Genomic DNA, 127883 nt, shown 5'->3' on the forward strand with positions numbered 1-127883 from the left:
CTAATTAATGTATTTCCATTGACTGATTTCCTTATATGTACTGGAACTCAGAAAAATTGTTGAAATTGTTGCATGTTGAATTTAGAATTTTGTTCAGTATATTTCCTATAAGTAAATTGTATTGAGTTTAGAATTTTGTTCAGTATATTTCCTATAAGTAAATTGTATTTTGACATTGATGTACATTTTATTCCTAACATGATGACTAAATGAAAATGTCTTCCCCATTCCCTATTGTCACACATATGTATGCAGGAAATTGTGCAACTATTGTATATTACGAGGTCGCTACAAGGTCAATAGAGTGAATGTGGATGTTTCTGTGTGAGTGCGTGCGTGCTTGCTCATGCATGTGAGCACGCGCACGTGGGCGTTCGACGGAAGAAAACCAACACGCCTCGGGTTGACTTCCCAGCGCACGTTATGCATTATATCGTCAGCTTGCGCAAAATTGTGAAAGGAGTCGACTTCCAATGGATTTTGGTGACGCGCATGACCACTACAAATATGACTTTCGTTCACAGTCAGAGTAGCTGCGCAGAGTAGAGAATACTTTCAACAGCCTAATACAGACTATTACCCAGCAGTACGTCAACGCGATAATGGCTCACGGTAAGAATTTAATAACTGTTTGAAATTGTTTTTTTTCAATGTTTTATTGAATGTGTTGTATCTCTGTAAATCTTCTCTCTAGTACGTGCATAGCATTATTGAACATTTGAACATAACTGTGAATTACATTTTTGAGTTTCATCAGCAGTATAACAACTATTGCATTTTTTTTTCAATATCAACGATAAACTTGCATCATGGTCTACAAAGTAGACAGTGGCAGATCATTTAAAATAGCTTATCATGTTATGTTATTGTTTCCTAAAATAAATATTTCCTTGCAGGACTGAGCCATATGCCAGAATATGTATCTAAATATTTGAAGCATTTAGAGGATTTCAATATTACCTTAAAAGGCTGGTGAACAATTGATTTGTTTAGAAAAAAATCTCAAAACTGAAGACCTAAGTAAAACCTGATCCATCCCTTCACTATGGACCAGGGTTTTCCAAAATGGTCCGCGGGACACCCTGGGTGAACCTTTTGGTTTTTGACTCTGTTTGGGACACCCTGCTATGGACAAATGATGGCAAATAACTTAGCGGTAGCTGGTTTCTTTTACGCCTGCTACATTAGGTTAGGTTGCCATTGAAGACCTTATCCAGCGGAGTCAATCACAATTTGCCTGAGGGCCACATGTGCACAATTTTTAAAACATATTTCCTCGCCATCAAAATTTACCCAAAATTGTAATTTTCCATTATTTTTGAAAAATTGTTTTCTCCCTGGCTGTCTAGCTTTCATTGAGGTGATTATCAGTGAGCTGGACACAGGCAAGAAACTGTATGAATGTAGACCCATGATTCTTTCTACACAGTTTCAATTTGGTTTTAGTTATTTTAAGGTATATTGAGTTTTATTTTATCCCTCAAAGAAATAATACAAAAATAAATATACTACATAGCCAAAAGTATGTGGACACCTGCTCGTCGAACATTTCATTCCAAAGTCGTGGGCATTCATATGGAGTTTTTGCTGCTATAATAATCTCCAATCTTCTGTGAAGGCTTTCCACTAGACGTATGAACAGATCATTTGGCCCAAGCCAAACCTTTTTAACCTTTTGAGAGGGCAGAGGTGCTGTCGCACTTTCTTCACAACTGTGTGTATGTGTGAACCATTTTAAGTCCTTAGTGATTTGGACACAGAGGAACTTGAAGCTCCACTGCATCCCTGTCGATGTGGATGGGGGCAATCAGTTCCTTGGTCTTACTGACGTTGAAAGAGAGGTTGTTGTTCCGGCACCACACTGCCAGGTCACGGACCTCTTCCCTATAGGCTGTCTCATCGTCGCCGGTGATCAAGCCTACCACCGTCTTGTCGTCAGCAAACTTGATGATAGTGTTTGAGTCATGCGTGGCTACGTAGTCGTGGGTGAACAGGGAGCACAAGACGAGACTAAGCACACACCCCTGTAGGGCCCCCATGTTGAGGGTCAGTGTGGCGGAGGTGATGTTGCCTACCCTCACCACCTGGGGTCGACCTTAAGGAAGTCCATGATCCAGGTACAGAGGGAGGTGTTCAGTCCCAGGGTTCTCAGCTTGGTGAAAAGCTTAGAGGGGACAATGGTGTTGAACGCTGAGCTGTAGTCAATGAACAGCATTCTGACAACTGCACCAACCAAAACTGTCATCCAACATCTAAAAGCTGGATGGGGTGAGAACTTCTTTTCACATTGCCAATGCTGAAACCATAACCACTAAATGACAGCTTAACTTAACATGCTGTCTATAGGCCACATGTCTTAACAGAACCAAATGTAATTTCTATATATATAAAGGCAGCCTTTTATTTTTCTGGCTCATTTTTCTGGCTCACTGATGACACAAGTGTTGTCTCCCAGCTTGTCAGCTAACCATAAGCTTTAGCCTAGTCGTATGCATCTTTAATGCATCTGAGGAATGTGTTTCAGAGGGAGTTAAGTGTTGCTAAGGGAACTTTGGGCTTTTAATAGCAGACAGCAGCTGTAACTGCAACCAGAAACTGTGGCTAACTTAATTTGTCCTTGGAATGATTTTGCGAAGCCCCTATGAACCCTTTCAAACCTTTTACACCTTACACCTTACACACACACACACACACACACACACACACACACACACACACAAACCTTGCACACACACACACACACACACACACACACACACACACTCACACACACACACACACACACACACACACACACACACACACACACACACACACACACACACACACACACACACACAAGCACGCAGACACATACAGACAACGCTGAGAAGCACGCACACACATACAGACAGAGAAAGAGATGTTTATTTTTGTTTTGTTTATTATCTATTTCACTTGCTTTGGCAATGTAAACATGTGTTTCCCATGCCAATAAAGCCCCTTAAATTGAATTGAATTGAGAGAGAGAGTGAGCTCTTGCCGCTTCATTCGTGACTAGGCTGGATAGGTTGCTGTTAATAGCTGAGAGAACATATCTATTTTTCCTGGGATTTACTGTACCTGCTTCTGTGCATTTTTCCCTGACTAGGATCTTTCATTGCCCCCACCTTATTGGGTTTATTCTGGCCCAGTAATTCTGCTTGGCCTATAACAGGACACTTGATGTGGTGTTGTTCAAGTTTAGTAGACTGGAAGCAAAACAAGGGAGTGTAAGTCAAGAGTGATGGCATGGTGGAGATGGTGACCTCATGGTAGTAGCCTGCTCTACACACATAGCTCACTTTGCTCTCTGTCCGTAAATTTATTTTTGCACTATTCATGTTTGTGACAGACTGTAATACATTGCTGTCTTCCCAGTGCAATAGAACAAAGAAAAACAACAATAACTACACCTTAATTACAGAAACCGTTCCGTTTAAATTCAGACTGCACATTATCTTACATCAGCTTTCATTCCGCAATGCGAGAGTGTCTAATAAAAATGCATTTTATTTGATACCAACTGTGTAGTTCAAGAATGAAACGCAGCAATAACTACACTTTACCATTACATTGATTGAGCCTGCATTGTTTGGACTGTGTTGTCGAAAACAACATTTTAGTTGTTTATCTGCTATCAATCTGCCTAATGGTCTCCAGATTCTAGGTTTGTAGTCCTGTTGCCTCTAGCTGTGGAAAAGCACAAGTTCCCAGATGCTTTATGACTGAGTAAAATAGGCTTATTGACAACTTAATTTCTCTTTAGGATGAAAGAGCTGGACTGGAGACTTAAGTTTGTCTCCTTTGAAATACCACTTTTCTTCAACTACAAGGTGTAAAACACATGGTTGGTCAAATGTAGAAGATACACTATCCAGATGTTCCTACAGAAATGGATTTGTGATACATGTAGTCAGGGTTGGGTAGGTTACTTTTTAAATGTAATATGTTACAGTTACTAGTTACCTGTTAAATTATAATCAGTAATGTAACTTTTGGATTACCCAAGCTCAGTAACATAATCTGATTACTTTCATGTACTTTCCATTTACTTTTCCCTTAAGAGGCATTAGAAGAAGACAATAAAGAATCTTTTGGTGTGTCATCATAGAGGTCTCTGACTTGTGGTCAGACTCACTCAGATGGAACAAATTTAAACACCTTTTTTTCAATTCTGATTGGAATGTCATTGAGAAAACAGAACTGTGGCATAATGTATGTTTTTCTCTCGCAAACATTTTTCTCTCGCAAACACATTATGAAATTAAAGTAATCCATTAAATAAAAATCTAGTTTTTAAAAAGTATATGTAATCAGATTTTTGTTGTTATAGTAACTGATTTGTTTGCATGTAAGTGATTACATGTAATCAGGTACTCCGCAACCCTGCATGCAGTTCAAAGTAGCACTCTAACATTATTCAAGAAGTAGTACACTGGAAATAGGGTATATAAGCACCCTAGGGCAAGCAACCTTTTAAAGCTTGAGCAATATTCCTTTGATTGCGTAATATGGCAATCAGAGGTAACATAATTACATATAAGCCGTTTGATGTTAAATTCTTTCTGAAATATATGTCATTTTGTCCTATAAGAAATTGGGATAAGTGAGTGTTGACAATGCAGCTCTAAAGTGATTGGTGAAACAAGATGGTGTACTACTTCTTGAATAATGTTAGAGTGCTACTTTTAACAACAACCAGTCGTGTCCTAAAGAAGCCAGATGACTGTAAATAGGAAATCAGAGGGTGGGATCTTATTCACACACCGAGCCCTGGGGACAAGGAGGTGTACAGTATTTGCTTGCACATTCACTGCTCATTCATTTTTTCTTGTTTTCTCTCTTGTGAAATACTTCCCTTTTTTTTTAATGAATCAATGAAAGAGTTCAAGTCTGTGTCTCAATGGGTTGGTGTAGTATTTACCCACTAGTGGTACTTGAGTAAATATAGTTCCCAAGATAGTTATTTGCTAAGCAGCATTTCCTGTCTGAAGGATTCCTATGATTTTTACGGCAATACAAGTCTTTCTGTTACACAACAGGTGAGATTTTTTCTCTTTCCACTCAACAACAGGAAGTGAACTCTTATGGTAAGTTTAAATAACAATGAATGTCCTTGGATTCATGCCTGCTGCCAGAGATAAGATGGCAGAAGGTCTGGAAACAATTTGCAGCAGTCCTTTAACCATTTGTCTAAGGCCTATGTACCACAAGTTAATTCGACACCCTTAATGATTTAGCCATGCATACGTTTTATTCTATAGGCTATACACTTATTAATATGATTAAGTATACCATAGCTTATGTACATTTTCTTTCAAACTAAAACCGCTCAAGCAGTCAATTTGACAGCTCATGTATAAGAAAAAGGTAAAGTCATGTCCCCTCCGTCCTTGACACTTGGCACTTATAATGATGTTTAGGCTTTACTGATGTTTTCATAATTTGACCGCACGTCTTGCTGACCATGCGTCTTTGTGGTTGGGGTATTTTATTTATTTTGTTGTTATAAAAATAAACTGTTGCCGTGTTCCAACATATATGCTTATTTTCTCCAGTGATAGGGAGATAGCAATACAAAAAGCTAATGTTGAGGAAACAGGTGGGCCGGCTGACTAATAAAGCCCAACTAATTACAACAAACTAAAACAGGTGATACCAATAAACACATAAGAAGGGGGAGGAAAGAAATCAGTGGCAGCTAGTAGGCCGGCGACGACGACCGCCGAGCGCCACCCGAACGGGAACGGGAGCCACCTTCGGTCGGACTCGTGACAAATGTTGTGTTTTTACATACAGTATATCCTATAGTAAAATAAACTAATGGAAATGCTATGGTGTTCTAATTTAAAAAAATTATATTCCAATGTTACCTACGACCTTCATAAACACAACCAAATTATTGTTTTTGCAATAGCATATATGAAATGTTCTCAATTACACTGTTAGAATGTTGGAGTCAGAATGACTGCTCGTTAGCTTGAGGCCCAGTGGTTCTAGTGTTAACAGACATTTAGAAGACGCTCTTTCTGTAAAAACACGTAGTCAAAGAGCTGGACAGCTAGCATAAAAACAAGCAACTCTCCAGAGGTCAGTAGAACACTTCATTGTAGTGCTAAAAATAGAATTAAGCGCAACAATACAATGTAAAGCAACTTTTATAGACATTTCCAGAGTAGTAGTGCCATTGGCGGTGAGACGAAGGGGTGATCTACTTGGAAGGAACCAGCGTTGAGAGTTGGGGAGACAGTTTGAAGAGGAAGGTCATCAGTCTATCTAAAAACAGGTATAGACACAATTGTCTTAAAAGCAATAGGGGAGTTTGGTCCACCACTGAGGCACCATGAAAGAGAAGACAATCAATCGCTAAAATAATATTTGTATAGCACTTTTGACGAACACATTTGTCAGAAAGTGTTAAGCCTTATTATACTGAAGACTGGACTGACACCCCCAAAGAGCAAACAGAGGAACTGTGGAGCAGGATTGTATTCCCTTGTAACTGGCTGGGTAGATAGTCAATCCTGAGGTAATTCTACTCACTGTTTCCTTTCTCTCTCTCTCATCCATCTCCCAGCACTGGACATTGCCCGATGGGACCTGGAGTGTGAGTTTAACAACACAGACCACCGCACGGAGCTCAACGGGGTGGAGCGCCTCATCGTGAGAAGGGGCCAGTCGTTCACCATCAACCTGCACCTCCGCTCGGGCGTCTACCAGCCTGGAGGCAGCGCCCTCGACCTCACCGTAGAGACAGGTACTGTGTTATCCCTGGGTTGTCGACTAATCAATTCCATGTGAAAAGCACTAGATAAATGTTGTTGAATTTTTATTAAATCCTAAAGGTTAATCTTTATTAAAACATAAGATCATTTCAGTGTTTCCCCTAGATATTTCCAAAAGCATGACACAAAGGGTCCCAAAACAAACATCTATGGTTCCTGACAACATAAACTGAAGCCTGGGCAGGGTGAGTAATGGTAAACGAGGCAGGGTAGAGTGTCAGCTAGCTAACTGTTCTGTAAGAGTCAATAGTCTTCTCACTGATAATTGGAGCAGGATCAAACAGTTTCCCTATCCTGTAAACAACATTAGACCTCAACATTAGCTTTTTTAGCTATCTCCCTATCACTGGAGAAAATAAACAAGTTCCCTGTGCCAATAGAAACACACAATTAGGCGTTGCCGTGGTACTTTTAACATTTCCTAACAGACACGACCCAGTAAAATAGTGCTTTCCACTCTCTACTCAAAATCTAAACAGAAACCCAGTTCCAAAATCTTTGCCATGAGCTCCAGTGAATGCTTACTTCAATTCTTCCTTGATTGAATGAAGACAGTCTATTGGGCTGTAACCGATAAATCTCAAGTCTAAATCTTAACTTCCCTGCAAGTTTGAAAATACCTCATGCATGTGCTGCTGCATAGTGTGTAACACTATAACAACATACTCTATGCTATATTTTGCTATTGTTTTAACCGCTTAAAGTCTAAGGCCTTTTTTCACGACCTGTACATTTTTGGCTTCTACAAGCATTTCTGTAATAGGAAACATCCACATGTATTCACTAGAGCTATCCAATAAGTCGATTTTGGAACTGGCTTGCTGTTTAGATTTTGACCAGAGACCCAGTCTGTAATACCTTCATGTTTCAAGCAGACCACCATAGTCCCTGTGCCCAAGGACGGCAATGTAACCTGTCTAAATGACTATCGCACCGTAGCACTCACATCTGTAACCAGGAAATGCTTTGAAAGGCTGATCATGGCTCACATCAACACCATCATCCCAGACAACCTGGACCCACTCCAATTCGCATACCGTCCCAACAGATCCATAGATGACGCAATCTCTATTGCACCCCACACTGTCCTCTCCCACCCGTACAAGAGGAACACCTATGTGAGAATGCTGTTCCTCGACTTCAGCTCAGTGCTCAACACCATAATGCCCTCCAAGCGCATCACTAAGCTGAACACCTCCCACTGCAACTGGATTCTGGACTTACTGACGGGCTGCCTCGAGGTGGTGAGGATAGGCAACAACACATCCACCACGCTAACTCTGAACACGGGGGCCCCTCAGGGGTGTAGTGGAGCAGGTCAAGACCTTCAAGTTCCTCTGTGTCCACATCACTAAGTAATTAACGTGGACCAAACACACCAACACAGGCATAAAGAAGGCACGACAATGCCTCTTCCTCCTCAGAAGGCTGAAAAGATTTGGCATGGGCCCTCAGATCCTCAAAGTTCTACAACTGCACCATTGAGAGCATCTTGACTGGCTGCATCAATGCTCGGTATGGCAACTGCTTGGCATCCAACCACAAGGCGATACACAGGGTAGTGTGTACGGCCCATTACATCACTGGGGCTGAGCTCCCTGCCATCCAGGACCTCTATACCAGACGGTGTCAGAGGAAGGCCATGAAAATTGTCAAAGACTCCAGACACCCAAGTTATAGACTGTTGTCTCTGCTACCGCACAGCAAGCAGTACCGATGCACCAAGCCTGGAACTAACAAGACCCCGAACAGCTTTTACCCCCAAGCAATAAGACTGCAAAATAGTTACATGGAATATCTGTATTGGCACTTTTTGCACTGACTATTTTGACTCATCACATACGCCAGTGTTTCCTACCTCCGGTTCTCCAACAGCCCAAACACACCTCATTCAACTCATCGAGGGCTTGATGATTAGTTGGCAAGTTTAATCAAGTGTGCTTGTCCAGGGTTACAACAAAAATGTGTACTGTTGGGGTATACTGGAGGACCAGGGTTGGGAACCACTGACATACGCTGCTGCTGCGGTTTATTAAAAATCCTGATGTCTAGGCACTTTACCCCTACCTATATGTACATGCAGTGCATTCGGAAAGGACCCCTTCCCCTTTTCCACATTTTGTTATATTACATCCTTTTTCTAAAAGGTATTACATTGTCATTCTAAACACAATACCCCATAATGACAAAGCAAAAACAGTTTTTATTTTTTATTTCAATTGGGCCAATTTATACTGTATATATATATAAATGAAATATCACATTTACATAAGTATTCAGACCATTCACTCAGTACATTGTTGAAGCACCTTTAGCAGCGATTACAGACTCAAATCTTCTTGGGTATGACGCTACAAGGTTGGCACACTTGTATTTGGGGTAGGTATTATGGCAACGCCTACTTGAGTGTTTCTATTGGCATTGGGAACTTGTTTATTTTCCCCAATGGTCATTGTGAGTAAGAAAAGGAGTAAGAAGTAAGAAAAGGAAAAGCTAATGGTGAGGTCGAATGTTGTTTCAAGGAAAGGGAAACCGTTTAAGCATGTTCAAATTTTCAGTGATAACGCTATTGACTCTTAGGGGTATACTGGAGGACCAATAGTTAGCTGACACTCTACCCTGTCTCCTTTACCATTACTCACCCTGCCCAGGCTTTGGGCTTTGGTTCTGTTGTCAGGAACCATAGATGTTGTGTTGGGGACACTCTCTGTCCCGCCTTTGGAAATATCTAGGGGAAAACACTGAAATGATCAGATGTTTTAATCAAGATGAATGTGTCAGATGTAAGTAACAGTCATAAGAGGGGTGTAGTGGCCATTGTACAGACCACAGCCGTTTCTACAGTATCCACCAGTTTGAGAACAGGAAGAGGATCACTCCACAGGAAAGCATGTGTCCTATCAAAGATAAGGCTATCACAGTGAAAGTTAAACTATTTTTTCATGGGCTGTAATATAAACTTTAATACACAGAACAGCCAAGGAAGGAATCTAAGTTGTTTCAGCATGCTGCAGAAAGCAAAGGGGTTAAAAGGGGTGATTATTTGGCCTCATGCCCAGTCTGAACACAATGGAATTTCAGTTCAGGCAGTTTATTTTAACGGAGGTCACTTGAAGGAGGCTGAGTTTCCATCGTCTTTGATCCCTGTGGAATTGTCCACCATTTTCCAATGTTCTCGCTGAAGGGTTTGGGAATAGTATGTCAATTGTACAGTCTGGATTATGAAAATGTTTCATGTGTGACCTGAAAGCATCTGTGTGCTTCATATTTTTCATAAAACAGTGAAGAACGTAATTCTTATAAAGGACAGCAACTTCTGTCGAGGTCGTGACTTTTGTCAAGGCCTATTTAAAACCCCACTTTAGACTATTGAGATCCATTGACACATCTCATGACAAAGAATGACAGAATAGCTATGGCCAATATTACTTTCCCTCCAATGGTAAAATAAGTAGGTAAGCTCTAGTGTTTTGGCATTGAAGTGCTTTACATCATCCCTAGTCAAGTGTTCCATTTTTAACCCTTTCTCTTCTTCATGTCCTCTACTAGGTCCCCAGCCCTCTGAGCAGTATGGTACACAGGCCTCCTTTGGGCTGACAGACCAAATCAATACCTCCTGCTGGAGCGCCGCCATCACCAGTCCCCCCGGGAACATGGTGTCCCTGTCCATCTGTTCCCCCCCGGACGCGCCCATCGGACGCTGGCGCCTGACTCTGGGTCAGGGGGGCAGTGTGGACTTTGTGCTGCTCTATAACCCCTGGTGCACCGGTAGGTAAACATTCCATACATCATTCTGTCTGCGAGTATAGTAGGGGCTATGCATAGTTGAGTGGAATGCCTTAAGAGTAATTCACAGACGCAGAGACAAGACATAGCTCTGCGGAATGTGTTGACAGTTGGAAAAATAGCTTGAGCCGTGCTGAGAATTCGAAAAGTAGGAGAGCCAAAAGTCCAATATTTTAGAACATGTATGCGTACATGTTTTGGACTCTGATAGGCGCTTTAGATGTCTCTGTTACAAAGACAGCATAACCAATGGAGGGATGCAGGCTTACAGGAAGGATCCCATAGTGGGGAGAACAGGATGGCATGGATGGATGGTAGTTTTGGAAAGAATATGATGATCATGCAATGGAGAATGGGATAGATAAGTATTTTTCAGTATCTCTAAATGTTTAGCCCTATCATGTGCTGTATCTACAATACATCTTACCTTAGACATTTTGTTACCTTAGACATTTTGTTACCTTAGACATTTTGTTACCTTAGACATCAAAGTAAATAGACAGCAGATAGTCTCATTAAAGAGTACTCTCAAACTTTTGTATCATTTCAGCCAGTAGATTTGAAAGTGGTGCTCACGAGCCAAAAGTGGTCCCCATTTTATGTGTACTAATTCATCCAATTGCTTACTACATCCACTCCGTATGATATGTAACATCCTGAAAAAACAATATGTTTTATTTTTTGGCAATTCGTATTATATGTTACAAATCCAATTCGTATTAGAATGTTATGAATTTGTTGTACTGTGGTAGAAAAACAACAAAGAAAAAACGAAACAACTAACCGTAACTAACTCAAAACAATATCCCATAAAACCTGAAACAAATGGGAGCTCTGGACTGGGGACCGTCGCCTGAAGCTCTGGACTGGGGACCGTCGCCTGAAGCTCTGGACTGGGGACTGTCGCCTGAAGCTCTGAACTGGGGAATCACACTGGAGGCCTGATTGCGTGTGGCCGGCACAGGTGGCACCGGACTGGTGACACGCACCTCAGGGCGAGTGCGAGGAGCAGGCACAGGACGTACCTGACTGGGAAGGCGCACTTGAGGGAGAGTGCGAGGAGCAGGCACAGGACGTACCGGACTGGGGACACGCACTTCAGGGAGAGTGCGAGGAGCAGGCACAGGACGTACCGGAGTGGGGACACGCACTTCAGGAAGAGTGCGAGGAGGAGACACATGACGTACCGGACTGGAGAGGCGCACTTGAGACCAGAAGCGTGGAACCGGCACAGGTTGCACCAGGCTGCTAACCGGATCCTCTGGTCTGATGTTGAGCAGAACACACTTGCACAACATCTCTCTCATCTCACTCTCTCCCAACTTCGCCATTGCCTCCCCGCCAGCTCCTTGGGCTTTCTGTAGCCGCGAACCCTGTCATCATCGCTGTCCTCCATCATCTCCTTCTGTCTGTCGCCAAGGAAGGGTTTCGCATCTCCCCATCACTTCTTCCCATGTCCAGAAATCCTTTCCTCTTTGGGCACGCTGCTTGGTCCTGGTTTGATGGGATATTCTGTCACGATCGTCGTAATAGTTATCGGACCAAGCTGCAGCGCGATATGGTTTCCACATCTAATTTATTAGAAACGCACAAAACAACAAAGAAAGAATGAAACAAACAACGAACTGTAACTAAGAGGTGCAACATACACTAACTCAAAACAATATCCCATAAAACACAAGTGGAAAAAATGCTACTTAAATATGATCCCCAATTTTTATTTATTTTTATTTTATTTGACTAGGCAAGTCAGTTGCGCACTTGAGGCCAGAAAAGTCTTATTTTCAATGACGGCCTAGGAACAGTGGGTTAACTGCCTGTTCAGGGGCAGAACAACAGATTTTTACCTTGTCAGCTCAGGGGTTTGAACTTGTCCACCGCTCTAACCACTAGGCTACCCTGCCGCCCCAATTAGAGACAACGATAACCAGTTATATTGAAAAGAAGTTGTAATTTAATAAGCCCAATGCATTTTGAAATACTGTTGCCTACTGCAAGCAGATAATGAGGCACCCTTTATTCCATTCAGCCTTTTGAGACCTTGTCTTTTTCTATGGAGGACGATACTTTATCCCTGTATTATTTACGTCTCTCGTCAACAGGTGATGCGGTGTACATGGACAGTGAGGAGAAGCTGAGGGAGTACATCTTGGCTCAAGATGGTATCATCTACCGAGGCGGCTGGAAATACCCCATCCCTACACCTTGGAACTATGGCCAGGTACCAACAACAGCACAGCTCTGATTGTTGTATAAACAGCCTCCTTGAGGAGAGACAAACCAGAATTTGGCGGTGGCAGTGATAAAGGCTTGGCTTTTGAATTTGGTTTACGCTTACCCTGACATCAAGAGATGTATGTTGAACTGCTTTCCATTGTAACTACTGTACTGTGCACTTTCAAAGGTGAGATCATGCTGCCACATAGTACTGTATATTTAGAGATGTAGGATCTTAATTGATCACCTTGTTGCAGGAGAACTTTCCTGCAATGCAGAACATTAAAAACTTGTAGTGTATTTGAGGTTTAAAAGGCTTCTGAAGTTTATAATTTCCATTTCATTCTTATGAAAGAAATGATCAACCCCTACAAAAATGTCCAATAATTATAATCCACATAATAATTCACATTTCCTGTTGCTGCAGGATTATTTTCCTTCTGTAGGATACCGGCTCAAATTAAGATCCTACATTTGCATGAGTGGCCTGACAAGTTTAATAAAGTGAGAAGATAAATTATGGTTAAGAAGAACTTGTGATGAGTGAACTTGTCACGTCCTGACCTTAGTTCCTTTTGTATGTTTCTATTTTAGGTTGGTCAGGGTGTGAGTTGGGGTGGGCATTCTATGTATTGTGTTCTATGTTTGGTATTTTTTTGTTTGGTCTGGTATGGTTCCCAATCAGAGGCAGCTGTCAATCATTGTCTCTGATTGAGAACCATACTTAGGTAGCCTGTTTTCCCACTCTTGTTTTTGGGTGATTATTTTCTGTGTCTGTGTTTTCCACACGGAATTGTTTTGTTTTCATTTTGTGTAGTGTTCAGTTTTAATGAAAAATATGACTAAAACTTACCACGCTGCGTATTGGTCCGATGGGGGGCACACGGGGAGTGTGGCTAAGTCAGGTAGGAGACCTGAGCCAACTCCCCGTGCTTACCGTGGCAAAAGGTGGACCGGGAAGGCACCGTGTTATGCTGTGAGGCGCAAGGTGTCCCCAGTGCGCAGGCATAGCCTGGTGTGCTACATCACAGCGCCTCGTATCGGCTGGGCTAGAGTTTGCATCGAGCCAGAAGAAATGAAGCCGGCTCAGCGCATCTGGTCTCCAGTGCGTCTACTCGGCCCGTGGTACATGACACCAGCCCTAAGCACGGTGTCCCCAGTTCGCCAGCACAGCCCAGTGCGGTCTGTTCCACCCCGCCGCACTTGCCGGGCTACGGGGAGTATCCAGCCAGGACAGGTTGTGCTGGCTCGGTGCTCGAGACCTCCAGTGCACCTCCACGGTCCGGTCCATCCGATGCCTCCTCCACGCACCAGGCCTCCTGTGGTAGCAGGATGTCTCTCCGTCTCCTCCCTCCAGGTGCTCCCGCCTGTCCAGCGCTGCCGGAGTCTCCCTCCTGTCCAGCGCTGCCGGAGTCTCCCTCCTGTCCGGAGCTGCCGGAGTCTCCCTCCTGTCCGGAGCTGCCGGAGTCTCCCTCCTGTCCGGAGCTGCCGGAGTCTCCCTCCTGTCCGGAGCTGCCGGAGTCTCCCTCCTGTCCGGAGCTGCCGGAGTCTCCCTCCTGTCCGGAGCTGCCGGAGTCTCCCTCCTGTCCGGAGCTGCCGGAGTCTCCCTCCTGTCAGGAGCTGCCGGAGTCTCCCTCCAGTCCAGCGCTGCCGGAGTCTCCCTCCAGTCTCCCTCCAGTCAGGAGCTGCCGGAGCCGCCCTGCCGGAGCCGCCCGTCAGTCAGGAGCTGCCGGAGCCGCCCCTCAGTCAGGAGCTGCCGGAGCCGCCTGTCAGTCAGGAGATGCCGGGGTCGCCCTTCACTCCGGCGCTGCCGGAGTTTCCCGCCTGTCCAGTGCTGCCGGAATCTCCCGTCTATTCGGGGCCCGCTGTAAGGGTTGCCAGTCCGAGGTCGGCGGCGAGGGTCGCCCCTCCAAAGGCGCCACTTAAGTAGGCCAAGACTATGGTGGAGTGGGGTCCACGTCCCGCGGACAGATGCCCACCCAGACCCTCCCCTATGGGGTTAGGTTTTGCGGCCGGAGTCCGCACCTTTGGGGGGGGGGGGGGGGGGGGTACTGTCACGTCCTGACCTTAGTTCCTTTTGTATGTTTCTATTTCAGGTTGGTCAGGGCGTGAGTTGGGGTGGGCATTCACTGTTTTTGTTCTATGTTTGGTATTTCTATGTGTTTGGCCTGGTATGGTTCCCAATCAAAGGCAGCTGTCAATCGAACCATACTTAGGTAGCCTGTTTTCCCACTCTTGTTTGTGGGTGGTTGTTTTCTGTTTAGTGTATGTCAGCTTGTAGAACTGTTTTATTTCTTCCATTCACTTCATTATTTTGTTTTGTGTGTTCAGTTAATAAATTAACATGGACACTTACCACGCTGCGCATTGGTCCAATATTTCATACTTGTCGTCAGATGACGAAGAGATCCGTTACAGAACTGTTGACTGGTAAAATCCAATTGAGGCTATTTTCTTTCCACATCAAGATGCTTCCATTGGTTCAATCTGTGTGTAATTGACAGATCATGATAATCCTACTGAGATGGTGAGACCAAGGTTCAATTGTTGATACAGCTCATTATCTACTTGGTGTGTGTCATAGTTGCATATCGTGCACACTGTTTATGCATATGACTGGCGTTCAGCTTTACTAAACATTTGCACATGATATTTTCAGGAAAGAATCAAAGACGAGAAGCAAACTTCTAATCCTTTGATCTTTATTCGATCTTTTGCTCACCTTTGCATGCTTAGTTCCCGTTTGAAAATAAATAGCAGGTTGATTTGACCTTGTGTGGTTTTCTCTGTGTGATGTAGTTTGAGGATGGGATCCTGAATGCCTGTCTGAGAATCCTGGATATGAACCCGAAGTGCCTGCGTAACCCTGGGAAAGACGCTTCAGGGAGGAGAAACCCAATCTATGTGTCCAGAGTTCTCAGTGCCATGGTGAGATCACATCAATCGGTTTCACATCCTGTCATGCACTGGATTACACACTGCAGTTCATACAGTAGAATAGAATATAAAATATACACTTGAACATATAGTAGATGGCAAATAGCAAGTCTCAATATAACAACAAAGCTGAATGTGAAATGAAGAGCCTGACCATTGTTGTCCATGTCCCTCAGGTGAACTGCAATGACGACAAGGGAGTCTTGCTGGGCAGGTGGACTGATGACTATGACGGCGGGGTGAGCCCTCTGTCATGGAAGGGTAGTGTGGAGATCCTCCGGAACTGGGACACAAATGCCTGTCAGCCTGTGCGCTTTGGCCAATGCTGGGTGTTTGCAGCAGTGGCCTGCTCAGGTTAGACATGAATGCATAGACGTTAAGACTGAGTTTTTTACACACTGTATCGTTATATTATGTAAGAGACATTCTGTCCCCTTTTTGTATTGCACAAGACACCTTTAGTAACACATTCATCACTAAGACTCCGAGATACTCAAAAGGTTCTAAAGCTGCACCATCGAGAGCATCCTGACCGGTTGCATCACCGCCTGGTATGGCAACTGCTCTGCATCTGACCGTAAGGCGCTACAGAGGGTAGTGCGAACGGCCCAGTACATTGGGGCCAAGCTTCCTGCCATCCAGGACCTATATAAATTAATAGGTGGTGTCTATTAATAGGCGAAAGTCCATAAAATTGTCAGAGACTCCAGTCACCCAAGTTATGGACTGTTTTCCCTGCTATCGCATGGCAAGTGGGACCGGACCGCCAAGTCTAGGACCAAAAGGCTCCTCAACAGCTTCTACCCCCAAGCCATGAGACTGTTGAACAATTCACAAAAATCGGCATTGGATAATTTCCATTGATCCCCTCCCCCCCCTGTACACTGCTGCTACTCGCTGTTTGTTTGTTACCTATGCATAGTCACTTTGCCCCCACCTACATGTACAGATTACCTCAACTAGCCTGTACCCCTGCACACTGACTCGGTACCGATGCCCCCTGTATATAGCATCGTTATTCTTATTCTTTTAGCCTACTTGGTAAATATTTGATTATTCTTGAACTGCGCTGTTGGTTAAGGGCTAAGGGCTTGTAAGTAAGCATTTCACAGTAAAGTCTACACTTGTTGTATTTGGCGCATGTGGAAAATAAAGTTTGATTTGTTTTGATTCTATGAATAGGGGGACAGGTAGCCTAGCAGTTAAGAGCCTTGGGCCAGTAACCAAAAGGTTGCTGGTTCGATCCCCAAGCCAACTAGGTGTCCCCTTGAGCAACTTTACCCAAATTGTTTCTGTACATCACTGGATAAGACTGTCTGCCAAATGACCTAACTGTAAAATATTTATAATGCCATATGTTAGACCTGTAGTAGAATAGTTGATGAGTAGTATTGGCTAACTGTACATGATTTATGTGCCCTCTCAGTTTCACGAGCCCTGGGCATTCCTTGTCGACTGGTCACCAACTACAATTCAGCCCACGACACCAACAGTAACCTGGTGATAGAGCGCTACGTGGATGAGAACGGACAACTTGTTCAGAAGTCCAGAGACATGATATGGTGAGACCTCAGGAGGACTATCAAATTGGTGGATTTCCACTCAGACAAATTCAATACAGAGCTAGCCATGTATTCATGCTTTTTGCCAACAATCTGGAAATAGTCAAGGCATTCCGGAGGTTGGGTATATGAGCAAATGTCCTTCTCTTGTAGCAGACCGTCTGGAAATGGTTAAGGGGTTACTATGGTTGTATGTCTTTGTAGGAACTACCACTGCTGGGTCGAGAACTGGATGACTAGACCTGACCTCAAACCAGGTTTTGACGGCTGGCAGGTCATGGACCCCACACCACAGGAGAAGAGTGAAGGTGAGGCCTAGATGGTATTGACAATAACCCCAACTACAATAACCCCAACTACAATAACCCCAACTACAATAACCCCAACTACAATAATCTCAACTAAAATAACCCCAACTACAATAACCCCAACTACAATGATCTCAACTACAATAACCCCAACTACAATAATCCCAACAATTTCAGAATAGCCCATAAAATGGCATGACCCCAATTCATATGTGTATTGATTCTAGAAAACTCCTGAATTGCTTGGATTTTACTAGAAGTGATAAGGATATTGCTTCAGATATGTCATAAAAACATGTCATTTTCAGTTCGCTCACAGATTGTCCTTCTTTCAGGGGTTTACTGCTGTGGCCCTATCCCACTGAAAGCCATCAAGGAGGGCGAGCTCACCGATAAATATGATGCCCCATTTGTGTTTGCGGAGGTCAATGCTGACGTGCACACCTTTATGAAGCGCAAAGATGGCAGCACGAAGAAGATCATCAGCTCCGTCCATGTGGGGCTGAAGATCAGCACTAAGAGCGTGGGCAGTGATAGGAGAGAGGACATCACACACCTGTACAAGTACCCTGAGGGTAGGGAGATTCACTATGACACCACTGTAACATGCCACCGGGACACACCAATGTCACATTACACCACAATATGCCACCAAGAGAGCAGATAGGAAAGTCACATATTCTTTCTTAAGTATTTGAAGTAGTCTGTTCATCATATGTACAATCAGATAAAGTATGGAGCTTCAAAATAAGAAATATATGGTGAAGTTCACTAAAGACTACTTTGGAAACAAGTTCTTATTCTTCCCTAAATGTGTCAGAAGGTATCAGAGTTCATTTACAGTATATGAAAGCATGTATAACTTTTGCTTTCTGTGCCCCCAGGTTCTGACGAGGAAAGGGAGGCCTTTACAAAAGCCAACCACCAGAACAAACTACTGCAGCAGCAAGACAATGCTGGCCTGCTTATCGTCATCAAGGTTTCCACGGAGATGAGAAAGGGCTGTGACTTTGACGTGTTTGCCGTGATTACAAACAACACGCCCAATGAGAAGAAGTGCCGTCTGGTGTTCGGCTCCAGAGCTGTGTCCTACAACGGTATTCTGGGAGAGAACTGTGGGTTCAAAGACCTGCTCAATGTACAGTTGGCACCTGGAGAAGGTCAGTTGGCTTTATATAATGGAAAGTTTTGTGTATATATACGCTGCCTTCGGAAAGTATTCAGACCCCTTGACTTTTTCCACATTTTGTTAGTTTACAGCCTTATTCTAAAATTGATAAAATTGATAGTTTTTCCCCCTCATCAATCTACACACAATACCCCATAATGACAAAGCAAAAACAGGTTTTTAGAAATGTTGGCTAATTAAAAAACTTAAACATCACATTTACACAAGTATTCAGACCCTTTACTCAGTACTTTGCTGAAGCACCTTTGGCAGTGATTACAGCTTAGAGTCTTCTTTGGTATGACCCTACAAGCTTGGCACACCTGTATTTGGGGAGTTTCTCCCATTCTTCTCTGCAGATCCACTCAAACTCTGTCAGGTTGGATGGGGAGCGTTGCTGCACAGCTATTTTCAGGTCTCTCCAGAGATGTTCGATCGGGTTCAAGTCCGGGATTTGGCTGGGGACATTCAAGGACATTCAGAGACTTGTCCCGAAGCCACTCGTGCATTGTCTTGGCTGTGTGCTTAGGGTTGTTGTCCTGTTGGAAAGTGAACCTTTGCCCCAGTCTGAGGTCTAAAGCGCTCTGGATTAAGTTTTCATGAAGGATATACTTTGCTCCGTTAATCTTTACTTCTATCCTGACTAGTCTCCCAGGCCCTGCCGCTGAAAAACACAGCATGATGCTGTCACCACCATGCTTCACCGTGAGGATGGTGCCAGGTTTCCTCCAGATGTGACGCTTGGCATTCAGGCCAAAGTGTTCAATCTTGGTTTTATCAGACCGGAGAATCTTGTTTCGCATGGTCTGAGAGTCTTTAGATTCATTTTGGGAAACTCCAAGCGCACTGTCATGCTCCTTTTACTCAGGAGTGACGTCCGTCAGGCCACTCTACCATAAAGGCCTGATTGGTGGAGTGCTGCAGAGATGGTTGTCCTTCTGGAAGATTTTCCCATCTCCACAGAGGAACTCTAGAACTCTAGTCAGAGTGACCATCGGGTTCTTGGTCACCTCCCTGACCAAGGCCCTTCTCCCCCAATTGCTCAGTTTGATCGGGCGGCCAGCTCTAGGAAGAGTCTTGGTGGTTCCAAACTTCTTCCATTTAAGAATGATGGAGGCCACTGTGTTCTTGGGGACCTTCAATGCTGCAGAAATGTTTTGGTACCCTTCCCCAGATCTGTGCCTCGATACAATCCTGTCTCAGAGCTCTACGGACAATTTCTTCAGCCATTCTGACATGCACTGTCAGCTGTGGGACCTCATATAGACAGGTATGTGCCTTTCCAAATCATGTCCAATCAATTGAATTTACCACAGGTGGCCTCCAGTCAAGTTGTGGAAACATCTCAAAGATGATCAATGGAAACAGGATGCACCTGAGCTCAATTTCGAGTCTCATAGCAAAAGGTCTGAATACTTTTGTAAATAAATTTTTGTTTTTAATAACATTTGCAAAAAATTCTAAAAACCTGTTTTTGCTTCGTCATTATGGGGTATTGTGTGTAGATTGATAAGGAAATTGTTTTATTTAATCCATTTGAGAATAAGGTTGTAACGTAACAAAATGTGTAAAAAGTCAAGGGGTCTGAATACTTTCCAAAGGCACTGTATATGTGAGAGGGATATACTGTAGCTCATTTAGAGTTTAAGACCGTGTATGGAGTTATCTTTTCATGTTGTTTTATGTCTAATGCTAATTCGTGAATGTGTGTCTGTGTGCATTGAAATCATACTGTCCAGTGTTCTATGTATCTGCTTATGTCAACGTGTCAACATCCTGAGGAATTGGATGGTGTCTCACTTTCTCTGCTTTATGTCTCACTCCAGAAAAGAGGGTTGCTCTTAGGATGAACTACTCCAAGTATGCAGAGAATCTCACTGAGGACAACCTGATCCGTCTGGCGGCTCTGCTCCTAGACTACGGTACCCAAGAGGCTTACCTCGCTGTGAGGAACGTCGTACTGGTTAACCCTGAGATCAAAGTCAGGGTATGCCCACTGCTCTCACTACTTTAACACTTTACAAAACACAAGAATACAGTGATTAACATGAGTAATAAGTATACTTATTGCAGCAACCTCAGTGGAGTACTCTGACTAGGGAATCAAAAACGTTCAAGCATTTGGTCCCAAGCCAAGGACGCTAACCACAGCTCCAAGAGAACTAAGTTGCTTGGAAGTACTCATGCCAGGACAGAGTTCACAATGTGAACGAACGGTACCAGCTGGCATTGCAAGCTTGAGTGTGATTATCAGAGATATCAAATTAAAATCCTACATCTGTAGCTAAAGACATCCATAGATAGTCAAGATATTTATCTAAACTTTCATAAAAAAATTATCAACTGTCTTATGTCAACATGTGTCAACATCTGATAAATTGTTTGAAAGAACCGTTCCAGCTGGCATTGCAAGCTTGAGTGTGATTATCAGAGATGGAGCGTTCTCCGTGTTCGCCTAGCCGATGAAATGCAATATGTCAAAGCATTAAGAGAATTTATGTTCCCTGATATATAGATCCTTGGGGAACCCAAAGAGAACCGTAAGCTGGCGGCTGAGATCACCCTGCAGAACCCTCTCCCAGTACCGCTGCAGAACTGCTGCTTCACCGTGGAGGGGTCCAATCTCACTGGAGGACAGGTCGTCACTGAGAGGTAGGAGGGAACCATGACAATGTGACGTTTATTTTCAAACGGGACTGTTTACAGATCAAGTGCATTGACCGCTAAAAGTAACAACAGGAGTGTAAATAGGACCTATTAGTGAGGATCAAAGCAACAATTACATGTAATGTTTGCCAGGGATGTCTTAAAGAATATGTATAATTCATAGACAAATAATCAATCATGTTTTAGTCACCAAGTGGTGCATGTCCATGCCTTGGTGGAGTTGGAGGTGTTCATGCATGACAAAGGAAATGTATGTTTTCTAGCAGACTCACAATAGTGCTTACATGTCAAAAGCAGACTAAAAGTCTTACTAGTGTTAAGTGGGATACTGAATTCCCAGCCGTGTACAATTCAAGCACACTTGACCACAATTTCATGAATCTTCTCAAAAAATGTTTTGGATTTGGAAATTAACACTTTCACATCAAAGACTAGGAAGTTCGCTGGACGGAAGTTGACTGTTTTACCAGGTCGTGATCGTTTGCCTGGATTTATTCAGTATTTATAATAATAATTTGACTGTGAGAGTATCGTTTTGTCAGAGTTGGTTTTCCAAGCATTCAGATGGTATAAGGGCACACACGGGAGGCAGATGGCTTGAGTCTTTGATATTTATTATAATCCAAGAGGGTAGGCAAGAGAATGGTCGTGGACAGGCAAAAGGTCCAAACCAGTTCAGAGTCCAGGAGGTACAGTGTGGTAGGCAGGCTCGAGGTCAAGGCAGCCAGAATGGTCAGGCAGGTGGGTACAGAGTCCAGAAACAGGCCAGGGTCAAAACCAGGAGGACTAGCAAAAAGAGAATAGAAAAAGCAGGCGCACGGGAAAAACACGCTGGTTGACTTGAACAAACTGGCACAGAGAGACAGGAAACACAGGGATAAATACACCGGGGAAAATAAGCAACACCTGGAGGGGGTGGAGACAATCACAAGGATAGGTGAAACAGATCAGGGCGTGACAGATGATTGTGATGAGTTGTGGGTTTGGTTGGCATGTGATTCCTAGATGTTTGGCTCAATGTGGTGTTAAACAATCGAGACGAGAATATGAATGGATTTGTTCATAAAACAGTTTTGAATGAGTTTGTCGAGCTTCTAAAACATAATTAAATATCCTATACTATAATATGGTTATTTAGCACATGCTTTAATCCAAATAGTTTTCTAGTTCAGACATATATCTATGTAGAGAACTATGGCTGATGCAATGCATACACAGTCCTTGCTGGTCAGCTCAGCAAAATCATTACAATCACACTATCACACTAGGATCTAAATTTGAGCCAGTTTACTACAGAGGGAAAATAATCCTGCACCAACAGGAAATGTGAATTATTATGTGGATTATAATTCATGGATATTTTTTGTAGGGGTTGATCCATTTTTCATTAGGGCAAATCAAGTCAGAAATTACAAAATGGACATTACAAACTTTATAAGCCTTTTTAAAACTAAAATACACTACAGGTTTGCATTTCAAGGCTCAGAAACAAAAGAGTGATCAAATGAAGATCCTACATCTGTAGCTAAAGACATCCATAGATAGTCAAGTTATTTAACTAAACTTTCATGAAAAATAATCAACTGTCTAAATATGTATGCTGGGAATGTAGTGTGATAGTGTTACAGTAAATGTAGATAGAGTAACTTCTAAATATTTACCCTTCTTAGACTTAACTCCACGGTGGAACCTGGGCAGGATGCCAAGGTCAAAATCTACTTCACGCCCACCCACTCGGGCCTAAGGAAACTGGTGGTCGACTTCGATAGCAATAAGTTGTGTCATGTCAAGGGCTACAGGAACGTCATCATCGGAAAATAGAGGACCCACCCTGAGCCTACACTCCAGAAAACCTGATAAGAAAGAAGCCTTGTTACGAAATCTTTGCAAAGCAACATATTGCTGTTCTCATAGATATATCTCACTTATCACCTATAGTTTTATGCATTTATACATTTTATAGGATGTTTAAATATTTTGCATGGAAAGCTTTGAGTTGTAATACTTTCACATTTTTGCATATTGGTGTCAGCAAATGTATATTGTAAATGTACAATATAGTGCTACAGACCTTTTTAATAAATACATGGAAAATAACGTATTTCTATTTTTCAGTCTCTCTTTTTTTGTCAAGAAAATCCACAATTTGTTGGGATTAGAAATCTGTTCAAGTAAAGCTTAATAATGTAAGATTTGTGTTATGGTTATTGAAACAGTAAGTGGCCTATGTTCTAAATGATGTATTGACAATGCATACATTTTCCATTAGGGCAAATCAAGTCTGACATTTTGTAGTAGAAACTACACATTTTAAAAGCCCAATTAAATCTTGAATACACTATCAATTTGCATGTTCTAATGTGCAGGAAAATGATCAGTAACAAAATAATGATCATTTAAGACACATCTGTATGAAATGGCATCATGGTTACTATTTGTATACTTAGTTTGCGGTAACTGCAATCATTAACAGCTATTGGATTATACTATATACAAATACATTTAGATACCATAAAAGGTATCTGATATGCCCCATTTATTATTTAGACAGACACAACTTTACAGAAGTTGCCAGCTCTAAGTTGCCTGCCAGCTCTAAGTTGCCTGCCAGCTCTAAGCCTATGAACCCTGTGTCAACAATTGTGCAAGGAGAAAAGTATTAAGCAACATGACCAAATAGGACTGATAAGTAATCTTTTGGCAAATACTTAGCTATTTCCTTGAGGACAAAAAGTTCACCTTCATCTTCTTGCCAGCTCTGAAATAGGAAGACAGTGTTCTGTATTAAGGAGGTAAATAGTTGGCAGTAGCTAGAGATACAAATTGGAACTTCCAAGATGCGAACGCATTGCAGCGTAAAGAGTAAAAACAAAGAGATTGCCAACACCCTTTATCTGGAAAATAGTCAAGTCTATCATGAATGGACAAGCCACAGGTACATCTTATCCAGCTTGCACATTTGGTTCCTTGGAAGTTGTGGGAACATTTGTTTTTGGTTTCACATTCATTGTGGGAACGAAGCCATGTGTTTCCGAACCGGTAAAACATAACATTTTTTAAATGTTCTGAGAACAGAAGTAAAAAGGTTGCCTGTTCTGGGAATGTTCATTTGTAGGTTTCAGGGAGGTTCTGAGTTGTTTTACTCTGTTTTACTCTTGTTCCTTGAAAGTTTGACTGGGAGGATTTATTAACACTCTGAAAATGATTTTTGAATAACTTAAAACTTTCACTGAATGTTTCAATAAGACTTTTCATAGCACTGCTGACTTATTTGGGGTTAACTTTTTTGAACTCCAAGCACAGATTTCAAGATGGCGTAGCAGTCGGACGTGTGTTTTGTCTTGTCCCATCCTGTCCTGTCCCGTGTAAATATTGTTTTTCCTTGGGTTTTTTCGTATATATTTTAATATCACTTTCCCTCTACGGACTGAATATACTCTCCTGCAACCCGTCTCACCCAATGTGGTATGGATCTGCTATTTTTTAAAGAACCCGAACCCCCATCAAAAGCTACCAGCTAGTAGTCAGTAAGCCACTGCTTGCGGTCATCAGCTACCTTTAGCCCGGACAACTCTCGCCAGTCTGCACAGCGCGACTCAAACCAGAGCAAATCTGACATATTGTTCTCCATATCTCCGGATTCCTAACGCAAGCTCTGAACCTTTTTTCACCTGGATCATCACAGCTAGCTAGCTGCTATCCGAGTGGCCACTCCTGGCTAACATGTCTGTCCTGAAGCAAGAACCAATTAGCCTTGAGCTAGCCTTGCTAGGCCCATCTGCTCGGCCCATTTCCCGGCTAGCCGAAGAGGTCCATCCGCCAGTCCTTGGGCTACAATACCTATTTTGCCAATTGGCCTGGACCCCCACCGACCCATCACGACTGGACTAACGACGTAATTCGCCCAAGGGGGTTTCTCAACTGGCTCCTTCGTTGCGACGTCCCCTGAATGCCCATCGGCTATCCTGCTAGCCACGGCCCGCTAGCTGTCTAGAGCACATCAGACTGTTAGCTTAAGAGGCCCATTGGACAAATTCTTTGGCCACTATACCTATTTTGCCAATTGGCTTGGTTTTTCAGACGGAGCCCTGCGTATCCGTCTGCCGACGTGAAAGCACGAGGGGGCCACAACAGAATTTCTTCCGTTGCAACGTTCCTCTAAGGCCCTAATGCTAGCTTGCTAGCCCCGGCCCGCTAGCTGCCTGAAGCATTTCACTGGACTCCTATGATCACTCTCCCTAACGTCAATATGCCTTGTCCATTGCTGTTTTGGTTAGTAAGTATTGCCTTATTTCACTGTAGAGCCTCTAGCCCTGCTCAATACGCCTTAGTTAACACTTTAGTTCCCCCTCCCACACATGCGGTGACATCACCTGGTATAAATTATATTTCTAGAGACAATATCTCTTTCATCGTCACTATGCACAGGTTTACCCCCACTGTATTCATATCCTACCATACCTTTGTCTGTACATTATGCCTCGAATCTATTCTACCATGCCCAGAAATCTGCTCCTTTTACTCTCTGTTCTGAATGTACTAGACGACCAGTTCTTTTAGATTTTGGCCGTACCCTTATCCTACTCCTCCTCTGTTCCTCTGGTGATGTGGAGGTTAATCCAGGCCCTGCAGTGCCCAGCTCCACTCCCATTCCACCGGCGCTCTCATTTGTTGACTTCTGTAACCGTAAGAGCCTTGGTTTCATGCATGTTAACATTGGAAGCCTCCTCCCTAAGTGTGTTTTATTCACTGCCCTAGCACACTCTGCCAACCCGGAAGTCCTAGCCGTGTCTGAATCCTGGCTTAGGAAGACCATCAAACACCCTGAAAATTCCATCCATAACTATAACATTTTCCGATAAGATAGAACTGCCAAAGGGGGCGGAGTTGCAATCTACTGAAGAGATAGCCTGAAGAGTTCTGTCTTACTATCCAGGTCTGTGCCCAAACAATTTGAGCTTCTACTTTTAAAAATCCACCTCTCCAGAAACAAGTCTATTACCGATGCCGCATGCTATAGACCACCTTCTGCCCCCAGCTGTGCCCTGGACACCATTTGCGAATTGATTTCCCCCCATCTATCTTTAGAGCTCGTGCTGTTAGGTGACCTAAACTGGGACATGCTTAACACCCCGGCCATCCTACAATCTAAGCTTGATGCTCTCAATCTCACACAAATTATCAAAGAACCCACCAGGTACAACCCCAAATCCATAAACACGGGCACCCTCATAGATATCATCCTAACCAACCTACCCTCCAAATAGACCTCTGCTGTCTTCAACCAGGATCTCAGCGATCACTGCCTCACTGCCTGCGTGCGTAATGGGTCTGCGGTCAAGCGATCACCCCTTATCACTGTCAAACGCTCCCTAAAACACTTCAGCGAGCAGGCCTTTCTAGTCAACCTGGCCCGGGTATCCTGGAAGGATATTGACCTCATTCCATCAGTAAAGTATGCCTGGTTATTCTATAAAAGAGCTTTCCTCTCCATCTTAAATAAGCATGCCCCCTTTCAACAAATTTAGAACCAGGAACAGATATGGCCCTTGGTTCACTCCAGACCTGACTGCCCTTGACCAGCACAAAAACAATCTGTGGCGTACTGCATTAGCATTGAATAGCCCAAACTATACAAACTATACCAAACTGACTTGCCAAAACTATAGTTTGTTAACAAGAAATTTGTGGAGTGTTTTTAAAACAAGTTTTAATGACTCCAACCTAAGTGTATGTAAACTTATGACTTCAACTGTATGTAGGACCTTATTTTGATCACCCTGTTGCTGGAGACCTTTCCTGCTAAAATGTGTATTTGTGGTTTAAAAAGGCTTCTGATGTTCGTATTTCCACTTTGACATTTTAGACTTGATTTTCCCTTATGAAAAATGTATCCATCAAATACATTTGGGTTTCAGTTTGTGGTGGCACTGTGGTAACACTCAACCCACACACAATATCATAAAAAATATCCCCATGCTTCTGAAATTCTGTTCTACCAGACATCTCTAAGAAGAATTCGGGGAATTTTATCCCGGGAATATGCCATGTTGGGAAGGTTTGGTGATACTACCTGTTAAATACTACCACTAAACCTTTGCACTGGGTATAATCCATTCACTTCCATTGATTCTACACCACCAATCTCCTACAGGACTTCAGCTAAAGAAACATTAAGAGCAGGTTAGAAGGCATAAGCAGGCTATGATGGGAAGTGTTGGTGAGGGGACCAAGGTGCTGTCAGAAGAAACAGGTCTCCAGTCTTGGCTGTAAAGCTCAGTTGACCTCAGTGAGAGGAGCTAGTAATCCATCAGTTTACATATAGTACCATGTAAAAAGCTGAGGGAAATCAAATCCATGGGGGAAATGCACAAACAAATTCCAAAATGTTGATGTAACGGTCTGGTTCTGGTTAGGTTCAGCTCTATGGTTTTTACGAGTGGACCTCCATTTTGTGGTGCACAGCCAAGTTAGCCACAAGGAAGATTCTACGCACTGATTGTTCATTTTATTGTTAACTTTGACAAAACATTACGTTGTATTTATGAAATGTCAGATACCATAAAATCTACTGCTACCAAGAGATGGTGACAGGTTTACAAAACCACTCTCCCAAGAAATTCTGAATTATTTATCTCTTACATTATGATTTCCTGTTAAATAATTTGATTGTTTGAAAACAAGCTAAACATGTACAAGTATAAGTTGTAAAGCAAATGTGCAAACACAAACATCCTATTATTCTGAAGGTAGTTTTACCAATGACCTCAGACAACTCTAACCTGGCCTTGGCATATTCTCAACATTGCAGCTGTTGTGTCATGTTGATGCATTGATCACTTCAGCGTGTTCATCTGGGCTGGAATTCCTACAGCATTTCCAGACACGCTTAAAGTGACAATCAGCAGTTGAAACAATAACAAAGCATTCTCCCCTTCCGTTTCAGTAAAAAACTGAGGGATGGAGCTGGAGAAATGTGACCACTCTCAAATTCATATACAGAGCTATTGATGCGAGGACTGACCATCCCTGGTATTGAAATTATAGTTTTTGACGCTACATGGTGCTTCTTTACATTGGCTTTGTTTACAAACATTGTAATAAACAAGCTTATATTTTGGGTTCTGATGGGGTATAATGGTTGAACTAAGCTCATGATTCTTCAAGAATCAATGGCTACATGTAATTGATGTGGTAACTGCAGATTGCCTCTTTAAGAGCACTACAGTGAACTAGCTCTGCTGAAATGAAGCATGTTTCCAACCATCAGAAAAGACCTGAACTGCCTCACATCCATGCGGGAATTACCTCCCATGCATACGCGAAGACAATATGGTTCCCCCTTATCTACGAGCTTTAACTGTAACTTCACAGTAGATATTTTGGCATCAGCAGAACCTCATGAACATAACCGTACTTTTCTAAGTTAGGAAGACAGAGAATTGACTGCATGGTTCATGGTGCAACCTTTTGTTACTGTGGTCCGTGATTGTAAAATCCCTCCACTGAAAACTGCACCAGAGTCGTTACTGAGAACGTACATTTTAAAGGGATAAAGTAGTCTCAGATACGTGTAATGGCAGGTTAGGGTCCTGTTTTTGTTATGGTCAATATGGTCAGCAGGTGATAGGATGTGTAACACGGACCTCTATTGTTTAAACAAGGAAGTGCAATGAAGCAGGCTGAGAAGCACTGGTCATTGTAATTCATTGTTAGGACTGTGTGTGGCAGTAGTGCACTGCAAATAGAGGCTAAGAAGATAGGAAGAGTGAAAAGGGGGGATGTGTAACACTTTATATTCAGTTGTTGTGTCCTCAAACCAACATAGACCAATTGAAGTGACCAAATATATATATTAATAAATATGACAGGAATAGTTCCATATATTTCCTAAAATATTTCACAATGGCAGCATAACATTGATGATGTTGCATTCCACATCCCATCTTTCCTTTTAAATGTTCAGAGAATATAACCGTCACCTTACCTTCCAATGATATGTAATGAATGGTTGAACTTTTTTTTAAACATAGAACTCTGTCCGTCAGTGTACAGTGACAACTTCATTGTACTCCAAAGCAACTTTTAAGAGAAGCGTAAAAAAACAATCAATTGAACCACACCTCGTATATTTGAATGCACTAATTGTAAGTCGCTCTGGGTAAGAGTGGGTGCTAATTGTCTAAAATGTAATTTTCAGGATTGTACAGTTAATATATCATTCATGGATTATTCAGGGTTTTGTTAAATATGTACCTGTCCGTTTATCTTGTAAATACTAACAGGTGGTACATAGTCTGTCCTAAAATCTCAAAACACTGCAATAATGAAGCTTCTATTCTCCTTACGGCTTCTATTCTCCTTACAACTATATCTGACAGATGCTTCAAAAGGTGTTTGCTGGTGTATTCCTGATCACAGCAAAGCAGATGAAGAATAATACAAGCATCCAGGGTCCTGTTGTGCATTTAAGACCTCTCTTTCCTTCGCATATTTCAAACAGCGCACTCCGCCTATTGAGAATCAACTGTTTCATCAACCATCAAGTTCAAATGTTTTGATTTCTGTGAATTACTTTTTTTTCTCTGACAGGAGATCAAGCAGACATAACAGTACTTTAACTGAAACAATCAAATAAATTATCTAAAGACCAAAGGTTTCCCATCAAATTAATGTATTTAACAGAATAGATATCAAACAGCAGCATTTAGATTGAAGAACAAACACTGTCAAGAAGACAAACATGAAAAGAGTTGAAAAAAACATACCTTAAATGTCATTTTAACTCTACTGATGAAATCATTGCACAAAAAAGAGCTACCCTAGTTGGAAATAGAATGACAAAAAAGCAAGGATTAACATACTCTGGGGAGGTTTCTCTGACACAGATTAAGCCTAGTCCAGGACTAAAAATCATTCTCAATGGAGAATTTCCATTGAAAGTGCAGGCTTAATCTGGGTCCAGAAAGCCAACCCACTATGATTCATTTGGTTACTTAGCACTGAATAAATTGTGTGGTGTTGATAGGAAAAGTGTGTGTGTGTGTGTGTGTGTGTGTATTGTGAAGACAATATTATACCATTTATTCCAAGTAATGAAGGCATACATGTATGTTTGGATTTCCATTAGACATTCTAGAAGTGGTTTAAATAGTTCCATTTTGCTTTATCGAAAGGGTGTAAGTACAAACCAAAAAACAACTCTCAAAAGTACTTTCACAGACCTTGATAAAATAAAAAGTGTAGTTTGCATGTAAATACTGTAGCTTTTTTTGGCATACATTTCCATAAAACACCACTGAGGAACGAGGCATTTCAATGTATACATCACTGAGAGCAAAATCTCCCTATCCAATCAATCTATCATGGGGTGTGTTTTTCTCTCCTTGTCTCCTTTACTTTATAACTACAGATAGGGAAAGATCCTACTATATTGCCTTGTCTCTTTCCAGACATTTCATATCAGTGCTTAAGAAGGAAAGGAGACAAGGGAAGGAAGGAAATTCAGACTTTTGAGACACAGGCCTTACCTCCATCTCCTCTCCAGCCAACAATATCCTCATCTTCACCCATCACAATCCCAGAGTCAGAAATCATGGACAAAGCATTTAAAGGTCAAATACAGACATATTTATCTCAATGTCAAATCATTTTTGGGTAACAATTAAGTACCTTATTGTGATCATTTTATTTGGAAACTGTAAAAAATAAACACAAATAGGTTCTTAGCAAAGAGCAACTTCTAAACCAAGAATGTTGATAGGACTGTCTGGGAGTCGTCCGAGTGGGGAGGGGAAACTATCTGCCAGAGGTCTGGAACTCTCTTATTGGTCCATTATGATGTCACAAGGCAGGCCAAACTCCTTCCCACCGAAACAGCTATTACACTAAAAGGGCACAATCATCATTTTGACAATTTCACAGTATTAATCAAACCTCATGGTGTGGAAACATATATAAAACACAGGAAAACACGTTTTTGATTGCACTGGGGCTTTAACGAAAGCAGCGAGAAATAACATTACATTGAGAACCAAGATAACGTACGATCATGCCCTCTGGTGGTCTCTGACAATCCTAATCCAAACAATCATAAATAAATGTAAGACAAACAAACAAGCCAAACAAATCGATTCAGAAATGAACATATAAATTAAGCAGAAAGAGTCCTGTTTTTGTCCAGGCCTCTCTGTGGGTGTTAAAACAATCATCCTTCTTATGATAATCGGGAACATGCACTCCTGTTCTTCCCATCTGGACACAATAACCTCTAGAGCACACAGCTCTCAGTGCAGTCCGTGGTGCTGTCATCGGCCGAACGCCTCTTCAGTTCCCGGCCCTCTGTTTGGTGTAGGTCCGCCTGGCTCCCCTGTCCCCTGTGCCGAGGCTCCTGAGGCAGGGTGTCTGCGGAGATGTGGCCCAGGCTTCGTTCAGCCTCCACCTGCAGGTAGGCCCGGACGCGGTGGTGTTGCGCCACGCTGCCGCTGAAGTCGATGACACGGCACTCGTACGTGCCCTCGTCCGACCGCTTGATGTTGGAGAGACGAAGCTTGTGGGAGATGTTGCTCCCGGCCACTTTTACCACCTGTGGCAGAAGATAATGTATTTGTAAATCTTAAGCATATTAATCCTATTCCTCGGTATCAATAGTATGTACATTGACAATGAGTTAATCATGTTTAGCTTACAGTCAATTTAGTTTCCAGTGCAGTACTGTACACTGATGTGTCTACTCACACTTATTTTGGCGGCATCTTTAGACATCTCCATGGGAACCACCTATAAGGAATTGATGGAAAGAAGTCAGGCACATGGCTGAAATAACAATAGCAAGTGACATACAGTATCAGTATAGATAAGAATCAAATATCACTTGAAATATGTCGACCCTTTCAAATATGTTACACGTCAGATCATCAACAAATGAAAATGTGTTACAGTCCACCACCTAAAAATGGTATGTAGTACTGTGTACATATTCACACATCTGCAATTCATAATCTTTAGTACTGTGATTAAATAAACAATTTCCTATCCACACTGGGAAGTCTAATATTTGGTTATTATGTCACTGGGTAGCCTAATATCTTTGTTGTTATGTCACTGGGTAGCCTAATATCTTGGTTGTTATGTCACTGGGTAGCCTAATATCTTGGTTGTTATGTCACTGGGTAGCTTAATATCTTGGTTGTTATGTCACTGGGTAGCCTAATATCTTGGTTGTTATGTCACTGGGTAGTCTAATATCTTGGTTGTTATGTCACTGGGTAGTCTTATATCTTGGTTGTTTTTATGTCACTGGGTAGCCTAATATCTTAGTTGATATGTCACTGGGTAGTCTTATATCGTGGTTGTTTTTATGTCACTGGGTAGTCTTATATCTTGGTTGTTTTTATGTCACTGGGTAGTCTTATATCTTGGTTGTTTTTATGTCACTGGGTAGCCTAATATCTTGGTTGTTTTTATGTCACTGGGTAGTCTTATATCGTGGTTGTTTTTATGTCACTGGGTAGTCTTATATCTTGGTTGTTTTTATGTCACTGGGTAGTCTTGTATCTTGGTTGTTTTTATGTCACTGGGTAGCCTAATATCTTGGCTGTTTTTATGTCACTGGGTAGTCTTGTATCTTGGTTTCTGTTGTGTCTGATAGCTAGCTATTTCGGGGCATCAAGTGAATAAAATATCTGTGAAAGTTGGGGAGGGGAAGGAATTATTTTGGGGCATAGGTATGCATTATGCATCGAACAGAGATGTGGAAAATCTATTTCTTCCTTTGTGCCAATTATAGTGTCTAGTACCACAGCAGGAGCTCTAAGTTTCCCTAAGTTAGAGAAGTCAACCTGCTCCCACAGTGCTAGAAAAATGCTAATCAGCAATTATCTATTCTTTCCTGTGCCAAGGGCTGCAGCTAATGTTTTCCTCTGCCTGCTGTATTGTAGGCTAATGTGGATTCAGTCAATTCAGTTCTGTCCACAGTCATGTACATTATCTCTTTGTATGGTAATAGTGCATTAACAAAGTCTATGTGGGCTTAATGAATGTTTTTTGCATGATGATGATAATCAGATACAGGGCTCCTCTTTTAAGAAACAAGCACAGAAGTCAAGTGAATAATGCATTGACCTGTAAGGGAGGAGATTATAAACATGCCGACAAACATATCTGAAATTAGGATTTAGGGCTTCATTTGTACCCTTTCAACAGACAAACCAGGGTTGACAGTTACTAATCTCTTAGTGGCTAGGTCTACATTGTTTCATTGTGCTCATCAAGTCCTGAGCACACACAAGTACTGCTACTCTATGTCGAGCAGAATCACAGACAGTTACTCAGATTCAATAACTCATAGATGTCACCCCCGGGCCAATAAAACTCTCCCTTAAATAAAATTCTCCCTGCGACCATGACATTTCTCTCAGCGGCTCACCTGATTGGTGGTCCAGGTGGGTTTCTCTGGCCAGTCTCTGTGGTTCTTCATGTACCACCACTGGATCTCCAGGGAGTAGGAGGGGCCCGCCCCCCGAAACGAACAGGCCATCTCCACGTCCTGACCGCTCTGCGTCGTGATGTCATGAGGAACCTCCGTGAAGACAGCTGAGTGAAGAGAGAGGGAATGAAAAGAGAGAGAAGAGTATTTATGCACCTGAAAAGTGACTCAAAAACGTGACCGACCAATCAAGCAATCAATGAAACAAATGACTCTAACATCTGTACAATCTGTAACTTTCCTTCCCAGTGAAGAAAAGCCACCCCCAAAGTTTACAAACAGGTGATGGCGTACCACTGGAAATAACAGTTATAGATCAAAGTTTACAAACAGGTGATGGCGTACCACTGGAAATAACGGTTATAGATCAAAGGTTAAAATTCTAAATCTTTCTCCTGAGACGGCCTCTGAATGTTAAACGTTGCCAAACATTTTGCTACAGAAAATGAAAAAGACTGTTTCTTATTGGACAAGTCCGGGTAGTCCCTTCATATTTCAGTCCCTTTTCTTCCATTTGGTGCCTAATGAATAGGACCCAGCTCTGTTGACTCAGACAACGTCATGTGTGGGCTTTTTTTGTTTTCCGTTCCTAATCCTTCAGGGGGCCAAAGTAGCCTGGGACATTTCTCAAATGAAAACATCACTCCCCCATATCCCTTATCTATCCTCACACATCTAGCTATTAGGCTAAATCCTCTTGCCAGTTCTGTTTGAAACACATTGCTAATTCAAGAGACTAATCCTCCTTTATAACTTCGCCACCACAGAGACTTCCTCCACCGAGAGCTTCAGTCTTATAGACAAGTCTATAAAAGATAAAGTAGTCAATGGTATTCTGTTTAAGCGATGTGCTGTTGTTTAAGATGCACCATCTGCCGACTATTACGAGGATAAAACTTCAGCAAGAAACAACAGGCGGATGAAGATAATTAAGTTGAAGGGCACTTTGGGGATTTTAGGGAGGATTTTTTTTGCATGTGGTTGGGAGATGTGTCTTCAAGAAAGGGAGATATGTTTTGTGTGTCTTAGTTAATTTGTATAGACATTGGAAATGTATCAGACAAATGTTACTTTACTGGATAATCAAATTATATTATAATTTTATAATATATTTATAATATATTTTATATTATTATGAATCATGCTTCTTATGGATGTTGTCCTTCAGGTAATGAGAAGCATGAGTACAAAATGTATCATAATACATAACTACTTCCATAGATTGTGAGAGGTAAAAAGTTTTTACCCCCAAGCCATAAGACTCCTGAACCGGTAATCAAATGGCTACCCGGACTATTTGCATTGTGTGCCCCCCCCCCATCCCTCTTTTACGCTGCTGCTACTCTCTGTTCATCATATATGCATAGTCATTTTAACTATACATTCATGTACATACTACCTCAATTGGCCCGACCAACAACTGCCCCCGCACATTGGCTAACCGGGCTATCTGCATTGTGTCCCACCCCCCACCCCCTCTTTTATGCTACTGCTACTCTCTGTTCATCATATATGCATAGTCACTTTAACCATATCTACATGTACATACAACCTCAATCAGCCTGACTAACCGGTGTCTGTATGTAGCCTCACTACTTGTATAGCCTCGCTACTTCTATAGCATCGCTCTGTCTTTTTACTGTTGTTTTTATTTCTTTACTTACCTATTGTTCACCTAATACCTTTTTTGCACTGTTGGTTAGAGCCTGTAAGTAAGCATTTCACTGTAAGGTCTACTACACCTGTTGTATTCGGCGCACGTGACAAATAAACCTTGATTTGAGATGTGTCTTATCTAAAAGATATAGCATGATCGAAGTGTTACATGTCACAATCCTTCTCCTTGAAAGCCTATTGTTTTCCTACTGTCTTACGGCTGGCTACCCCTTGTGTTAGAACATGTAAGGAAACATTATACCTGTCATATAGCATCCTTCCACACAGTATCACTGTATCAGGCCTATCAATTCAAGGTATTTTCCAGGGGTCTCCAAATCTCATCCAGGGTGTGCAGGCTTTTACTCCAGCCCAGCATAACACACCGGTTTCAAATAATCAATTAATCATGATCTTCGATGTGGACCATGATTAGGTGAATTAATTGAGTTAGTGTTGGGCTGAAACAAAAGCTTGCACACCAAGTAGCTCTCCAGGGCTGGACTTAAGAGTTCCCTGGTCTATGCAATGCCATGCAGGGCAACCGGTTAATTTTGTACCACATCCATCATGTTGATCTATTATCATACCGTACTAATGAAAGTGGTTAACGATGTGTGGTGAAACTATATGCATGTTCAGTACATTCAGTTCCTCATCTACAAAGTGTAGAAGTTGAGCCTGAGGTCATGTGGTGGTAATCTCATCACACCCCATTGAGTCTCACATTTTAGACTGTAAATGTCTCTATTTTTCTCTCTCTCTCTCTTTCGCCATATTGATTTTATATGACTATGTACTTACAGTGGTGAAGTATTGTGGAAGTGAGTGCTTTGTCCTGTATAAGTGGGTCTCTCCTATTTGTTCACCTTATACTCTTGCACAAATGTTGTTTTTCAGTAAAGAGACCTTGCAGAGTAGCTCTAAGCAAATAACATTTTGCAAAGGACACAAAAGGAAGACAAAATTAAAAGGTATGTAAGCTGAAACGTACATAACCACTGCTGTACTTCAAAAGCCAAATGTTTTAATCCTGAGAGGAAAGCATGTGTTCTGAATTCCATGTCCATCTGGGACCATAAAACAGACAAGTGTGAGGACGCCACAGCAGCAGCCAATGTGTGGTGTTCAAATTAGGCCTACATTCCATGAGACTTTTGAAAAAAAAACATGTAGTGATTGACATTAACCTGTTTATCCACTTGTCCATCAGACAAGGAGGTGACTGAAAATGTTGTGTTTGATGCAAGAAACCACTTTACAAAATAAAGTTAATTAGTATTCCCATACAATTATTACAGAGAAACAGGCTAATTATGCTACCCTCTGCCTATTGGCTACTTAGCTTATTCAAGCCTGTCACAAAATACAACACTGACCCTTTAAGACAGAAAAGAAGCTCTTTACCTGACTTATTTTTCAAAGATGGCTGAAAAAGAACACGTTTTGTGCTCTTGTAGGAAGCAACCACTCCCCCATTGTTGACTAGAAATTAGCTATAACTGGGCTAATAACTCACTTACTAGCAAAGAATATGAACAAATGTGCAAACATGGCTACATGCAGCTCTCACTTTGATTTCAAAACAAGACCACTCATGCTATAAACATTGTCCAGTTCATAGTGAATGGCACAGATCCATATATGGCAATGGTCTATTTGCATATAGGGATACTGCAGCTCTGATTGGTTATGGTGCACCGGTCTCTGTAGATTATGGGCCTGTCATGCCTGTCAATGCAATAGAATCTTACTCCAATGCATACAAGAAAATCTCTTGCATAGTTCGTTTTTGTTTTGGTATGTTGCATTGAAAGTTGATTCAATCACAATTCCCACAGTAGAGGGAAACATTTATAGTGTTAACTAAAGAGGAAAACTAGAAAGTTTAATCTCGTGCTTCTCTGTGCAGGCTGATATTTCATCTGCGCACGCGCACAGCTTGGAGGGGACATTGCTCCACATATCTCTATTGGGGTACCACAGGGTTCAATTCTCTGGCCGACTCTTTTCTCTGTATATATCAATGATGTTTCTCTTGCTGCGGGCGATTCCCTGATCCACCTCTACGCAGACGACACCATTCTGTATACTTCTGGCCCTTCCTTGGACACTGTGCTATCTAACCTCCAAACGAGCTTCAATGCCATACAACACTCCTTCTGTGGCCTCCAACTGCTCTTAAACGCTAGTAAAACCAAATGCATTATTTTCAACCGTTCGCTGCCTGCACCCGCACGCCCGACTAGCATCACCACCCTGGATGGTTCCGACCTAGAATATGTGGACATCTTTAAGTACCTAGGTGTCTGGCTAGACTGTAAACTCTCCTTCCAGACTCATATCAAGCATCTCCAATCCAAAATCAAATCTAGAGTCAGCTTTCTATTTTGCAACAAAGCCTCCTTCACTCACGCCGCCAAACTTACCCTAGTAAAACTGACTATCCTACCGATCCTCGACTTCGGCGATGTCATCTACAAAATAGCTTCCAATACTCTACTCAGCAAACTGGATGCAGTTTATCACAATGCCATCCGTTTGTTACTAAAGCACCTTATACCACCCACCACTGTGACCTGTATGCTCTAGTCGGCTGGCCCTCGCTACATATTCGTCGCCAGACCCACTGGCTCCAGGTCATCTACAAGTCCATGCTAGGTAAAGCTCCGCCTTATCTCAGTACACTGGTCACGATGGCAACACCCACCCGTAGCACGCGCTCCAGCAGGTGTATCTCACTGATCATCCCTAAAGCCAACACCTAATTTGGCAGCCTTTCCTTCCAGTTCTCTGCTGCCTGTGACTGGAACGAATTGCAAAAATAGCTGAAGTTGGAGACTTTTATTTCCCTCACCAACTTTAAACATCTGCTATCTGAGCAGCTAACCGATCGCTGCAGCTGTACATAGTCCATCTGTAAATAGTCCACCCAATTTACCTACCTCATCCCCATACTGTTTTTATTTATTTACTTTTCTGCTCTTTTGCACACCAGTATCTCTACCTGCACATGCCCATCTGACCATTTATCACTCCAGTGTTAATCTGCTAAATTGTAATTATTTGCCTACCTCCTCATGCCTTTTGCACACAATGTATATAGACTTTTTTATACTGTGTTATTGACTTGTTTATTGTTTACTCCATGTGTAACTCTGTGTTGTCTGTTCACACTGCTATGCTTTATCTTGGCCAGGTCGCATTTGTAAATGAGAACTTGTTCTCAACTAGCCTACCTGGTTAAATTTAGGTGAAAAAAATAATAAAATAATCCTCAGACCCTATTGGAGGAGAAGGTCAGAGGGGCGGGACCTCTGGCTTTCTCATCCGATGGCATTTGAGAAGGAGATGAGGAGAGAGGGCTCGAGGAGTATGCAACTGAGATCTTGGCCTTGACCTCAAACCAAACCCTCATCCTCATATGAAAGAGAAGTGAAGTTTGAAATGTGAAATTCTGTTAGCCTGCTGCTGTTAGCTAAGTTAGCTAATTGGTGATAATTAAGTTTGCTAATTGGTGTTAGCCAAGTTGTTTGCTAATTGGCATTATCAAAGTTTGCTAATTGACGCTAGTCATTCAAAAGAATTGCATTACCCATGCAATTATATCACTACAGATGCTAGTATTATGAAGCTGTAATGATGGTTATTTTTTGGTGCATATAATTTCTGTTCCGTAATTAAGACAATTAGGACATGCTTGTTTGCCAGCTGTATTTTATACAGGCATAATCAACATGACACTGAATCAAGGTTGAGACAAGCAGTTTCTTAACTTGATGTTAAAATATCTAGTGTTACGATATAAAAATGTCAATTTGTTCGCCATTTAGAAAGAATTTTAGCAGCAATCAGGTCTTCAGAAAGGGATTGATCTATGGACACACCAATATAAGTTACAATTCGTTTAGATTCAATCTCCTTGCCTGCACAGTTTATCTTCATCTTGTGAGCCCTAAGCAATCTACGTTTTGTTCCAAACAAAATCGATTCAGTTTTTCCTAAGTGTAGCAACAATTTGTTGTCAGAACCAATCTTTAACAAAACACAATTCCTTACTCAGGGTCTCCTCTATGTAAACTGTATCCTTCCCTGATATGCCTTTGCATTTGCATTTTAAAGTCTGATGTTACTGAATAGAGTATTTTTGTGTAGCCATTACATAACCTGATCAAATTTCGGACACACATTCCACCCCACGTGCACTTATTAAGGTGCACTTATTTTATCATGTCCGTTAACTGAGAGTATGTACCATGTCATAAACAGCAACAATCGGGGGAAGAGTTGCAGGGGAGTGGAGAGAATTTGAATGAGCCAACTGGAAGCTATGGATGATTAGAAGGCCATAGTAAGTGAGTGGTCAGGTTCGGAGTTTCAGACAGGTAGATCTTGACATGCATTACAACAAAAATATATAGGCCTTAATCCCCAAATGAATGGGAGAGCTTGGCACCATCTAATAACATGGCAATAAGAATGAAAGTTTGGCTCCAGTATGGTCCACTATAGTTAACTTATAGGTGTATAAACATTAGACAAACTCAGATTTTGGGGTGCACTTCTCCTTTAAAATGACAAACTGTATATTTAAAGGTGATTAGAGGGGTGGTGAATCAGGACAGCTGTATTTCTCATCCTCATCAATAATAATCTTTCTGAGAGCCTCTGCTGATCAAAAACACTAGAATCTTTAGGCTGCGGAGAGAGAGAGAGAGAGAAAGGCCCAAATGTGTAATTGATATTCCATCAGGCCTGTGGATCTGTGACACAGCTGGGAGGGAGGGAGTTAAAGAAAGAAGGAAAGAGAAAGGGGGGTGTGACTGACTGACTGAGCTCCCACGAGTCGTGCCCTGGATGCTCCGCTGCTCACAGCCAGGCAGTGGCCTCATTTGTGAGGAGAGAGAGAGGGAAAGGGACAGAGGGCGAGGAGAGTGGGAAAGATGAGATACACCCAACAACACTTATTGAGGGCATTGTACACAACGACTGTATAAAACTGTGTGAAAAAGGCTCACACATGAATAAGGGGTGCCTACACACAGTGGACATACTCCAAAGGGTGTATAACACAGTGACACTATCATTCTCGTCTTCTGAATCATGAGCAGTGTGCAGGCAGGTACCTTCCTTTTGAAAAGTTGTTTAGCAGGACATCCAAATTCATGTGTAGCCTAAACCCAAGATGGGAACAGTGATTGTGGCAGTTTACTGACAAGAGCGTTTGTTACACAATACAGACTTTGTTACACAATACAGCATATCCATTTCACTAACTGGCTGTAAGCTAAACATTAACATGAATAAACAGGAGAAGGATGGTGGTTGATCGAAAGAGAAGATTAACAATAATCATCATAGCAAAGACAAACACAGTGTATAACATATTTTTAAACAACAAACTACATCTTGGGTTCGTGATCATTTTCATATGAGCAGAGAAAGAAAAGCAATGAATGTAGTTTTGATCAGATTTCAGAAATCGGATAGAATTAAATGCATAGAAATATAATGAATTGAAAGGACGTACCATTGATTTGAATTGGGACACCCGTTCTATTGACATATTTCTATGCATTTCATCCTATCCGATTACCGAAACCCGATCAGATCACTTTTGAAAAACTGGACCCTGACGGTATAGCCTAACAGATAAAACCCTAAAGCAAGGTCATCTCAAGGACAGCGCTATACATGGAGCCCTGTGTGAGGCTTAGATGTGGGATTCCGCACCACAGTAGGATGGTCTTATAAGATCCTGTACTTTCAATTCCCACAGCCCAAAAGAGACGTACTAAAAAGACTCATTCTGCAGACTCAAGCTTTTTCACTCTCTCTCCCCTCCCTCCCTCTCTCTCGCTTCCTATCTTTCACTCTCTCATTCTGTGTATCCTTTTCTTGTTCCTGATCATTTCTCTCCCTCTCCCTCTTTCTCTCTCTCTCTTCCTCTCTCCCTACCCTAAAGTTTCAAAACTCACACGCGTTACTGTCTTCCTCTCAAAAAGACCCTCATCGTTCTCTCTCTTGGTTCCCCTCACTGTCACCACCTATAAATCCATGATAATTGAGAATTTCAATAAGCATTTTTCTACAGCTGGCCATTTCCACCTGGCTACAAGCCCCCTCCCAGATCTCCTTTACCCCTATATGGTTACTAGGGGGATCATTCAGCAAATACCTGATAACATTATTTTGCATGACCTACATTCTCTCATGACCTACAGTCTTCGTAAGCCAAGTTAACAAACAGATCACCGACCATTTCGAGTCCCACCGTACCTTCTGCGCTATGCAAACTGGTCTCCGAACTGGTCATGGCTGAACCTCAGCCACGCTCAAGGTCCTAAACGATATCATAACCGCCATCGATAAAAGACAATACTGTGCAGCCGTATTCATCGACCTGGCCAAGGCATTCGACTCTGTCAATCACCGCATTCTTATAGGCAGACTCAACAGCCTTGGTTTCTCAAATGACTGCCTCGCCTGGTTCACCAACTACTTCTTAGACAGAGTTCAGTGTGTCAAATCAGAGGGCCTCTGGCATGCTCTATGGGGGTGCTACATGGTTAAATTCTCGGGCCGACTCTTTTCTCTGTATTCATCAATGATGTCGCTCTTGCTGCTGGTGATTCTCTGATCCACCTCTACGCAGACGACACCATTTTGTATACTTCTGGCCCTTCTTTGGACACTGTGTTAACCAACCTCCAGACAAGCTTCAATGCCATACAACTCTCCTTCCGTGGCATCCAACTGCTCTTAAATGCAAGTAAAACTAAATGCATGCTCTTCAACCGATCGCCGCCCGCACCTCCAGCATCACTACTCTGGACAGTTCTGACTTAGAATATGTGGACAAATACAAATACCTAGGTGTCTGGTTAGACTGTAAACTCTCCTTCCAGGCTCACATTAAACATCTCCAATCCTAAATTAAATCTAGAATAGGCTACCTATTTCACAACAAAGCATCCTTCACTCATGCTGCCAAACATACCCTCATAAAACTGTCTATCCTACCGATTCTTGACTTTGGCGATGTCATTGGCGATGTCATTTACGAAATTGGATGCAGTCTATTGCAGTGCCATCCGTTTTGTCACCAAAGCCCCATGTACTACCCACCACTGCGACCTGTATGCTCTCGTTGGCTGGCCCTTGCTTCATAGAGAGAGAGGTTGATATTATACATATTCTATATATATATTATATATATTATTATATATATATATATATATATATATTATATATAATATATATATATATATAATATATATAATATATATATATATATATATTATATATTGCATATATATATATATATAATATATAATATATATATATATATATATTATATATAATATATAATATATATATATATATATATATATATTATATATAATATATATATATAATATATAATATATATATATATATATATATATATAATATATTATATATAATATATATATATATAATATATAATATATATATATATATATTATATATATATATTATATATTATATATATATATATATATAATATATAATATATAATATATATATATATATATAATATATATATAATATATATATATATATAATATATTATATATATATATATATATATATATATATATATATATATATATATATATATATATATATAACATAACATCAACAACTTCTCTACATATATATATCAACCTCTCTCTCTATATATTTCTCAACCTCTCTCTCTCTCTCATATATATATATATATATATATATATATATATATATATATATATATATATATATATATATATATATATATATATATATATATATATATATTAACCTCTCTATATATATATTAACCACTCTCTATATATATGAACCTCTCTCTATATATATTAACCTCTCTCTATGTACACTGCTCAAAAAAAAAAGAACACTAAAATAACACATCCTAGATCTGAATGAATGAAATATTCTTATTCAAAACTTTTTCCTTTACATAGTTGAATGTGCTGACAACAAAATCACACAAAAATTATCAATGGAAATCAAATGCATCAACCCATGCAGGTCTGGATTTGGAGTCACACTCAAAATTAAAGTGGAAAACCACACTACAGGCTGATCCAACTTCGATGTAATGTCTTTAAAACAAGTCAAAATGAGGCTCAGTAGTGTGTGTGGCCTCCACGTGCCTGTATGACCTCCCTACAACGCCTGGGCATGCTCCTGATGAGGTGGCGGATTGTCTCCTGAGGGATCTCCTCCCAGACCTGGACTAAAGCATCCGCCAACTCCTGGACAGTCTGTGGTGCATTGTGGCGTTGGTGGATGGTGTCCCAGATGTGGTCCCAGATGTGCTCAATTGGATTCAGTTCTGGGGAACGGGCGGGCCAGTCCATAGCATCAATGCCTTCCTCTTGCAGGAACTGCTGACACACTCCAGCCACATGAGGTCTAGCATTGTCTTGCATTAGGAGGAACCCAGGGGCAACCGCACCAGCATATGGTCTCACAAGGTGTCTGAGGATCTCATCTCGGTACCTAATGGCAGTCAGGCTACCTCTGGCGAGCACATTGGGGGCTGTTCGGCCCCCAAAGAAATGCCACCCCACACTATGACTGACCTACCGCCAAACCGGTCATGCTGGAGGATGTTGCAGGCAGCAGAACGTTCTCCACGGCGTCTCCAAACTCTGTCACGTCTGTCACATGTGCTCAGTGTGAACCTGCTTTCATCTGTGAAGAGCACAGGGCGCCAGTGGCGAATTTATCAATCTTGGTGTTCTCTGGCAAATGCCAAACGTCCTGCACGGTGTTGGGCTGTAAGCACAACACCCACCTGTAGACGTCGGGCCCTCATACCACCCTCATGGAGTCTGTTTCTGACCGTTTGAGCAGACACATGCACATTTGTGGCCTGCTAGAGGTAATTTTGCAGGGCTCTGGCAGTGCTCCTCCTGCTCCTCCTTGCACAAAGGCGGAAGAACCGGTCCTGCTGCTGGGTTGTTGCCCTCCTACGGCCTCCTCCATGTCTCCTGATGTACTGGCCTGTCTCCTGGTAGCGCCTCCATGCTCTGGACACTACGCTGACAGACACAGCAAACCTTCTTGCCACAGCTCGCATTGATGTGCCATCCTGGATGAGCTGCACTACCTGAGCCACGTGTGTGGGTTGTAGACTCCGTCTCATGCTACCACTAGAGTGAAAGCACCGCCAGCATTCAAAAGTGACCAAAACATCAGCCAGTAAGCATAGGTCACCACCTGCAGAACCACTCCTCTATTGGGGGTGTCTTGCTAATTGCCTATAATTTCCACCTGTTGTCTATTCCATTTGCACAACAGCATGTGAAATTTATTGTCAATCAGTGTTGCTTCCTAAGTTGATTTCACAGAAGTGTGATTGACTTGGAGTTACATTGTGTTGTTTAGTGTTCCCTTTATTTTTTTGAGCAGTGTATATGTGTGTGTGTTAATCTCTCTCTCTGAGTGTACAGCCCCTTGTTCTGCTCTCCTGTTTTGGCATACAGTGATGCTCTCACACTACCAGTGGCACACTAGAGCTGGGTTTCCCAAACTCCGTCCTGCCTCTCCCCACTGGGTGCACGTTTAGGTTTCCGCCCCTGCACTACACAGCTGTATATGTGTGTATGTGTGGGACTGCAATGTGTGTGTGTTAGGAGGGTTTGTTGGTGTGTGTGTTTGGAGGGTTTGTTGGTGTGTGTGTTAGGAGGGTTTGTTGGTGTGTGTGTGTGTTTGTGTTTCTACGCGTCTGCGTTTGTGTTTGTGTAGGTGTGTGCCTGCGCAGAGTGGGAAGGACGTCTCTAGGTAGGAATGCCATCCATGATGTCCTTTGATACTGTGAGAGAGGATGGATGTATGCAGCCATGGCCTTGCCAATTTACACCCACTCCACTCACAACCTCCTCCTCTTCCCACCGACCCCTATGACTCTGTACTCGCTAATCCCACAACATGCTCCCTCTCCACAACACCCCCAGCCCCACAAACAATCCTGGATTCAGGAAGCTTGCAGATAGATTCATCCAAGCACAGAGAATTATAGCCATTTCAAAGATCAAAGATGAAAACAAGAACCGTATCCTCTGTGCAGAGAAAGGAAGGGAGACAGGGACAGAGTACATCTGAGAAAAAAATTACACGGAAGAGTGATTCTCTACGCAATGACTACATGCAAGAAAAACAGTGTATTCCTTTGCAAAAACAACAACACGGTTAAGTTCTTAATTAGAGTCGTTGTTTTTCTTAATCATACAGTGGTTGAGAGTGTTGTCAGGTGGTGTTGTTTTAAATCAGCGAATTAGCTGTTTCTCAGTGTTGTTTGTGCTTGTTTATGCCTGTTTTAGAAACGCGAAAATACCTGGGTTTCATATCAATATAATTCAAAATGTAAATACAGAGTAAGAAAGAAAGAAAGACTATAGATCTATAGTATCAAGATAGAAAGACAGACACACACAGAGACACATGGTGATGATAGACAGGCAGACAGACACAGAGACACATGGTGATGATAGACAGGCAGACAGACACAGAGACACATGGTGATGATAGAAAGACAGAGACACACACAGAGACACATGGTGATGATAGACAGGCAGACAGACACACAGAGACACATGGCGATGATAGACAGGCAGACAGACACAGAAACACACAGCGATGATAGACAGGCAGACAGACACATGGTGATGATAGACAGGCAGAAAGACACATGGTGATGATAGACAGGCAGACAGACACATGGTGATGATAGACAGGCAGACAGACACATGGTGATGATAGACAGGCAGACAGACACATGGTGATGATAGACAGGCAGACAGACACAGAGACACATGGTGGTGATAGATAGGCAGACAGACACAGAGACACATGGTGATGATAGATAGGCAGACAGACACAGAGACACATGGTGATGATAGATAGGCAGACAGACACAGAGACACATGGTGATGATAGATAGGCAGACAGCCACAGAGACACATGGTGATGATAGACAGGCAGACAGACACAGAGACACATGGTGATGATAGACAGGCAGACAGACACAGAGACACATGGTGATGATAGACAGGCAGACAGACACATGGTGATGATAGATAGGCAGACAGACACAGAGACACATGGTGATGATAGACAGGCAGACAGACACAGAGACACATGGTGATGATAGATAGGCAGAAAGACACAGAGACACATGGTGATGATAGACAGGCAGACAGACACAGAAACACATGGTGATGATAGATAGGCAGACAGACACAGAAACACACAGTGATGATAGATAGGCAGACAGACACAGAAACACATGGCGATGATAGATAGGCAGACAGACACAGAAACACATGGTGATAATAGACAGGCAGACAGACACAGAAACACATGGTGATGATAGACAGGCAGACAGACACAGAAACACATGGTGATGATAGATAGGCAGGCAGACAGACACAGAAACACATGGTGATGATAGATAGGCAGGCAGACAGACACAGAAACACATGGTGATGATAGATAGGCAGACAGACACAGAAACACATGGCGATGATAGATAGGCAGACAGACACAGAAACACATGGTGATAATAGACAGGCAGGCAGACACAGAAACACATGGTGATGATAGATAGGCAGACAGACACAGAAACACATGGCGATGATAGATAGGCAGACAGACACAGAAACACATGGTGATAATAGACAGGCAGACAGACACAGAAACACATGGTGATGATAGACAGGCAGACAGACACAGAAACACATGGTGATGATAGATAGGCAGACAGACACAGAAACACATGGTGATGATAGATAGGCAGACAGACACAGAAACACATGGTGATGATAGATAGGCAGACAGACACAGAAACACATGGTGATGATAGATAGGCAGACAGACACAGAAACACATGGTGATGATAGATAGGCAGACAGACACAGAAACACATGGTGATGATAGATAGGCAGACAGACACAGAAACACATGGCGATGATAGATAGGCAGACAGACACAGAAACACACAGCGATGATAGACAGGCAGACAGACACAGAAACACATGGCGATGATAGACAGACAGACAGACACAGAAACACATGGTGATAATAGACAGGCAGACAGACACAGAAACACATGGTGATGATAGACAGGCAGACAGACACAGAAACGCACAGCGATGATAGACAGGCAGAAAGACACAGAAAAACATGGCGATGATAGACAGGCAGACAGACACAGAAACACATGGTGATGATAGACAGGCAGACAAACACAGAAACACACAGCGATGATAGACAGACAGACAGACAGACAGACACAGAGACACATGGTGATAATAGACATGCAGACAGACACAGAAACACATGGCGATGATAGACAGGCAGACAGACACAGAAACACATGGTGATGATAGACAGGCAGACAAACACAGAAACACACAGCGATGATAGACAGACAGACAGACAGACAGACACAGAGACACATGGTGATGATAGACAGGCAGACAAACACAGAAACACACAGCGATGATAGACAGACAGACAGACAGACTCAGAGACACATGGTGATGATAGACAGGCAGACAGACACAGAAACACATGGTGATGATAGACAGACAGACAGACACAGAAACACACAGCGATGATAGACAGGCAGAAAGACACAGAAAAACACAGCGATGATAGACAGGCAGAAAGACACAGAAAAACACAGCGATGATAGACAGACAGACACAGAGACACATGGTGATGATAGACAGGCAGACAGACATAGAAACACACAGCGATGATAGACAGGCAGACAGACACAGAAACACACAGCGATGATAGACAGGCAGACAGACACAGAAACACACAGCGATGACAGACAGGCAGACAGACACAGAAACACATGGTGATGATAGACAGGCAGACAGACACAGAAACACACAGCGATGATAGACAGGCAGACAGACACAGAAACACACAGCGATGATAGACAGGCAGACAGACACAGAAACACATGGTGATGATAGACAGGCAGACACACACAGAAACACACAGTGATGATAGACAGACAGACACAGAGACACATGGTGATGATAGACAGGCAGACACAGAGACAATTGGTGATGATAGACAGGCAGACAGACACAGAAACACACAGCGATGACAGACAGGCAGACAGACACAGAAACACACAGCGATGACAGACAGGCAGACAGACACAGAAACACATGGTGATGATAGACAGGCAGACACACACAGAAACACACAGTGATGATAGACAGACAGACACAGAGACACATGGTGATGATAGACAGGCAGACACAGAGACAATTGGTGATGATAGACAGGCAGACAGACACAGAAACACACAGCGATGATAGACAGACAGACACAGAGACACATGGTGATGACAGACAGGCAGACAGACACAGAGACACATGGTGATGATAGACAGACAGACAGACAGACACAGAAACACACAGCAATGATAGACAGGCAGACAGACATAGAAACACACAGCGATGATAGAAAGACAGACACAGATATGTCACAGTGGCTGGGAACAGACCTGGCTCAAAGTAGTATTTGCTTTATTTTATTAATTTTTTATTTAACCTTGAACTAGGCAAGTCAGTTCTTATTTACAATGATGGCCTCAGTTATATGTGCGCTTGGGTGGGCAGGGTTTGTACAGTTGGGACTATTCCATTGGTGTAATTGCACCAGGGAAGCTAAATCAAGGGCACCTAAAGTGTTTGGAAGGCAATAAATACTATGTTGACCCAGGTCTGGTTGTGAAACCTAGCCTAAATACTAACAGAAAATGTAGCTTGATGTACACTGTCAGTCATAGTTGGCTAGGGGTTAGTTTCATTCTATACCATTATGTTCAGTCGTGGCCAGAAGTTTTGAGAATTACACAAATATTAATTTCCACAAATTTGCTGCTTTAGTGTCTTTAGATATTTTCATCAGATGTTACTATGGAATACTGAAGTATAATTACAAGCATTTCATAAGTGTCAAAGGTTTTTATTGACAATTACATGAAGTTGATGCAGTCAATATTTGCAGTGTTGACCCTTCTTTTTCAAGACCTCTGCAATCCGCCCTGGCATGCTGTCAATTAACTTCTGGGCCACATCCTGACTGATGGCAGCCTATTCTTGCTTAATGAATGCTTGGAATTTGTGGGGTTTTGTTTGTCCACCCACCTCTTGAGGATTGACCACAAGTTCTCAATGGGATTAAGGTCTGGGGAGTTTCCTGGCCATTTAACCAAAATATCGATGTTTTGTTCCCTAAGCCACTTAGTTATCACTTTTGCCTTATGGAAAGGTGCTCCATCATGCTGGAAAAGGCATTGTTCGTCACCAAACTGTTCCAGGATGATTGAGAGAAGTTGCTCTCGGAGGATGTGTTGGTACCATTCTTTATTCATGGCTGTGTTCTTAGGCAAAATTGTGAGTGAGCCCACTCCCTTGGCTGAGAAGCAACCCCACACATGAATGGTCTCAGGATGCTTTACTGTTGTCATGACACAGGACTGATGGTAGCGCTCACCTTGTCTTCTCCGGACACGCTTTTTTCCAGATGCCCCAAACAATCGGAAAGGGGATTCATCAGGGAAAATGACTTTACCCCAGTCCTCAGCAGTCCAATCCAAATCAAATCAAAGTTTACTTACAGGCTCTAACCAATAAAAAAGGTATGTGCGAAAAAAAAGGTGTGTGTGTGTGTGTGTGTGTGTGTGTGTGTGTAGGTAAGTAAAGAAATAAACAACAGTAAAAAGACATTTGAAAATAAGAGTAGCAAGGCTATATAGACACTGGTTAGTCAGGCTGATTGAGGTAGTATGTACATGTAGATATGTTTAAAGTGACTATGCATGTTTAAAGTGACTATATATGGTGAACAGAGAGTAGCAGTAGCATAAAAGAGGGGTTGGCGGGTGGTGGGTGGCAGGACACAATGCAGATAGATAGCCCGGTTAGCCAATGTGCGGGAGCACTGGTTGGTCAGGCCAATTGAGGTAGTATGTACATGAATGTATAGTTAAAATGACTATGCATATATGATTAACAGAGTAGCAGCAGTGTAAAATGAGGGGTAGTCCGGGTAACCATTTGGTTACCTGTTTATGAGTCTTATGGCTTGGGGGTAAAAACTGTTGAGAAGCCTTTTTGTCCTAGACTTGGCACTCCGGTACCACTTGCCATGCGGTAGTAGAGAGAACAGTCTATGACTGGGGTCTTTGACAATTTTTAGGGCCTTCTTCTGACACCGCCTGGTGTAGAGGTCCTGGATGGCAGAATATTAGTCTGTCCCTGATGTTTTTCCTGGAGAGAAGTGGCTTCTTTGCTGCCCTTCTTGACACCAGGCCATCCTCCAAAAGTCTTTGCCTCACTGTACGTGCAGATGCACTCACACCTGCCTGCTGCCATTCCTGAGCAATCTCTGTACTGGTGGTGCCCCGATCCCGCAGCTGAATCAACTTTAGGAGACGGTCCTGGCGCTTGCTAGACTTTCTTGGGCGCCCTGAAGCCTTCTTCACAACAATTTAACCGCTCTCCTTGAAGTTCTTGATGATCCGATAAATGGTTGATTTAGGTGCAATCTTACTGGCAGCAATATCCTTGCATGTGAAGCCATTTTTGTGCAAAGCAATGATGACGGCACATGTTTGCTTGCAGGTAACCATGGTTGACAGAGGAAGAACATTGATTCCAAGCACCACCTTCCTTTTGAAGCTTCCAGTCTGTTATTCAAACTCAATCAGCATGAGAGTGATCTCCAGCCTTGTCCTCGCCAACACTCACACCTGTGTTAACGAGTGAATCACTGACATAATGTCAGCTGCTCCTTTTGTTGCAGGGCTGAAATGCAGTGGAAATGTTTTGGGGGGGATTTAGTTCATTTGCATGGCAAAGAGGGACTTTGCAAATAATTGCAATTCATCTGATCACTCTTCATAACATTCTGGAGTATGTGCAAATTGCCATCATACAAACTGAGGCAGCAGACTTTGTGAAAATTAATATTTGTGTAATTCTCAAAACTTTTGGCCAACAACCTGGTCCTTGTTTATTTACTATTGTGCAGGAAACCAGAGGAGGTTATTAGTGAGTTCAATATATTGGCCACTAAGGCTGACTGAGAAGGCTAACGCTAACCATGAGGCCAGATACTATAGGTGCTCTGGTGTTAGATTAAATAGCATTAGCCTGCCACAATCCACTCATTCCTACTAATGGCTAACTGAGATAAGTGGTAGAGGCTATTAGTGAGTTCAATTTCCTGGCTACTAAGGCAGACTGAGATAAGTGGTAGAGGCTATTACTGAGTTTATAATACTGGCCACGAAGGCTGACTGAGAAAAGTGGTAGGGGTTATTAGTGAGTTCAATTTCCTGGCTACTAAGGCAGACTGAGATAAGTGGTAGAGGCTATTAGTGAGTTCAATTTCCTGGCTACTAAGGCAGACTGAGATAAGTGGTAGAGGCTATTAGTGAGTTCAATTTCCTGGCTACTAAGGCAGACTGAGATAAGTGGTAGGGCTATTAGTGAGTTTATAATACTGGCCACGAAGGCTGACTGAGAAAAGTGGTAGGGGTTATTAGTGCTGTCTTCAACTGATCAGAGATCAGATACTGGCCACTAAGGCTGACTGAGATGAGTGGAGGTTATTAGTGCTTTCTTCAACTGATCAGAGATCAGATATTTGCCAGAGAGGCTAACGCTAACCATGAGGCCAGATACTATAGGTGCTCTGGTGTTAGATTAATTAGCATTAGCCTGCCACAATCCACTCATTCCTACTAATGGGAGCTAGGTGGCTTTAACTAACACTGCTACTGTGTGGGGTCAGAGCAGAGGAAGTTAGGAAGGAGTTACATGTGCTTTAAAGCCTGTTTTGAAATAAGCTCTTCTGGTCATTATTGGTTTTGTCGTGATCAATATGGTTATTGTATTTCATAGCAATGTAAAACACCATGTAGGTGGGTCCAATCTAAAACATAAGCAGGGTTGGGCCTGGTTAGTACTTGGATGGGATGACCACATGTTATTATAGTTTGATTATGGTGTAAGGCTCTTGATTGTAGCTAATATCTAACCTAATATTTTTCAATCAAAATAGCACTGCCTACACACCCACACATAAATACATACAGTGCATTCAGAAAGTATTCAGACCCCTTGACTTTTTCCACATTTTGTTATGTTACAGCCTTATTCTAAAATGGATTAAATCGTTTTCCCCCTCATCTATCAACACACAATACCCCATAAGGGAAAAGCAAAAACAGGTTTATTGTCATTTTCGCAAATGTATATAAAACAAATAAAGATCGCATTTACATAAGTAATCAGACCATTTACTCAGTACTTAGTTGAAGCACCGTTGGCAGCGATTACACCCTCGTCATACCCAAGTCTTCTTGGGTATAACGCTACAAGCTTGGCACACCTGTATGTGGGGAGTTACTCCCATTCTTCTCTGCAGATCCTCTCAAGCTCTGTCAGGCTGGATGGGGAGTGTCGCTGCACAGTTATTTTCAGATCTCTCCAGAGTTGTTCAATCGGGTTCAAGTTTGGGCTCTGGTTGGGACACTCAAGGACATTCAGAGACGCCACTTCTGCATTGTCTTGGCTGTGTTCTTAGGGTTGTTGTCCTGTTGGAAGGTGAACCTTCGCCCCAGTCTGAGGTCCTGAGCGCTCTGGAGCAGGTTTTCATCAAGGATCTCTCTGTACTTTGCTCCGTTCATCTTTCCCTCGATCCTGACTAGTCTCCCAGTCCCTGCCGCTGAAAAACATCCCCACAGCATTATGCTGCCACCTCCATGCTTCACCGTAGGGATAGTGCCAGGTTTTCTCCAGACGTGACACTTGGCACTCAGGCCAAGGAGTTCAATCGGTTTCATCAGACCAGAGAATCTTGCTTCTCATGGTCTGAGAGTCCTTTAGGTGCCTTTTGGCAAACTCCAATGAGTCTGTAATGAGCCTTTTATTGAGGAGTGGCTTCTGTCTGGTCAATCTACCATAAAGGCTGGATTGGTGTAGTAAGTAAGTTAAGAACAAATTCTTATTTACAATGACGGCTATGCCGGCCAAACCCGGACGCCGTTGGGTCAATTGTGGGCCGCCCTATGGGACTCCCAGTCATGTTAGGTTGTGATACAGCCTAGAATCGAACCAGGGTCTGTAGTGACGCCTCTAGCACTGAGATGAAGTGCTGTGCCACTCGGGAGCCCCAAGTGCTGCGCCCTTCTCCCCCCGATTGCTCAGTTTGGCCGGGTGGCCAGCTCTAGGATGAGTCTTGATGGTTCCAAAATTCTTCCATTTAAGAATGATGGAGGCCACTGTGTTCTTGGGAAGCTTTAAGTCTACAGAAATGTTTTGGTATCCTTCCCCAGATCTGTGCCTCGACACAATCCTGTCTCAGCGCTCTACAGATAATTCCTTTGACCTCATGGCTTGGTTTTTCCTCTGACATGCACTGTCAACTGTGGGACCTTATATCGACAGGTGTGTGCCTTTTTAAATCATGACCAATCAAGTTGAAGAAACATCTCAAGGATGATCAATGGAAGCATGAGCTCAATTTCGAGTGTCATTTATTTTTTTATGAATTTGCTAAAAAAAAAATTAAAAACGATTTTTGCTTTGACATTATGGGGTAGTGTGTAGATTGATGAGGGGAAAAATAATTGAATCCATTGTAGAATAAGGCTGTGACATAACAAAATGTGAAAAAATTCAAGGGCTCTGAATACTTACTCCGAATGCACTGTATACCCACAAACTCACTCACCCACCCACCCACCCACCCACACACAAACACACCCACTCACCCACCCATCCACATCAACACTTCTTCATGCTGAGCACACACACTCTATCTACAACACATGCCCAAATTATCACCACTAGCAAATCATGCTCGGACAAGGAGCTCTGCCTCTTTCTCTCTCCCGGTCTCCCTGCCTTATCGACCTGACAGTTGTCAAATTGCCTTGCAGCTCAGTATGCAGGCTTCTCTTCCAGCTGCCTATGAAACATGACTTGTTGACAAACAGGCTATATCCCAAGGTGCTTTGTGCCAATATTAGGTTCTGACAGGCCTGCTCAGCAAATATCTGACATGTTCATGACTTAAATCAAATTAGTGTGGTGGGAAAATCAATCCGCTAAACTTAGCTGGACGTTAAAACAACATGGCTCATACATCCAGTCTGCTTCAATGGCAACTCGCCGCTGAGAACGAGCACAGAAAACAAGTGGAAACATTTGAATTTCAATACTGTTGAAGGAAAGTCTGCACTCATGAATTTGAGATTTAAAAAAACACCACCTTTGTGGTATTTTGTACCACCAGAAAAATAATCCAAGGAGGGAGAGCATTGTCTAACTTGACCCATTCTTTTTCAGTTAACTTGAAAATTGCAATACTCAGCCTTGCTAGCCAACAACTTTAAATTTGATAGATGGTGCAGATCCGAGCATGAAACTAATAAAGGCAGTGGTGTCATAATCCTCCCCCGGCAATGGCAGACGATGCTCGTTTGGAGATGCAGCACATGCATTTTTAAACGCCCTACGCACACATGTAGTTGTTCACTGTATTGCTTGGAGTGCTATGATAGAAATGTGGTTGTGTCACACAGAGACTGCCGGCTGCTGTCGACTGAAGCCTCATTAAAAATGAAAAGGGGAGAAATAATGAAATAAAATGGAAAGTGCCGTAGGTAAATAAATATATAAACAAATTAATATATATATAGCGCAATCTCAAGAGACCCTACTCCATATATTCGCTTCCTCCTCCCAGTGAGTCCAACATGAAATGAGATGGATAAATCCAGATAGTGATCTCTCAATCTTTTTTTCTTTCATTCTCTTTCTTTCTCTTTCTTTCTCTTCTCTCTCTCTCTTTCTCTGTCAGACTCTCCAAAGGGAATTGAATGAGTTAGGCCGAATCACAGGAGTCTAATTAGCATGGGCAAAAGCCCATGGCTAATAAGTGTCTCACCACAGCAAAGAGAGAGTGTGTGTTTGTGTGTGCGTGTTGTTTGGTCGAGTGGAGTCTGGAACTGAGAATCAGATGCCTAATCAGGCTAAAGACAGACAACAGTGGGGTTGTCCATTCACCACTCCCCGTACTGCTTCCTTTCTCACACTTGCTTTCTGTCTAAAGGCCTAAATAGTCCTCCGCAGCCAAAAGAGTGTAGGGACTGAGTCACTGGGCCGTTCCAATCTCTTCGCCTTTGTGTGTAGTTACTGTGCTTGCAACTTTGTAACTGAACTGCCATTTCATGGAAAAAAGCACTTTTAAACAGTCGTTTTAGAAACTTGATGAATCTCTGAAGCTCAATTTGCATGCAGATCCTGTAGTAATATGACATAATAAGTAATGACTTATTACAGAGGTAGTTACCATATTATGCTAACTACCTCTGTAATAAGTCATTACTTATTATTACATAGTCGTCAGTCTTATACCTGCAGAGAGGGATTTAGGAGCACCATCATCCCACACTTAAATACACTGAGAGGCTGTGAGTGATACACGGCGTAAAGTATTTCATGTAAGACCAGTGCCTGGAAACAGTGGGGGAATCAATCTCGCCATTAAGTGAAAAATGATATTGAAATGTACCAACCTGAGGTGAAAGACTGTAAAATCAAAGGGTCATTGAATCATTGCTTTGTGTCACATCCAGAGGGTGAGAGACAGAAAATAGATACATGAAGCTATACGAAAAGAGATATACACTGAGTGTACAAAACATTCAGAACACCTTCCTAAAATTAAGTTGCACCCTCCTTTGCCCTCAGACCAACCTCAATTCGTCGGGGGATGAACCCTAGAAGGTGTCGAAAACGTTGCACAGGGATGCTGGCCCATTTGGGTGGTGGACCATTCTTGATACACATCGGAAACTGTTGAGCGTGAAAAACCCAGCCGCGTTGCAGTTGACACACTGGTGTGCCTGGCACCATTACCCCGTTCAAAGGCACTTCAATATTTTGTCTTGCCCATTCACTCTCTGAATGGCACACGTACACAATCCATGTTTCAATTTTCTGAAGGCTTAAAAATCCTTCTTTAACCCGTGTCCTCCCCTTCATCTACACTGATTGAAGTGAATTTAACATGTGACATCAATAAGGGATCATAGCTTTCACCTGGATTCACCTGATCAGTCCATTACATGGAAAAAGCAGGTGTTCCTAATGTTTTGTGCACTCAGTGTCTATCCCAGTTTTCCAGCACAAAGAAACCCTACGTAACCCTGCACCCAGGCGAATGCATATATCCCTTGAGTAGCACCCTTTGGAAATGAAAAATGTGCATTAAAGTGATTAATGAGTTACGGTAGTCAGAAGGGAATAGCTGCTGTAACAAGCTGTTGCTTCTTGTAGATGGGTAATTTATCATATTCAGTGTAGTGTAGTGTAATATTGTGAGGTAAAATTAACATACACTGAGCATTCAAAACATTAGGAACACCTTTATAATATTGAGTTGCACACCATTTTGTCCTCAGAACAGCCAAAATGAATCGGAGCATGGACTGTACAAGGTGTCGGTAGCGTTCCACAGGGATGTTGGCCTATATTGACTCCAATACTTCCCACAGTTGTGTGAACTTGGCTGGATGTCCTTTGGGTGGTGGAATATTCTTGATAAGCACGGGAAACTGTTGAGTGTGAAAGGCACTTAAATATTATGTCTTGCTCAATCACCCTCTGAATGGCACACGTACACAATCCATGTCTCAATGTCTCAAGGCTTAAAAATCCTTCTAGAACCAGTCTCCTCCCCTTCATCTATACTGATTGAATTGTTAACAGACTACATCAATAAGGGATCATAGCTTTCACCTGAATTGTCATGGAAAGAGCAGGTGTTCCTCATGTTTTGTATTCACAGTGTACATTATATTGTCTATAAACACTTCAAGTAGATAATGCATTTAAATGTATTTGTTGTTGTTAAACACTTCATCATACAATAAAGACCAAGCGAAAAACTCCCCTAAAGTATGTTATCAACTTGTTATTGTCAATAAACCTTTGGATAGTAGAAAAATCTCCATATCACCCTTCTCTAACGCGTTGAGGGATTTCACTGGAATACAGTAGCTGTCGGACACTCATAACCAAAATATGAGAAAAAGTCATAATACTGATAAATAAAAATCTAGTCTGGGAATTCGCTGAGAAGCCAATAAATGCCAAGGCAGCTTAAGGTCACCGTCGGGTCGAGCTGGCAGAATCTCCTTGGGGAAATAATGGCTTGTTGCAAGACCTTCAGCCTCCATTCAAGCTGGAAGGTAAAATAATGAAATAAGAATGAGCCGGTAATCAACCGAGGAGCTGTCTGTCTGTAGTTGCCGATACTCGGGCCTTGGGAGTGAATTTTTCATAGCCTTGGGGACAGGTGGCTCAGAGGCTATTTCCTCCCTCCTTGCAGTGTATGTGTGTGCTGCGCGTGTGCGTGTGTCGTGCACAGATGTAGCTGCCTGTGTTGACAAGAGTGGCTGGGAGCTAACTGCAGCTCCACATCACTTTTCTCCATCAGAAGACCCTGGGGTACAACGCTGTTGGACTTCATCTCAACACTCTGCCCCTGAGAGGGTTTTTCTGGCACACCTTTTGATGAGCTTAATGGTTGTGCAGTGCAGAATGGTTATACTGCTAGTAATGGACTTAGCATCTAAGTGATGTCTGTCTCTATATCCTTTCCATTGCCTAAGTTCACATGGTTGTTGAACTCAAATTAGGGTTTGATATTCCGGAATTATTCACAACTTGGATGCCAAGTCCCATGTACCTCCAGTAAATATCATGCACAGGTGTCAGAGAGTCAAATATGAAGAATTCCATCTCATGGAACTCCTTTCGTTTATACAACTCTCTCTTTACTAGATGCACGTGAAGGCTTTGGAATAATGGAGTCTTCAAAACCCCTATTTGAGCGAGAGATTCACCAGTTTTGCACAGCGAACCTCTTGAGTTTTGAACCTCAAGGTGAAGCTTTCTACAGCCACGGTGTGAATGAGAATAGATAAGACCTTGCACAAAGCTCAATCCCCCAGGCTCCCTGCTAACTGTCACGTTATGTGGACCTATTCTTCAAAATGTTATACCGCCTGTGATCTTGATTTGCCTAAGACTCCTCTCAACAGATCAAAGGCTCAGAGCATTTCTTTTGATTTTCCCCGCCATTATTCCACTGCCATGTCTAGCCCATACAACTCCTCAGGAACCATAATGTTGCTACACCACATTCAATTGGTAGAGAAGCACCTGCCTATTTCAGAATATGTGTATTGGTCCTACAATACTTGGATGTAGTGGTGTAAAGTACTGAAGTAAAAATACCTTAAAGTACTACTAAAGTAGTTTTGTTTTAGGTATCTGTCCTTTACTTTACTATTTGTATTTTTGAATACTTTTACTTCACTACATTCCTCAAAAAATTATGTACTTTTTACTCCATATATTTTCCCTGAAATCCAAAAGTACTCATTATATTTTCCATACTTAGCAAGACAGAAAAGTGGTTCACTCACTTATGAAGACAACATCCCTTGTCATCCTTACTGCCTCTGATCTGGGAGGACTCACTAAACACAATTTCAGCAATTTGAAATGATTTATACTTTCACTTTTGATACTTACGTATATTTAAAACCAAATACTTTTAGACTTTTACTCAAGTAGTATTTTTATGGGTGACTTTCCCCTTTTACTTGAGTCATTTTCTATGACGGTATCTTTACTTTTACTCAAGTATGACAATTGGGTACTTTTTCCACCACTGCTTGGATGACCAACTACCATATTGAAATATACTGTATGTTTTTGTATTTCCAAATTCCTACATTTTGATTAAATATCAGAAAATGTGACACTGGCGACGTAGACTTCTTCCTGGTATCAGACTAACACTTTGATAGTAAATATTTCACAACTTCTAATTCATGTTCTAAAAACAGTCTATTTCTTCCACAAAGTCCTCTATAAAACCAGGGTTTCCATTAGCCGGTAATAGCCCGCTTTTGGACATATAATACAATTCAGTGAAATTAAATTGGTGAGTGTGTACAGGATATTCGTTATGGATCTTATTTATCTCGTGTCCAGCATAAAGATACAGAGCCGTTGAGCAAAAAGTCTGTCAGACAGTACGAAGGTCTCTGCAACAGCATCTCAAACAGCAAAGGGTTAGGCAATGGGAAGAAGGCTTCATCACTGTGCCACACAACACTTTGCAATGAGCTGGAGGCAGTCTGCATTTTGAAAACATATACTTAATTGTTTGAATCCTGAACATTTTACTACATATTATGAGGCTTGCTGTTTCAAAGTCTATCCAAAATCGTATCAAATTAATTATTTTATATAAACGTTAATTCATTGTCCAGTAGCCAAAGGCACAATCCTAGTAATATAAGCAACCCATGCTAGTTGTTGCATATCAGATCTCCCCTCCCTCTTTTCAAAATGTTATAATGGATATTTAAATCTTAACTGCTGGCATGTGCTGTGCTCTTTTGACAAAGGTGTATCCCGCTAATTACATTAGGGAACGGACATTCACACGTAGCCTATTGCCTTGTACACATTGCTGCACATATAATGTGAAGAAATAATAGTTGATCAACATTTTAAGCTAAACGTTCTGATCTGTTGCATCAGACTCATTACTTCTTAACTTATTTTTTGGCAGCCTAGGCCTACTGGTTGTATGAATGTGGGATCTATCGTCCCACAGTTGTCCCAGAGTCGGTTAGGAATAGGGCATTTCTTTCTCGACAAGCTGTCCAATAGAATAGATCAACTTTTCTACTATTGACATAGGCAAATTATTTTGCTGTTTGTTACTCTTCTTATTGGCTGAGGAAAAGTAAATTTTATTCTAAAATGTTCAAAGTACGCATGAGAATTCGGCAAAAAGGACCGCACATTGTTGCATCCGCGACTTGCATGTTCTGTTAATAGGAATTACCATAATCTAAATGTGATTCTGTCATTCTGAGCCCTTATCAGGTTACGCAACGTCTCAAATGTCCGGTAAATTAAAATGCTGCTGGTCAAATGTCTGGCATCACATTTTCCTAAGAGAAAACCTATATCATACAGTCATATAGTCTTAGAGAACTATTTGTGCGTAGAATTATTGTGGATTGATGCTTTAAAGTTCAGTCTTAAATACAAAGTGAAGCTCTCACTTCCTGTCATTCCTCTCCACTCACCCACCAGGTCTCTGACATCACCCTCTGCTGTGACAGTGGGAGTGTCCAATCTGTTGGCCCCTCCCCCACAGCCAGAGTCATATTCAATTAATGCCAAAGAAAACTGCATAATGAATTCATACAGTATGCCCAGACTGTGAATTTAGTGTAAATACCGATTACATGGTGAAACCATGGTGGTCCCGTGTGGCTCAGTTGGTAGAGCATGGCGCTTGCAACACCAGGGCTGTGAGTTTGATTCACATGGGGGCCCAGTAAGGAAATGTATGGACTCACGACTGTAAGTCGCTCTGGTCAGGTTGTATAGGCCTACAAATGTTTTTTTAGATACCTCTACATTATACATCTACATTTTTGCAGTGGCTGCCACGATTTAGCAGCGGCGGTGCGCCACTGCTTAATGCAAATAGGGGAAACTGCTTCCAGGTACACATGGAGACGCACTCTATATTGTTTTCTACCTTGCTTGTCTCTATACAACCTTCCGAGACCTGAACCTGTGAGATTGACAGGGTCAAAGCAGACCTAGACGCGTGTCAAAGAAACCAGGTGTTGTTAGACCTGACCACTTCACCTTGCCTTCCGATGCCAGACAATGTTCCACCTAGCTGCACAGGTGTTAGACCTACATATCTGTACATGGGCTGAGCAGGGGACCATGCAGGGGCAACGGCGCCACGGACGAATGTTCTTATCTGGGGCTGAGCCTGGGCCAAGTCTAACAAGTGCTTTCTGGAACACTGCATGGGCTTCTGTAATCTACATGAAGGCACAACTCCCAAGCATCTGGGGAATATATCAACCCACCAGTGTTTGGGCTGATAGAAAACCTCCCATGGGGATTACTTAACCCCAAAGGGATGCAGCTCTATTTTCTGTTGAGAGAGACAATCTCATCCAGGAGGGAAACAAAAGGCTATTTTTCCAGGTCTCCAAGCGGAGAACATCATTCACGCAAAACTGAAAGCGAGAGCCACCGCATTTAATCATGGAAAGAGGTCTGGGAATATGGCCGAATACAAACAGTGTAGTTATTCCCTCGCAAGGTAATCAAACAAGCAAAATGTTGGTATAAGGACAAAGTGGAGTCGCAATTCAACGGCTCAGACAGAAGACGTATGTGGCAGGGTCTACAGGCAATCACTGACTACAAAAATAAAACCAGCCACATCACAGACACCGACGTCTTGCTTCCATACAAAATAAACACCTTCCAACGCTAAGGACTGTGGACTGTGGGCCCTGCCTCTCCTTCTCCGTTGCCGACGTGAGTAAGACATTTAAACGTGTTAACCCTCGCAAGGCTGTCGGCCCAGACGGCATCCCTAACCGCATCCTTAGAGCATGCGCAGACAAGCTGGCTGGTGTGTTTATGGACATATTCAATATCTCCTTATCCAAGTCTGTTGTCCCCACATGCTTCAAGATGGCCACCATTGGTCCTGTTCCAAAGAAGGCAAAGGTAATCAAACTAAATGACTATAGCTCCATAGCACTCACTTCTGTCATTTTGAAGTGCTTTGAGAGACTAGTCAAGCATCACATCACCTCCACCTTACCTGCCACCCTAGACCCACTTCAATTTGAATACCGCCCCAATAGGTCCACAGACGATGCAATCGCCATCATACTGCATATTGCCCTATCCAATATGGACAAGAGGAATACCTATGTAAGAATGCTGTTCATTGACTACAGCTCAGCATTCAACACCATAGTACCCTCCAAGCTCATCATTAAACTTGAGGCCCTGGGTCTTAACCCCGCCCTGTGCAATTGGGTCCTAGGCTTCCTGACGGGCCGCCCCCAGGTGGTGAAGATAGGACCCCCCTTTCCACATCACCGGGACAGCAGTGGAGAAGGTGGAAAATTTTAAGTTCCTCGGCATACACATCACAGACAAACTGAAATGGTCTACCCACACAACAGGGCCTCAGGAGGCTGAAGATATTTGGCTTGTCACCTAAAACCCTCATAAACTTTTACAGATGCACAATTGAGAGCATCCTGTCAGGCTGTATCACTGCCTGGTACGGCAACTGCACGGCCCACAACCGCAAGGCTCTCCAGAGGGTGGTGGGGTCTGCACAACACATCACCGGGGGCAAACTACCTGCCCTCCAGGACACCTACAGAACCCAATGTCACAGGAAGGACAAAAATATCTTCAAGGGAAACAACCACCCGAGCCACTGCCTGTTCACCCTGCTACCATCCAGAAGGCGAGGTCTGTACAGGTGCATCAAAGCTGGGACAGAGAGACTGAACAACAGCTTCTATCTCAAGGCCATCAGACTGTTAAACAGCCATCACTAACACAGAGAGGCTGCTGCCTACATACAGACTTGAAATCATTGGCCACTTTAATAAATAAAAAAATAAATGGATCACTAGTCACTTTAATAATGCCACTTTAATAATGTTTACATATCTTGCATTACTCATCTCATCTACACTGTATTTTATACAATCTATTGCATCTTGCCTATGTCGCTCGGTCATCGCTCATCCATGTATTTATATGTATATATTCTTATTCCATCCCTTTACTTAGATTTGTGTGTATTAGGTAGTTGTTGTTGAATTGTTGGATTACTGTTAGATATTACTGCACTGTCGGAACTAGAAGCACAACTATTCCGCTACGCTCGCAATAACATGTGCTAACCATGAGTATGAGACCAATAAAATTTGATTTGATTTGAGTACAATCTGAGTTATAGCTATGCCCTTTTATGAAATCCCCCCCTGAGCCATTCTCTTTTGTGGATGGTAAGATGTAGACTGTGGAGAGAACATCACAGTTAAACTCCATTTTAATTAACTCCCTCAGGGAGTGATGCGTGCTAATTGATTTTTCTTCCCGTCCAAGATAGTCAATCCATCCAGCGCCAGTATACGTCACACTCATTCTTATTGATTTGGCTAAAGCTAACATGCTAAGGAGAGAGAGCTCCTGGGACCAGCTGGGGATGCACAATGATAAAGTGTTTATCGCACACGATCAAATTAAATCTTATAGCAGCCTGCAGATAGAGACAACCTCCTGGATAAACCTCTTTGTGACAGGGAAATGGCAAAAATGCTGTGCCACAAATACCAATTAGTAAGCTTCTACAGAACTCCATTTTATACTACATGAACAGAAGTATAGAGACACCTGCTCCTTGAACATCTCATTCCAAAATCATGGCCATTAAAATGGAGTTGTTCCCCCCTTTGTTGCTGTAACAGCCTCCACTCTTCTGGGAAGGCTTTCCACTAGATGTTGGAACATTGCTGTGGGGACTTGCAACCATGAGGCTGGGCACTGATGTTGGGCGATAAGGCCTGGCTCGCAGTCTGCGTTCAAATTCATCCCAAAGGTGTTTGATGGGGTTGAGGTCAGGGCTCTGTGTAGGCCAGTCAATATCTTCCACACCAATCTCGACAAACCATTTCTGTATGGACCTCGTTTTGTGTGCAGTGGTAGGAAAGGGCCTTCCCCAAACTGCCCCAGACTATTATTCCTCCTACACCAAACTTTACAGTTGGCACTATGCATGGGTTCAGGTAGCGTTCTCCTTGCATCCGCCAAACCCGGATTTGTCCGTTGGACTGCCAGATGGTCATGAGTGACTCATCACTCCAGAGAATGCGTTTCCACTGCTCCAGAGTCCAATGGCAAGCTTTACACCACTCCAACCGACACTTGGCATTGCGCATGGTGATTTTAGGATTATGTGCCACTACTCGGCCATGGAAACCCAAGCTTCCAACGAACAGTTCTTGATGTTGCTTCCAGAGGCAGTTTGTAATTCGGTAGCGAGTGTTGCAACCGAGTACAGACGAATTTACGCGCTACAAGCTTCAGCACTCTGCAGTCCCGTTCTGTTAGCTTCTGTAGCCTACCACTTTGCGGCTGAGCCGGTGTTGCTCCTAGACGTTTCCACGACACATTAACAGCACTTACAGTTGACCAGGGAAACTCTAGCAGGGCAGAAATTTGACGAACTTACTTGTTGGAAAGGTGGCATCCCATGACGGTACCACGTTGAAAGTCCCTGAGCTCTTCAGTAAAGGCCATTCAACTTAAGGCCAAACTACCAATGTTCGTCTATGGAGATCGCATGGCTGTGTGCAAAATTTTATACACCTGTCTGCAGCAATGGTTGTGAGTGAAATCTGAAGTAGTGTCCACATACTTTTGTATATATAGTGTATGTTTAAGAATGTTGGTAATACTGCTGATAGAGGAATGCATCAACAGATCAGGAAAGTCCATAATAATAATATAGATTTGTTTTTTCATTTGTTTCTTACCTACTTTTTCTCTATTTTACCAGTGCAATAGGAGCAGCGGTCAGTTGTGATTTAATGTATACGTGTCTCTCTATGTTTTTAGAGTACGCAGTGTGATGGACTGACTGGATTAAATGTTTGTTATGTGACAATGTATGTGTATGTGATCCTTTTAATGGAAGGTGATGCTTAGGGAAAATATCCCTCCTAGATGGACAATATACTTGTATTCTATTCTAACCTAACTTCAGGGTTTCAGGGTAGTGGCCCATGAACATTTTGAAAAAATAACATAGATCAAGATTGATTTATAAAGATTTAAAACGAATTGCTTTCTATAAATAATGGGCCCAATTGTGTGACATTGGGATAGAAATGTCAAAAACAAAAACATGGCCCATAACTCCATATATAAAGTTGAAGTCGGAAGTTTACATACACCTTAGCCAAATACATTTAAACTCAGTTTTTCACAATTCCTGACATTTAATCCTAGTAAAAAATTCCCTGTCTCAGGTCAGTTAGGATCACCACTTTATTTTAAGAATGTGAAATGTCAGAATAATAGTAGAGAAAATTATTATTATTATTTATTACAGCTTTTATTTCTTTCATCACATTCCCAGTGGGTTAGACATTTACATACACAAATTAGTATTTGGTAACATTGCCTTTAAATTGTTTAACTTGCGTTAATCTCTAGGAGACAGAACACGTCTCCTTCCTGAGTGGTATGATGGCTGCGTGGTCCCATGGTGTTAATATTTGCGTACTATTGTTTGTACAGATGAATGTGGTACCTTCAGGCATTTGGAAATTCCTCCCAATGATGAACCAGACTTGTGGAGGTCTACCATTTTTTTCTGAGGTCTTTGCTGATTTATTTTGATTTTCCCATGATGTCAAGCAAAGAGGCACAGAGTTTGAAGGTAGGCCTGGAAATATATCCACAGGTACACCTCCAATTGACTCAAAAGATGTCAAAAGAGCCTATCAGAAGCTTCTGAAGCCATGACATAATTTTCTGGAATTTTCCAAGCTGTTTAAAGGCACACTAAACTTCTGACCCACTGGAGTTGTGATACAGTGAATAATAAGTCTGTAAACGATTGTTGGAAAAATTACTTGTGTCATGCACAAAGTAGATGTCCTAACCGACTTGCCAAAACTATAGTTTGTTAACAAGAAATTTGTGGAGTGGTTGAAAAACAAGTTTTAATGACTCCAACCTAAGTGTATATAAACTTCCGACTTCAACTGTATATATATATAAATAACTTCCCAAGCAAGTCACAGAGTAATCCTCAACATATCATACCAAGTGCGTTCACACCTGCCATTTCTGGGTCTGAACCACCTGCCCTTTCTGGGTCTGAACCACCTGCCCTTTCTGGGTCTGAACCACATTACATTTCTGGGTCTGAACCACATGCCATATCTGGGTCTGAGCCACCTGCCATATCTGGGTCTGAGCCACCTGCCATATCTGGGTCTGAGCCACCTGCCATATCTGGGTCTGAGCCACCTGCCATATCTGGGTCTGAACCACCTGCCATTTCTGGGTCTGAACCACCTGCCCTTTCTGGGTCTGAACCACCTGCCCTTTCTGGGTCTGAACCACATTACATTTCTGGGTCTGAACCACATGCCATATCTGGGTCTGAGCCACCTGCCATATCTGGGTCTGAGCCACCTGCCATATCTGGGTCTGAGCCACCTGCCATATCTGGGTCTGAGCCACCTGCCATATCTGGGTCTGAACCACCTGCCATTTCTGGGTCTGAACCACCTGCCACATCTGGGTCTGAACCACCTGCCACATCTGGGTCTGAACCACCTGCCACATCTGGGTCTGAACCACCTAACAAGCTGGTTCTGAACCACCTAACATATTTGGGTTTCATACCACCTGCCACAAATCTACAACTCCCTTCCAGAAATATTCTCCTGCCACCAATGTACACCCTTGCACTCCTCGATTTCACAGCAGACAAACTAAGCAAATGTTGGCATCCAGTGTCTCTAGACAATCAATGTACTGTATATCCTCCAACAAACATAAAATGACATGGTTGATTCATAGCTTTGGGACATGAACATCGATTTTCCTCTTACCTGTATTGTTCTGTCAGTAAATTGGCCCAAGATGCACTGCTACCCAACTGGTAATACCATTTACAAAAGCCAACAGCAATTGCTCAAAACAGTTGAGCCAAGTAAAGCATTGTCAGATATGATCTAGCTTGAACTGCTCCTCACAAAATGGCCATTGAGTTCATAAAATTGCATTGTACTATAGGATACATGTAACAGTTGTTCCAGGTTGATGTCAACTCTTTCACCTTTTCAGTACTAAAACTTGCCATACAAATTATTATTGCATTTATAATAATAACCAAGCAATGTTCACTGAGATAACTTCCCTACACTGTTAAGCCTATCTTAAAAGCCAATTTCATACAAATAAAAAAAAGTTAATATTGCTGATCTTGTATTTCATTCATGAACTGTGTTTTTTTAATATTCTACTGATATTCATTATTGTAGGGACAAAATGATCTTGTCGTAACTTCGTATTCGAAACAATAGCCGCAGAGATCATCTCGGCATCAGTCAACCCTGCCCAATCACTCTAGTCGTGAATAATGTATGGGATACATAATTACCGCGACAGTAAACCTACCATTTCCAGATATATGATTGTCCACCTCTGCGGGCACAGCCGGTTTGGAAGCAGCGTTAAGTTGACTATAGAGTCCCATATAATGTAAAATCCCAATTATCACTCGAAATGATCCCATTGCTGTTGTTCTTGTTTCAAGTGGCGGACGAAAATCTCACATTAGACAGAGCACGTTTACTAACTTGTATCCAATCCGTCCTGGATGACAGTCCCCTCCGAAATGCAAAATAACCCCCGGACAAAAAAGTGCGCTTACTGCGCAAGGTGTAGACTGAGAGTATGCCTGCCCAAATTTATAAGCACTGTTGGTTCCCTGTGCTTCCGCTAGCAAGCATCTCCAGTTGATGCGGACGGAGAAAGGCATGGAGGTAAGTGCAGCGGCTTGCTGAGAAAGTAAATTAGGCGGAGGGATCTAGAATAATGACACTGTTCTAAACTTTTATGGCAAGTTATATTTAGGTATGAGACTGTTTTACATCTCATTTTATGAATACTCATTAAACAAAATATATGTTCAATAGTCAAATCTCCTGTATTGTATTCTTACCTGTCTATAAGTCTTTCTGAATTTAGTAGCTAGGCAACTCTCAAGATGGGCAAGGTTTACAATTGTGTTTTGCAATTACAGTTGATCGTTATGATCTGTACTACATTGCGTATAGATAAGATTGCATATAGCAATCTATTTATCCATCAGTTTATTTAAGAAGCACTACAACATATCTTCAAATCTGCCAAAATCATTAAGAAATCAAAAGCATTTGAAAATCATTCCACTATGGTAAGATATACACTGAGTGTACAAAACATTATGAACACCAGCTCTTTCCATGATAGACTGACCAGGTGAATCCAGGTGAAAGCTATGCAGTGTAGATGAAGGGGAGGAGATGGGTTAAGGAAATATCAACAGTAGGAAGGTGTTCCTGATGTTTTGTACACTCACTGTATATGTGCTTATATGTGATGGTTTTATTCTCAGCCATACTGTAAGTGGTTTGATTCCATAAGTTACTGTCCTTTTCTGAACCACTGGAGGATTATGTCAACTAACCTGCTGCCATCATAATTACCACAGGGCATTACAGCATTATTAACCTAGGTCTCTGTGCTACAGCTGTTAGCCTAGCACTGCATGTCCTCCTATGGGTCTCGTATTGGCATGCAGAAAGCTCACAGGCTCTTAATGGACATCAAGATTAAATTAATGCCCTGGAATTTTAATGGTCAAGCTGGCTGGCTACTACTCATAGTGTGGTTGAACATCCACACAGGGCATTAATAAAATGACACGAGCCTCCTTCATCATACTGAATGAGCTACATCTGGCGAAGCCATCCTCTATACATGTGAATCAAGGAGGAAATCCTTTCTGGTGTAGAAAATGCAAGTGTTTGCTGGTTACTATAGGCTACTGTGTAGCCTTGGATGTGTGTGAAAGGTTTAGCAATCTACAGTATGGCTGACAGAACTGCTCAAGCAAACACAATTCCTACAGTCACACACAATGCAAGATTGAGCTTTGAGTGTAGGCCTGCTTACATTACAATTGGAATGTATTGAATGGCCCAACTCTCACTGCAGCAGGAGTGACCTTGGATAACATAGCCTCCTCACAAGTGGCCCAGCCTCTTTATTCCATCTGGCATGACATGTGCTATCTGTGAAAGCTTTAAAGCATATTGCGAAGAGAAATGTTCCTTGAGTTTTGTCCAGTTTCAGTATAGGAATTCACTGAGGAGGTCTAGTTCAAAGCATTTCAGTATAGGAATTCACTGAGGAGGTCTAGTTCAAAGCATTTCAGTATAGGAATTCACTGAGGAGGTCTAGTTCAAAGCATTTCAGTGATCAAAAGGGTTGTGGTCAATAGGCAGGCACGAAAACAGAAAAAAAGCTCTCTCATTGGACAATATTAGATATTGACTGAGGCTTGATTACAATATGTGAAAATGAAAATGTATCTGGGTATCAGAGGAGGCTGGTGGGAGGAGCTATAAGAAGACATGCTCATTGTAATGGCTGGAATGGAACGCAGTGGTGTAAAGTACTTAAGTAAAAATACTTTAAAGTACTACTTAAATCGTTTTTGGGGGGTATCTGTACTTTACTTTACTATTAATATTGTTGACTACTTTTACTTCTACGTCACTACATTTCTAAAGAAAATTATGTACTTTAACTCAATACATTTTCCCTGACACCCAAAAATACTCATTACACTTTGAATGCCTCGCAGGGCAGGAAATGGGTCTAATTTATACACTTATTAAGAGAACATCCCTGATCATTGCTACTGCCACTGATCTGGAGGACTCACTAAACACATGCTTCATTTGTAAATTATGTCTGAGAGTTGGAGCGTGCCTCTGGCTATCTGTAAATAAATAAAAACTAGAAAATGTGTCCGTCTGCTTTGCTTAATATAAGGAATTAGAAATTATTTATATTTGTACTTTTACTTTTGATACTTAAGTACATTTTAGCAATTACATTTACTTTTGATACTTAAGTATATTTAAAACCAAATACTTTTAGACTTTTACTCAAGTAGTTTTTTACCTGGCGACTTTCACTTTTACTTGAGTCATTTTCTATTAAAGGTATCTTTACTTTTACTCAAGTATGAGAGTTGGGTACTTTTTCCACCACTGATGGAACGGAGTAAAACATGTGGTTTCCAAATGTTTGATGTGTTTCAAACCGTTCCAAATATTCCATTTCCAGCCATTACAATGAGCCCATCCTCCTATATCTCCTCTGCTGGTTATTTCCAGGTGCTGTGTGAGGACTCAACATTCTCTTTTTAAAAGTTCAACAAATTCAACAAACAAACCTGCTTGTAGGCCTAACATGACTTTAAACACATTTAGCTCTACACTTTTCTAAGTATACCACAGTTGATCAAATTAACAGTTAATAACTAATAATGAGACTAATAGCCAGCTATGTGTCTGGATCTTCAAGAGAGTGTAATCTAGCCTCACTTAATATTCAGACCTCGCACTGATTTGTTTTGCTTGAGAGGGTACTTAATTACCATTAGCAGTAAGGGGGACTATTTCTCCTGTTGACAAAGCTCCACAATGTTCAACTCGGGGGCAGACTGCTAGGAACATAGTTGTGGAGTTCCGGAAAAGGCTGCAGTTGGTAATATTATTGGCACATGAAGATGATTCGTCATTTTACCAATCCAATTTTCTACATTGAACTTCCAATTTTATATGAGATTGAACTTTAGAGAGCAATATGAAGATATTACTGGCGTCGAGAGTGAGAGGTCTTTATTTCTATTTATTTATTTCTAACATTTAGCTTTATCAAATGAAGTTTTTCGGTTTGAATATCATCTATTTGAGTATTAAACATACATCTGTCTATGTTCTATCAAACTGAAAATGTGTTTTTCTCTCTCAATAAGTCATACAGAAGGACTGAATCTTTTCAAGACCTTAAAAAGCAGTTAACCTTTAGGATCTCGTAGAAACTCTCCCTTTTTGACTTTGTGTCAGGTGCAAAAGCATCTCAAACTCCATGTCTTTTCTTCTCCCCAGGAGCTCCACTCCTCTGCTCTCTCCCTAGAGTTGTCAGCTCCAGGCTGCAGCCGAGGAGCTTTGGGGGAAAGTGAAGCTAATGTATGCAGACTTGAGTCGCTGAGAAGGACATCACCTGCCTGGCAGCCCTGAACTCCACACCTCCCGGCACTAAGTGCTTGAGACAGCCCATCCAGAGATGGAGTGTGTGTGTGTGTGTGTGTGTTTCATAACTATGATTATAGTCAACTTAGTTAATGGTTTAACAATAAAGCTAGAGTATTTAATTGAAACAATGACCAAGTGTCACCTCGCTTTCAGGTTCCAGCTTTGGCCTGTTGCTGGAGGGAGAACACCACTGCCGAACAGCTGCTGTCGCCACCACTAGCACCACCACCTAGTCCACGTCACATCAAGCCACCAATGGCCTACAGCCAGAGGGGGACCAAACATGTGAGTTTGGTTGAATACTTCTGTTTAGAAGGGTTCCCTGCTCATGCATGTTATCCTCTCCCACTCTATTGTCTGCTTGAACCAGACCATGGGCTGTGTGCCATAGACGCCTGATGACAATGGAAAACAAAGACCGACTGCCGAACGACTACTGACAAACGAACAAACAAACGTACCAACGGCAGATGGTACGGCCATTTGGCGACAGCCATTTTGACGACCCTCCAACAGCATGGACATTATTCACTTGGACTGAGTTTGTTGTGCGCGTGTGAATGGTGTTTTTTTTTTACGTACTCCCTTAAAAACCTTTACAACCTAGTCTGTCTGGTGTCCTGCGATTTAAAAAACCTGTACTTGATGTTTATATGTACAGTTGAAGTCGGAAGTTTACATACCCTTATGTTGGAGACATTACAACTCGTTTTTCAACCACATTCCACCAATTTATTGTTCACAAACTATAGTTTTGGCAAGTCGGTTAGAACATCTACTTTGTGCATGAAGCAAGTAATTTTTTCAACAATTGTTTTCGGACAGATTATTTCACTTATAATTCACTGTATCACAATTCCAGTGGGTTAGAAGTTTGCAAACACTAAGTTGACTGTGTCTTTAAACAGCTTGGAAAATTCCAGAAAATGATGTCATGGCTTTGGAAGCTTCTGATAGGCTAATTGACATCATTTGAGTCAATTGGAGGCGTACCTGTGGATGTATTTCAAGGCCTATCTTCAAACTCAGTTCTTCTTTCCTTGACATCATGGGTTAAATCAAAAGAAATCAGCCAAGACCTCAGATAAAAATGACAGACCTCCACAAGTCTGGTTCATCCTTGGGATCAATTTCCAAACGCCTGAAGGTACAACGTTCATCTGTACAAACAATAGTACACAAGTATAAACACCATGGGACCACGCAGCCGCCATACTGCTCAGGAAGGAGATGCATTCTGTCTCCTAGAGATGAACGTACAACAGGCCCCTCAGTCGCGACGCCCACTGAAGGCCCATTCTGCTAACCTGCTAGGCCTGCTATTTGCCTAGAGCTACCTGGAACCCTACTAATTCCACGACTGGTCTATCGACGTTACTGCACAAAGAGGCAAAAACAGACTTACTCCCATCGCGACATCCCCCAAAGGCTAACTTGCTAGCCCCGGTCTACTAACTGCTAGCATGCCTGCCCCGGTCTGATAAATGCTAGTCCATACTAACTGCTTGCTTGCTAACCCGGTCTGCTAACTGCTAGCTTGTTTAGCCCTGGCCTACAAACTGTTAGCGTGTTAGCATCGGCCTGCTAACTGTCTGAATCGCCATGGACCCACATGTTCACTTGGCTACGCATGCCTCTCTCTAATATCAATATGCCTCGTCATTACTGTCCTGGTTAGTGATTACTGTCTTATTTCACTGTAGAGCCTCTAGCCTTGCTCAATATGCCTTAACCAACCATGTCGTTCAACCTCCTACATATGCGATCACCTGGTTTAAACGTCTCTAGAGACAACATCTCTCTCATCATTACTCAATGCCTAGGTTTACCTCCAATGTACTCACATCCTACCTTACCTTTGTCTGTACACTATGCCTTGAATCTATGCTATCGTGCCCAGAAACATGCTCCTTTTACTCTCTGTTCCGAACGTGCTAAACGGCCAGTTCGTATAGTCTTTAGCCGAACCCTTATCCTACTTCTCCTCTGTTCCTCTGGTGATTTAGAGGTGAATCCTGGCTTAGGAAAACCACCAAAAACCTTAATCTCCATCGCTACCTATAACATTTTCCACCAAGATAGAACTGCCAAAGGGGGCGGTGTTGCAATCTACTGCAGAGATAGCCTGCAGAGTTCTGTATTAATATCCAAGTCTGTACCCAAACAATTTGAGCTTCTACTTCTAAAAATCCACCTTTCCAGAAACAAGTCTCTCACTGTTTCCGCTTGCTATAGACCTCCCTCTGCCCCCAGCTGTGCCCTTGATACCATATATGAATTGATTGCCCTCCATCTATCTTCTGAGCTCGTGCCACGAGGTGACCTAAACTGGGACATGCTGAACACCCCGGCCATCCTACAATCAAAGCTTGATGCCCTCAATCTCACACAAATTATCAATGAACCTACCAGGTACAACTCCAAATCCGTAAACACGGGCACCCTCATAGATGTCATCCTAACTAACTCACCCTCCAAATACACCTCTGCTGTTTTCAATCAAGATCTCAGCGATCACTGCCTCATTGCCTGCATCCGTAATGGGTCTGCGACCAAACAACCACCCCTCATCACTGTCAAACGCTCCCTAAAACACTTCTGCGAGCAGGCCTTTCTAATTTACCTGGCCGGGGTATCCTGGAATGACATTGACCTCATCCCATCAGTAGATGATGCCTGGCTATTCTTTAAAAGTGCCTTCCTCACCATCTTAAATAAGCATGCCCCATTCAAAAAAAATTGAACTAGGAATAGATATAGTCCTTGGTTCACTCCAGACCTGTCTGCCCTTGACCAGCACAAAAACATCCTGTGACGTTCTGCATCAGCATCAGGGAAATACACAGGCAGTTAGGAAAGCTAAGGCTAGCTTTTCCAAACAGAAATTTGCATCCTGTAGTACTAACTCAAAAAAGTTGTGGGACACTGTAAAGTCCATGGAGAATAAGAGCACCGCCTCCCAGCTGCCCACTGCTCGGAGGCTAGGAAACACTTTAACCATTGATAAATCCACTATAATTGAGAATTTCAATGAGCATTTCTCTATGGCTGGCCATGCTTTCCACCTGGCTACTCCTACCCTGGTCAACTGCCCGTCACCCTCCACAGCACCCTGCCAAAACCGCCACCATTTATCCTTTACCCAAGTCCAGATAACTGATGTTCTGAAAGAGCTGCAAAATCTGGACAACCTACAAATCAGCCGGGCTAGACAATCTGGACCCTCTCTTTCTAAAATTATCTGCCAAAATTGTTGCAACCCCTATTACTATCCTATCCAACATCTCTTTCGTATCATCTGAGATTCCCAAAGATTGGAATCTGCCGCGGTCATCCCCCTCTTCAAAGGGGGTGACACTCTAGACCCAAACTGCTGCAGACCTATATCTATCCTACCCTGTCTTTCTAAGGTCTTCGAAAGCCAAGTTAACAAACAGATTACCGACAATTTCAAATCCCACCGTACCTTCTCCTCTATGCAATCTGGTTTCAGCCACGCTCAAGGTCCTAGACGATATCATAACTGCCATCGATAAGAGACATTACCGTGCAGCCGTATTCATCGACCTGGCCAAGGCTTTCGACTCTGTCAATCACCACATTCTTATTGGCAGACTCGACAGCCTTGGTTTCTCAAATGATTGCCTCGCCTGGTTTACCAACTACTTCTCTGATAGAGTTCAGTGTGTCAAATCAGAGGGCCTGTTGTCCGGACCTCTGGCAGTCTCTATGTGGGTGCCACAGGGTTCAATCCTCGGGCCGACTCTCTTCTCTGTATACATCAATGATGTTGCTCTTGCTGCTGGTGATTCTCTGGTAGACCTCTACGCAGACGACCCAATTCTGTATACTTCTGGCCCCTCTTTGGACACTGTGTTAACTAACCTCCAGACGAGCTTCAATGCCATACAACTCTCCTTCCCTGGCCTCCAACTGCTCTTAAATACAAGTAAAACTAAATGCATGCTTTTCAACCGATCCCTGCCGGCACCTGCTCGCCCGTCCAGCATCACTACTCTGGACGGCTCTGACTTAGAATACGTGGACAACTACAAATACCTAGGTGTCTGGTTAGACTGTAAACTCTCCTTCCAGACTCACATTAAGCATCTCCAATCCAAAATTGAATCTAGAATTGGCTTCCTATATCGCAACAAAGCATCTTTCACTCATGCTGCCAAACATACCCTCGTAAAACTGACCATCCTACCGATCCTTGACTTCGGTGATGTCATCTATAAAATAACCTCCAACACTCTACTCAACAAACTGGATGCAGTCTATCACAGTGCCATCCGTTTTGTCACCAAAGCCCCGTACACTACCCACCATTGCAACCTGTACGCTCTCGTTGGTTGGCCCTCTCTTCATACTCGTCGTCAAACCCACTGGCTACAGGTTATCTACAAGTCTCTGCTAGGTAATGCCCCACCTTATCTCAGCTCACTGGTCACCATAGCAGCACCCACTCGTAGCACGTGCTCCAGCAGGTATATCTCACTGGTCACCCCCAAAGCCAATTCCTCCTTTGGTCATCTTTCCATCCAGTTCTCTGCTGCCAATGACTGGAACAAACTGCAAAAATCTCCGAAGCTGGAGACTCATATCTCCCTCACTAGCTTTAAGCACCAGCTGTCAGAGCAGCTCACAGATCACTGCACCTGTACATTGCCCTTCTGTAAACAGCTCATCTATCTACCTACCTCATCCCCATACAGTATTTATTAATTTATCTTGCTCCTTTGCACCCCAGTATTTCTACTTGCACATTCATCTTCTGCACATCTTCCGTTCCAGTGTTTAATTGCTATATTGTAATTACTTCGCTACCATGGCCTATTTATTGCCTTAACTCCCTTATCTTACCTCATTTGCACTCACTGTATATAGACTTTTTTGTTTTCTATTGTTCTACTGTGTTATTGACTATGTTTTGTTTATTCCATTATTCCATGTGTGTGTTTACTCTGTGTTGTTGTATGTGTCAAATTGCTATGCTTTATCTTGGCCAGGTCGCAGTTGCAAATGAGAACATGTTCTCAACTAGCCTACCTGGTTAACTAAAGGTGAAATAAATAAAAATAAACTGAAAGGCCGCTCAGCAAGGAAGAAGCCACTGCTCCAAAACCGCCATAAAAATGCCAGACTACGGTTTGCAACTGCACATGGGGACAAAGATCATACTCTTTGGAGACATGTCCTCTGTTCTGATGAAACAAAAATAAAACTGTTTGGCCATAATGACCATTGTTATGTTTGGAGGAAAAAGGGGGAGGCTTGCAAGCCAAATAACACAATCCCAACCGTGAAGCACGTGGGTGGCAGCATCATGTTGTGGGGGTGCTTTGTTGCAGGAGGGACTGGTGTACTTCACAAAATAGATGGCTTCATGAGGGAGGAAAATTATGTAGATATATTGAAGCAGCATCTCAAGACATCAGTCAGGAAGTTAAAGCTTGGTCGCAAATGGGTCTTCCAAATGGCCAATGACCCCAAGCATACTTCCAAAGTAGTGGCAAAATGGCTTAATAAGGACAATAAAGTCAAGGTATTGGAGTGGCCATCACAAAGCTCTGACCTCAATCCTATAGAAAATGTTTGGGAAGAACTGAAAAAGCGTGTGCGAGCAAGGAGGCCTACAAACCTGACTCAGTTACACCAGCTCTGTTCGGAGGAATGGGCCAAAATTCACCCAACTTATTGTGGGAAGCATGTGGAAGGCTACCCGAAACATTTGACCCAAGTTAAACAATTTAAAGGCATTGCTACCAAATACTAATTGAGTGTATATAAACTGCTGACCCACTGGGATTGTGATGAAAGAAATAAATCCTTCTTTCTACTATTATTCTGACATTTCACATTCTTAAATTGAAGTGGTGATCCTACCTGACCTAAGACAGGGAATTGTTACTAGGTTTAAATGTCAGGAATTGTGAAAAACTGAGTTTAAATGTATTTGGCTAAGGCGTATGTAAACTTCTGACTTCAACTGTACATTGTTTACAAAACATTGAAGTAAAACAAGCTTATATTTTTGGTTCTGATGGGGTACGACAGTGCAACTATGTTCATGGGTTATTTATTTTATATTCTTCAAGAATCAATGGGTATATCATTAATTTATCATTCCAAAAAATGGATTTAGCAAGTAAGAATTCTAGCATTCAATCAAGTTGAGGCATTGGTCACAATAAATTGACCGCTTTCTCAAAGACAGGTTGTCAGTGTGTGTAGGCAAAAAATTGCCTGGCAATATGCTAGACTCTTTGCAAATTATTGTAAGTAGTAAGGGTTTTCTGGGGGGCTTTGCAGTTCTATGACATCTGTTGATATTCCAAAAAGGGAATTGGAAATTTATCTTGAAAATGCCATCTTTTGATTGTAGTTACTTTTTTCACCACTCTTGTTTACCTCATCTTCCATTTTAATGCCGCTAGAACAAAATATATTTTAGCTCCTTCTCGCCTAGAGATCTCAACACCTTCATGAATATTAAAGTGTGCTTCGAGCTTCAGAGTCTTGGAGAAACCAAATAACCAAAGCTTTACTGCACGTGGTAACAGCTTAAATGTGGGAAAAGCCATTTGCATGCTCAATCGTTCCCAGTGTTTTCAGGCTGTTTTGGGAAGCTGATGCTATCCTTTACACGATCTGCAGGGATTTAGCTCCGGAGGTGTTTAAGTTCATGGGCTTCTATTTCTCTGACGGTTGAGGCTTTTTAGCATGTACATAACATGGTTATTTATTACAACATTTTTGAGTCATGACGTAGGGAGTGGGAAATGTAGATTTGCATAGGTAAGGACATGAAGGGATTTACACGTTGAGGATAGCTTCTCTCGGGGTCAGCGAGAGACTGTACAACGCAATGGAATAGAAACAGGTGTAAATGTGTCGAGGCCTGCTTTTGTCTTTTAGAACCCAGGAAAGTGTCAGTACATTGTTTTGACGGCACTAAAATAGCACTTGTAACAACTCATTTCTCGTGTTATATTGCAACACAAGTTCTCAACAGAAGAAATACATGTTTTTTCACACCCCAACAGTCCCATCAATTTTCAGTCAGGCGTTTCTCTGGCCAGCCCTTTCCTCTCTCTCCACCTGTCATCCGGCTGACCGTCCAGGAAAATGTATATGATTCTAAAATCTCTCCACCATTTCCTGGTTCACTGACTACGGCTTCCTGCTCCAGTAAATCTTTCGCTGTTCATTTCCAGAGCAATTCCAACCCGGCTACATCAGAGAGCAGAGATGTCAAGAAGCCACCCAGCAGCTGGAGGTTCTGAACGTTAACTTGCTCTAACATTCACTGCCTTCCTCCCAGGGGCTAACGTGGCTTGACAGAGTAATGAAATGAATATGGATGTATGTATGGAGAGAGGCCATTGGCTGTGATGAATGCACCGCACATGACACGCATCAGGCATGATGTCTCTGGCTGTTCGGGGAACATTATGCAATCACATTTGGCATTCCATCACATCAACTGCATTGGGGAGACATGCATGGTCTTGTTTGTCCATATATGAATAGTCAAACACTTTAGGCTCTATTGAAGCCTTGCCGCAGATCATCCCTTGGGCAGTATATCCCTATCCATTTGGCAGTGGGGGATGGATAACTGTCAACAGACACAGACTCACAAAATTTGACAAGCAGAAGACAGATGCACTAATACAGGCGGTGCATTACAGTGGTAGCGGTCTATGAAGGTCCATGGTAGGCTGCACCACAAGGAAAGAAGTTGTTTCTACACTGCTGTGCTTGATTACAGCACCTAATCTACACTTGGCAATCAATTAAGCTTCGTAAGCACCCATTTAAAATCTCTTCTCTGTGGATTGTCTGTGTAGGGTAGTCAATGGGGAACTCGACCAGCACTTAAGGGTCTATTCGCGCTATTAACACATGCGGTGTTAACACACCATTATTAGAGTAAGCATTTTGCACAGGAGGTGATGCAATTTCATTCGCATCCCCACTGTGGCATTTCAGCCTGTGGCATTTCCACACAGTGGGCGCTGATTGCAGCAAACTACTTTTTAATCTACAACCACTTTTAATCAGGGTCTCTCACCCTTCTCTCTTTCTCTCTTCTGCTTCTGTCTTTTCTTCAACCTCCCTCTAGTCAACTGCTTCAGTGACACTTCATGGCAAACGTGGCAGTTGACAAAAAGATCTGCTTCACATTGTGTGCAGCATCGGGGAGGGAGGGGGGGTGGGAAAACATCAGCTCATCCTCCATCTTATACTTGCCATTTGATCTTCCAGGACTGCCTCAGTCTTTAACATGAATTTCTCTGCAATACTCAACACTTCAATTCACAATAATGTGGTTCAACCAAGGGAATGTGTATTTTACCACATACTTTCCCCTGTTCACCCCCTGGTTCATCCCCCGGTTCACCCCACTGTTCAACCCCCGGTTAATCCTCCTGTTCATCCCCCTGTTAATTCACCCCATCGTCCCTTTCATCCAGAATAGGCCTCATTCCAAGAATGCAAAGTGAAACGCACACAGATATGTGTAACAACATTCAATACCTTCACAAGTATGCACATAGAAATAGAAATAGCTTTGAGAAGCAGACCCACACAAAATGAGGTGTAGCCCAATGTGGAATAATGAGGGGAGAAATGAGGGGATAAGAGAAAGATGGTATATGAAAGAAAAGAGAAAGATGGAAAAGTGTAACTTCTGGACACTTGGCACCATTTCTACTGTGAAACATGTTTTTCAGTGTCAGGGACTGGAAGACTAGTCAGGATCGAGGCAAAGATGAACGGAGCAAAGTACAGAGAGATCCTTGATGAAAACCTGCTCCAGAGTGCTGACGACCTCAGACTGGGGCCAAGGTTCACCTTCCAACAGGACAACGACCCTAAGCACACAGCAAAGACAATGCAGGAGTGGCTTCGGGACACGTCTCTGAATGTCCTTGAGTGACTCAGCCAGAGCCCAGACTTGAACTCGATAAAACATCTCTGGAGAGACCTGTGCAGCAACTCTCCCCATTCAACCTGACAGAGCTTTAGGATTTGCAGACAGGAATGGGAGAAACTCCCCAAAAACAGTTATGCCAAGCTTATAGCGTCATACCCAAGAAGACTCAAGACTGTAATTGCTGCCTAAGGTGCTTCAACAAAGTACTGAGTAAAGGTTCTGAACACTTATGTAAATGTGATATTTCAATTTTTTTATGTTAATACATTTGCTGAAAATTCAAAACCTGTTTTTGCTTTGTCATTATGGGGTATTGTGTGTAGCTTGACGAAGAAAAAAACAATTTCATACATTTAACAAAAGGTGGAAAGATCAAGGGTCTGAAAATGGTCTGAATGCACTGCATCCTATACTGAAAGCTAATGGCATTTACAGTGCCTTGCGAAAGTATTCGGCCCCCTTGAACTTTGCGACCTTTTGCCACATTTCATGCTTCAAACATAAAGATATAAAACTGTATTTTTTTGTGAAGAATCAACAACAAGTGGGACACAATCATGAAGTGGAACGACATTTATTGGATATTTCAAACTTTTTTAACAAATCAAAAACTGAATAATTGGGCGTGCAAAATTATTCAGCCCCCTTAAGTTAATACTTTGTAGCGCCACCTTTTGCTGCGATTACAGCTGTAAGTCACTTGGGGTATGTCTCTATCAGTTTTGCACATCGAGAGACTGAAATTTTTTCCCATTCCTCCTTGCAAAACAGCTCGAGCTCAGTGAGGTTGGATGGAGAGCATTTGTGAACAGCAGTTTTCAGTTCTTTCCACAGATTCTCGATTGGATTAAGGTCTGGACTTTGACTTGGCCATTCTAACACCTGGATATGTTTATTTTTGAACCATTCCATTGTAGATTTTGCTTTATGTTTTGGATCATTGTCTTATTGGAAGACAAATCTCCCAGTCTCAGGTCTTTTGCAGACTCCATCAGGTTTTCTTCCAGAATGGTCCTGTATTTGGCTCCATCCATCTTCCCATGAATTTGAACCATCTTCCCTGTCCCTGCTGAAGAAAAGCAGGCCCAAACCATGATGCTGCCACCACCATGTTTGACAGTGGGGATGGTGTGTTCAGGGTGATGAGCTGTGTTGCTTTTACGCCAAACATAACATTTTGCATTGTTGCCAAAAAGTTCAATTTTGGTTTCATCTGACCAGAGCACCTTCTTCCACATGTTTGGTGTGTCTCCCAGGTGGCTTGTGGCAAACTTTAAACGACACTTTTTATGGATATCTTTAAGAAATGGCTTTCTTCTTGCCACTCTTCCATAAAGGCCAGATTTGTGCAATATACGACTGATTGTTGTCCTATGGACAGAGTCTCCCACCTCAGCTGTAGATCTCTGCAGTTCATCCAGAGTGATCATGGGCCTCTTGGCTGCATCTCTGATCAGTCTTCTCCTTGTATGAGCTGAAAGTTTAGAGGGACGGCCAGGTCTTGGTAGATTTGCAGTGGTCTGATACTCCTTCCATTTCAATATTATCGCTTGCACAGTGCTCCTTGGAATGTTTAAAGCTTGGGAAATATTTTTGTATTCAAATCCGGCTTTAAACTTCTTCACAACAGTATCTCGGACTTGCCTGGTGTGTTCCTTGTTCTTCATGATGCTCTCTGCGCTTTTAACGGACCTCTGAGACTGTCACAGTGCAGGTGCATTTATATGGAGACTTGATTACACACAGGTGGATTGTATTTATCATCATTAGTCATTTAGGTCAACATTGGATCATTCAGAGATCCTCACTGAACTTCTGGAGAGAGTTTGCTGCACTGAAAGTAAAGGGGCTGAATAATTTTTGATTTGTTAAAAAAGTTTGAAATATCCAATAAATGTCGCTCCACTTCATGATTGTGTCCCACTTGTTGTTGATTCTTCACAAAAAAATACAGTTTTATATCTTTATGTTTGAAGCCTGAAATGTGGCAAAAGGTCGCAAAGTTCAAGGGGGCCAAATACTTTCGCAAGGCACTGTAAATACAAAGTCGAATCATGCATTTGTTCCTGGAATTCCATGTCCGTTTTCTAGCATCCACAATGGGAGATCCAACACAGTATGAATAGTGGCCTCTAAGTATGAATGCAGTATGATTTTAGAGCCAATCAATTTGGATTGTTAACCGTAGTGAGTTATAGGCCCCCATCCTTCCGCAGTTGCGCGGTTGACACACACACACCCACACACACACACACAAGGGTTAGTTCTAATTAATGTCACTCAATTCAGGAAGTGATTAGAACAAATTCAAAAAGGTTTGAAATAAATAGCTTCTCCTTTTCAGTTTTGAGAATTCATTGAAAGTTAATGCAATATTTTCAAATCTGGAATTGGAATTTCAGTTTATTTCCTAAATTAACTTGACCCCATCTCTGATACGCACGCATGCGCACACACACAAATAAATATCACCCCTCACCTAAAATCCCTTCAAAATAACAGAAAGTTGGCCACCCTTGGATAGAAGATAGGTTAAGAGAGGAGTCTTTAAAGTGCTGTCAGCCAAATCCTCAAGCACACAGGCTCTGTTCCGTTGGCTCAGCTTCAGTCTTCCAACAGATGGGTTTTTATTACACTGTTTCATGTTCGACAGTGCCAGCCTGGCCCAATGAACTGGCATCCTCTCCAACACCCCTAGCCAACCCCCTAGGGGATTCATGTGTCTTTTGAAAAACAGGGGACTGTTGTGATGTGCCAAGCTGTAAAAATGCATCACTGGAGAGGGAATGAGTACCGTAAGTATGGCCCAGCTTTCTAAAAAACAATCATAACAAAGGGACAACCCTGTTTACAGAGGCCAACGTCTGAAAATCAAACTTGTTTTTTTCCCCCAGGCCAAACTTGACTGATTGCTAATTAGGTGACGTGACTATGATAATGAAAGTGAAAAATGCTATATGAAGGTCAATCTCTCTTTTCAAGCACACATGGCTGCCAACTCTAATGCTTTATTAGGCTATGAGTAGTTATTTAATTAAACAAATTCTTCATTGTGTGTGCTCTACTCTTTTGTGAATTATGACCTATATGTTTTGTTGTGCTGGCAGACCAATGTCTCTCTATTTTACCATGCTGAAGACTGAAGACCATTGCTTTATAGGATTTTCTCTACCTTGTATTTCCGTTATGTACAGTAAAACAGCAAACGATGAAGCCTGGCTGTGGCAAAGGTAATCAATCCAGTGTCTTCTGTCAGCTGTATGTGGGCAGGCATAATGAACACAACCATGGCTGAGTGCAGAAACAGATGACACAGTGACGTGAGACGCCAATAGCACGGAGAGTCTTTGCTGTCCACCCACTCAAAGCCCTTCTCCTCCAGAGTCCTACTCTCTGATTCTATAGCGCTTAGATAGACACATTTTGTACACATAGGGGGAGGGGGGATTTGTAATTGGACACAGTTCCTTTTCCTTGGCTGGCTGTGTGATCCCATGCAGATCCACTCTGTTATATATGTGATCCCATGCAGATCCACTCTGTTATATATGTGATCCCATGCAGATCCACTCTGTTATATATGTGATCCCATGCAGATCCACTCTGTTATATATGTGATCCCATGCAGCTCTTCTCTATTATAGAGTTGGCAGCTGTAGCACCACACGGGACAGTTTGTCCACATCTGGCTGCCGTCCCTGACAGGAACATGGAACTTGGCATGTCTGAGAGCATGTAATTGTTCTTCCAGAGGTTCTGTGCGACAAAGCGCTTTCTCTTCAGGATGAAAGTAGCAGGTTGCTGATCCCATTATGCGGGAAAGGCTACAGGTTAATTTATATTGTAGCAGAAACTCTACCCATAGAACAATACACAACCAGGAGGTATAAAATATGCCCTTTGATGTGTAGGTCTTCTGTGACATTTAATACAAAACAACGTTTTAATATTAAAATACAGTAGACAGTGTACACTATATGGTATTTAGAAATGTATTTATTTTTCTGAGGTAAAATGGAAGTTTTGTCAGCCAAAGAGGATAATGTGTGGGCTTGTGCGTATGCTACATCAACATTCTGAGGAAGCTAATGAAAGTCTTCATTACAATTTTCAAGACTGTGGGGATTGCAATGGAGGAGAATTTAAGACATAGCAACAAAGAGGCCAAGAACACATTAAAATGTCTTCAGCTATTAGGCATAGTTTTGGACTAGTTAAGTAGATACAAATGGTTGCACTTGTATCTGTGATAGGTGAAACTGATTGGACAAGACAACAAGAACGTATTCAGCGCTTCTTCATCATTAGACTGTGAAAGGGTTGACAAAACAAACCTAATTCAAAAGACAAAAATACATAGCAATGACATGTTGGTACTACATATACTGAGGACCGGAACATTTTATTTTTCTTCCTGTGGGTTTGTCAATGTTCAACCACAGATAGAACCTTGAAAATGACATTGATTCAGTCTCTTATTGTACGCTACTGTATTTTGATTAGCAAGGATTCGTGCAAAGATTTGTACAGAATTTAAACCCATAAGTGACCCCTACAAACAAATGCATTTATCAGACATATCTCATATTGTTATTTTAAAGTACTTGGAATAGTTTTGAGCATTTTCTCTTAATCCAGAAGTCTGAGGATCAGTTTGCCTTCAAGGGACTTAACTCAGTGCTTGACGCAGATCCCAGGAGTCTGAATCTGTATTGACAATGACGTCCATGCGAAGAAGAATTACTCTGACACTTGCCAGTTATTTATTTCTCAACAGGGAGTTTCTCTCCATTTAGGTCACTGCTTTTATCTGCAGTTTTCTAGTGCTTAGCACTCTGTGTTTACACGCCCCGTCTCATCTGTTTACTACTGAGACCTCAGCGTTTCCATGCTAGAAAGAAACTGAGGCAAGAAGAAATGGGCAGAGTGGAGAGAGAGAGTTCCTCTGAAGGTACACAGGCGGAGTGGAGAGAGAGAGAGAGTTCCTCTGAAGGGATACAGGCAGAGTGGAGAGAGAGAGAGAGAGAGTTCCTCTGAAGGGATACAGGCAGAGTGGAGAGAGAGAGTTCCTCTGAAGGGATACAGGCAGAGTGGAGAGAGAGAGAGTTCCTCTGAAGGGAGAAAGGCGGAGTGGAGAGGGAGTTCTTCTGAAGGGAGAAAGGCAGAGTGGAGAGAGAGAGAGAGTTCCTCTGAAGGTATACAGGCAGAGTGGAGAGAGAAAGAGAGTTCCTCTGAAGGGGTACAGCAGAAAGGAGTGTTGAGAGGTACCGGGAGCTGAGATGTGAGAAACTCCACATGCGTGAGTGGCATTTTAAGGCCATCCCAAATTATAGTGATACAGCCACGCTAAGATGATCCAGAGGTAGGAATACAGCACTTAGTTCCCTGTCAATCAGTCAACAAGACATTTTAGTAGTGGAATACAGACCTAACATTACTACTGTCAGTTGATAAGAATTGATTGAGTTAGGGGTTAATTACTTTTTAATTGCTACAGTTCAGGATATTTACAGAATCTGATTAACGGATTAGAAAATGTGTATGCTTATTTTCAATGAGGGCTGCTTCAATTAAGCGACTCAACATTGGTCCATTTACTGTGATCGTGTAAATCATATCAATGATCACTGGGAACATATTTAATAATGTTGTTCAAGATTACCCCACAAGGGATACCAGTAATAGATTGGCCAATCAGAAAGGACAAAGGTTGTCAATAACCCTGGTACACAGAGACTGGCCTAATAGAGGACTGAACAACAGGCTCACTTGGGTGATTATGCCTTGAAGCGAGTTAGCATAAAGGACCCCTAGCAGGAGCTCCCGCCAGGCAAGAAGTCAGAGATACAACGTCTCGGTATTTGCTCAGTAATTAAATAAAGCTATTTTCCCACCGCATGAGGGCTCAGATAAACAAGACTCAGAGGTCTGGAAGGGTTTAGGATGAATAGGAGAAAGGAATGTCTAAATCAAAAGGTGAAATACATTAACATGATATCAGTTTTACTGAAATGTCCACAGCTTTTCAGAAAGCCATCTCAAATGATAGTAATATAGGTCACAGAACTCGCCACATGCGTGGCTGAATATCATAATCTACCCATGAGTATTCATATAAACTTTAATTAACTGCCATATCGTGTAATGATGATACCTGCATGCCTCATATCAGCATGGCCGCGTATTGTCTATGTCTGCAAGCATTTAACAGGCTAGAAGACCTACTGTAATAACATCCACTTCTTCGATTTCCATGAAGTAAAAATACATTTTCTAAAAGGTTCAGCATTAGATGAGGTTTCCCATTTTATGTAGGTATTGTAAAACTTCTGAATAAGGGAAAGACCTTTTCAACCGTTCGCTGCCTGCACCTGCACGCCCGACTAGCATCACCACCCTGGATGGTTCCGACCTAGAATATGTGGACATCTATAAGTACCTAGGTGTTTGGCTAGACTGTAAACTCTCCTTCCAGACTCATATCAAACATCTCCAATCTAAAATCAAATCTAGAGTCAGCTTTCTATTCCGCAACAAAGCCTCCTTCACTCACGCCGCCAAACTTACCCTAGTAAAACTGACCATCCTACCGATCCTCGACTTCGGCGATGTCATCTACAAAATAGCTTCCAATACTCTACTCAGCAAACTGGATGCAGTTTATCACAGTGCCATCCGTTTTGTTACTAAAGCACCTTACACCACCCACCACTGCGACCTGTATGCTCTAGTCGGCTGGTCCTCGCTACATATTCGTCGCCAGACCCACTGGCTCCAGGTCATCTACAAGTCCATGCTAGGTAAAGCTCTGCCTTATCTCAGTTCACTGGTCACGATGGCAACACCCACCAGTAGCACGCGCTCCAGCAGGTGTATCTCACTGATCATCCCTAAAGCCAACACCTCATTTGGCCGCCTTTCGTTCCAGTTCTCTGCTGCCTGTGACTGGAACGAATTGCAAAAATCGCTGAAGTTGGAGACTTTTATCTCCCTCACCAACTTCAAACATCTGCTATCTGAGCAGCTAACCGATCGCTGCAGCTGTACATAGTCTATCGGTAAATAGCCCACCCAATTTTACCTACCTCATCCCCATACTGTTTATCTTTTATTTACTTTTCTGCTCTTTTGCACATCAGTATCTCTACCTGTACATGACCATCTGATCATTTATCACTCCAGTGTTAATCTGCAAAATTGTAATTATTCGCCTACCTCCTCATGCCTTTTGCACACAATGTATATAGACTCTTTTTTTTCTACTGTGTTATTGACTTGTTAATTGTTTACTCCATTTGTGTTGTCTGTTCACACTGCTATGCTTTATCTTAGCCAGGTCGCAGTTGTAAATGATAACTTGTTCTCAACTAACCTACCTAGTTAAATAAAGGTGAAATAAAAATAAAATTAAAAAAAGATATACAACAGAATGCCTTCAACTGAACTGTGTCCTCCACATTTAACCCTCAATCAGAGGGGGCTGACTTAATCAACATCTTTGGCACCTGAGGAACAGTGGGTTAACTGCCTTGCTCAGGGGCAGAATGATGGATTTGGACCTTGTCAGTTTAGGGATTCAATCCAGCAACCTTTTGGTTACTAGCCCAACACTCTAAACACTAGTCTACCTGCCGCCCCAATTATGGACTGCTCCAAATGCGCACAGCCATAAAAACGGCAGTGCTGTGACAACACCATTAGCACAGATGAGTGTCGGGAGTTAAGACACTCAGGTGATCAATCCCAAGGACCCGCTGCCCTGCAGACAGACAGATTAGCTTTAGCAGTGGTGCAGCTATAATGACCTATATTGGGCGCTAATCCATTTGCACTCTACATGGCACTGATACCATCTGGGCAGAGGAGCAGTCACAGGAATAGACACTGACCTTGTGACCCTGTGTTTGGGTTTAAACACAAGGTTGTGACCCTGACATGTTTCCACCAAATGTTAAGTGGCCAGGTTTCATATTTACAAACATGTCATAATCCCTGGGTCAGTTTTGATTGTATGGTGTGCACAGACACACCTGCACACACAGTCATTATCGGCAATACTTTGAGGTTCAAGGATGATCACTAGATCAAAGGTTGTTTAGTTGTTGGTTGTTGTGTCTGCGGTAGATGAGCAGCAACGTTCCCTAAAAAAAAATTGCCACTGTGCAAATATATGGAAATAACTTAATTAATAACTTTAATTTACAGTTTTGACAGTGGTCAAGTAGGCCACTGTGTCTATTTGATCATAACGTTGGTCTAAATGATTAGCCTACCATAAAAACAATGGAGAAAATACACCCCATAACATTTTAACATGGAAATAGCTGTTCTATAATTCAGCCTACATTACCCAGATAGCAGACATTACCGAAACCACTTGCAGCAACTTTTTGGCACTGCTGGCTTTGCCCTGGCAGCGGCCGGTCCTATGTGGGCCAACAGTGGGACAAATATGACAAATTATTCTTTAATCATTATGGCAGGTCAAAATCTGGCCCGATTGTGGCTTGCGATATAATGCCAACATATATATTTTTGTATTTTTATTAAATATGCACTCTACATCTTCTTGCACTCAACATTGTATCCCTCTCATATGTACACATCAATTTCACAGTTCTATTTAATTTATTTTAACTGCCTGTTTGCACATTTTCTGTACCCTTTGATCCATTGTTATTCATCTTTTAGATTGTTTATTAAAACCTGTTAAGGATATGGCAGACATACGCCCCCTTTGGAGAGATTGGGTACCCCTAGTAAACTGGAAAAAAAATCTGTCAAAAATTGCTAATATATGCAAATAAAAATTATTATTGGATAGAAAACACTCTAAAGATTCTAAAACCGTTGGAATTATGTCTGTAAGTATAGCAGAACTCACAGGGCAGGCATTCTTCCAAACTAGTTTTTGTGGCCATGAAAGTTGGAGCAACTTTGACGTCATGGCCCCCACCCTTCCCAACCAGTTATGATTCTGGGGACACTTTCTATCTCTTCCGCTAGATGTCCTCTTTCATTAGAGCTTTGAATCGTTCAAATCCCGCGAGAATTGACCCTATGGGAGTGAAATTAGTGCGTGCCACGAGAGAATAGGCTGTGCGTATGGGCGCGAATTGGTCCCAGCCATTCCTTTGTTCCAGCACTCAAGAGAAGAGCAGACGATGGCCGATTGAATTGAAGTTTGTTTTGCGTGTCTAAAACATCATAAAGCTTGCTTCTGCACTTAGTTTGACCTGTTTAGTCGACATATAATATGTCATTTTGATGCGCAACTTTTCCGGACCAGAGGACGTTTTGGGTGCATTTCAGCTGATGTTATTAGCAGTAGCTAATACAAAGACGCAAGACTTGAAACCAAACAATGTATTGGGTAAGTATGAAGCCTTCCAGAACATTCTGAACGAAGACCATCGAAGGTAAGGGAATATTTATGCTTAAATCTGTGTTTCTGTTGACTCCAACATTACGTGGAAATGTAGCTTGGAACTGAGCGCTGTCTCAGCATATGGAATAGTGTGCGATTTCTGTAACGTTAAAAATAAATCTAACACAGCGGTTGCATAAAGAAGCAGTGTATCTTTCTAACTATATGTAGAACATGTATATTTAGTCAAAGTTTATGATGTCTATTTACGTTATCTTGCCGCGCTACATAGATTTCCTGCGGGCATTTTTGAGTAATTTCTGAAGGTGAACTCACTGTAAATGGACATTTATGGATATAAATGGCATATTATTGAAAAAAAAAAATATGTACTGTGTAATATGTCATATTACTGTCATCTGATGAAGATTTTCAAAAGGTTAGTGAGCAAGGGCAAAACCCTTGTTGGCAATCACAGAGGTCAGATGTTTCTTGTAGTTGGCCACCAGGTTTGCACACATCTCAGGAGGGATTTTGTCCCACTCCTATTTGCAGATCTTTTTTCCAAGTCATTAAGGTTTCGAGGCTGATGTTTGGCAACTCGAACCTTCAGCTCCCTCCACAGATTTCCTATGGGATTAAGGTCTGGAGTCCGGCTAGGCCACACCAGGACCTTAATGTGCTTCTTCTTGAGCCACTCCTTTGTTGCCTTGGCCGTGAGTTTTGGGTCATTGTCATGCTGGAATACCCATCCACGACCCATTTTCAATGCGCTGGCTGAGGGAAGGAGGTTCTCACCCAAGGTTTGACGGTACATGGCCCCGTCCATCGTCCCTTTTGATGTGGTGAAGTTGTCCTGTCCCCTTAGCAGAAAAACACCCCCAAAGCATAATGTTTCCACATCCATGTTTGACGGTGGGGATGGTGTTCTTGGAGTCTTAGGCAGCATTCCTCCTCCTCCAAACACGGCGAGTTGAGTTGATGCCAAAGAGCTCCATTTTGGTCTCATCTGACCACAACACTTTCACCCAGTTGTCCTCTGAATCATTCAGATGTTCATTGGCAAACTTCAGACGGGCATGTATGTGTGCTTTCTTGAGCAGGGGGACCTTGCGGGCGCTGCAGGATTTCAGTCCTTCACGGCGTAGTGTGTTACCAATAGTTTTCTTGGTGACTATGGTCCCAGCTGCCTTGAGATCATTGACAAGATCCTCCCATGTAGTTCTGGGCTGATTCCTCGAGCTGACATTAGGAGCACACTCGTAACTTGTTATGGCTGCAATAGCGTTAACAGGACAATTGTCATCAACAACCACTGAATAGCATAGTGCAACATTCAATGAATATTACAAAAAATATTGATATTCGTGAAATCCCAAGTGAAATATAGTGGAACACAGCTTAGCCTTTTGTTAATTATCCTGTCATCTCAGATTTTGAAATTATGCTTTACAGCCAAAGCAAGACAAGCATTTGTGTAAGTAGCCTAGCATAGCATTATGTCCAGTTAGCAGCAGGAGGCTTGGTCACGAAAATCAGAAAAGCAATCAAATGAACCGTTTACCTTTGATGATCTTCGGATGTTTTCACTGACGAGACACCCAGTTAAACAGCAAATGTTCATTTTGTTCCATAAAGATTATTTTTATAGCCAAAATACCTCTGTTTGTTCTTCACGTTTGGTTGAGAAATCCACCGGAAACTGCGGTCACGACAATGCCGAAAAATATTCCAAATTAGATCCATAATATCGACAGAAACATGGCAAACGTTTTTTTATAATCAATCCTCAAGGTGTTTTTCAAATATCTATTCGATAATATATCAACCGGGTCAGTTGGCTCCTTAATAGGAGCGAGAGAAACATTGGCCGCATTTGTTTATTACGCACATATCACTGAGAGCCACCAGCTGACCACTGACGCAATGTTGTCGCTCACGCTCATTTTTCAAAATAAAAGCCTGAAACTGTGTCTTGTGACACTAGACACATTAGGGAAGCCATAGAAAAAGGAATCTGGTTGATATCCCTTTCACTGCTCAATAGGGACGCAGAGGTTTCTAAATAAAGTCACATCCTGATTGGATTTTTCTCAGGCTTTCGTCTGCAATATCAGTTCTGTTATACTCAAACAATATTTTTACAGTTTTGGAAACTTGAGTGTTTTCTATCCTAAGCTGTCAATTATATGCATATTCTATTATCTGGTCCTGAAAAATAGCCCGTTTACTTTGGGACATTATTTTTCCAAAAATGAAAATAGTGCCCCCTAGTTTCAAGAGGTTAAGAACAAATTCTTATTTTCATTGACGGCCTAGGAAAGGTGAGTTAACTGCCTTGTTCAGGGGTAGAACGACAGATTTTTACCTTGTCAGCTCTGGGATTAGATCTTGCAATCTTTCGGTTACTAGTCTAACGCTCTAACTCCTAACCACTAGGCTACCTGCCGTGTGTATATGCTTGTGTCTGTGCCAATGTTTGTGTTGCTTCAGTCTCCGCTGTTTTTTTAATCTGTTATTTAAATCTAATTTTACTGCTTGCGTCAGTTACTTGATGTGGAATAGAGTTCCATGTAATCATGGCTCTATGTAGTACTGTGTGCCTCCAATAGTCTGTTCTGCACTTGGGAACTGAAGTGACTTCTTGTGGCATGTCTTGTGGGGTATGCATGTGTATCCGAGCTGTGTGCCTGTAGTTTAGACAGGCAGCTCGGTGCATTCAACATGTCATTAATAAAAGTAGTGATGACGTCAATTTCTCCTCCACTTTCAGCCAGGAGAGATTGACATGCATATTATGAATATTAGCGCTCTGTGTACATCCAAGGGACAGCCATGCTGCCCTGTTCTGAGCCAATTGCAATTTTCCTAAGTCCTTTTTTTTGTGGCACCTGACCACACGACTGAACAGTAGTCAAGTTGTGACAACTAGGGCCTGTAGGACCTGCCTTGTTGATAGTGTTGTGTTACGAATCCCTTTTGGCCCGACAGTCTAGGGGGGATGGTAATGAGACCCGTAACATAACTCATGCAATTTATAATAGTGGCAAAGTAAAAGTGTGAACGAAATAACCACGACAACTGAAATCTACCGTCAAACTCAGGGTTTATTAATAAACACACGGTAATGGGGGGAGCAGGAAAAGGGGCTGAGCTGGACCCAAGGAAAGAAACAATAAGTATTCAAAAACACCCCTAGGCTAGACTAGCCTACTTTAACAGCTAACTAACTAACCAAAAATACAGTGGGTGGTCCGCCCAGTTCTAACTAGTGTATTTAACAAAGTTTACCTACGGGTAGTGTATGCCCATGGGCGACTTGTCTTGTTTCCCCCTTTTCCCACCAGCAAACAAACAAACACCATAACCAAAAACTATACTCACAGGTGAGGACAAAGTGATAAGGAGGTGCTCAAACAAAAGATAGCTCAATACATAAAGCGAGTGCACCAGAGAGATCTACAGACATGGCATTTACAGAGATATTGAGCTCTAGAGCAAACAACTGACAGGGTTTTTAAACCAAGGGAAAGGAACTGTGATTGGGTAGGAAACAGGAGGAGGTGTGTCTTCTGATTGATGATTGATTGGTGACTGATTGGGGAGTGATGATTTTCACCTGTGAGGGGAGAAGGAGAGAAAAGAAACACTCACAGGATACACACAGGATACTTGTATCCGTAACATGTTGTTAAGAAGGCAGAGCATAACTTTATTATTGACAGACTTCTCCCCATCTTAGCTACTACTGCATTAATATGTTTTGACCATGACAGTTTACAATCTAGGGTTGCGCCAAGCAGTTTATTCATCCCAACTTGCTCAATTTCCGCATTATTTATTAGAAGTCTTAGCTGAGGTTTAGGGTTTAGTGAGTGCTTTGTTCCAAATACAATGCTTTTAGTTTCAGAAATATTTAGGGCTAACTTATTCCTTGCCACCCACTCTGAAACTAACATCAGCTCTTTTTTGAGTGTTGCAGTCATTTTAGTCACTGTAGTAGCTGATGTGTATAGTGTTGAGTCATCCACTTACATAGACACTCTGGCTTTACTCAAAGTCATGTCGTTAGTGAAAATGGACAAAAGCAAGGGGCCTAAACAGCTACCCTGGAGAATTCCTGATTCTATCTGGATTATGTTTGAGAGGTTTCCATTGAAGTCTAACAAGACAGCCCCCACAATCATTTTATCATCAATTTCTCTCAGCCAATCATCAGTCATTTGTGTAAGTACTGTGCTTGTTTAGTGTCCTTCCCTATAAGCATGCGGAAAATCTGTTGTCAATTTGTTTACTGTAAAATAGCAAGTAGCTGGTCAAACACCATTTTTTTTAGAAGTTTACTAAGGGTTGGTAACAGGCTGATTGGTCAGCTATTTGAGCCAGTAAAGGGGTCTTTACTATTCTTGGGTCGCGGAATGACTTTAGCTTCCCTCCAGTTCTGAGGGCACACACTCTCTAGTAGGCTTAAATTGAAGATGTGGCAAATAGAAGTGGCATTATCGTCTGCAATAATCCTCAGGAATTTTCCATCCAGATTGTCAGACCCCGGTGGCTTGTCATTGTTTATAGACAACAATAATTTTTTCACCTCTTCCACAAAGACTTTACAAAATTCAAAAGTACATTTCTTGTCTTTCATAATTTGGTCCAATATACTTGGATGTTTAGTGTTAGCGTTTGCTGCTGTAATGTCATCCCTAAATTTGCTTATCTTGCCAATGAAAAAGTAATTTAAGTACTTTGCAATATCAGTGGGCTTTGTGATGAATGAGCCACCTGATTCAATGAATTTTCCCAAAATGTAATTTAAGGTGCCCCAAAGCTTTTTACTATCATTTTTTTATATCATTTATCTTTGTTTCATAGTATAGTTTTTTTCTTTTTATTTAGTTTAGTCACATGATTTCTTAACATATGAATCACTACAAAACTTATTGTATGGCCTCTTATACACTATATGAGGCCCAGCCTTTGGAACTTTGGTTTTCCTAGATATGGCTACGATATTGTGATCACTAAATCCTATGGATTTGGATACTGCTTTAAAGCAAATATCTGCAGCGTTAGTAAAGATGTGAGCAATAAATGTTGAGGATTTCAGTCCTGTGCTATTTGTAACTACCCTGGTAGGTTGACTGATAACCTGATCCAGGTTGCAGGCACTGGTTACAGTTTGATATTGCAGGTGCAGTTAGAGGGAAAAGCAGTCATCCAATGATTTTGTTTAAGTCTTTTGTCCTCTATTGTTTTTCTTAAAGTACTACTTAAGTAGTTCTTTGGGGTATCTCTAATTTACTTGACTATTTATATTTTTTTGAAAATTTTTACTTTTATTCCACTACATTCCATACATTTTCCCTGGCACCCAAGAGTACTCGTTACATTTTCACAGGAAAATGGTCAAGTTCACACACATCAAATCAAATCAAACGGTATTTGTCACATACGCAGTCAATAAATAGTCTGGGTGGCCATTTGTTTAATTGTTCAGCAGTCTTATGGCTTGGGGGTAGAAGCTGTTAAGGCTTGGCGCTCCGGTACCACTTTCCGTGTGGTAGCAGAGAGAACAGTCTATGACTTGGGTGACTGGAGTCTTTGACAATTTTTGGGGATTTCCTCTGACACCATCTAGTATATAGGTCCTGGGTGGCAGGAAGCTCGGCCCCAGTGATGTACTGGGCCGTACACACTACCCTCTGTAGCGCCTTACGGTCAGATGCCGAGCAGTTGCCATACCAGGCGGTGATGCAACCGGTCAGGATGCTCTTGATGGTGCAGCTGTGGAACTTCTTGAGGATCTGGGGACCCATGCCAAATCAAGAGAACATTCCTGGTTTTCCCTACTGCCTCTGATCTGGCAGACTCACTAAACACAAATGCTTTGTTTCTAAATTTTGTCTGAGTGTTGGAGTGTGCCCGACAAAATAATAATAATAATAATATAAGGAATTTGAAATGGTTTGATACTATTACATTTGATACTTAAGTATATATAAAACCAAATACTTTAAGACTTACTCAAGTATTATTTTACTATGTGGCTTTCACTTTTACTTGAGTCATTTTCTATTAAGGTTTCCCAGTGGTTAGAGCGTTGGGCCAATAACCGGAAGGTTGCTGGATCGAATCCCAGAGCTGACAAGGTAAAAATCTGTCATTCTGCCCCTGGGCAAGGCAGTTCACCCAATGTTCCCCGGGCGCCAAAGACATGGATGTCGATTAAGGCAGCCCCCCGCACCGCTCTGATTCAGAGGAGTTGGGTTAAATGCGGAAGACACATTTCAGTTGAATACATTCAGTTGGACAACTGACTACGCATCCCCCTTTCCCCCCTTAACTTTTACTCAAGTATGACAATTGAATACTTTTTCCACAACTGCATGCCCATTAATAATTGCATAACAGAAGGCTACAACAACAATAAACTGAAGATATAGGCTATTTATTAAATCCGTTTGCCAGCTCCAGGTACTGTAAGTTACACAAGTGACACCAATTGAATTGTAATGACTCCAGTGATATCTTCATTTCAACATACTTATTGTATAAAATGGTAACCTACAATGCCATATAAATTAGTAGGCTACTTAAAGGCCAACACAGGCAAATGTATCATTCTCCACATGTAATGTCAGTTTCATTTTCTTAAGAGAAATACGATGTTGGCCACAATGCAACTTTGAAATAGCCCAAAAACCAAAACATTTTCATCTGCCACATTGTTTTCAATGTAGCCAAATTTTGAAATAAAACGGTGGACATCGCAACCCTGCGGACAGGGTGGGTTTGGGTGGACACCTACTGTATAGATCCGAAGCCTCTGCTTTTATTAATTAAGATTTCAGTTTAGAACATCCCCCATCCTCACATATTTGGATTTCAATATTTCCCACTAATCCTTCAATAATTAAACAACTTTGTTGAGGACTGTCCATTTGTCTGTCTGTAGATATCAAGCCTTTTTCTGTTAGTGTCACTTTGTCTATTTCACACAGCTGGGGGAGAGAAATCTATAAGCACTCAGGTGAGGAACCACAGACTTGGCTTTGGATCATTTGAAATGATACTCGGACATAAATGACTGAATCTCTGCTCGCACATCCTTGAAATTTAGTCACCCTGTGAAATCACTTTTCATTAGTTGCACAGCTAAGTTGTTTTCAGAGCCTTCTGGACGACTAATCAGAAGTAACACATTTAAGTTACATTCTGACATCATTACAATTATAATTTAACTTTGTATTATTATGATTCACACACAATTTTGGATGGAAGAAAAATATTGAATATGCTTATTACCAGTAAAAAGCTGGTAATAAGCAAAGAATGATATGGGGACAGAGAGGAAAAAAACAAAGAATGATGATGGGGACAGAGTGGTAAAAAGAAATGAAAGATTTGGGGACCGAGTGGTAAAAAACAAAGAATGATGATGGGGACAGAGTGGTAAAAAGAAATGAAAGATTTGGGGACCGAGTGGTAAAAAACAAAGAAAAATGATGGGGACCGAGTGGTAAAAAGCAAAGAAAAATGATGGGGACCGAGTGGTAAAAAGCAAAGAAAAATGATGGGGACAGAGAAGTAAGAAATATGGGGAACAGAGCAACAATGAAACTGTAGGAAAATGACCTCTGCTGCACTAAAACATCAATCTAACCAGAGAGTTGTGGATAGAGAGGGGAGAAAGAAAGAGATGGAGGGATGACGCAAGAGAGAAATATAGCTGGAGAATAGAGACTGATGTAGAGAGCTGGTGAGAGAAAGAAGGGTTGAAACAGAAAAATGGACTGAGTGACAGTGCTATCTAACGGTACGAGGAGCATAAACATTCACCCACATATGAGATGGAGAGGAAATCGATTGCGCTTTAGGGCTGAATAGGTAATGCATGCAAGCCAACTGGGGAAACCATGGTGAGCTGGAGAGAAACTCACATAGGATGTGCTGCTGACAGAATATCCACAAGGAGAAGGTTGCCTTTACACATGCAATGACCAAGCAGGGCTGAAAATGCTTTTCATTGGTTGTGTAGGTGAAAATACAAGCTTAATACCACAATTCAATCACTCACCCAATTTTTTTTTTTTAAGTACCATAAAAAATGTAATAAAAGTTGGTTGACAACACACCCTTGGCTCCCCCCGATTGCACACCTATTTACCTATTCATTGTTCCTGCTCCCCTTCTGTGTCAGCCCAGCCAAGGTCAAATGGAGATATGGGGTAAAGCAAAGACCCCGCTGGGGCCTATTAAACAAAGTAACGTGTCATAAATCCCACAGGGTGACATCATAGGAAAGGTGAAGCGGGATTGAGCTCCACAGAGCCTTCAGCAGCCAGCGATACTTTTTAAAGGCTTGCCTATAAAAAGTGCAGTCAAGGCACTAAATGTCCACCCGGACCGCATAACTCATTACCTTTTTGTCCTCCTATCGGAGCTCACCCTGGTGCAAACACTAAAAAAATATAGATTTTTTATTGAACCCTTAAAGAAGAATGTGTGTCTGTGTGGCACGCAGCTTCGCAAGAGGGGATTTTTAAAAAATGTCACAGTGATCCTTTACAGCCTTCAAAGGGAAACAAGTATTGTAAAAACATAGGGATGGATATGAAGCCATGCAGCCTTTAATGGTGGAGGAGTTGGATGGGGCTAGCAGTTTCACAGGGCAAACATTCATATTACAAAGCTGTCTCAGACCATTGATGTATCAATCAGAGAGAGAAATATATAGAGAGAGAGGAGGAAGAGAAATGCAATCAGTCCCACTCAAGAGGACTTCATCATGCTCTTGAGTTGAGCCAATCTAGTACTTTAAAAAGAGCCCGCTTTTATTGAATACTTTTTACACTGACACGATGTAATTAATGCGTGTATAATAAATTAAAATGTACAGGTTCCCTGTTCCTATTTGATCATTGACAGAATTGTCAGAATATCTTATATTCCCTCATTTGTAAAGGAGAGGTATGCTCATCCTATACCAGAGAGGTTTTGTGTAAAGGTTGTCACAGGTTAGAAAATAAATAGATCTGTCTAGGCGTCTCAGGCTGGACACATGGGGATGCAGGGTGAAATACACAATGACTTCTGTCGAGACTGTAGAGCACATCTCCATGTAGATATGCACAAAGCACAGTAGCGTCAAAGGAACAATAGCCTGCAGATAGACTTACCAGAAAACAAACGGCGAGATAAGCTTCCAAGGGGAATGAAGACGTACTAGCTACAATCACAGTGGTTATGTAAACAAAACGATAACGTACATGCCGTTGACAACTGGGAGAATGGTAAAGTGACTGGCTGTAATTAAAATTGTAAGTTTGCAACGGTGTGACCCGGAATAAAATTCTGAGATGTTGTGCGGCCTTTAATCACATATTTGTTATGAGGAGCACATCCCTGCTCGGTCGTGATGAACCAAACGGATTAGGGATTTGAGAGAGCGCCGTGTGGTGCCTCAATTGGAATGTGGTGCCTGTCTGCATACGAAACAACTATTGCTCCTCTGTAGGGCGGCTAGGATAAACTGTTTCAAATATCAGCTTCAATCACTGTAGCGCTCTAAAGTCATTTCTGGGTAGCGACTGAAAACATCAAAGGTTACGTGAGAGGAAACCATGCAAATAATGAGGGTTTAGTATTTTTGAGAAAATGCCATGCAAGGAACATAGGCCACTCTTCCAATCCATAGTTTATCAAGAAATATGCAAATGTATGTATGCAATAAATAGGCTGATCCAAAATTCAGCCTGTGCTTTTAGATAGGCACACACAGCACATCACCCACAGACACCTTGCAAAAAAAACCAGGCAGAACGGAATATTTGTATGCAAGCAGAATTTGCAAGATCACTTAAATCACATCCAGCCGTGCCTGAATATCTCCCAGCTAGTCAGTCAGTCAGTCAGTCAGTCAGCTAGTACGTCAGCACTGCATCAGCACAACTCTGATCTGTTCATTTGAGATAAAAAAAAAGACAGCAGGCCATCTCTCCAGGACATTAGCAAGCACTCCTACACTTTCTCACCTCGCAATCCACCTCAATGAACATCTCAATCCTCACTGTGTCATTTCAGTTAGAGACAACTCCGGAAGAAAATACAGCTATGTGCCAACTTTATAAAAGGAACTGCAAATGAACATAACTTCGGCTGTCCGTTTTTTGGGTGTCCTTGAATAATTCATAACACTTTCAAGATGGAATATGAAATAATCAGTGTATTCTGAAATCATATACAGTTTTGACAGGGCTTTAATCTACCTCTGGAAAACGAATTAATCTGGATTTGAAAGAAATACGAGGTGGATATGAAGAAGGCCTCCAACTATAGAGGGGACTAGGAGTTGACCACTAACCTACAGTCATACACATGTATTTAGTTCTTATTTAGCTCTTGATGTTTCTAGCTGAGGAGCCTGGGTACTTTCCAAATCGACAAGGAGCTACCACAGCTCTTATTTTACAGCACAGTTTTCCATAATGCTTCATGCTGCACTGTAGGTGTAAACCATGCTATGGCCAACCCAGTTCCAAAGCTGCTTCAGACTATCAAATTCATTGGTACTAAAATATACACTATTGTTTGACGAGCAGGTGTCCACTTACTTTTGGTCATGTAGTGTATATTGTGGACATTTAAGCCACTGCGTCTTAAAAATATTTCAAGTGAATTCAAACCGTGGAAGGGGAGGTAGGCTTTATTGTTTACTCTTACTGTGCACTTCTCGCCATAGTCTCTCTGACTCTCTGTGTCCCAACACATCACTAGTACTACTTTGCATGCAACCAAGCATACCGCCAACCCTGACTTTCCTCAATACCACAAAGTCATTAGCCTTCCAGCTCATTTGAAAGCAATATTACATCCAATTTTCTGTTTGTCTCAGAAAGAATGCAATCACGACTTTCGATTCTAAGTTTCCCTATCTAAAGGCTGGGGGGAGGGAGAGGGGAGGGGGGTAGAGATATAATTGAAGCGTTCTGGCTATTGTTATTTAGTAAACATTTATAATAACATTTGGTTTCATTCTGAAAGTCATTTTCCCTCCTGTTCTCTGTAAAGGAAGATTATGAGCCAATGAAGTGAAAAAGCATGATGAAGCCATTACTACACTATTATTCTTCCATAATGATGACTGTCTTATGAGTCACACAATTCATAATAACTACTGAATTCTATAAAGATTCTATATGCCAATCTCAGTAATGTTGAAATACATTTATACATCTCTTGACTAAGAATCTACTCTACTGAGTCATTATACTTCAACATTGTTGAATCAAGTCAGTTTGTTGATTCAATTTCACTTAAATCACCTAAATGTTATGATATATTTGTACTTCAGCCATATAAATTCAGTTTACACTTACATTTGAGTAATTTAGCAGACGCTCTTATCCTTGTTCAAGGCCTGTTGGTCACTGGCCCTACGCTTTTAACATCTAGGCTACCTGCCGCCTGTAAGTAGCCCACAGTACAACACATATAGCTCAGCCGTATACCGATAGTCAGTCTAGTTAGATCCTAAAGGGCCTCTTACTATGGAACACAAATCTTGAACTTCTTCTGGTTCAGTATATACCCACTACCCAGCATATCTTGGTGTGACATAAAACACTTTATTCTAAATGTACTACATTATGAAAAAGTTGCGATTTTAAGACCTCAACCAAACGGAAGTCTATAGGTAGAGATTAAAAACACATGACAGTTACAGGTATTAAAACAATATGAAATTATTAAAAGCTCATATACTGTAAATGTCAAGTCTTGATGCCATGGAAACAACTGAAGGCATTCATTTATGTTCAGTCTTTGCTCTGACTAGCTTGTACTTCACAGCTCTGTATTTCCGTTATACTATAGTTAGTGTGCAGCACACAGTAAGTTTAACAAATAGTGAGTTACAACTGACATGAAGACGGCATTATATGCGTTGCCTCTTAGATTTGAATAGAAATGTAACAAAAATACATTCAATGAATCTTAGAAACATGGTGGAAATCTTCATTTCTTGGATGACTTTGCAGGTTTTGTGTTAGGAAACAATCTCTTGTCTCCCCAATAGGCCATGGGACACAGCCAGCTTAGTCACTGCACATAATTGTATCTACTAGCCTAAGGTCAGTACTGGTACCCTTGTAGATTTAAAACTTAAAAGTAACCTTTTTTCTTTGAACAGAATTGAATGTTAAGTCCTCTTCTGGACTTTCTTATATCAATTTAGCAAAGCAACACACTAAGCTTTCTTTTCTGGAGTAGTTACCAACAAGGCTTGTCAGGGAGGCAGAAAATCCCCTTTTCAAGTGTGTCATTTCAAGTTTATGAGCACTGGCTGGCAGTGCCTGCTCTGGTTGTCACCTTCGATTAGTCACAGGACGCACAGCAGCAACATGCAAACAGAAGACGATTGGCAAAGCAGCCATCCCAGAGAGAACATAGAAAACGGGAAGGGTAGAGAGGTAGAAAGAGAGAGACAGAGAGAGGGTGGGGTGTAGAGTGAGAGATAGAGAGAGAAATGCAGGAGTCACTGTGAGAGAAGGGGAAGAAGAGGCATAAGACTTCCTCCCATACAGTATATTCAGGAAGTATTCAGACCCCTTCCTTTTTTGGACATTTTGTTACGTTACAGCCTTGTTCTAAAATGGATTAAACATTTTTTTTCCCCTAATCAATTTACACACAATACCCCATAATGACAAACAAAAACTGTTTTTTGGAAATGTTTGTACATTTATAAAAAAAAAAACTTAACCTTAAACCTTAACTTAAAAACTTAACCTTAAAACTTAAGGATTCAGACCCTTTGCTATGAGACTCGAAATTGAGCTCAGGTGCATCCTGTTTCCATTGATTGTGCTTGAGATGTTTCTGTGGTAAATTCAGTTCATTGGAATTGATTTGTAAAGGCTCAGAAGACTCTATATAAGGTCCCACAGTTGACAGTAAAAGTCAGAGCAAATGAGCTGATGTTCTGAAAGAGCTTCAAAATCTGGATCCCTACAAATAAGCTGGGCTAGACAATCTGGACCCTCTCTTCCTAAAATTATCTGCCGCCATTGTTGCAACCCCTATTACTAGTCTGTTCAACCTCTCTTTCGTATCGTCTGAGATTCCTAAAGATTGGAAAGCGACCGCGGTCATCCCCCTCTTCAAAGGGGGTGATACTCTAGACCCAAACTGTTACAGACCTATATCCATCCTGCCCTGCCTTTCTAAAGTCTTCCAAAGCCAAGTGAACAAACAGATCACCGACCATTTTGAATCCTGCCGTACCTTCTCCGCTGTGCAATCTGGTTTCCGAGCTAGTCACGGGTGCACCTCAGCCACGCTCAAGGTCCTAAATGATATCATAACAGCCATCGATAAAGACTTTACTGTGCAGCCGTCTTCATCGACCTGGCCAAGGCTTTCGACTCTGTCAGTCACCGTATTCTTATCGGCAGACTCAACAGCCTTGGTTTCTCTAATGACTGCCTCTCCTGGTTCACCAACCTACTTCTCAGATAGTTCAGTGTGTCAAATCGGAGGGCCTGTTGTCCGGACCTCTGGCAGTCTCTATGGGGGTGCAACAGGGTTCAATTCTCGAGCCGACTCTTTTCTCTGTATACAGCATATCAATGGTGTCGCTTTTGCTGTGGGTGAGTCTCTGATCCACCTCGACGCAAACGACACCATTCTGTATACATCTGGCCCTTATATGGACACTGTGTTAACAAACCTCCAAACGAGCTTCAACGCCAAACAACACTCCTCCCGTGGCCTCCAACTGCTCTTAAACGCTAGTAAAATGAAATGCATGCTCTTCAACGATTGCTGCCGCACCTGCCTGCCCGACTAGCATCACTACTCTTGATGTTGCTGACTTAGAATATGTGGACAACTACAAATACCTAGGTGTCTGACTAGACTGTAAACTCTCCTTCCAGACGCACATTAAGCATCTCCAATTCAAAGTTACATCTAGAATTGGCTTCCTATTTAACAACAAAGCATCCTTCAGTCATGCTGCCAAACATACCCTCGTAAAACGTACTATTTTACCGATCCTTGACTTCGGCGATGTCATCTACAAAATAGCCTCCAACACTCTACTCAGCAAATCGGATGCAGTCTATCACAGTGCCATCCGTTTTGTCACCAAAGCCCAATATACTACCCACCACTGCAACTTGTATGCTCTCGTTGGCTGGTACTCGCTACATATTCGTGGTCAAACCCACTGGTTCCAGGTCATCTATAAGTCTTTGCTAGATAAAACTCTGCCTTATCTCATCTCACTGGTCACCATAGCAACACCCACCCGTAGCACGTGCTCCAGCAGGTATATTTCACTGGTCATCCCCAAAGCCAACACCTCCTTTGGCCGCCTCCTTCCAGTTCTCTGCTGCCAATGTCTGGAACAAACTGCAAAAATCACTGAAGTTGGAGACTTATATCTCCCTCACTAACTTTAAGCGTCAACTGTCAGAGCAGCTTACCGATCGCTGCAGCTGTACACAGCCCATCTGTAAATAGCCCATCCAACCAACTACTTTCCTCATCCCCATATTTGTTTTTGTTTTTCTACTCTTTTGCACACCAGTATTTATACTTGCACATCCACATCTGCACATATACCACTCCAGTGTAAATTGCTAAATTGTAATTACTTCACCAATATTGGCCTATTTATTGCCTTACCTCTTTACTTCATTTGCTCACACTGTATACAGAGTTTTCTATTGTGTTATTGACTGTATGTTTGTTTATTCCATGTGTAACTCTGTGTTGTTGTTTTTGTTGCACTGCTTTGCTTTGCTTTATCTTGGCCAGGTCGCAGTTGTAAATCAAAACTTGTTCTCAACTTGCCTACCTGGTTAAATAAATGTCAAATAAATAAAAGATTAAATAAATAGTGACCTAAATGCCAAGGAAGGAAACCTAGCACCACCCTTTGATTTGAAGCATGGAGGTGGCAGCATCATGCTATGGGGATGTTTTTCAGCAGCAGGGACAGGGAGACTAGTCAGGATTGAGGGAAAGATGAACAGAGCAAAGTATGTGCAAAATAAAACGGGTCTGAACACTTTCTGAAAGCATTATAATTCCCATTAGGTTTTTTTGTTGCTTTTGCTGTATGGATGCATCTTTTATCTGCATCAGCTACAAGTATAACCATGGTAATCATTGAAATTGAAGTTCTAAATTAGGTTTGTGTAGGATCACATGACCCACACATGACTCCTATTCATTAGCCAAATCGATGTGCTAGTAACAGACAAAACTAATCTTGTCTTCATTCACGACACATATACTGTACTGTGCACATCCAATCACCAACAGTAATGAAATAACTGTATCTGAAACACATTATTGCTCTCCTCTTGGACAGGGTCTAGATGTGAGTCTTCTTGGAGGAAAATGTGGATGTATGCTTACGAAAAGAGAGCGAGAGAGAGGGGGAGGGGAGAAAGAGAGAAGTGAAGAGGAGCTAGAGAGAGAACGAGTAAGCCTCCCACCCAAACTGCCACTCTCTCGAATGGAACCAACTCAATTACTGGCACTACTTTGTTCCAAGGACTCCACGGTGTTCCATCTTCTGATTGAATAGCACAGGAAATTCCATCAGCCTGCTCCATCTCAGAAATGAAATGAGAGCCTTCATTCTCCCAAAACCTCACTTTTGTGTGAGAGGTACATCACTTAAAGGTTGGTTTCGCCTCACAAACTCAGCCAGTCCAGGTAGTAGAATGTTGTGTTGGGGAATTCAGCCAGCTTGGCGGGTTATTCCATCTCTCACGCATTAATATGGAATTGACGATATTGAAGAAGATTATATCTGGATGGTCGAAAGCCACCCATTCATGTACATAACAATAGATTTGAAGAATTTGTTATTTTTTTTACTCTGATCAAGTGTCCATAGCTCAGAGTCTTAGCTCTTTGGGTTTTTTTTATGATCAATGCCCTTTTTGGACTCAACTGTCAAGACATTTAGCATTTAAATGCATACTGTCATAACTACACTTAACAAAAATATAAACGCAACATGTAAACTGTTGGTCCCATGTTTCATGAGCTGAAATAAAAGATCACATTTTCACATTTTCCATATGCACACAACTTTTTTCTCTCAAATGTTGTGCACACATTTCTTTACATCCCTGTTAGTGAGCATTTCTCCTTTGCCAAAATGGCATATCAAACAGCTGATTAAACAGTATGATCATTACACAGGTTCACGTTGTGCTGGAGACACTAAAAGGCCACTCTAAAATGTGAAGTTTTGTCACACAACACAATGACTCAGATGTCTCGAGTTTTGAGGAAGTGTGCACTTGGCATGCTGACTGCAGGAATGTCCACCAGAGCTGTTGCCAGAGAATTTAATGTTAATTTCTCTACCATAAGCCACTTCCAATGTAATTTTAGAGAATTTTGTAGTACATCCAATTGGCCTCACAACCACAGACCATGTGTACGGCGTTGTGTGAGCGAGCGGTTTGCTGATGTCTACGTTGTGAACAGAGTGCCCCATGATGATGGTGGGGTTATGGTATAGGCAGGCATAAGATACAGACTACGAACACAAATGAGTTTCATTGATGGCAATTTGAATGCACCAAAATACAGTGAGGAGATCCTTAGGCCCATTCTGCCCTCCTAAGCAAAAAGGCAGGAACTGACAAATGTCTTCAATTTTCTTTTTATTGTCCAGACAAATTATTTCTAGGGAGATCATTGTAGATGTAATGATCTGTTGCCTTACCATGAGTAAATGTTTTATTCATGTTTACCCTGACCTCTGAAATGACCTTTGACCTTTAAACGGCAGTTACTGCCTTCTTCCTTGGCATGATATGTTATAAATTGCAGGGTAATACCAAAGCAAAGAGCAGTATCTGCCATTTTCATTTGTTAGTTTACTATACTTCTCATTTATGCTATTAATACAAGAGCAGTGTAACAGAGTTGAAACTGCATCCTTTGTGTGTCTTCCACTAAGATACCAGTTGCATTTATTGTACATAGGGATGTATGTCCTGCGTCAGTCACATTACATACTGTGTTTGACAAGTATCCCATGTCTTGTTATAAGAATAAATGTGAAAAGGAGCACTGCAATTGTTTGAATTACATGACATAATGACCTGTCTTGTAATATATAATGATGGAACATGATAGAAGTATGATGTAGGGTAATACTAATTACAAAAAATGACCATGAGATTGCTAATCAAAAAAAATATTTGTATTTTTTCAAATGACACTTTTGAATTAATTAATATATAACAACTTTAAGAATACATTTTAAACATATTTACATGTTCATAAGAGGACCCAAATGATATTTAGCTACAATTAATAAAATGTTGAATAGTTACATTACATTTTTAAGTAACATTTCATTTTTAAGTAAAACTTCTTCAGTGCTTCCATATCACTCTTCATCCTCAGCAATGCTGTTCACAGCCAAGGCATTCCAGAACTGTCTTCGATTTGCAGGCATCAGAGGACACAGCATGGTGATTATGTTAATCTTCTTGGACTCATCTATCCCTCTATCCTGTGTACGTAGTGTTGAGGGTGTCTCTAGAGTGACTTTCTTCATGATGAAGTCAAGCTCTGTGAAGTCCTTTTCTTCATGAGAGACTTTGTAGAAGATGCTCCTGGATCCACGCCTCAACTGGATCTCAGCCATCTCTGCCAGCTTTGGTGCTAATGCCTTATTCAGCTTGACGATGGAATGGCCAGCTTTCCATGCCAGGGTGTTTTCCTTTTTCATTTCGACCACCTCCACCTTACCTGCATTGGAAGAGGCGACCACATGGAGGAAGTCCCCGAAGTCGTACACCACACCTCCAGGTCGAGCTTTCATTTCCTGTTCCACGCCATGGTGGAAACTGTCTGCACTCATGAAGGTGTGTCCTGGTTCGAGGAACTTGAGGGTGATGTCCGCCATCAAAGTTGAGTCAGCATTGACATTACTCACCAGCAATGTTAGGAGGCACAAGTTTTTGTTTTGAGAAGTGTAGTTATCCACCCAATACACTGCATGCTTGACATCTCTTTCCCTCTCCAGTGATGTTACGTAAGATGAAGTCATCTCCTCTGTCTTCCGACCAGCTGTTCCTTCATGCCATACCACTGAGATTGTTCTCTTCTTCTTTTGAGACTTCTTTCCAATGGTGGCGAATGTCTCATTATAGGTAACAATTCTTCTTGTGAACAATGCTGTTTTCACACCTGGCATGCGATGGAGAATGATGACTTTTTGCATATCAACGCTCCTCACAGACCAGTCCTCAGGCCAATCTTTCTGTGCATCAGCCTGGTAATGGCTTCTGCTCTGCCCTGCAGGCTTCTTATGTTCCTCATATTTCCTACATTGCATGCAGTTGGGGTTGGGGATGGAGAATTCAGGTGCTGCATGGCTGTTGTCTTGGCAGGCTTGGGTTTCCATGGCCTCATTCTCCCTGTGCTCCATCTTCAGATGATGACCATGCACCAAACAGAGCTCGCACTCCTCCTCTCCAAGCTTCACAAAGCTGATGTTCCTTCCCTTTACCGCCTTGCGATAGGTTTCATAACCACAGCTGGCATCTTTGTTCTTCTCCTTGTAGTCATTATGCATTAACTGAATGTTGACGTCATTATGGAGGTAGAGGCGATGTGGGGCATGCGCTCGTCTGTAGTGGCTGATTTGGAGATGGAAGGACTCCATGTGTTGCAGGATTGGATTCATGTTCAATTTGCTCATTGAAGCTTTATTTCCCCTCTGATCCTTTGGTGGAATCAGTTTGGTGGTGATTGACTTGCCCATCATCGTGACAATCAGCCTGTCATTTTTGGGGTGGTAGCCCAATGTTGTCAGAAAAAACATTTTGCACACATGTTGTGCAGAACCGCTCTGGTTTGGAAGATGGTACAGCAACGACCTGCAGCGTCGACTGTCAGCACCAACAGTGATATTTTTCTTAGATTGCTGTGTCACCATGTGAAGGTTCCATGTCCTCTTCTCCTTATACTTCATCTTCCATTACTTTTTCCATATTTCCTTTTGCCTATCCTCTGAAATATTGAGTACATTGCCTCTTGCATTTGGGACCACATGACTTACCCATTGGTGGAATCTTGGATTTATTGTTTGATAGGTTGTCTGGAGTTGTGTCCACGGGCTCAGCTGCCACCTGTGCTGGAACATCCATCTCTGAAGCTGGATGATAATCTTCATCATCATCATCATTGGCAATTGATTTCTCATCTGATAGTCTGATGTCTAAGGAGTCAGAGACCACCCACTGGTTCTCTATTTCTTTAAATAGTGTTGACACTGTGACTTCAGTTAAAAGGGGGTAGATCAGGAATCTTTGTTGGAATGTTGCCCTCAAACTCAACTGAAATAAATAGAGCAAATAATCAGGGACATGCATCCTAATGATTCTATTCTGTCATGGATGATAATAATTCATACTGACATTTTGTGGTGTGCAAACATACGATCATAATCCTTTTCAGTTATTCTATAATATAGGATATAATCAATGTTGATTTTATATTTTGCAAACATTATCATAATAATTCTCACTGTCATAACTCAGTTCATCTATTAATGCCATACCTGCTCCCAAAAAGGCTCTTAAATGTTCATCTGTATTTACAAATACAAAAAAATTGCATGGGTGGACATTGACAGGAATAAAACCTAGTATTGACATGGTTGTACTGTTTTAATACACCCTCACATGGCAACTTCTATCTGCATAGATACTAATCATCTAGACCACATGGATTGGTGGAAGTCATGCAAAACTGTTTTTTTTCTGCATTCATGTAATGATGGCACTGAAGCAGACACATTGAGCACACATTTGGAATGTCAAAGCTTGTTGTACTAATTACATACATGTATGCCACCAACAAAGGTGATGGATACAATTTGAGATTTGAACTTTCCTGACCTGGACAGTCACGCAATATTGGAATATAAAAGACAACCAGAAACCCTGAACATGTGAGTAGATATATTATTAATGAATGAATGAATGCTGTGTGTGTGCTCATCTGGAAAACGAGTGTGCGTGGCTTTTGACAATTCAGAATGGGATGCACGTCCAACTGACCGTCAGCTGGCTAGAGATTGTGTGTGTGGTGTAACGTTAGGGATTCAAATAACCCATTGAATGTCAGAATACAACTATAGGAATTATATTAATTATAGGTATAATAGATTGAAGCTAGTAAAAACTGCTGATCGTCTCTTATGGGACCATGTAGCACAAATCTATTGCTTTATGCTAATGCTAGCTAGGTAGGTTTTGACGTTTTGGTAGGGGTGCGTCAGTTTTAGCTAGGTGGCTGTCACTGGCTAGAACTCGTGTGTATGGTGTACTGATTCAAAAAAACCATCAGATGAAATTTCAGAATATAATTAATTATATGGCTAATAGATTGAAGTTAGTATCAATTGCAGATCTCCTCTTATGAGAGCAGGTAGCATTGTTAGTCTATGCTCGCTAGCTAGTTAGCTAGCTTAGCTTGCTAGCTAGTTAATTCATTTAGATCACAGATCTACTTAGCTAGCTAGTTCTTACCAGTGTCTGGATGTCGGCATTTCAGAGCAAGTTCAACCATCATTTTCCCCCGGGAATGCTGTGCCATGGGGTTGTATCCCTAAATTAGCAATGTATGTGTGTGTAGCTGTCAGTCAGTGTCATACAGGTTCGATTGCATCACTATCAGAATAAAATGATATGAAACCAAGGTAAAAAGCAGTAACTGCAGCCAAGGGCAAGTTGAAACCAAGCTAAAAGGCAGTAAGTTCAGTTACAGCCCTTTACCTTGGTTTCACAGTAACGTTTTGCAGTTACTGCTAATACGACCCCCATTTTCTCCAACACAAAATACAAGAGAGGCAGGATACTTGTCCACATGATTAAGTATGCGTTTATTGTGACAAATAATGACATTAACTCATTTTCGACCAAATTAGCAGTTACTGCCTTCATTACTTCATTACATGGCTTTTTTGCAAATTGGCTTACAAATAAACCTTCAATAACCTACAATATGCAAAAAACAAGATCTCCCTTTTTCTTGCTTGAAATACACTCCGATGAGACACTTAAGAATATTTTTCTTTAACCAACAGCATAAAAGCCATCCTCTCTGCTTGCCAGTAGTAGAGGCGGGCCATGAGCTATGAGGAGGGAACAAATTTGAGCAGGCCCATTGCTGCCAATTGGCCTGGTCAACACTTTGGTGAAAATGGAAATACCAAATCTCATGGTGCTCCTATGGGGCTCTGTTTCAAACAGCCAATAAAGATGTGATAAATTGTATACATTTTAATAAGGCTGCCAGCGCTCCCTCTCTCCCCGGCTGCCCCGGTTCCAGACCGTCCCCTGTCCAGCCACATCAGCTGGAGAGCGACAGACACCCCGGGGTTAATCAGTGTCACTAATGGAGGCCCGGATGCTTAGAGCCTTGGCAAATATCAATGGAGAGAGGGCTACGGAATGGTACAGTCAAAATGATTTGAAATCGCTGAGAATGGAGAATGGAAATGTCCACTTCTCGCTAAATTACTTTTTTTGGAATCGATTTTTTTCATGGAAGAAAATTGTCCAGGCTCAATTTAGGTAGAATGTTATCTATTCATTGAAATATAAAGATGATTAAGATGTCTCTCCAAGAGATCAAATACAGTAAAACCAAATACATAAAACATAAAATGATTTTTAATACTGTACAGTGATTAACAGAGCCATAATGACAGAGCCATAATTTGATTTATTAGCTTATTTTAGTTACAGTTCAGTTGCAGGTAGGCCATTTTCTCATACAGCATATCCCCAAAAATATGGTATGATCTCAACAAGGGCTTATGTCGAAAAATCAGAGGAAAAACTAAATGCTGCATGCTGCTTTAAACATGAATAAACTAATCACACTTAGGAGACAAGTAGGAAAAAATCTTCCATGGACCCATGCATCGCTTTAATAATTCTCATGCAAACGCCCTCCATTATCTGAGCCAATTATGGCTAGCCAGGAAGGATCCCGAATGTCTCCCTATATAGCTCAAGTTCTTTCTCCGTGACTAAACTAGGCTCATAATTTAACATATAACATATATTGCCTTCTTGAAATGCCTTCTTGAACATGTGAACTCTCATGTGCCTTCAATACAAACCTGTATGGGTCTGTAAATAGTTGTTTTTTTAAGCGGCCACCATATGGCATACAAGTGAAATATTTGGTCGTGAACTGGTCTCTCAACCCAGAGCTGGTCCTTCTGGTCCTGACAAAAGTGTCATGGCGTTGTACCTGGTCTGGAACTCGGCTCTCTCAACCCAGAGCTAGTCCCTCTCTTGAGTAATGGCATTGTACCTGGTCTGGAATTGGTCTTGTTCAGCCGACGAGTTGGTTTTACAAACTAAGATGTTCTCTTCAAAACTGCCCATCACTCCATTATAATAGACAAACAGGCCTATGATCAAAGCCAGTAGGAGAACACACAGCAGCCCCAGACACACTGCAGCAACTCTAATTTGATTTATTTAACTCAGCAAGTCAGTTAAGAACAAATTCTTATTTTCAATGACAGCCTAGGAACAGTGGGTTAGTTCAACTGCCTTGTTCAGGGGCAGAATGGCAGATTTGTACCTTGTCAGCTCAGGGATTCGATCTTGCAACCTTTCGGTTACTAGTCCAACGCTCTAGCCAATAGGCTACGCTGCCACCCCTTGGGTCTCTTCTCAGAACCTGAGTTTGTAGCCTGTGGTCTGCTCTTTGGGGAGATGTCCATTGTCTTGCTTCTGGGGTCATGAGTGTCGTAGCTGAATCCGAATTAGTTAGGTAACATTGATAAATAAGATGGTTTATCTACTTTCATAATATGCTTCTCTAGGGAAAAGTCACTAGGGGCCCAGAGAGGGGATAGGTCAGGCTTGTCTTTTACATGTCTGATAATAGGCAGAATATCAGAAAGGGAGAAGTCAGGTTTGAACATTGTCTTCATAATGAATATATCTGTGAAACCATGTGAAGGGCTCCACCATGTCTGTACTCCAGTCACTCCCTCCTTTTCCCATTGGGGGGAGGAGTATGGCAGTGTCTGGAACCATTGTATGTCCCCTCTGATGTTGCCCTTATCTTGACCTAGTATATGACCTAGAGGCTCACTACTCTCCGGGAGTTTGTCCAGGAGGGGACAAACTCCACAATGCCAAACTCCACATTGGCATATATCTCATCAGACATCTCCACGGTCTACCACTGTCTCCATGATTTTATCTGACAGATTCAGTACTCTGTCAGAGCTGTACAGTGTTTCTAGCATTACTACATACTGTATGTGTCACTTAAACCCAATGGACACGAAACTGTCATACCAGGAAGTCTAATGAATTACAATGAATCACAATTCATTCAAATTCATTACAATCAAAAAAGAAGTGTGACATCTCACATTTGTGTATTCAGCTGTATTGTTATAGCTGTTTCCTCTGTGCTTTGTGATATTGATTGTACTTTTTGTAACACTTCATTTTTCCTGTTTCTCCAGTTTTGCATTTTGCCTCAAGCACCGTCACTAATGGGTTTTGGGTGTGCAGTAGTTTCTGCCTATTATGTAACTTAATTTGAAATAAAGAATCAGAATATAGGAACAGGAATATAGGAACAGTATTATGTTCTAGTAATGGATTAGGAAGTTGTCAATGCATTTATTCATGTGCTGAATGATTATCTGTCACGCCCTGACCTTAGAGCTTTTTATGTCTCTATTTTGGTTAGGTCAGGGTGTGATTTGGGTGGGCATTCTATGTTCTATTTTCTATGATTTTGTATTTCTTTGTTTTGGCCGGGTATGGTTCTCAATCAGGGACAGCTGTCTATCATTGAGAACCATACTTAGGTAGCCCTTGTCCCTCCTTTCTGTGTGGTAAGTTGTCTTTGTTTGTGGCACTATATCCCTTAAGCTTCATGGTCGTTTTGTATGGTTTATTATTTTGTTGGCGTCATTTTAAATAAAGGAACAATATACGCTCACCACACTGTGCTTTGGTCCAGTTCTTTCGACGGCCGTCACAGAACTTCCCAAGACCAAAAGACCAAGCAGCGTGGTGAAAGGGACTCCCGGACATGGGAGGAGATCCTGGACGGTAAGGGACCCTGGAGGCAGGCTGGGGAATATCGCCGTACAAGGGAGGAACTGGAGGCAGCTAAAGCAGAGCGGCGGCAATATGAGGAGGCAAGTCAGCGAAGCAGGCATGAGAGGCAGCCCCCCCAAAAAAATTTGGGGTGGCACACGGGGAGATTGGCGGAGTCAGGTTATAGACCTGAGCCAACTCCCCGTGCTTACCGTGTGGAGAGAGTGACTAGTCAGGCACCAGGTTATGCGGCTCTGCGCCGTGTGTCTCCAGTGCGCTCTCATAGCCTGGTGCGCTCTCTGCAAGCTCCCCGCAGTTGCCGTGCTAGAGTTGGCATTCAGCCAGGAGGGATTGTGCAGGCTCAACGTACCTGGTCTCCGGTGCGTCTCTTCGGCCCGGGTTATCCTGCACCAGCTCTACGCACGGTATCCCCAGTTTGCCTGGAGAACTCAGTGTGGCCTGTTCCAGCTTCCCGCACGTGCCGTGCTAAAGTGGGCATGCAGCCAAAAGGAGAGGTGCACGTGGTAAGCACCAGATTTCCAGTGCTCCCCCACAGCCCGGTTCAACCTGTGCCTGCGTTCGGGAGGTGCCGGGCTAAAGTGGGCATTCAGCCTGGAGGAGTGGTGCCAATGCTACGCACCAGATCTCCAGTTGTCCCCCATAGCCCGGTTCATCCTGTGCCTCCTCTAAGGACCAGGCCTCCTGTATGTCTCCCCAGCCTGGTAGGCCCTGTGGCAGCACCAGGCTATCTATACGTCTCCTCCCATCAGTGTGGGTCCCCAGTCCGGAGTCTCCCGCGACGGTCTCCAGTCCGGAGCCTCCAGCGACGGTCTCCAGTCCGGAGCCTCCAGCGACGGTCTCCAGTCCGGAGCCTCCAGCGACAGGCCCCAGTCCGGAGCCTCCAGCAACGGTACCCAGTCCGGGGCCCGCAACGAGGGTTCCCAGCCCGGGGTCAGCGACGGGGGTCCCCGCACCAGAGGTGCCACCAAAGAAGGGTAAGCCAGAGGTGGAGCGGAGTCTACGTCCCGCATCAGAGCCGCCACCGCGAATAGATGCCCACGCAGACCCTCCCCTATAGATTCAGGTTTTGAGGGCAGAGTCCGCACCTTTGGGGAGGGGGTACTGTCCCTGATTGAGAACCATACCTGGCCAAAACATAGAAATACAAAAACATAGAAAAAAGAATGCACACCCAAATCACACCCTGACCAAACCCAAAATAGAGACGTAAAAGCTCTAATGTCAGGGCGTGATTTGGGTGTGCATTCTATTTATGTTTTTGTATTTCTATGTTTTGGCCGGGTATGGTTCTCAATCAGGGACAGCTGTCTATCGTTGGATTTGATTGGGAACCATACTAAGGTAGCCTTTCTCCCTCCTTTCTGTGTGGGAAGTTGTCTTTGTTTGTGGCACTATATCCCTTAAGCTTCACGGTCATTTTGTATGGTTTATTGTTTTGTTGCCGTCATTTTAAATAAAATAAAAATGTATGCTCTCCACGCTGCGATTTGGTCCAGTTTTTTCGACGACCGTGACATTTGCTTTCGCCCCCCATACACGTAGAGGTTGACCGATTATGATTTTTCAACGCCGATACCGATTATTGGAGGACTAAAAAAATCCAATACCGATTAATCAGACAATTTATATATATATATATATATATATATATACAGTGCCTTGCGAAAGTATTCGGCCCCCTTGAACTTTGCGAACTTTTGCCACATTTCAGGCTTCAAACATAAAGATATAAAACTGTATTTTTTTGTGAAGAATCAACAACAAGTGGGACACAATCATGAAGTGGAACAACATTTATTGGATATTTCAAACTTTTTTAACAAATCAAAGACTGAAAAATTGGGCGTGCAAAATTATTCAGCCCCCTTAAGTTAATACTTTGTAGCGCCACCTTTTGCTGCGATTACAGCTGTAAGTCGCTTTGGGTATGTCTCTATCAGTTTTGCACATCGAGAGCCTGAAATTTTTTCCCATTCCTCCTTGCAAAACAGCTCGAGCTCAGTGAGGTTGGATGGAGAGCATTTGTGAACAGCAGTTTTCAGCTCTTTCCACAGATTCTCGATTGGATTCAGGTCTGGACTTTGACTTGGCCATTCTAACACCTGGATATGTTTATTTTTGAACCATTCCATTGTAGATTTTGCTTTATGTTTTGGATCATTGTCTTGTTGGAAGACCAATCTCCGTCCCAGTCTCAGGTCTTTTGCAGACTCCATCAGGTTTTCTTCCAGAATGGTCCTGTATTTGGCTCCATCCATCTTCCCATCAATTTTAACCATCTTCCCTGTCCCTGCTGAAGAAAAGCAGGCCCAAACCATGATGCTGCCACCACCATGTTTGACAGTGGGCATGGTGTGTTCAGGGTGATGAGCTGTGTTGCTTTTACGCCAAACATAACGTTTTGCATTGTTGCCAAAAAGTTCAATTTTGGTTTCATCTGACCAGAGCACCTTCTTCCACATGTTTGGTGTGTCTCCCAGGTGGCTTGTGGCAAACTTTAAACGACACATTTTATGGATATCTTTAAGAAATGGCTTTCTTCTTGCCACTCTTCCATAAAGGCCAGATTTGTGCAATATACGACTGATTGTTGTCCTATGGACAGAGTCTCCCACCTCAGCTGTAGATCTCTGCAGTTCATCCAGAGTGATCATGGGCCTCTTGGCTGCATCTCTGATCAGTCTTCTCCTTGTATGAGCTGAAAGTTTAGAGGGACGGCCAGGTCTTGGTAGATTTGCAGTGGTCTGATACTCCTTCCATTTCAATATTATCGCTTGCACAGTGCTCCTTGGGATGTTTAAAGCTTGGGACATCTTTTTGTATCCAAATCCGGCTTTAAACTTCTTCACAACAGTATCTCGGACCCGCCTGGTGTGTTCCTTGTTCTTCATGACGCTCTCTGCGCTTTTAACGGACCTCTGAGACTATCACAGTGCAGGTGCATTTATACGAAGACTTGATTACACACAGGTGGATTGTATTTATCATCATTAGTCATTTAGGTCAACATTGGATCATTCAGAGATCCTCACTGAACTTCTGGAGCGAGTTTGCTGCACTGAAAGTAAAGGGGCTGAATAATTTTGCACGCCCAATTTTTCAGTTTTTGATTTGTTAAAAAAGTTTGAAATATGCAATAAATGTCGTTACACTTCATGATTGTGTCCCACTTGTTGTTGATTCTTCACATATATATATATTTTTTTTATCCCAGCACCCATCCCCGCAGGAGGCATTATGCCTTTTGGTAGACCGTTATGGTAAACAAGAATTTGTTCTTACCTAGTTAAATAAAGGCTAAATACATTTTATTTGATAAAGATGTATTACTGGGCTGCACAACTGTGTTCTGTTAAATAATGGATAGCAGACTATCCTTGTTCATGGAGGAGTATCAAAGTCATAAACGGAATACCTCATGATCTAAAATATATTCACTACTTCGTGTCCATGCGGTTGAAGAAAAAAACAGACAATACAATGATTCTCAATTCCATCTGTATTTGGGAAAATGTACATCAATTGATGAGGCGAAAATAAACAATATCGTCATAAACCCCTATTTGGAATAACCCCACCTTACCTCCAGTGTTTAATGTCAACACCTTTAAGTCCTGGTTCCAAAGTGGCATCATACATTTTGAACATGTGCATTATGATGGATCTCTACTGTCAATCAATCAATTCCAAGAAAGATTTTGATTATTCAAGGCCAATTTTTGTATATCCTCACAACTCAGAAATCTTAGTCAATCGCTTCAACAAAATGTGGATGAACCTAAGGCATCTAGCATAGATCGAATACTGAAAGAAGCTGCTAAGCCAAAGAATATGATTGCCAAGTTATGTCAAGGGATGACTGAAAGCCAGATGGTTCAGAACCTGTAAAGCACTGTTTCCCAATCTCGGCCCTGGGGACCCCAATGGATGCACATTTTGGGTTTTGCCCTAGCACTACACAGCTGATTCAAATAATCAGCTAATTTTTAAGCTTTGATTATTTGAATCAGCTGTGAAGCTCTTGAGCAAGAACCAAAACGTGCACCCATTGGGGTCCCCAGGACCAAGTTTGGGAAACACTGCTCCAAGGTAAAAATGGGAAACGATTTAAAGGAAGAACTTGAGGGGAACCATGGACACAGATCTGTGAAAATGCTCATACCTGCACCTACAATCTAAAACATAAAATACTGTTATTTAAGATAATCCATATGAGTTACTCCACTCCCTTCAGAATGCATGTAATGCACCCAGAAATGTTACATCTCTGTTGGAGAAAAAGCACCATAAGCTGTGGTCCTGTGACAAACTGACAACATTTTGGGATAACGTATGTGCTATCATTTCATTATGTAGGAATTTGGAGGACATACTGTATGTTGATCACCTTGGAGTATGTTTTGTACAGTGAGTGTCTTGTTTTTGTGTTATGTTGTGTGTGAAGTAGAAAAACAAAACAAATTGAAAAAAAAGAGAGGGGACAGCTGAGGGTTGATAGGTGCCAGCTCCTGGTTGAGAGGGGCCAGCTGAGGGTTCATAGTTGCTAGCTCCTGGTTGAGAGGGGCCAGCTGAGGGTTGATAGTTGCTAGCTCCTGGTTGAGAGGGGCCAGCTGAGGGTTGATAGGGGCCAGCTCCTGGTTGAGAGGGGCCAGCTGAGGGTTGATAGTTGCTGGCTCTGGGTTGAGAGAGGCCAGCTGAGAGTTGATAGGGTCCAGCTCCTGGTTGAGAGGGGCCAGCTGAGGGTTGATAGGGACCAGCTCCTGGTTGAGAGGGGCCAGCTGAGGTTTGAGAGGGCCCAGCTCCTGGTTGAGAGGGGCCAGCTGAGGGTTGATAGGGACAAGCTTCTGGTTGAGAGGGATCACCTCTGGTTTGAGATAGACCAGCTCCAGTTTGAAAACAGGCCAGCTCCGGGTTGAGAGGGACCAGCTGAGGGTTGAGAGAGACCAGCCCCGGGTTACGAGGAACCACCTCCGGTTTGAGAGAGATCAGCCCCAGGTTGAGAGAGAGCAGCTCCAGGTTGAGAGGGACCAACTCCGGGTTAAGAGACACAATCTCTAAGCAAAGTTCTCGGTGGTAGAACAACATGTACAACAGGGATGGAGGTATTACAAGTCATGCTTGTACACAGATTGAAAAAGGAGACATTCTGAATCGGTCTGACTGACAAGAGTTGAAGAGAAGGTCTGGAAGTGGGTGGTGGATGGCACAGCACTGACCACAGGGTACTGGTGGAAGGCACAGACTGACAGTTATAATGACATGGAGGATGATTGTTCTGTACAATTATGTTCAAGGATTCTACCCCAGACCAGAGTTGGCATGATGCACAGTGCAACAAATTGACATTTTGGATATGCGAGAAAATGGGCTACCTGTAACATCAAATCAAATAAATTTATATAGCCCTTCTTACATCAGCTGATATATCAAAGTGCTGTACAGAAACCCAGCCTAAAACCCCAAACAGCAAGCAATGCAGGTGTAGAAACACGGTGGCTAGGAAAAACTCCCTAGAAAGGCCAAAACCTAGGAAGAAATCTATAGAGGAACCAGGCTATGAGGGGTGGCCAGTCCTCTTCTGGCTGTGCCGGGAGGAGATTATAACAGAACAGTATCCCCAGTTTGCCTGGAGAACTCAGTGTGGCCTGTTCCAGCTTCCCGCACGTGCCGTGCTAAAGTGGGCATGCAGCCAAAAGGAGAGGTGCACGTGGTAAGCACCAGATTTCCAGTGCTCCCCCACAGCCCGGTTCAACCTGTGCCTGCGTTCGGGAGGTGCCGGGCTAAAGTGGGCATTCAGCCTGGAGGAGTGGTGCCAATGCTACGCACCAGATCTCCAGTTGTCCCCCATAGCCCGGTTCATCCTGTGCCTCCTCTAAGGACCAGGCCTCCTGTATGTCTCCCCAGCCTGGTAGGCCCTGTGGCAGCACCAGGCTATCTATACGTCTCCTCCCATCAGTGTGGGTCCCCAGTCCGGAGTCTCCCGCGACGGTCTCCAGTCCGGAGCCTCCAGCGACGGTCTCCAGTCCGGAGCCTCCAGCGACGGTCTCCAGTCCGGAGCCTCCAGCGACAGGCCCCAGTCCGGAGCCTCCAGCAACGGTACCCAGTCCGGGGCCCGCAACGAGGGTTCCCAGCCCGGGGTCAGCGACGGGGGTCCCCGCACCAGAGGTGCCACCAAAGAAGGGTAAGCCAGAGGTGGAGCGGAGTCTACGTCCCGCATCAGAGCCGCCACCGCGAATAGATGCCCACGCAGACCCTCCCCTATAGATTCAGGTTTTGAGGGCAGAGTCCGCACCTTTGGGGGGGGGGTACTGTCCCTGATTGAGAACCATACCTGGCCAAAACATAGAAATACAAAAACATAGAAAAAAGAATGCACACCCAAATCACACCCTGACCAAACCCAAAATAGAGACGTAAAAGCTCTAATGTCAGGGCGTGATTTGGGTGTGCATTCTATTTATGTTTTTGTATTTCTATGTTTTGGCCGGGTATGGTTCTCAATCAGGGACAGCTGTCTATCGTTGGATTTGATTGGGAACCATACTAAGGTAGCCTTTCTCCCTCCTTTCTGTGTGGGAAGTTGTCTTTGTTTGTGGCACTATATCCCTTAAGCTTCACGGTCATTTTGTATGGTTTATTGTTTTGTTGCCGTCATTTTAAATAAAATAAAAATGTATGCTCTCCACGCTGCGATTTGGTCCAGTTTTTTCGACGACCGTGACATTTGCTTTCGCCCCCCATACACGTAGAGGTTGACCGATTATGATTTTTCAACGCCGATACCGATTATTGGAGGACTAAAAAAATCCAATACCGATTAATCAGACAATTTATATATATATATATATATATATATACAGTGCCTTGCGAAAGTATTCGGCCCCCTTGAACTTTGCGACCTTTTGCCACATTTCAGGCTTCAAACATAAAGATATAAAACTGTATTTTTTTGTGAAGAATCAACAACAAGTGGGACACAATCATGAAGTGGAACAACATTTATTGGATATTTCAAACTTTTTTAACAAATCAAAGACTGAAAAATTGGGCGTGCAAAATTATTCAGCCCCCTTAAGTTAATACTTTGTAGCGCCACCTTTTGCTGCGATTACAGCTGTAAGTCGCTTTGGGTATGTCTCTATCAGTTTTGCACATCGAGAGCCTGAAATTTTTTCCCATTCCTCCTTGCAAAACAGCTCGAGCTCAGTGAGGTTGGATGGAGAGCATTTGTGAACAGCAGTTTTCAGCTCTTTCCACAGATTCTCGATTGGATTCAGGTCTGGACTTTGACTTGGCCATTCTAACACCTGGATATGTTTATTTTTGAACCATTCCATTGTAGATTTTGCTTTATGTTTTGGATCATTGTCTTGTTGGAAGACCAATCTCCGTCCCAGTCTCAGGTCTTTTGCAGACTCCATCAGGTTTTCTTCCAGAATGGTCCTGTATTTGGCTCCATCCATCTTCCCATCAATTTTAACCATCTTCCCTGTCCCTGCTGAAGAAAAGCAGGCCCAAACCATGATGCTGCCACCACCATGTTTGACAGTGGGGATGGTGTGTTCAGCTGTGTTGCTTTTACGCCAAACATAACGTTTTGCATTGTTGCCAAAAAGTTCAATTTTGGTTTCATCTGACCAGAGCACCTTCTTCCACATGTTTGGTGTGTCTCCCAGGTGGCTTGTGGCAAACTTTAAACGACACATTTTATGGATATCTTTAAGAAATGGCTTTCTTCTTGCCACTCTTCCATAAAGGCCAGATTTGTGCAATATACGACTGATTGTTGTCCTATGGACAGAGTCTCCCACCTCAGCTGTAGATCTCTGCAGTTCATCCAGAGTGATCATGGGCCTCTTGGCTGCATCTCTGATCAGTCTTCTCCTTGTATGAGCTGAAAGTTTAGAGGGACGGCCAGGTCTTGGTAGATTTGCAGTGGTCTGATACTCCTTCCATTTCAATATTATCGCTTGCACAGTGCTCCTTGGGATGTTTAAAGCTTGGGACATCTTTTTGTATCCAAATCCGGCTTTAAACTTCTTCACAACAGTATCTCGGACTTGCCTGGTGTGTTCCTTGTTCTTCATGACGCTCTCTGCGCTTTTAACGGACCTCTGAGACTATCACAGTGCAGGTGCATTTATACGAAGACTTGATTACACACAGGTGGATTGTATTTATCATCATTAGTCATTTAGGTCAACATTGGATCATTCAGAGATCCTCACTGAACTTCTGGAGAGAGTTTGCTGCACTGAAAGTAAAGGGGCTGAATTATTTTGCACGCCCAATTTTTCAGTTTTTGATTTGTTAAAAAAGTTTGAAATATCCAATAAATGTCGTTCCACTTCATGATTGGTTCCCACTTGTTGTTGATTCTTCACAAAAAAATACAGTTTTATATCTTTATGTTTGAAGCCTGAAATGTGGCAAAAGGTCGCAAAGTTCAAGGGGGCCGAATACTTTCGCAAGGCACTGTATGTGTATATATATATATATATATATATATATATATATATATATATATATATATATATATATATATATATATATATATATATATATATATATATATATATACAGATACATACATACATACAGTGGGGCAAAAAAGTATTTTGTCAGCCACCAATTGTGCAAGTTCTCCCACTTAAAAAGATGAGAGAGGCCTCATCATAGGTACACTTCAACTATGACAGACAAAATGAGAATAAAAAAAATCCAGAAAATCACATTGTAGGATTTTTAATTTATTTATTTGCAAATTATGGTGGGAAATAAGTATTTGGTCACCTACGAACAAGCAAGATTTCTGGCTCTCACAGACCTGTAACTTCTTCTTTAAGAGGCTCCTCTGTCCTCCACTCGTTACCTGTATTAATGGCACCTGTTTGAACTTGTTATCAGTATAAAAGACACCTGTCCACAACGTCAAACAGTCACACTCCAAACTCCACTATGGCCAAGACCAAAGAGCTGTCAAAGGACACCAGAAACAAAATTGTAGACCTGCACCAGGCTGGGAAGACTGAATCTGCAATAGGTAAGTAGCTTGGTTTGAAGAAATCAACTGTGGGAGCAATTATTAGGAAATGGAAGACATACAAGACCACTGATAATCTCCCTCGATCTGGGGCTCCACGCAAGATCTCACCCGTGGGGTCAAAATGACCACAAGAACGGTGAGCAAAAATCCCAGAACCACACGGGGGGACCTAGTGAATGACCTGCAGAGAGCTGGGACCAAAGTAACAAAGCCTACCATCAGTAACACACTACGCCGCCAGGGACTCAAATCCTGCAGTGCCAGACGTGTCCACCTGCTTAAGCCAGCCAGTACATGTCCAGGCCCGTCTGAAGTTTGCTACAGAGCATTTGGATGATCCAGAAGAAGATTGGGAGAATGTAATATGGTCAGATGAAACCAAAATAGATATTTTGGGTAAAAACTCAACTTGTCGTGTTTGGAGGACAAAGAATGCTGAGTTGCATCCAAAGAACACCATACCTACTGTGAAGCATGGGGGGTGGAAACATCATGCTTTGGGGCTGTTTTTCTGCAAAGGGACCAGGACGACTGATCCATGTAAAGGAAAGAATGAATGGGGCCATGTATCGTGAGATTTTGAGTGAAAACCTCCTTCCATCAGCAAGGGCATTGAAGATGAATCGTAGCTGGGTCTTTCAGCATGACAATGATCCCAAACACACTGCTCGGGCAACGAAGGAGTGGCTTCGTAAGAAGCATTTCAAGGTCCTGGAGTGGCCTAGCCAGTCTCCAGATCTCAACTCCATAGAAAAGATCTGCATGGAGATCTGCATTGAGGAATGGGCCAAAATACAAGCAAGTGTGTGAAAACCTTGTGAAGACTTACAGAAAATGTTTGACCTCTGTCATTGCCAACAAAGGGTATTTAACAAAGTATTGAGAAACTTTTGTTATTGACCAAATACTTATTTTCCACCATAATTTGCAAATAAATTCATAAAGAATCCTACAGTGTGATTTTCTGGATTTTTTTTCTCATTTTGTCTGTCAAATTTGAATTGTACCTATGATGAAAATTACAGGCCCCTCATCTTTTTAAGTGGGAGAACTTGCACAATTGGTGGCTGACTAGATACTTATTTGCCCCACTGTATATGTAGTAATGACAATTACAACAATACTGAATTAACTCTTTTTTGAATTTAATATAATACATCAATAAAATCAATTTAGTCTCAAATAAATAATGAAACATGTTCAATTTAGTTTAAATAATGCAAAAACAAAGTGTTAGAGAAGAAAGTAAAAGTGCAATATGTGCCATGTAAAAAAGCTAACGTTTAATTTCCTTGCTCAGAACATGAGAACATATGAAAGCTGGTGGTTCCTTTTAACATTAGTCTTCAATATTCCCAGATAAGAAGTTTTAGGTTGTAGTTATTATATGACTATTTCTCTCTATACTATTTGTATTTTATATACCTTTGACTATTGGATGTTCTAATAGGTACTTTAGTATTGCCAGCCTAATCTCGGGAGTTGATAGGCTAGAAGTCATAAACAGCGCAATGCTTGAAGCACAGCGAAGAGCTGCTGGCAAATGCACGAAAGTGCTGTTTGTATGAATGCTTACGAGCCTGCTGCTGTCTACCACCACTCAGTGAGACTGCTCTATCAAATCATAGACTTAATTATAATACAGAAATAACACAGAAATACGAGACTTAGGTCAGTAATATGGTCAAATCCGGAAACTATTGTAATGACCCTGGGTTTATAAGCGCCGATATCGATGCTTTTTTTCGATGCAGTCGATAGCGCGCTGGACTTGGGCTAGAAGGTTGAGGGTTCAAGACCTGCTCCCTGCTGTTTCATTACACTATCATTTCAAAAACAAAACGTATATTCTTTCAGTGAAATAAGGAACCGTTCCGTTTTTTTATCTAACGGGTGGCACCCATAAGTCTAAATATTGCTGTTACATTGCACAACCTTCAATGTTATGTCATAATTATGTAAAATTCTGGCAAATTAATTCCAGTCTTTGTAGAAATGGTCTTCACACAGTTTGCAACAAGCCAGGTGACCCAAACTGTTGGATATACCCTGACTCTGCTTGCACAGAATGCAAGAAAAATGACACAATTTCCCTAAATATGCAAGATGATTTTAAAAAAGGCATTTATGTTTATGGTTAGATACACATTGGTGCAACAAAAGTATTTTTTTCGTGAATGCGCTTGTTAAATTGTTTAACTTCTGTCAAACTTTTTGGGTAGCCTACCACAAGCTTTCCACAATAAGCTGGGTGCATTTTGGCCCATTCCTCCTGACAGAGCTGGTGTAACTGAGTCTGGTTTGTAGGCCTCCTTGCTTGCATACACTTTTTCTTTTTTTTTGTTAAATTTGATTGTTTTTTATAAGATCATTTTAATGCTAGCTAGCACCTTACCTTGGCTCCTTGTTGCACTCTCATAACAAGTAGTCAGCATGCCACGTAGTCTCCTCGTGGAGTACAATGTAATCGGCCATAATCGGTGTCCAAAAATGCAGATTACCTATTGTTATGGAAACTTGTAATCGTCCCTAATTAATCAGCCATTCCGATTAATCGCTCCCGCTCTAGGCAAATTAAACTGTCTCTCTACCATTCTTTGCCTTTTGATCCATATTTCAGACATTGGTATTGCTTTATTCACTTTAACTGTCCGTAAGATTGACCATGAAAACTAAGCATCTGTATAAAGCAAATTCTGTGAATTGGGAAGTTGAGAGGCCCTCCCAGCCATATCCCACCCAAAAATGTTCAAAGTAAACTCCAAAAATGACCCAAGCTGTGAAGATATCATCTACTCAACCAGCCGGTTGTAATTAAAACATTTATTTTCTCAATTAAAATCCATTTATCTGATGGTGATGGTATGCTCTGGGCGTTCGTCACTATTAATACATCTATCCTCCATCAGAGATTAATCCTCCATCAGCCATAACAGTCACAGTGTTGCATGGTGAATGTTGAGTAAGTACCTGGGCCTTCATTGAAATGCAGGGTAGCTGGTGATTACCAATGGAGAGAGGGATCATGGGCAACAGAATTGTACAGTCAAAACTAATTGTAATCGAACGTCCTTCATACAAGACAAATGTCCAGACTCAATTTGTGTACAAAGTCATTATTTTTAAGGAAAGATTAAGACCTAAGAGATCAAATACAATGAAACCAAATACAGTTGATGTCGGATGTTTACATACACTTAGGTTGGAGTCATTAAAACTCGTCTTTCAACCACTCCACACATTTCTTGTTAACCTCTTACCCCCCTTCTTTTTTCAATTTCAAAATACCAAAATGGTATTCTAACACACACCCCTAAAAAATTTAGAAAAAACATGGGATAAAAATATATACATTTACAAAATAAAACTTTCAATATTTGGAAGACCCTCAGTCCTCTACACAATATTGTGCTGCTGATGCCAGGTGCCATAGCAGTCTCTTTCTGCTGTAAAGCAGAGTGTCACCAAGCATGTGGTGCAGGTGATGGGGGACTTAATTTTGCAAAGAACACAGTGACGCCTCCATGCTGTGCCCTTTTGGCACTGAGACACATCCATGCCTGCAGAAATACATTTGTGCAGATGAACACCACTTGTGGCAGGAGCAGAAGGGACAGAGGTAGAGGGGCCAGAACGTGGTGCAGTGGTGCTGTGGTGATGTAGCCAGCAAGCTCCTTGATGAGAGCTCTCTGAAGGCTAGCTGTGAGATGGGGGGCTTTCCACAGCTCTAAGCCATTTCCTTGTGTAGGATGAATGCATTCACCACAGCAATGTCGATGAAATGATAGAAGGTCTTGTACCATTTCATTGTCTTATGGAGAACATTGTAATAGCCTATCAGCGCATCTGACTGGCCCACACCTCCCATGCTCTTGTTGTAGTCCTTTATTGTAGTTGGAATGGGGACAGTTTTGCGGTCCATGCCCCAGTGTGCTGAGACAACAGGTGTCCGGCTGGATGAACCAGTTTCAGTGGGGGATGGACACCTTGGCACTGGGGGCTCCCATTCGGAGTCAGTGTCACTGTGAAAGAATATGTTCAGTTAGAATAGTTTCACCTGTATCAACAGGTATAATAAACAGATTCTGTATGTATATAGAGTACAGGGAACATAAGGTTGAATATTATTAGATCTACTGTCTCATTTATATTATGACAGACCAGCTGGATCTACTGTCTATTTTATATTATGACATTTCAGCTAGATCTACTGTCTCTATTATATTATGACAGACCAGCTAGATCTACTGTCTCCATTTCCCTTTGGCCATTGTTGTGGGCCTGCCCTCTCCTCAACAGCCTCAAATAGGCTATTTCATGTGGGGGTGGGTGGAGCGGCAGACATACGAATCTCGGCCATGCTCCCTCTAATCCACAATATGTATATATTCACACACAAACATAGGCTATGGGTCATACACATACATACAAACATACCCCCACCCACAATGTATAGCCAACGTGTACTTTACACATGTCATTACATTTTTTATATATTGGTATTTAAAAAAAATTAAATCACAAATAATATGTTATATTATTAATTTCAAACAACGGCATTAGCATGAGAAGAACTTATCAGTCCAAAACGATGTCCTCTCCGTTCAAAAAATATTCCTCCATTTGGGAATCAAAGCTATGCTAGCAAAATGAATCGCCCTCCAACAATCTCTGTCTCACTTTCCCAATCAATTTCTTCTAAAATTGTGTGTACATCTGTATATCTAGACTTAGATTTAGCTTTTCACTTTTTCGTCGTACTGATTGATATATAAACAGCTGAAGATGCGCTTTACCAAAATAGTTTCAAGACGATCAGTGGTC

At 42.1% G+C, this 127883-nt stretch overlaps 2 protein-coding genes across 2 annotated transcripts; one reads left to right on the top strand and one right to left on the bottom strand.

The window, feature by feature from the left end:
• Positions 1-234: 234 nt before the first annotated feature.
• Positions 235-23552, top strand: LOC110528485 (protein-glutamine gamma-glutamyltransferase 2). The gene is made up of 13 exons (XM_021610588.3): positions 235-612; positions 6599-6778; positions 10356-10574; positions 12695-12813; positions 15609-15737; positions 15923-16100; positions 17173-17308; positions 17513-17616; positions 17952-18191; positions 18501-18776; positions 20611-20771; positions 21300-21436; positions 23122-23552. The coding sequence occupies exons 1-13, from the start codon at positions 603-605 to the stop codon at positions 23270-23272; spliced, it is 2040 nt and encodes a 679-aa protein (XP_021466263.2). The 5' UTR covers positions 235-602; the 3' UTR covers positions 23273-23552.
• Positions 23553-30108: 6556 nt separating this feature from the next.
• On the bottom strand, positions 30109-68213 carry LOC110528489 (V-set and transmembrane domain-containing protein 2-like protein). The gene is made up of 4 exons (XM_021610591.3): positions 67838-68213; positions 33879-34045; positions 32189-32230; positions 30109-32036 (listed from the first exon to the last, which is right to left on the bottom strand). Exons 1-4 carry the CDS (start codon positions 67953-67955, stop codon positions 31722-31724), a joined length of 642 nt encoding a protein of 213 aa, XP_021466266.2. The 5' UTR covers positions 67956-68213; the 3' UTR covers positions 30109-31721.
• Positions 68214-127883: the final 59670 nt, after the last annotated feature.

Source organism: Oncorhynchus mykiss, chromosome 7 (assembly GCF_057628025.1).
Source record: "Oncorhynchus mykiss isolate SJ-2025 chromosome 7, ASM5762802v1, whole genome shotgun sequence".
Taxonomy (NCBI): Eukaryota; Metazoa; Chordata; class Actinopteri; order Salmoniformes; family Salmonidae; genus Oncorhynchus; species Oncorhynchus mykiss.

Excerpts from the sequence above, each read along its gene's own strand:
- LOC110528485 (XM_021610588.3), top strand. Across the intron at positions 17,309-17,512 it reads AAGTCCAGAGACATGATATG|GAACTACCACTGCTGGGTCG; the intron begins GTGAGACCTCAG and ends ATGTCTTTGTAG. Across the intron at positions 18,777-20,610 it reads ACAGTTGGCACCTGGAGAAG|AAAAGAGGGTTGCTCTTAGG; the intron begins GTCAGTTGGCTT and ends GTCTCACTCCAG.
- LOC110528489 (XM_021610591.3), bottom strand. The coding sequence starts at position 67,955 with ATGGGATCATTTCGAGTGATAATTGGGATTTTACATTATATGGGACTC. Across the intron at positions 34,046-67,837 it reads CAATCATATATCTGGAAATG|CTGTCTTCACGGAGGTTCCT; the intron begins GTAGGTTTACTG and ends CTCTTCACTCAG. Across the intron at positions 32,037-32,188 it reads AAGATGCCGCCAAAATAAGT|GTGGTAAAAGTGGCCGGGAG; the intron begins GTGAGTAGACAC and ends CTTCTGCCACAG.